Source organism: Elaeis guineensis, chromosome 5 (genome assembly GCF_000442705.2).
Source record: "Elaeis guineensis isolate ETL-2024a chromosome 5, EG11, whole genome shotgun sequence".
Lineage (NCBI taxonomy): Eukaryota > Viridiplantae > Streptophyta > Magnoliopsida > Arecales > Arecaceae > Elaeis > Elaeis guineensis.
Window position 1 is genome coordinate 128216075 of NC_025997.2, and position 142803 is coordinate 128358877.

At 38.2% G+C, this 142803-nt stretch overlaps 9 protein-coding genes, 1 long non-coding RNA gene and 1 pseudogene across 28 annotated transcripts in view; 6 read left to right on the plus strand and 5 right to left on the minus strand.

Annotated features, from left to right (window-relative positions):
• Nucleotides 1-20599: 20599 nt before the first annotated feature.
• On the minus strand, nt 20600-22026 carry LOC114914242 (uncharacterized). Of its 2 annotated transcripts, XR_003801030.2 has the most exons (4): nt 21881-22026; nt 21744-21799; nt 21371-21435; nt 20600-21267 (listed from the first exon to the last, which is right to left on the minus strand). It is a non-coding gene; the product is annotated as an uncharacterized lncRNA (long non-coding RNA). The 2 variants fall into 2 exon arrangements; XR_012141260.1 differs by having other exon boundaries at nt 20600-21435.
• Nucleotides 22027-38266: 16240 nt separating this feature from the next.
• LOC105045788 (enoyl-[acyl-carrier-protein] reductase, mitochondrial) lies at nt 38267-45888 on the plus strand. Its single transcript, XM_010924190.3, has 10 exons — nt 38267-38582; nt 40160-40257; nt 41433-41564; nt 41841-41984; nt 42087-42189; nt 43807-43906; nt 44129-44205; nt 44289-44367; nt 45270-45388; nt 45568-45888. The coding sequence occupies exons 1-10, from the start codon at nt 38410-38412 to the stop codon at nt 45659-45661; spliced, it is 1119 nt and encodes a 372-aa protein (XP_010922492.1). The 5' UTR covers nt 38267-38409; the 3' UTR covers nt 45662-45888.
• A 325-nt stretch (nt 45889-46213) lies between these two features.
• On the minus strand, nt 46214-53359 carry LOC105045786 (leucine aminopeptidase). Of its 2 annotated transcripts, XM_019850697.3 has the most exons (4): nt 52245-53350; nt 51694-51927; nt 51264-51590; nt 46214-46801 (listed from the first exon to the last, which is right to left on the minus strand). In XM_019850697.3, exons 1-4 carry the CDS (start codon nt 53226-53228, stop codon nt 46505-46507), a joined length of 1842 nt encoding a protein of 613 aa, XP_019706256.2. In that variant the 5' UTR covers nt 53229-53350; the 3' UTR covers nt 46214-46504. The 2 variants fall into 2 exon arrangements, with proteins under 2 accessions (XP_019706256.2, XP_073114607.1); XM_073258506.1 differs by lacking the exon at nt 51264-51590 and having other exon boundaries at nt 52245-53359.
• Nucleotides 53360-53734: 375 nt separating this feature from the next.
• Nucleotides 53735-63620, minus strand: LOC109505857 (leucine aminopeptidase-like). 6 transcript variants are annotated; one of them, XM_073258507.1, is made up of 5 exons: nt 62570-63619; nt 62019-62252; nt 61594-61920; nt 53885-54176; nt 53735-53802 (listed from the first exon to the last, which is right to left on the minus strand). In XM_073258507.1, the coding sequence occupies exons 1-5, from the start codon at nt 63551-63553 to the stop codon at nt 53798-53800; spliced, it is 1842 nt and encodes a 613-aa protein (XP_073114608.1). In that variant the 5' UTR covers nt 63554-63619; the 3' UTR covers nt 53735-53797. The 6 variants fall into 6 exon arrangements, 2 of the variants coding, with proteins under 2 accessions (XP_073114608.1, XP_073114609.1); XR_012141684.1 differs by lacking the exon at nt 53735-53802 and adding an exon at nt 59008-61140 and having other exon boundaries at nt 54025-55900; XR_012141685.1 differs by lacking the exon at nt 53735-53802 and adding an exon at nt 61063-61140 and having other exon boundaries at nt 54044-54176.
• Nucleotides 56210-59001, minus strand: LOC140858198 (puromycin-sensitive aminopeptidase-like; annotated as a pseudogene).
• Nucleotides 63621-65001: 1381 nt separating the features above from the next.
• On the plus strand, nt 65002-74164 carry LOC105045784 (protein TONNEAU 1a). Its single transcript, XM_010924187.4, has 8 exons — nt 65002-65232; nt 66087-66219; nt 66815-66903; nt 67012-67134; nt 72045-72178; nt 72265-72290; nt 72373-72526; nt 73795-74164. The coding sequence occupies exons 1-8, from the start codon at nt 65146-65148 to the stop codon at nt 73847-73849; spliced, it is 801 nt and encodes a 266-aa protein (XP_010922489.1). The 5' UTR covers nt 65002-65145; the 3' UTR covers nt 73850-74164.
• A 1370-nt stretch (nt 74165-75534) lies between these two features.
• On the plus strand, nt 75535-80711 carry LOC105045782 (WRKY transcription factor 44). Of its 7 annotated transcripts, none has more exons than XM_010924186.4 (7): nt 75535-76179; nt 76266-76307; nt 77188-77605; nt 77714-77857; nt 78171-78886; nt 79597-79755; nt 80201-80711. In XM_010924186.4, the coding sequence occupies exons 3-7, from the start codon at nt 77402-77404 to the stop codon at nt 80385-80387; spliced, it is 1410 nt and encodes a 469-aa protein (XP_010922488.1). In that variant the 5' UTR covers nt 75535-76179; nt 76266-76307; nt 77188-77401; the 3' UTR covers nt 80388-80711. The 7 variants fall into 7 exon arrangements, with proteins under 7 accessions (XP_010922488.1, XP_029120638.1, XP_029120636.1 ...); XM_029264805.2 differs by having other exon boundaries at nt 77200-77605; XM_029264803.2 differs by having other exon boundaries at nt 75535-75934; nt 76037-76307.
• A 4928-nt stretch (nt 80712-85639) lies between these two features.
• LOC105045781 (probable serine/threonine-protein kinase PBL7) lies at nt 85640-89831 on the plus strand. The gene is made up of 5 exons (XM_010924183.4): nt 85640-85834; nt 86817-87031; nt 87505-87694; nt 87814-88205; nt 89126-89831. The coding sequence occupies exons 1-5, from the start codon at nt 85762-85764 to the stop codon at nt 89462-89464; spliced, it is 1209 nt and encodes a 402-aa protein (XP_010922485.1). The 5' UTR covers nt 85640-85761; the 3' UTR covers nt 89465-89831.
• A 4444-nt stretch (nt 89832-94275) lies between these two features.
• LOC105045780 (uncharacterized) lies at nt 94276-113983 on the minus strand. Its single transcript, XM_010924180.4, has 18 exons — nt 113542-113983; nt 112979-113048; nt 112300-112881; nt 112026-112211; nt 111797-111910; nt 109809-109867; nt 109575-109641; nt 109363-109414; nt 109168-109260; nt 108853-108936; nt 108298-108719; nt 106468-106529; nt 104346-104415; nt 100242-100322; nt 100016-100117; nt 98010-98146; nt 97420-97540; nt 94276-94748 (listed from the first exon to the last, which is right to left on the minus strand). The coding sequence occupies exons 1-18, from the start codon at nt 113583-113585 to the stop codon at nt 94635-94637; spliced, it is 2460 nt and encodes an 819-aa protein (XP_010922482.1). The 5' UTR covers nt 113586-113983; the 3' UTR covers nt 94276-94634.
• An 8782-nt stretch (nt 113984-122765) lies between these two features.
• On the plus strand, nt 122766-129887 carry LOC105045778 (CDP-diacylglycerol--glycerol-3-phosphate 3-phosphatidyltransferase 2). Of its 5 annotated transcripts, none has more exons than XM_029264808.2 (7): nt 122766-123315; nt 125243-125340; nt 125426-125476; nt 125617-125730; nt 125825-125881; nt 125998-126083; nt 127395-128530. In XM_029264808.2, exons 1-7 carry the CDS (start codon nt 122919-122921, stop codon nt 127474-127476), a joined length of 885 nt encoding a protein of 294 aa, XP_029120641.1. In that variant the 5' UTR covers nt 122766-122918; the 3' UTR covers nt 127477-128530. The 5 variants fall into 5 exon arrangements, with proteins under 5 accessions (XP_029120641.1, XP_029120643.1, XP_073114612.1 ...); XM_029264810.2 differs by lacking the exon at nt 127395-128530 and adding an exon at nt 129750-129887 and having other exon boundaries at nt 122767-123315; XM_073258511.1 differs by lacking the exon at nt 127395-128530 and adding an exon at nt 128537-129517 and having other exon boundaries at nt 122767-123315.
• Nucleotides 129888-131056: 1169 nt separating this feature from the next.
• LOC105045775 (uncharacterized) overlaps nt 131057-142803 on the plus strand; it is a 16089-nt gene continuing 4342 nt past the window's right edge. The window contains exons 1-2 of one of the 2 annotated variants that reach the window (XM_073258513.1): nt 131057-132665; nt 132799-133262. In XM_073258513.1, the coding sequence (XP_073114614.1) occupies nt 132531-132665; nt 132799-133262 (599 nt within the window). In that variant the 5' untranslated portion in view covers nt 131057-132530. The remainder of the gene's footprint in view (nt 132666-132798; nt 133263-142803) is intronic. The other variant, XM_019850387.3, reaches the window with a different exon arrangement.

Consider the following 142803-nt stretch of genomic DNA (forward strand, 5'->3'; position numbering starts at 1 on the left):
TACCTGGATTGTACTTTTTGCGCTAAAGAAGGATTCACCTTCCTTCGTGCAAAACCACCATTGGAGCGTCATCCACTGCATGATCCCAAAGTGGTCCAAACGCACATCATTCATCTCTTGCATCACCCTCAAAGCAAGCAATGGATGATCCAATGATGGACTCGAGCAAAGAAAGGATTCACCTTCCTTTGCATGAAAGATGCAACCCGACTTTCGGCGCTAGGAAGAGAATGAATTGATCACTCCCAGCAATATTTTTTTTATAGAGATGAAAGTGATATGGATGATGTTCATCTGGATATAATTTTATATCCGAATCAATTCAAATATGAACAGAAACTTGATGATTCGACTAATATCCATATCTATATTTATAAAAAAAAATAGATATGGATATGGACAGATAACCGTTCGATCCGTATCCGAATTTATCTGTAATCTTATATAATTTTATATAGTACTTATTAATTTTTTACAAAAATATACAAGCATATAAACATGTTTTTAATATCTATATTTATGTGATGACTCAAGCTAAAAAAAAAAAATAGGAAGGAAAAAACAGGGGAGAAGACTCCTGAAGGGAGTCTTCTTCCTCCTCTCACCGACTCCCAATCGGAGTCGGAAAGAGCCCCCTCCGGCTCTATTTAAGGAGGAGAAACCTTCTCTCTCCCTCTCACCAAAGATCCGAGATCCAGTCGGCGACAATCATCGGAAAAACCACCGCGGAGATCCGTCCCTGTGCTGTCCTTCTTGCTCATCGGAAAAGCCTCACCGGCATCGAAGGTAAGCCTCTTCCCCCTTCGTCTCTCTCCTCCTTTCTTCTCGTACCGTTGTGCATGCTTGTCGGCGACCGAAGTCGTCGGATTTCTTTGAGAAAAATGGGGGGGTTTTCCAGTTCCGTTGGGTGTTTGGGTGTCGGTGGCCGCCGTCGGTCACCGACTTGGCCCTCCTCTTGCCGCTGGATCGCCCTTCCTGCCGACGGTCGCTCCATGCCGGCTGTGCCGTCGGTCAGAACTCCAATGAGGGGATTTGAGATCCCCTGTTTCGGTCCAAAGCAACCCACGGGAAGAAGAAGAAAGAAAAAAAGAAAAAGAAAAAGAAAAGAAAAAGAAAAAAAAAGAAAGAGAGAGAGAGAAAGAGAGGGAGACTTTCTCTCTCCACACTCTCTCTCTTAAATTTGTTAGGATTTATTAAAAAAATATATATATATATATATATATAAATAAATAATAATAATAAAATAAAATAAAAAAAATCCTGGATGCTGTCATCTAGTCAATCCGTGTCAGAACATTAGATTTTAAAATTTTTTATTATTTTTATTTGATAAAATTTTGATCAAAAATATGATATTTGATGTACCAGGTTTGGAGAAAGATTTTTTAGATTTTTGGAATCCCTAATTTAGATTTTTGTTTTAAGATAAGTAGTATTTTACTTTTATTGAATTTATCTAATAAATTATAAATTTGAATTATATAAATTTATGACATGCTTGTGATTGAAATTATTTGATCAAATTAATTGTGATTGAAAATAATTATTAAAAATTATTTATGATTGAAGATATTTGTTGCAAATTATTATGATGATGTATGATCATAAAGAATAATATGATTGATTTACTTGAATATCACTTATTTATATTATTTTTAAAATAATATATGAATTGAAAGATGATATGAATTGACAATCTGACTATGTAAAGGATCCCGTCAATGGGGACATATACGTTGGCAAATGATTTATCCTGAGGATTTATGTCGCCAGTGAGACCAGCGACATGTCGCCAGAGAGACCAGCGACAAACTGCTAGCGAGACCAGCAGTTTCGAAGGACTTACTACCAGATGATTCACAGTCTACCGCAAGAAGATATACGGTATTATGACTCTGCCACAGGAAAAATATGGTCATAGTCATGGTTGATAAGAAGAAACTTAAGAATTTGGTGAATTCAAGATGATAAGCATAATTTAAAATTATATTATTTTATATATGATTGATTGTGTGATGAATTAAATTATGAATTCATAAATTTACATATTGTTATGTTATTATCAGTAAATCGATATGTACAGTATTATTGCCTGATTTATTCAGTTAAAGGTATACACTGCTTACTAGACTATTTAGCTCATGATGAGTTTTATATTTTTTTTACAGATCCAGAAAATTAGCATGATACGGGATTTCGGTTGGGAGAGCGATTAGAGATGGAGATTAGCTCATTTGATTTAGGATTTTCTTCAGAATTGATGCAAGACTTTTATTTTAAGTGTTGACTTTGTCGGACAATTATTTTTCTTTTGATACTGAGTTTTGATTTTGTTATTTGAACTAAGGTTGATCATTAAAATTGAAAATTTTTTTAGTTTTATGTGTAAGATATCATGATGAGATGCCTTACATGCTTATGAAAATTTTTTTTTTTGAGTATGCGGTAGTTGTCATGACCTTCGACTCACAATCTCGGATCGGAGGCGTGACAATTAATATAGTATCAGAGCATAAGTAGATAGATAAAGACATGTAGAATAGAATGAGCGAGTGATGGGTAGATATTAGAAATTTAAGAGGTTAGTTATGATGATTATGATCTGACCTGTCTTAAGTAAGTTTATAATTTTATTAAGGATAAGTTATCATCTCAAATTTGTCATAGATCAATATGCCTCCACGATGAATGAGGAATACTCAAGGAGCGGTAGGAGGAACATCAAATCTACTTGGTGATAGCACTCTCCATTTGAATAGCGGCACATCTCAGCAAAAGAGAATCATTGACCCTACTGAAAATACTCCGACAATACAGGAATAATCGAACATGACTCAACTAATGCAAACTCTGATCGGAGTAGTCCAAACACAACAACAGTTACTTCAACAACAAGCGCAGCCACATCAGCATCCTCCACCGACATCTGGACATGGAGAACATCCGATGCAGAGAAACAATATCGTCGAGTTTAAGAAGCTAGCCCTTCTAGCCTTTAAAGGGACCATCGAGCCACTGGAAGCTGATAACTGGATTATGAAAATAGAGAAGGCATTCACCGTGCAAGAATGTCACGATGATGAGAAGATCCGATACACAGCATATCTATTACAAGGTGAGGCATACAACTGGTGGCGTATATTTGAACAAAAATATGAACACGATAGAATACCACTCACTTGAGAGAGATTTTGAGATGAATTCTTTGACAAGTACTTTCCTCGAAGTGTCAGAAAGAGTAGGAGTTCATTCATCTGAAACGAGAAAATAGATCCATTGCAGAGTATGAAGCTAAATTCATGGAGTTAGCCAAGTTTGTTCCAAGATTAGTTGAGATTGAGCAAGACAGAGTGCATAAATTTGAAATGGGACTGAAGATAAAAATTAAAAAATAAATTATACCCTATGAGTTAACTATTTATGCCTCAGTTGTGAATAAAGCTCTAATAATTGAGAGAAAAATTAATGAAGCACATGCAGAGAGAGAATAGAATCAGAAGAAGAGAAATAGGTTTGGTGGAACTCAAGGATGAAATCAGAATAATAAGGATCCAGCAAAGAAGCCAGCAAATGATAAGAATCGTGAGAATAAGACGGTTAGATGTTCGAGATGTGGCCGAAGAGAGCATGAGTCTTCCAATTGCCCATGGAATACTGATTCTTGTTTTAGCTGTGGATAGAAGGGACACAAAATTGTAAATTACCCCCAGAGGAATGAAAATAGATCCACACAAATAAAGGATGGAGGTCAAAGGCCGAAAACTCAAGGAAAGATCTATGCACTCACACAACAGGATGCTCAGGCCTCTAATATTATGGGGACAGGTATCATTCCTGTATCTGATATTTATGCTTCAGTTTTGTTTGATTCTGGTGCTACGCACTCCTTTATATCCACTACTTTTATTAGACAACATGATATAGTATGTGAACCTATGAAAATTAAATTATATGTTAAGATATCAGTAGGTAGTATTTTGAGTACTGAAAGTGTGTGCAAGTCATGTAGTATCAGAATAGGAGAAAGAGAATTACCGACAAATTTGGTGGTCCTAGATTTGCATGATTTTAATGTCATTCTAGGAATGGATTGGCTTGCTACTTATCATGCCTCTGTGGATTGTCATGGAAAGAGAGTGAACTTTCAAATACCGAAAGAATTAACATTCAATTTTGCTGAAAATACAGGAACTATCCCTCCACGTATTATTTCATTTGTGCAAGCTAGACAGATGCTAAGAAAGAAATGTAGAGATTATCTAGTATCAATAAAAAATATAGAATATGATGAATTGAGGTTACAGGATATTTCTATCGTAAATGAATTTTCAGATGTATTCATTGATGATTTATCCGGACTACCACCAGATAGAGAAATTGAATTTACCATTGAATTGGCACTCAATACCGATCCGATTTTTAAAGCTCCTTACCGAATGGCCCCCATGGAGTTGAAGGAGTTAAAAGATCAATTACAGGATTTATTGGATAAAGATTTTATAAGACCTAGTGTGTCTCCTTGGAGAGCTCCAGTCTTGTTTGTGAAAAAGAAAAATGGTAGTATGAGGCTTTGTATCAACTATAGAGAGTTGAATAAGAACACTATCAGAAATAAGTATCCTTTACCTCGAATCAATGATTTGTTTGATCAGCTGCAAGGTGCATAATTTTTTTCAAAAATTGATCTTCGTTCAGGATATCATCAGTTAAAAATTAAAGCAGAGGACATACCAAAGACCGCATTTAGAACTCGTTATGGACATTATGAATTTCTAGTGATGCCATTTGGGTTAACCAATGCTCCAGCGACCTTCATAGATTTAATGAACAGAATATTCAAATCCTATCTTGATAAGTTTGTTGTAGTATTTATTGATGATATCTTGATATATTCAAAAAGCAAATTGGAGCATGAAGAACATTTACGGTGTGTACTACAAATATTGAGGAAAGAAAAGCTTTATGCCAAATTAAAGAAGTATGAATTTTGGTTGGACAAAATAGTCTTTTTAGGACACATCGTATCTAAAGATAAAATTTCTGTAGATCCAACAAAAGTGGAAGCTGTGATGTAGTAAAACAGACCTACAAATATTTTTGAGATTCGGAGCTTTCTGGGAGTGGCAGATTATTACAGATGATTTATAGAAGGATTCTCCCGCCTAGCTACATCTTTGACTCATCTTACTCAGAAAGGGGTTAAATTCGAGTGGACCAAAGATTGTGAACAGAATTTTCAAGAGTTAAAACAATGATTAGTTTCAGCCCCTATTCTTACTATAACAACAGGAGATGAAGGATTCACAATATATAGTGATGCATCTAAAAAGAAACTTGGCTGTGTATTGATGCAACATGGTAAGGTAGTGGCTTATGCCTCAAGACAATTGAAACCATATGAACAAAATTATCCGACGCATGATTTGGAGTTAGCTGTAGTGATTTTTGCCCTGAAAATTTGGAGACATCATTTATACGGTGCGCAGTGTGAAGTATTTACTGATCATAAGAGTTTAAAGTATATTTTTATACAGAAAAAATTAAACATGAGACAGAGGAGGTGGTTAGAACTGTTGAAAGATTATGATTTAACAATTCATTATCATCCCGAAAAAGTTAATGTTGTCGCTGATGCCCCGAGTAGAAAATTCATGAGAAATTTGGCTATATTAATTACACATCAAAGTCAATTATTGAAGGATATAAGAAAACTGAAATTAGACATTCGAGTATATGATTCAACAGTACGATTAGCCAACATGAGGGTTCAGCTAACACTCATTGAAAGGATTATAGTTGCCCAAAATGGTGATCCACAATTAACGAAAATAAGAGATTCAGTGGAAGCTGGTGTTCAATCTGAATTCAAGATACATGATGATGGTTCGTTGAGATTCGAAAATAGAATTTACATACCTAATGATTCGGTACTCAAATAGAAAATACTTCAGAAAGCACATCAGACCGGTTATACAGTTCATTCGGAAGGTACTAAGATGTATAGAGACTTGAAGAAAATGTACTGGTAGAATAATATAAAAAGAGAGATCGCTCAATTTATAGCTCAATGTTTGGTGTGTCAACAAGTTAAAGCTGAACATCAGAGACCTGCAGGATTACTTCAACCTCTTGATATTTCAGTATGAAAGTGGAAACATATCACTATGAATTTTGTAACTGGATTACCTAAGACTCCAAATAAAAATGATGCAGCCTGGATGATTGTGGATCGATTGACAAAGTCTACATATTTTTTACCAATTAAAGTTGGATTCACTTTAGAAAGACTAGCAAAATTATATATGAAAGAAATTGTAAGGTTACATGAAATTTCAGTGATTATTGTATCAGATCGAGACACCAAATTTGTATCACAGTTTTGGAAGAGCTTACACAAGGCATTAGGAACAAAATTGAACTTTAGTACAGCCTTTCATCCACAAACTGATGGCCAGTCAGAAAGAACTATTCAGATCTTAAAAGATATGTTGAGAACTTGTATTTTGGATATGAAAAGTTCATGGGATAAGCATCTACCTTTGATTGAGTTTGCTTATAATAACAGTTATCAGGCTAGCATTGGTATGGCACCTTATGAAGTATTATATGGTAGAAGATGTCGATCACCGATTCACTGGGATGATGTTGGTGAGCGGAGAATATTGGGTCTCGAATTTATTCAACACGCAGTCGAAAAGATTTAATTAATTAAAGAACAACTTCGCACAGCACAAAGCAGATAAAAAAGTTATGCAGATAACAGGAGACAAAAATTAGAATTTCAAATTGGTGACCATGTATTTCTCAAAGTGTCTCCTTCAAAAGAAATCTCAAGATTTGGCATTCATGACAAATTGAATCCTAGATATGTGGATCCGTTTGAGATTTTGGAAAGAATTGGTGAGGTGGCGTATAGACTTACCTTACCACCTTCACTTGCAGGAGTACATAATATTTTTCATGTTTCTATGTTGAAGAAATATTTACCAGATCCAAGTCACATCGTGGAGCTTGAACCCTTGCAAGCAAAAAAGATCTATCATATGAAGAATATCTAGTATGGATCGTGGATCGTAAAAAATAAGTGCTGAGACGTCGCAACATTCCTTATGTCAAAGTACAGTGGAGTCGACATTCGGAAAGAGAAGCTACTTGGGAACTAGAAGAAGAAATGAAGCAAAAATATCTCCAGCTCTTCGAGACCACAGGTATGAAAAATTTCGAGGATGAAATTTCTTTTAGGGGTGAAGAATATGATGACCCAAGCTAAAAAAACAAAGGAAGAAAAAAATAGGGGAGAAGACTCCTAAAGGGAGTCTTCTTCCTCCTCTCACCGACTCCCAATCGGAGTCAGAAAGAGCCCCCTCTAGCTCTATTTAAGGAGGAAAATCATTCTCTCTCCCTCTCACCAAAGATCTGAGATGCAGTCGGCGGCAATCGCCGGAAAAACCACCGCGAAGACCCATCCCTGTGCCATCCTTCTTGCTCGTCGGAAAAACCTCACCAGCATCGGAGGTAAGCCTCCTCCCCCTTCCTCTCTCTCCTCCTTTCTTCTCGTGCTGGTGTGCACGCTTGTCGGCGATCAAAGTCGCTGGATTTCTTTGAGAAAAATGGGGGGGGTTTCTGGTTTTGTTGGGTGTTTGGGCGTCGGTGGCCGCCGCTGGTCACTGGCTTGGCCCTCCTCTTGCCGCTGGGTCGCCCCTCCTACCGACGGTCGCCCCATGTCGGATGCACTGTCGGTCGGAACTCCAATGAGGGGATTTGAGATCCCCTGTTTTGGCCCAAAGTAACCCACGGGAAGAAGAAGAAAAAAAAGAAAAAGAAAAGAAAAAGAAAAAGAAAAAGAAAAAAAGAGAGAGAAAGAGAAAGAGAGGGAGACTTTCTCTCTCCACACTCTCTCTTTTGAATTTTTTAGGATTTATTAAAATATATATATATATATATATATATATATATAATAATAAAATAAAAAAAATTTGGACACTGTCATCTAGTCAATCCGTGTCAGGACATTGGATTTTAAGAATTTTTATTATTTTTATTTGATAAAATTTTGATCAAAAATATGATATTTGACGTACCAGGTTCGGAGAAGGATTTTTCAGATTTTTAAAATCCCTAATTTGAATTTTTCTTTTAACGTAAGTAGTGTTTTACTTTTATTGAATTTATCTGATAAATTATAAATTTGAATTATATAAATTTATGGCATGCTTGTGATTAAAATTATTTGTTGAAATTAATTGTGATTGAAAATAATTGTTAAAAATTATTTATGATTGAAGATATTTGTTGCAAATTATTATGATGATATATGATCATAAAGAATGATATGATTGATTTACTCGAATATCACTTATTTATATTATTTTTAAAATAATATATGAATTGAAAGATGATATGAATTGACAACCTGACTATGTAAAGGACCCTGCCAATGGGGGTATATACGTTGGCAAATAATTTGTTCTGAGGATTTATGTCGCCAGTGAGACCAGTGATATTTCGTCAGAGAGACCAGCAACAAACCGCCAGCGAGACCAGCGGTTTCGAAGGACTTACTGTCAGATGATTCACAGTCTACCGCAAGAAGATACGCGGTATTATGATCCTGCCACAGAAAAAATATGGTCATAGTCATGGTTGATAAGAAGAAACTTAAGAATTTGGTGAATTCAAGATGATAAGTATAATTTGAAATTATGAAATTTTATATATGATTGATAGTGTGATGAATTAAATTATGGATTCATAAATTTACATATTGTTATGTTATTATCAGTAAATCGATATGTACAGTATTATTGCCTGATTTATTCAGTTAAAGGTATATACTGCTTTCTGGGATATTTAGCTCATGATGAGTTTTATATTTTTCTTTACAGATCCAGAAAGTTAGTATGATGCAGGATTTCGATTGGGAGAGCGATTAGAGATGGAGATTAGCTCATTTGATTTAGAATTTTTTTCAGAATTGATGCAAGACTTTTATTTTAAGTGTTGATTTTGTCGGACAATTATTTTTCTTTTGACACCGAGTTTTGATTTTGTTATTTGAACTAAGGTTGATCATTAAAATTGAAATTTTTTTTAGCTTTATGTGTAAGATATCATGATGAGATGCCTTGCATGCTTATGAAAAAGGTTTCTTTTGAGTATGCGGCGGTTGCCATGACCTTTGACTCACAATTTCGGATCGAAAACGTGATAATTTATGTCTATAAAAAAAATAGATATGGATATAGACAGATAACCATTCGATCCGTAACCGAATTTATCTATAATCTTATATAATTTTATATAGCATTTATTATTTTTTTAAAAAAATATACAAGCATATAAATATGTTATTAATATGATTTATTATTTATTTAATAATATTTTTGATTTTATAGTTATAAAATTTAATTATTCAACTTATATTCATAATTATATTTATATTTTCAATATCCAAATTATATCCATATCCGTTTAAAATAAATATGATATATATTTTTATATTTAAATAATATTTATATTTATATTTATTTATATTAATTAAAATAAATATGGATATGAATACGCTGGTATCCGATCTCTATTCGATTCATTTTCGATCCTATTTTTTCTTTATTAGTTTTGGAACTTTAGAAACTTGCAAGTTATTATCTCAAACTACTTTCAACGCTCGTGATGTCCAAGTTCCTCTTTAGACCGCTGGACCTTGAGGGGCAAGCAATGCTGGAGGCCTAAGACATGCATGATGCAATCCAAAACAAAGTTTTGTTTACTTTTCTAAATAGAATTGTATGCGAGACAGCAAGAATAGATGTGACAAGCTGGAATTTAATTATCGTAGATGGTGTGTTGGTCTGGATTCGTAGCCACTATATTTCAATGCCAACATTTAGCACGTTTATTTTTTGGTTTAATTATTGTATGGATAGTTCATTCGTTAACATTAGGATGGTGAGGATTAGATGCACCAAACAAAGAGCATCTACTTTAATAATGAGGAGCTATGAACTTATAGAGGCACTACTTTATCTTTTTTTAATACATGAGAGAGAGAGAGAGAGAGAGAGAGAGAGAGAGAGAGATGTTAAAGAAAACATTGAAAGATGGTACATTTCATTCTAGAAGGTAAGGGGGAACTTCTGGAAGGATGAAATGAGAGGAATAGCCCCCTAAGTCAATTGTGTTTGGTATTGTTTGAAGAAAAATAATGCTATGCGGCTCACATAAAGCGTACATGAACAATCCTCTTGCTAGATGACAAGAGGACGTTGCTGAAATTCACAAGTTTACCATCGAACATGGTATATTGGTCGATCATGAAGTTCTCAAGTTAGAACAGTACTAATGAACTTTTTCATGTGCAATGTACAAGCGCCTTAAAGTATTTTTGCTTAAAAAAACCATTCTGTAACTTTTAAAGAAAAAAAATGATCTTTAGAAAAATAAATATTTGGTAACCATTGTCACACTCTGAATTTAATATTTGAATCGGATACGTGATGGCCACATACTCTTTAAAATATATCCTAAAAAATATGCAGGATCTGTAAAATTACTTACAATCTTAACATGCCATGAATATTATTGTTCTCAATTCATAATAAATAATTTTATATTAACAAATATCAAACTTGTACAATTTATAAATTCATAATAAATAATTTTGCATTAACAAATATCAATCTTGTAAATTTATAAAATTTGATCATTTAACTGTCACTTATTGATGGTGCTCTATCTAATTGATCATTTCAATTATGATTCCAACCATAGCTAAATGCATATATTCTGTAACTCTGAAAAAAGAAAAAGGAAGAAGAAAGAGGGGTGGTGATAGCACATCTTCACACACTCACACTAATATAATAATATAATTGAAAAATAATATATGAACTATATCAAAGAGAACATAAGCCATGAAATTTGATATTAAATATCCAATGTAATTCAATACCAATATATGTAAAAACATGCATTATATACTATCATATATCCATCTTTTTCAAAAATAATATATTGCATATATATAACTAAATAAAAACTCTTTTATTTAATTGTGGTTTCATATCTTATCATCCATGTCTCATTAACTTGATCTGGTTCAATCAACAGTTATCTTTAATATTTCAGACTAATCATGATCACGTTTCAGTCCATGACTAACAAACTATAAATCACACTTCAGCCTGTAGTGGTAAATTATGATAACCATGCTGCCCACAATGGCAAACTAAGATAACCGCATTTTAGACCACGTGGCAAATTAGAATAACTATGCTTCCATCCGTAGTGGCAAATCAAGAATATCCATGCTTTAGCCCGTGATGGTAAACTCAAATACCACGTATCTGTCTTTGCCAAGACTATTTTCGGTACCATATATCTATTCATGATGGGCTATTCTCAGTATAATATTTTTTGCTCAGGCTATTCTCGATGCCATGTTTCTGTCTATGACAGACTATTCTCAATATCATGTTCCTACTCGTGATGAGATTATTCTCAGTTTAACATGACTAGTCTAAATATCTTTTTCTTAATCATCAATTTATTAAATCTCAATTATGTCAGGAAGAATACTATATTATATTATGTTCTTCTCAAAAATCTCAATAGCCGGTATCACAATCCAAACCATCCAAAAAGCCATAAAAAAAATATGTAATATTAAAAATAAAAGTAGTCATACCGACAATCATATAACCATAAAAAAATGATCTCGAAAAATCAAAATCATGCAATATAGAAGTAAACATATATAAAGATATTTGTGTACAAGATCCTTACCTCTATTGATGATTGATTCAAATATAATAATCGATGAACTCCTTGATCTACGAATTCGGAATCAAGGTGTTTCACTTGACACCTTCTTATGCAAAAAGTTGCATTTCTACGTAATCATGATTAATTATAAAAATCATAGAAGACTAGAGACAGTAAAAAATTATAGTAAATGACTCTAATATCATAAGTTCAGGATCCCTCCTAAAGTCATCCAATTGATTAAAGTTGTCTAAGTATTTGGACCCTCTACTAATCCATAAGATATCTAGATAGAGAAATCTTTGAAGAGAGAAAGAATTTAAAGAAAGAAAATTTTAGAGAGAGAAATTTGTAGAGAAAAAGTGAAGAGAGAAGGTAGAGAGGGAAGAGAGAGAATTTTTCTCTTTTTTTTTCCCTCTCTCTATTTTTTTTTTCTCATTTCTCTCTTCCTTTTTATTATGGAAAGCCGGGGAAGATCTTAATTGACCCACCTTCCATCAGACTGTGGCCTTCTCTGGCCTTGATGGCTCCGATAGGGGGTGGGTCTGACCGTCAACAACCAAGACAAGATCGAAATCTGGTGATAGTAGCCAGTCCGATGGAAGGAAAGAAGAAGGTAAAACAAAAGTGGGAGAATTCATTTCTATGGATTTCGGCAATGATTCTTGCTAATCCCACTAAAAATCAAGCCTTAAAACTAAAGAGATAGGAGAAGAAGGGTTGGAGATTGTTACCTTGATTCCAGTGAGATCTTGCAGCCGAATTCGATGATGGAATCCTCACAAAATCCTCACGAAGACGGCTTGAAATCAACGATTTTACAGGTGAAAATCAGTGGGACTCAAATCAGGATGCTCGATAGGGAACGAAGATAGATTTTTATAGGCTAAATTCGAGATTAATCGAGTCAAAAATAGAATCCTATTTTCCTCCTTCCGTTGGAGTCAAAGAAGAAATTGGACTCCTTCCAAGAGTCCGATACTTTTCAGCCAAAGAAGTTGGACACCTTCCAAAAGTCCGATTTTTCTTTTTTTATTTTTTTCCTTCTACTTTAAGATTCATACAGTAAAGATTAAAAAAATCTGGATTCTTACAATAATATAGAAAAAATCCTGCTAGAAAATTCAAAAAAGATCCTTTTAGAAAAAGATAGGAAAACTAACTTACCAGCTTCTTCTATCTGTGCACTCCTTAATTTTCTAGATGGTTAAAATGCGTACATGACTAAAATTTAGAAGTGGGATTTTTTGGAAAAATAAATAAAGAGGCACAGATCTTAACTCAGTTCTCGTTAGTGTTATCTTAAAAAAATATTTTATAACTTCTAAAACAGAAAGAATGCTATTCAGAAAAATAAGTGTTTGGCAACAACATAGAAAATTCACTTTTATAAGGAAAATGTAATTGTTGGCCATCCAATCGCTCTGCAAAAGTGCATTTAAAGTGATATTATCATATATATATATATTTTTCTCAAAGATTGATAGCTACACCTGATCTTATCCAAAAAGGCCAACAAAGCTAACCGCTTCACAAGCTTTTCCATTAATATACTGGATTAAATTTAGCAAAACAGTTAGAAACTAGCAGCGTCTCTTCCTGTACGATCTTCTTTGGGAGCTTAATTCAAGTTTGATTAATTCGCTACCTACTTGCAAGTGGATTTATCATTCCTCGAAGGAAAAATACGTACAAGTGGATTTTTAACACTTCTCTTCAGGGAGCTGGTGCTTGCAGCAGTGGTTACACCGCTTTGCTTAGTAAATGAGAGGTTTTGATTTATATTCTTAGATATCGCACTCGAAAAAATTTGGACCTAGATAATTATAGTGTTGGTGGGTCACTCAGGCCCCCAACCATTATATCAAGAGAGAATAAAAAAAAGAAAAACTCGCGTGAACATATGCTGTTATGTGACTAATCATTTTAATTCAATTTAATGTTAGTGCTTGTTATGAGCTATCCAAAAGAAAATCTATAAATACTCTTCTTTTCCTTGGTTAGCGATAGAAATCACCAGGAATGTCCAAATGCTAGAATGTGATCCATTGATGATTTAGACTTCAAAAAAAAAAAAAAAAAAAACACCACTCTTGGACCTTTAAGAAGCATATATTCTCCACTGCATGGACGGCAGTGAAATAAGCATAAAATCAGAAAAAAAGCACCATCTTTTGCCTGAAGCCATATGCCCCAACCACTGATTGTAAATTTACAACATCAATAACTTAGTAAGTAAGAAGAATTTGCATGAAGTTAAGATTGAATCAGTTCGAGGGCTGATAAATATTAAAATGAAGATCAAGGATACATAGCAGTTTCAACTATGATGAAGTTATGTGTGGGAAAACCATGACTGCAAATAATTTGTAAAAATCAATTAATCTCCTGAGGCAACAGATTTATGGTACAATTCTCTCAGTACTTGGACGACAAAACTAGAACATTTTTTTGTTTTCCTTCCAAGTTCTTTTTTTTACAATTAAACCTGGTGAAGAGCACTACCAATGTAATACACACCAGCTAAACTACAAAGCATTTATTTCTTTTCTTCTCAATCTCGTCGGAACTGCACCCATATCATTCGAACACAGCAAGTGAAGAAATATTAAAAAAGAAAAAAAAAAGAAAAAGAAAAAAATCTAAGCATAGACCCACATAGACCATGCCATTTTAAGAAGATACCACACATTGAAGCTGGTTTCTTAAGCATAGCCACCACCTTGTTTTTGGGAGTTTTCGCCTTTCTTTGCAGCTTTCATTGCTATGACTGTGTGAACCAAAGTTCTGACCATATGAATTTTAACCTGACCTCGCTTTGGTGGCAGTGGCTTTTCTTCCTTCCTGGAGTAGGTGACTCGATATTCCATTGCTGCTAGCTGTTAAACAAATGAAAAGGCTGCAGGTGGGACTGGTATTCGGGTTTTATATATATCAGGATATTGTTGTACTGATGAGTTGAACTGATGGGAAAGAGAAGAGAAAAGATGGTATTTATAGGCAGCTTGCCGTAGTATTCTGGTCTAAAACCAAAGAGGAGTTCAAGAGATTCTTCAAAATTTCAAATGTGAATGCCACAAAAAAGATGGTAGCATTCACATTACAATATTGCAAGAGATGCTTCTCACAACAACATATGGCAATTGATATTCCTTTAGTGGGTATAGAACATGACAAGAGCCATAATGACCATCAAAAAGGCTGAAATGCAAAGCACGCCTCATGGATCATATCACGAAAGCACATTCATTTCGCATGGGAGACTGAGAATTCCCTTCTGGTCTGGAACCTACTATTCACTGTCCTGCTGTTCATCTAATTCTGTGGTCTAAACCATGGATTAGCTATCAGTCTAGATCCTAGAGCATCACTAATTTTGGGTATCATCATCAGGTTGTGTTGTGCTCTTGCTGCAGGCACTTGATCTGAATACTGCTCATAATCATCAGTAATTTATTAATCACAAGAGTAGCACAGTTGAACCATGATCAAGACAGGAAATTTCGGCAGAGACTAATCTATACAAGTAGCTGCCATAACTGGTGGGACTGGTTGTCGTGAATAAGATCGAAATCTCCCATCCACATGCATTAACTCCTAGCATGAGAGGTTCTTGCCAAGATGGGTTGGAATATCAGTGCAGGATACTCATTATGTGGCAATAATTCTGAGTCAGTTAACCACCAATTCACAAAGTATCCTTTCACTAGAAGCATCTGATCCACTATCAAAATTCAATTAAATTTGAGGGGCCGGCCGACAAATTTGCACGATCGATGGACCCATTGGAAAACAAAAAATCATCGAAAGCTGCATAAAAGAGCAGGTGATCTTCTTATGGCAACGAAGTCCGGCGATATCGAAATGAGAGGATAATTCTTAGAAAGAGTCACTCTATCCATTCAACCATTCAAAAAGCAATCTACACATTTCATGGTTGGGAGCGTCTCTGTACTGGGAAAGCAGAGAAGAACCACCAGATTCTTTGGAGGGGCCTAACTTCTCAGTGGAGTACTTTTCTTATTCTTTCTCTTCTTCTTTATAAATTATTTTCGTCTTCTCTATGTAAATATCTTCTCTTGTCTTAATAAAAGCTGGGGGTAGCCACTGGCTACCTCCATTTACATAAAAAAAAAAGGCTTGACATGAACTGCATCATATTTCAAATACTATCAATATTGGCTCAGAAGTTAGATGGGTTATAACTGAACTTAGAACATTGTTAGTAATTCAAATTACAAAAATGATCATGACTATAACTGGAACCGAATAATTAGCTTTCATATTAAATGTCGTAAAGTTATCTTACAGTTTTTTATAAAAGGTAGATGACTGTTCTCTACGAGATTTAGTAGCGTTGTTGCAGTGGGAATGGGCTCTAGAATATTACTCGACCTTTGAAATGATCATGTATTCATGGAATACTTTATTCTGCATAGCTCTGTTAATCTGAAGAACGTGTCCTTTTTTTTTTTTTTTTTTGAGTAGAAGGGAGGCAAAGCAACCCAAAATTTATTGTTGAAAGAAATAATATTTACAGCCAGATGAACAGCCTTTGTTTAGGGCTATTCACCATCTAAAGAGTCTCAAATTAGAATATTACACAAGTCATCAATACAGTGTGCAGCATAGAACTTGTACCCTCTGTTGTAACAGCGAGAAGAGAATACAAACAGAGATATCAAATTGGACAATGATAAAAGGCCAAGAATAACAGAACTGGAATTCTCTGCACAGTTACTGCAAACTTGAGGCCGACTAACAGAGCTATTTGCGTCTGAGCTTCCTTTCCAGAACTAATGAGCAACAGATGAAATGAGCTCCTTATGATTTCATCCCAATAGATGATGATTCAGCTATGAGTGTGATAAAGAAGAAGGCAAAGATTTTACTTTGCTCCAAATTTTGCTAAAATCAGGCATAAGTTTATGGAATGCTGCAAAGAAACTTCATCATCATCCTGCAATGTGAAAGAAGAACAAACTGTAGAGAGACCCAAAATGGAGATCCAGCAGTCCAAAGTTACAATTAACATCAGATTGCATGATTTTCCTTGAGCCCTCTTTTAAGTAAAGCGAGTCCTCTTTTAAGTAAAGCATCTACAATAAGATGCTCCAAGATGCCCCAAGACAAAGATTGAGCAGCCAAAAAGACACCCAATAGAGACAAAAGAAAGCTAGCTACTTTGTCCATCTTATTCAAGAAAGAGAGCAATCAACAGCTGAAAGGAGCAATTCAGATTAAAAATAGTCAAGAACATCAAATCCAAAATGAAAATGGAATAATGCCCAAAGAGTTTCTTTTCTGAGCCTTATCATATCCAAATATGACATTCAACTTCAGCAATTCCAAAGTCAGCAACGACCATAAAAACAATATATCGCAAAACCATCCAAATCAACATCTTCAAGAAACCCAATTTATAAACTCAAAAGTAAAACAGAAAATTTAGAATCGACTGATTAAGATTTGAAGAGAAGGTAACATCCTGTATCTCAAAGGGGGGCAGCTGAACAATTGATGGTGGCATTGTGTTGGGAAGTTTGGAAAGAGAGAAACAAGTGAGTTTTTCTCATAAGGCCAAGCTCTATTTTCGCTACTCTCTAGAGAATTCTTCTCCGTTCTTCAGCTGGCAGCATCTTTGTTCCGTCCAGGATCGAGACAAACACCAAAACCTCTAGAGGTGTGGATCCCACTTGTGCAAAGCGTGCCCTCATCGTGTGCTGTTATTGGTCCTGCTGCCAGAGCATTTCTTGAGCCTACTGTCAGCCTTGTGGTCATAGAGGAGCGTGCAAGTGCTGTTGGTACTTAGCAAAGTTTTTGTTTCTCCTGTTCTGTTCTCCTCTCTGTTTTGTTGTTTGTGTTCTGCTTTCCTTCTCTCTTTGTACATACTTGATCAATAAAAGCTAGGTGGTCTTTCCAGGCCTCCTTTACCCATCTAAAAGAGGGCAATTTCCTCAATGTTAGAGAAGGCAACTTCCTGAAGATGTCCTTTTGAATACAACTTGAGTCTACAAAGGGATGAGAATATAGAACCAGCACATTCAGATGTGTCGGGAGATATGGCGGCAACTCTTCAAATGGACCAGGTGGTCCAGGGTTCAAAAGTTGGGGATAGGACCACCACAAGCAAATGGCATTTAGGTCAGGCTTTTGCAGATTAAGAAGAATGGGAGATAATATAATGGCGGTCAATTTAAGGAACTTTTTGTTTTTGGAAAAAATGGGAAGGTGGATGATAAGTTCAATTTAGTTGCTATCTGATCCAAGTAGAGACAAATTTAGGCCTAGAAATCACAAGCAACCCGAGAAAACATTGTACGAGTGTCTGGCGATAGCCTGATCCTCTTCTTGAAGCAAGTTTCTAATGAAAACAACTTACACTGAGCATATCTTCAATCAAAAAAAAAAAAAAAAAAAATCACTGAGCATGTAAGTGGGTCTGCTCTCACCTAATGTAAGTGGTGGTTTCCTACCGAGAAAAGCAATGATAACTGGGAAAAGAAAAAGGTGATGCAGCATGTCTGCTGCCACTAAAAGGAAAGGTAAACTTATCTCTTTTAGTTCTGCAGTTGGGAAGCAATGGATCGAAGTCAATGCTCCAAGCTAGCGTCGACTTGATAAAGTCGTTGCCGACATTGCGAGCTAGACTTTCCTTTCGAAGAAAAAAAAAAAAAATCTAGATGGGACAAAGGAGGGTTGGCTACGATGGCATTGTCTCATAGAGCCCATGTGTTGCACGGTTCTCCAAGCAACGGCATGGGCTCATTTCAGAAGTCGCAGAAAGAACAAGAGCACGAAAACTGTAGGCTGTCCGCAACAATAACAAAAAGTTGCGTGTCATTTAATGAATAAATCATTCGATCATTTGTTTGAGAAGGATCCTATCTAGAACTCGCTCCAAAACAAAACATAGCAGAGATTAATGGATAACAAAGATCTGAGAATCAAATGATCATCCATGAGGACTCCTTACATTAAGTAACTGAATCAGAGTAACAGTGAAATTTCAGTGAGTTAGCCTCTTCGGACAACAAAATTACCTGTTCTTTTTCACAGCTTTGAAGGTTAATTTGTATAGAACACCTGTAGATTTCTTACTAGATTGCATGCTGTGAATATATATGATCAAAACTCAGAGGGAAGGGAAAGTCGTAACTTTGGTACACCATTGGAGGTCAGTTACCATGGAAGGAGGTTGTCAACTACCACAAGATGAAGACTAGCTCTGCTTCTTCAGATAAGATCAGACATTGAGCTACTGTAGTCATAGTTATTTGAGAAGGAATTAGATAAAGACTCATTCTGAAACAGAAAATATCATAGAATTATAACCAATTTGGTTAAAACAGATTATCAAACTGAGAACAAATCTCCATTGCATTGCCGATTCTAGGTTTTGCTAAATTGTGGAGCGGGGTCCTAGGCATCTTGACAGCGGCCACCTCCTCTAGTTAGCTCCTTGTCTGTTCCGTTTTGGTCCTCAACCTCAGGCATCTTCCACCTGCTATTCTTGTGGGTTTTGTTCTTCGAAGGCTGTTCTGATCAGGTTCTTACTTCCCCTGCTGTAAAATAAATTAAAAAAAAAAAAGTTCTGTTCTCTTCTTTATTTCCTTCATCTTGTAGATATTTTTCTTTGTTAATAAAAATCAGGTGACTAAGGTTCTAAACCTCAGTCCCCTCCCATTCAAATAAAAAAAAAAAAAGAATGTCGATTCTAACAGCTGCCGATCATAATACCAGGAAAAAAACAGTGTATCAAAGTAACAGAGAACTATCAGTAGGTACGGATGCATCCAAAAAATTTTAGTCAGCCACTTCGAACAACCTAGTTTGTGGAGGACATCTCTAGCCTTCTTAATATATTGGGAAGCTGAAACTCTTATCAGCACCGATGGAGGAGCAACGGTTGTCATTTGGGTTTCCAGAGGTGAATGTGTCTCCAATCTTTAATGACAAGATAGCCATAAACAGGCACAGACACTGCCAGCTTCGGTTGTTGGAGGAAAAATAGAGGCTCTAGAATCTTATCTCTCACAGTAGCCACTACAAGATGCATGTGGACGAAATTAAGCTTCAGCATGAAACAGTCTCTGTGGTTGTCCCCATTTAGTGCTCCAATAAGATTTTGGCCCATCTACTGTTCATTCACCTTTCTCCATATGGTTGACCCAAATTGCTCGTCTCTTTTTTTGAAAGGGAGCTGAATTGCTTGTCAGTTTCCACAGAAGGGAAAGATAACAACAAACGTGGGAACTAACAGAAGTCATGAAGTTGGAGATAAAAATGATAAAAGATACAGTCTGGAGCCAGAAAATGTCCCACCTCCATCGCTTACTGGCTGTGGAATTCGAGGAACAGTGGTGACAGAGGCCATTATATCAAGGCAATGTCCAATGCAGAATAATTAACTGAACTCATTCACCATGGCTTACCAATGGCATCAAGTAATTTTCCCTTTTTGATGAAATATGGAGGAAGTGAGAAACTTCCACCATCTTTTACTGGAACTCAAAACTGAAATAGAATTTGGTACAAGGAAAGGAGTTACATCAGAGGAAGGAGATTGCATAGAAGATGGACCACTGGAGATGACCTTGTGAGTGTCTATGGCCGTGACAGAGCAAAGATTCCCCCACTAAAGAGAGAATGCCAGGTCTTAAAGGGGACTGAGGAAGTTGAAGCCTTCTTTTTCGAAAAAATCGTGGTAGAGCAACTGACTGCATCGTGTAATTTTCAATTTAGCAAGAACATAGAAGCAAGAAATTCGATCACCCCACACTTTATTTTCATCACTTCACAGGCTAAAAAAAAAAAAAAGAAAAAAGGCTCCCAGGTGTTAAATATCTCAGCCATTCACAATTCATCCAAAATCACATTTCTAGCTCAGATTTGCATTCATATCAAGGTTTACATATCGCACAAACATAGCTAAGGTACTTGAGAGAATGGAAGGATCCAGCCTCTATCTTAAAACCCATAATACCTGAAATTAAACATATGAAAAAATTGCCTTCCTTTGCATTATCCTTCACTTTCATTGGCTTAATAGAGCAGAATCGAAGGCATCGCAGCTCTATAGATTACAAAAAGCTTTATATGAACTGGTGGATGAACCTTTGAATCACTCATATCTTCAAGTTTTCTCCTAAGAACAGCCACCTTAAGGTGGCTTTGCAGGAGGCGGATTTCCTTCACTATCTTTCTCACCATCTTCCTCCCCTTCCTGCTGCCTTGGAAGCTAGGCTGACGAGTGACTTGAACAGCATTCTCATAATCCTGGCTTTTATCTGCCCTCGCTTTGGTAAGTTTCCTCCTTTTTTACCCGTTGGAAAGTCAGCAACTCCATATGCCATCGCAACAAGCTCCTTGACAATCAGGCAAAAAAGAAGAGAGACTTTGCAGGCTTTTGAAAAATAATGATGCGGAAAAGGTTGAGGAAGGAGGAGTTTCAACTGTACCAATTGGAATACAAGAGTAGAAGCTCTCAAGTACACCCTTTTCCTAGCAAAATGGGGTGAGGATCTGGTAAAGAGGTGCAATAACAGGTGGTATTTGAAAAATAATGATGCGGAAAAGGTTGAGGAAGGAGGAGTTTCAACTGTACCAATATGGAATACAAGAGTAGAAGCTCTCAAGTACACCCTTTTCCTAGCAAAATGGGGTGAGGATCTGGTAAAGAGGTGCAATAACAGGTGGTCAGCAAAGCTCAGCATCCCATGCTGACAAAACTATCTTTCAAGATGACCCACAGAAATACCAAATATTAATGAGTACATAAGTGACAAGGAATTAATAAAATATCCATTCATGTATCAAATCACATAAAATTTTCATCAAGAGCTGCAATCTGTATGTGGCATTCAATGCCTTGATGATAGCTTTTATTGCAAGTTGCCTGCATCTTAACAGCATCAGAATATCCATATACAGTGATATTAATTTGACACCACAAGCTCATGTGATATGGAAGGCCTCACCGTATCAAACCCAGAAGCTTGGAGATGACTAACCGTTGCTGAAAAACTGGAAACACCTGTACAATTTTCCAGATATATTTAAAAGATAAGAGTGATCAAGAATTCCCCATATCACCAGAAGTAGAACTAGAACTTACAGGGAGATCTCGCTGTTATTTGATATAGTATGATTTTGAATTAGAAGTTGAAGGATGCAGTTGCAATTTGCACAACCTTTATATAGTTTCAAGTTGAGTTCCTACAATATGTTCAGGATTACTTTTTCAACTTTTTTAGTCAATGGAACCCATGCCTTCATGTCTCTCCCAACAATGAACCACCATGGGGTTACAGGATTAGAAAAGAGATATGTCTCCTCCTGCTACCAAAAGTAAAAGCAAGTGGGAATCTTTAAAAAAGGATTTAAAGTTACCGCCTCATTCTGGACTTGTTCCACGTATGGTTGCCGGGAGAAGTTTGAAGGGTCTTTCAATCTTGCAAACTCTCAGTCTACCTTCCATTGGTCAGTTTCTAAAATGTCCAACTTTAGTGGTTCATCAAAAAGACACCATTTCCTTTAGAAGAAAAAACAGAGACCATGATAAGATCTGTCGGAATGGAATTATTATGTGATCTACATATGACCAGCAAAAAGAACCGTGGCTCAGAATATTTTTTATTTTCCAAGAGGCTGATGTGAATGCTCCATTCAGAAATATATTTCCAACTCATCCTATATTTCATATCCAATATCACTTAAAACGTGTCCCTCATTTTTATGTCAAATAAAACAAGTCCCTCATCCATCACAACATAAAGATAAGCCGGACAGAGAAAGCGAACACAAGTTGCTACCAGGTTCTCAGATGACAATATGTACCAGCTCTTTTGGTCATGAATATTAATATTTCAGCCATTTACTGGAGGCTGAAATAAGACTCTAGGAAGGTGAAAAGGAACATTCTGCCAACATTTATCGGTATGAGTTAACACATATATCATAGAGCTGATATAGGGTGGTTTAGAACAGTTCAAGATTCCAAACAGACACATTTAGTTTTGATATTCACTGTGAACAGACATGTACCTCATCAGAATTGTAAAATTCGAATTGCAGCTAATATTGTTGCATGAATGACACCATGGTTCAACAAAATGCAGTCATAGAAATTCAGTGTATCATATCACCATCTTAGGAACGACAACTTTGTTTACTCTCCTTAAAAAAAAAAAAAAAAGGAAAAAACACAAAACTTTGTTTACTTCAATGCCATGCTCAAGCTCACATGCGATGATCTTATATGGATCTATGAAAATTCTCATTTCACTGGAGTTCATAGATGAGAATAATATGATCTGATATTCTATTTGGCTTACAAGATTTTTTTTTCCCCATCTGAACGAAGCTCCTAAGACTTTTGATATGTGGATCCAAAGTTCAGAAAGTAAAAAAGCGGTCTGAAACATAAACCAGAATCAGAATATATTAACCGTAAAAAGTCTACTAAACAAAGGGAATCAAAAATCCAGGGCAAGTGTTAAGATGTGGGGTTCACGTCAGCAGAGAGCCCTAACGCCACCATGTTGTCCTCTTCAAATTGGCGTAGATTGCAAGGTAAAAGGGTCCACATGGGTTGTTTGGATGTATGTAAGAAAGCGGTCTACCTCGGTCTCCATGGCTTAATTTTCTCCTGGGACCACTAGCCGAAAGAGAACAAGCGAGAGATACAGCAAGCTCTGGTCATAATGCATGAAGAGAAAAGGTTGTCAAACCAATATACTATCATGGACTCAGTCTCAGGTAATTTCCTTTTGTTTGTTTTGGCTTCAGGAGAAAGAACCTTCTGGCTTCTGCGAGACACATTATCAAGAATTAGAACAGATACATGAACCTTAGAAAAGATTTGTTCGGTTGACTTCATAGAATATTAGTAGTCAAAGTCTTCCCTGCCTTTGAATCCTCCATGACTGTCTTGAGAGCAGCAAGGGAGCTTTGACCTGGCAACATGCAACGGGGAACACACATGCAGCTTGACTAAAACACAGCTCCAACTACTGCTTTCACATTCTAGGATATAAATTTTTGGCACCAGTTTTCTGTTGCCTGAGTGCACTCATTATGTCTATTTCTACAGAAAACCTGAAGTGGTGCACTGGGTAAAAAGTAATTTGCTATATCTTGTGAATCTTTCAGAGATGCTTAGAGTAACCAAATGAAATGCTCTCTCTTTTTGCTGGTTGTGCTTCTTATCTAAACTAGAGCTACTTTATTTTTCTGCTCCATGTATATGCATGTTGCTGATGGATCTAATCTATCTTTAATGTTTATTTTTTGTTAAAAAAAATCAGGTGGCTTTTGCATAATTAAAACAGCATAAAGATGCAGTAGATAGCCTTTTGACATACTGTAGGAAAAAAAGTTGTTTATCCAAAAAAAGATAGCAATGATCACACTTTTGGACAGAAGTGTGAATTGCCAAATAGTAAATGAAGCAACCAATTTATCCGAAAAAGAAAACCAAGAGAAGAGGAACGATTGCACTTTGACACCAAATAATAGGCGATGCATAGGATGTGCAAATTGACAACTTCAATACAATTTCACTGGCCCTTATCTTCCATATTATATTGGATTCCATTGCATGTTAACCTGCTATGCGCAGTGGCAACTGGAATGGGGTGAACATGGTGAGAAGGTAACTGTTTAGATTGTACTCTGGGACCATGACAATTAATGGCTTCTGCACTACTGAATACCAAACCTTTTTTTTTTTTTTTTAAAATGGATATAAAATGGTGAAAAATAAAACTTGTCCAGTAGATGAGGTAGGGCAGCTCTGTTTTCTTGATGGGGGCACATGCACTAAATTGCATTCCTCATTCAGGTCACCAGGAGGGATATCTTGACAAAGCATCATCTTAGGCTGCAGAAGGATTATGAAAGACAAAATTAGACATAAAATGATTATGAAAGACATTCACATATTATGTTGGTCCATATGCGAGCTAAACTGCAGTGGTCTTTGGACTGTAGCATTCTCTCGGGTGATAGATTTGAGAAATAAGAACCAAAAGTTATGGAAAATGTGCTTAATCGCTTGCGGAGCAAGCACTTATCCATATATATTGTTGTGGCCAAATCTCTGTCATCTGTCGTCGGTAATGAGCACCTACAAAACAACGTCCTCACAGATCGAAATTATATTCGACGGAGACCCTCCGATGCTTAAATCAGAGAGAGAATTGGTGAACAGTAGATTTGAACATCGAGAGTAGCAAAGCTCTGACAAAAAAGTATCTTATCGGTGCTGTTCACTTACCTTCCTTTTATAGATGATTCTGATGTAATTGTCGAGCACGTGGTCCCATTTTTTATGGCGCTAAATTATCAGACTATAATTATAGAATTAGTGGGTCGTTCATTCTCACTAATTGCCGTGATACGTAGTCGATAACCGTTCATAATGGTTATAGTATGTTGAGCAGATTGGCCGATTATATATCGGTAATATTGATATATCGGTAGAAGGTCCAAACGAACCATCGGCTAGTAGTTCTGATGTGCCGACGGTCTTAGATCGGAGGTTATTCAAGTTGTTTGTTGTTGATCGGTAGCAGTCGAATGTCAGTTAGTTTGCCAACTATGAGTTGGTATGATTTGTTCAGTCAGCCGATGCATAGTCGAAGTTGTATGTGTTGTCGGTCGATCTTTGTTGAGTTGAAGTTGGGGGTTGGTTGACTTACCTCAACAGTTATCCCCTACTCCCAAGTCCAAGGTGATCCGACGTGTGCCATCACATAGTTTTATCACGTTGAACGAAGGGAGTTATTTCGTGTCATATCAAATCCTGATTTGGTCGCTAGTTTTTTCGGGATGTGAGAGTCGATTGTTTTGTCATTTCAATGAGTACAGAACTATTATTAGCCTGTCATATTGACAGGACGATTCAGTGTCGGATGTCAGTCTCAAACGTCATTTCGGGAAGATGATTCGGTGCCGGACGATATGATTATGACAAGTAGATCTTTACCACATATCCGAATATCATTAGGTCGGACCTGTTCACACGGATAGTAGTGACGTGGCTCGATCTGGAGTAGGTGCGTCGAACCATTCGATCAATGATCGGCTCATATGTCACCATGTGTCAACATCTGGTGAGATCTTGATTTGGATGCTTCGATCCTAGCCGTTGAGGGATCCTATAAATATAGGGTCACTTTCTTATATGGTCGTGGGTTCGATTCCCACAGACGGCACTAATGTTGTGGTCATGGGTCAAAGGGTCGAATGGCTTAGATGGTTGACTTATGTCTCCGCCTCTGCATACGTGAGATATTGTTCGTTTTGACTTATGACCATCTTTAGGCTTCAGTGGGTCTTAGGTTTCAATGAGTCTTTGACTTCAATGGATCTTGATCATTTAGAGCTCCACGGTGAGACGTCTTTTAAAGGACAAAACTGTGAGGCTCTAAATGATCAAAATCCATTCAAGTCAAAGGTCCATTGAAGCTTCAGGCCCACTGAAATTTAAAGATGATCATGAATCAAAGCAGATAATACCTCATGTATGCAAAGATAGAGATATAAATCAATCATTTGAGTCATTCGATCATTTAACTCGTGGCTACAAAATATATATATATATATATATATAGATAGATAGAGAGAGAGAGAGAGAGAGAGAGAGAGGGGATTGACCATGCTGGACTCGAGTGCAGAATCCAAAATCCTCTCATCGAGAGAGAGAGATTGAGCATGCTGGACTCGAGTGCAGAATCCAATATCCTCTCATCCCGCCATTTAAAAAATAAAGAATTAATGTGATGGGACGGAACACATTACTTACGCCCGTGCCGTCCCTTTATTGAGCCACCCATGTGCTCTTTCAACCCCCTCTCTCACTCTCTCTTGGAAGCTATATAACAATTGCCATGTAAGCATCCGTTACAAAGGAATAACGGTGCACGTGTAAAAGAAAATCATACGGAGAGGACTTCTTTTTTGCCACATTGGGACAAAGCTCTTCTTACCAACGGAGTCCGGTTGTTTATAAAAACTTTTAAAAAAATATTACACACGTATGAAGAGTTGAGGTGATTCGCCCATCCACATTCTCCGCTTTTTTCTCGAAGTCTTTTTTGCATCTGTCAATGAAATTTTTCTCTTTCTGATCTTCGCTGTATATATTGCATCACTGGATGAGTAATTTATTAGGCATGTATTGATGAATATCATATTCTAAAAACTATATTGAATCAAACGAACTTACATATATATTAAGAAGCTAAAAAATGTATATCATTTGATCATGTATTATGCACTGATATACATAATATTTTAAAAATTATATATCAATTTATTTAAAAATTTATTTTTTTGTGAATAAATATCATGAAAAAATTGATCAACTTTTTCATGAAGCAACTTATCCATATTCTTACATTTCTATATATAGGTAAATTATTTCTGATGAACAACATTTACTAATAAAATGAAAATCTTGTCCATCTAGAAAATAAATAGATCATTTTTCCATCAACCAAAAAAATAATTTTTATTTCATTCCTAATATACTCTTAATCTTATAATAATATAATAATATATAATATTATCTTATATATAATATAATATTAAGATCTTATATTATTATAATAAAGATAATTTAAATCATAATCATATATTATTTCAATATATATTAATATTATGTACTATATTATAATATATATTTAATTTTATTATATATAATATAATTTATTATATTATATATATATTATCTATATGTATGAATATATATTATATAATATTATATATTATAATATATAAAATATAATAAATGATATTATAAAAAATATAGATAGATCTTAACAAGTTATCCAAGAAACTAGTAATGCAAAAGAATATGGATAATAAATTTTTGAGCTATTTTTTAATATATAAAAGAATATAAAAAATTATTTTTCTATCTAAATATTGCTTGAAAAATATTTATCTAAAAAAATATAAATTTTTGGATAAGTTTTTTATCCTCAAAAGAATGAGCCCCAAAGATATGTGTTGGATCATCAATGGATATTTATCAAAGAAATATATAGTATGCATTAGAAATTTGACAAGCGTGTATTACTTAGTCATGTATTATATATGATGAACACAAGTTCTAAAAATCATGTATCCATTCACTCGGAGGTGTATTTTGGATTGTTGTTGTGTGTTTAAAGAAGCATATAGTATGTATTAGGAAACTAATAAGCATGTATCATTTAATTATATACTATATACTACTAAACATCATATTCTGAAAGCTACGTATTAATCTAGATGATTAATATGTAAGATTTATAGTATCTAATTATATATTATATACTGATAAATATTATATTCTGAAAACTATATATTGATTTACCTAGAGATATATATTGGGTCATCGTTGATAGTATATCAAAGAAGCTTCAAGTATGTAACAACAAACCATCAAGTATGTATTAGCTCCAAATTTCATATCATATAACTTCAATTTTGTATTTGATAAAAAATATAAAATTTTTACAATTTTTAAAATAATTCTATTATTTCCATTCAAATCAAAACATTTATGGACAGATAAAGGAGGACAATCTCACGGACGGGCAAAGAGAGACTTAATGAGAAAGAAAAGAAGATGCAAATAGGTGGACAACCTCAACTCTTCGTGTGTGTGTGTGTGTGTGTGTGTGTGTGTGTGTGTGTGTGTGTGTGTGTGTATCATAATTCATTTTTTTTAAAGTTAACCTCTTGAAATTTTGGGTTTAGCTATCATGTTCCTTTATACTATTTTATAAAAAGTTAAGAATTATCTTGACCGTACAATAGAATAGGATATTTAAGATATTTGATCATTAATAGGTTACAATCTGTGATAGCTCGGCCCGGCCCGAGTAAGAATCCCAGCCCAGATCAGCCAAAGCCCGAAAAAAAAAAATGAGAGAAGAAAAAATAGGGGAGAAGACTCCCGAAGGGAGTCTTCTTCCTCCTCTCGCCGGCTCCCAATCGGAATTGAAAACGAGCTCCCTCCAGTCCTATTTAAGGAGGAGAACTCTCCTCTCTCCTCTCATCGAGAAATCCCGAGGCAAAACGATAGAAATCGTCGGAAAATCCACCGTGGAAGACCATCCCTGTGCCGTCCAATTTCTCGCCGAAAAAGCTTCGCCGGCGTCGGAGGTAAGCCTCCTCCCCTTCCTCTCTTCTCCCTCTTCCTTTTCATGCCAGTGTGCATGCTCGCCGGTGACCGGAGTCACCGGATTTTTTTGAGAAAAAGGAGAGTTTTCGGTTCCATTTTTTCTTTGATTGCCGATGCCAGTGGTCACCGCCGACCATCGGTTTGGCTCTCCTAGTGTCGTCGAGTCGCTCCCCTCCTGCCGACGGCCGCCCCACGCCGGTTGTGCTGCCGGTCGAAATTCCAACAAGGGGACCTCACGATCCCTTATTTCGGCCCAAAAGAAACCCACGGGAAAAGAAGAAGAAAAGAAGAAGAAGAAGGAAAAGAAAAGAAAAAGAAAAGAAAAAGAAGGAAAAGAAAAGAAAAAGAAAAGAAAAAGGAAAAAAAAATAAAAAGAAAAAAAAAAGAGAAGAAGAAAATAAAATAATAATAATATAATAATAATAAATAGAATTTTCTCTCCTCTCTCTTCCGTGAAGAAAAAAAAAGAAAAGAAAAGAAGAAAGAAAAATAAAATAAAATAAAATAAAATAATAATTAATGATATAAATAATAAAATATGAGAAAAAGAGTTTCTCTCTCTTCCCTCTCTCTCTTCAGCCTGAACAAGTATTTTCTCTCTCTAGAATTAGACTTTCTCTATCTACTTTCTCTCTCTAGAATCTTTTCTCTAGATTATTTCTCTCTCCTAAGATTTTTAGAATTTTAAAAAGAATGATGATGAATTTAAATGATCCTCGTGATGGATTTTTGATTTGTGATCGTCGGACGGTACACCGACATCCATTTTGATCAGATCAAGTATTTTTAGATTTTATTTTTCATGATCTTATTGAATTATCCACATGATAATTTCAGCATGATTTGATCTGATCGATCGAATTTGTTGAATCATATTGTCTGAAGAATCCAAGATGAATTTTTCTCTCTAAAATTTTCTCTCTCTAAAGTCATTTCTCTCTCTCGATCGATTTCTCTCTCTTGATCGATTTATCAATGAAAAAATTCTTTCAATAGTCCTGATCTGATTCTAATGAAGAACCCTGATCCATGGTTGTCAGACAGCGTACTGGCACCCACCTTAATCAGATCATGAATCTTTAGATTTGATCATCCATGATTTCAATCTAGCCATGACTTGATTTGATCATATTGATTTCACCAATCGAAATATTGGACCAATCATAATGTTGGATTGTGTCACCTGATCAATTCGAATTGTACCTCATAAATTCTCTCTCCTCTGATTTTCTCTCTCCACTTGATTTTATGAAATCGATGAAGAAACCTCGGTCCTATCACTTCGAATCTGATTTGATCTGATAGTCAAACCTTAGATCGTTTAGGTCCTAATTAGATTTTGATTAGATGAAATTAGATGATCGGACCCAATCTAAACCGTTAAAATATGGTATTCGTATTCTTTCTAATTATTGAAATTGATTTTGTATAGGATTGTGGATGTTAGACCATGGGATATCGCAATATGATCTACGAACAGAATTTTTGGAAGAAAAATTTATAAAATTATGTAGATTTATTGGAATGCGTTCGAGGTAAGTAATGTTTCATTTTTTCTAGATTTATCGATAAATTATAATGTATTTTTCTGACATGATTTGTGAAACGATGCATGAATTGGATGAATGGTATTTTGTTATGAAAATATCTTATTTGAAATGTTATGATGAAGCATGATTGAACATATTGATTTCATGATGCATTATATTGATTGATTTCGATACTACATGATTATATGTTTTATTATCGAAATTAAAATATAAAATATGATTTATGAAGAATTATGATATAAGAAACATTATGAATTGACAACCTGACTATGTAAAGGACTCTGCCAATGGAGGAATATATGTTGGCAATTGATTTGTCCTGAGGGTTTACGTCGCCAGAGAGACCAGCGACAAACCGTTAGAGAGACCAGCAATTTCGAAGGACTTTGCTGCCAGATGATTCGCAGCTCACCGCAAGAAGATATGCGGTGTTATGATCCTGCCACAGAAAAAATATGGTCATAGCTCATGGTTGACGAAAAGAATTTAAGAACGAAAGAAATTAAAATCTGGAAAGAAACTTGAATTTTTGAAAAAGAAATGAATTTGGCATGAATTATGTTGCATAATTGAAATTGATTTCGAATTGATGAACTCTATATGCTTATTTTCTATAAATAATTATTTACTTAAATACCTGATGAAATCTGTTGAGAAGTGATCATTGCTTACTGGACTGTCTAGCTCATTACCTCCTATTTTACTATTTTTACAGATGTTGAAGAATGAAGATGATAAAAGATATGAATGAAAGAGTGATCAGAAGCAGAATCTCTATACTTTTATTTTCGGTTGAAAATCTTATTGAATTTGATGTAAGGACTATGAATCATTGTTGAATTTATTGAGACATTAAAGAAGAAATTTAGATCGTTATATTTTGGATTTAAATTATTATCTAATTATTCCGTTGTTGTTTTAAGATAGCATGATAAGATGCCTTGCATGCTTATAGAAAGAGTTTTCTATGAGTATGCGGCAGTTGCCATGATCCTCGATTCACAAATCTCGGGTTGGAGGTGTGACAATTAATATGGTATCAGAGCATAAGTGGATAAATTATGAAACATAAGAATCAGATATAGAAGGAGTGTAAGTGGATAGACACTAAGGACATTATGGTGTAGATCTTTGATGATTATAGTGGGAGAAATCTTTATAAATTTTTATTAAAAATTGAGATTATGTATGAAAGGATCACAAGAGATTATGACATATAGAATTTGAAATATGATGGATGATCTATTGATCATGATATGATTAGTTTGATCTTGATCGAAAGTAATCACAAAAGGATTGATATAAAATTTTATTGTGCATTGTGGTTATTAATTTGATCATTGGTTATTCAAGTGAATCGTAAGTTCAAATTCGATGTGAGAATAATACTGTGATATTACTTCTAGTTGAGAGGTTGACTATTATTGGCAAGATAAAGATTTGATAATAAAATGTTATTCCAGAATGGGCTAAGAAAATTTTTTTTATGATGCTTGATTGGAATATTTATCGAAATTGAATTTGGTATGTGGATTATATATAAAGTGACATATTAGGATGAATGCATATTTGAGGATATTACAAAGAATCCTATTTCTTATTGATGAAATCAATTATGAGGTTGTAGAATATTCATCGTACTAAAATCTTTAATCATCATCCTTAGATCTAGATAATGGATCTTATTATGTCTCTTGAAGACTACATGATGTGTATGAAATTTTAATTTAAAAAATTTCGTATCTAAGTTGATCAAGAGATTTTCTGATATTATTGTTGAGGTTGTTAATGGAAAAAATTGATATCTTTAGATTAAGATAAAAGATCTGATTTATATTTATTTTAGATTAAGGGATCCATGTAAATTTATAATTTAGAAATTTTGGATTTAAGAATTGATATGGAGTTTTCTTTGCTTTTGTTAACGAGGTCCCTAATTGAATCTACTGTTAAATGGAGATTTAATTTTTTGAAGCTTGTATAATTGTTATGAAAGGATATTTGATAGATATTGAAGATTCTGATGATAGAAATTTTAAAATAATAATAATAATAATGATGATTTGAAATTCTTATATATTCTGATTATGTCCAAATTTGATGGAGCATCGAAGGATTTTTTCATTGATTCGACTTATAAGGATCTTTGGTTTGAAAATTATCGAATTGAATTGATATGAGAATTAAGATTTGATTCATATTGATTATAGTAAATCTATATGATGGTTTAAATATGATATTGGACTCAAGGGTTAATCAAGATTATTGTATACCAGTAGAAGTATGAATGAGAATCGAAGGTTAATCTTTGACTTCAATTAAAATTTAAAATTTTAGATCTTTTCTATTGATAAGATAAAGAAATAATTTGATCAAAATTTTTTGGTGAAGCTAAAAAATTTTGATTGTTAGATCAGAGTGCGCAGCGGAAGCATGGTAATCTGGATTACTTTGAGTAAGTCAGGAATGTTGATTCTTTGAGTCAAAGAATTATGATAGATGATATGGTTTGATACAAAAAATTTATTGATATTGGAAAGAATAATATTTTAAAATTTTGAATCATTTTAGATATCCTAATGTGATTTTTAAAAGTAGTGCTTCCACCTACTATGCTACAAAAATATTTAGCATCCTAATTCTAGGATGAGTGGACCCTTGATTTTTGATTTAGAATATTTAGAGATAAATTTTCTCTATCCTAGAATTAAATTTTATAATTCTCTATTTATTAGGAAGAATGTAAGATAGTTTATCGAATAATGATTTCGATCTTAGATTATTATATTCAAATATTTATCTCCAGGGTATAATAAAATTTAAAGTTTGGACTCTTTTGATTATTATTATTTCTCTGACTAAATGAAAAAGATTGAGGTTATCTATTGATATGGACGATTGTTCTACAAAAGATGGATAGGAGTTATTTAATTTGATAATGAATCGATTAATTAAGACTTGTTAATGTTTAGATAAAGAAAATTTATATATTTACTTAGAATAGAGACATTGATTTTGATTATAAGAAAAATATAGTTTTGATTTAGATCAATTTTTGAGTTATTGATTTTTATTATGGAATGACTTAATGATAAAATTTGCTTCAAGAATTAGAATATTTAAGAGTTTGAGGGTTTGAGTAAGAAAATTTCAATGACTAGAAATAGTGATATTGATTCAATCAACAATGATGATATTGATCTTTATGAAATGACTTAATGATGAAGTTGTATCGAGAATTAAATATCAAAAGTTCGGGAATGAGATTGAAATGATAAATCTTCAATCTTTGAAAGAACGAATAAGAGAAAATATTTTTAAATTTTGATTAATTGGGATGTCATTATATGATTCATAGAAGTATGTTTTTTCTATCTTATGATGGGTTGAAATTAAGAGTGGTTAATATTTTGAAAAATGAATGATTGATGATGATGAATGAAGTTCTTATGCAAGAATAGAGACATTGACCTTCTTCTATTCACAAGAGATAGATTTGATTTTAATTTGAGTCATGAGATATTGAACATTAATTTTATAGAAAATGAGATCATAATTTCGAAATCTTGAAACATTGAAAATCTTTGAGATGTTGATCTTGATAAATAAGAAAATGAATGGTTTCGTTTCAGATAGATATTGATGTACCGACTTTTTCTTATGAAATAATTTAAGAATGAATTTATATCAAGAATTAGAATATTGAAATATTTATGGATGAGATTCAAGTAAGAAATTATGAAGACTCAAGCAAGAAAAATTTTGAGGACGAAATTTTTTTTAGAGGAGAAGAATGTGATAGCCCGGCCCGGCTCGAGTAAGAATCCCAGCCCATATCAGCCAAAACCCGAAAAAAAAAAAAGAAGAAGAAACAGGGGAGAAGACTCCCAAAGGGAGTCTTCTTCCTCCTCTCGTCGGCTCCCAATCAGAGTCGGAAACGAGCTCCCTCCGGTCCTATTTAAGGAGGAGAACTCTCCTCTCTCCTCTCATCGAGAAATCCTGGGGCAAAATGGTAGAATTCGTCGGAAAATCCACCGCGGAAGACCGTCCCTGTGCCGTCCAATTTCTCGCTGAAAAAGCTTCGCCGGCGTCGGAGGTAAGCCTCCTCCCCTTCCTCTCTTCTCCCCCTTCCTTTCCATGCCAGTGTGCATGCTCGCCGGCGATCGGAGTCGCCGGATTTCTTTGAGAAAAAGGAGAGTTTTCGATTTCGTTTTTTCTTTGATTGCCGGCGCCGGTGGTCACCACCGATCATCGGTTTGGCTCTTCTAGTGTCGTCGAGTCGCTCCTGTCCTACCGACGGCCGCCCCACACCGGTTGCACCGCCGGTTGGAATTCCAACAAGGGGACCTCACAGTCCCCTGTTTCGGCCCAAAAGAAACCCATGGGAAAAGAAGAAGAAAAGAAGAAGGAAAAGAAAAGAAAAAGAAAAGAAAAAGAAGGAAAAGAAAAGAAAAAGAAAAGAAAAAAAAAATAAAAAGAGAAGAAGAAAAATAAAATAATAATAATATAATAATAATAAATAAGATTTTCTCTCCTCTCTCTTCCGTGAAGAAACAGAAAAAAAAGGAAAGAAAAGAAGAAAGAAAATAAAATAAAATAAAATAAATTAATAAATAATGATATAAATAATAAAATATGAAAAAGAAAATTTCTCTCTCTTTCCTCTCTCTCTTCAGCCTAAACAAGTATTTTCTCTCTCTAAAATTGGACGTTCTCTCTCTACTTTCTCTCTCTAGAATCCTCCCTCTAGATTATTTCTCTCTCCTAAGATTTCTAGAATTTTGAAAAGAATGATGATGAATTTAAATGATCCTCGTGATGAATTTTTGATCTGTGATCGTCGGATGGTACACCGACATCCATTTTGATCAGATCAAGTATTTTTAGATTTTATTTTTCATGATCTTATTGAATTGTCCATATGATAATTTCAGCATGATTTGATCTGATCGATCGGATTTGTTGAATCATATTGTCTGAAGAATCCAAGATGAGTTTTCTCTCTCTAAAATTTTCTCTCTCTAAAGTCATTTCTCTCTCTCGATCGATTTCTCTCTCTTGATTGATTTATCAATGAGAAAATTCTTTCAATAGTCCTTATCTGATTCTAATAAAGAATCCTGATCCATGGTTGTCAGACAGCGTACTGGCACCCACCTTACTCAGATCATGAATCTTTAGATTTGATCATCCATGATTTCGATCTAGCCATGACTTGATTTGATCATGTTGATTTCACCAATCGAAATATTGGACCAATCATAATGTTGGATTGTGTCACCTGATCAATTCGAATTGTACCTCATGAATTCTGTCTCATCTGATTTTCTCTCTCCACTTGATTTTATGAAATCGATGAAGAAACCTCGGTCCTATAAATTGACAACCTGATTATGTAAAGGACTCTGCCAATGGGGGCATATACGTTGGCAATTGATTTGTCCTGAGGATTTACGTCGTCAGAGAGACCAGCGACAAACCGTTAGAGAGACCAGCAATTTCGAAGGACTTTGCTGCCAGATGATTCGTAGCTCACCGCAAGAAGATATGCGGTGTTATGATCCTGCCACAGAAAAAATATGGTCATAGCTCATGGTTGACGAAAAGAATTTAAGAACGAAAGAAATTAAAATCTGGAAAGAAACTTGAATTTTTGAAAAAGAAATGAATTTGGCATGAATTATGTTGCATAATTGAAATGGATTTCGAATTGATGAACTCTATATGCTTATTTTCTATAAATAATTATTTACTTAAATGCCTGATGAAATCTGTTGAGAAGTGATCATTGCTTACTGGACTGTCTAGTTCATTACCTCCTATTTTACTATTTTTACAGATGTTGAGGAATGAAGATGATAAAAGATATGAATGGAAGAGTGATCAGAAGCAAAATCTCTATACTTTTATTTTTGGTTGAAAATCTTATTGAATTTGATGTAAGGACTATGAATCATTGTTGAATTTATTGAGACATTAAAGAATAAATTTAGATCGTTATATTTTAGATTTAAATTATTGTCTAATTATTCTGCTGTTGTTTTAAAATAGCATGATAAGATGCCTTGCATGTTTATAGGAAGAGTTTTCTATGAGTATGCGGCGGTTGTTATGACCCTCGATTTACAAATCTCGGATCGGGGGCGTGACACAATCTCCTCATCTTTTTATTATTTTTCTCAGAAAGAAAAAATATTTTACTATCTTTATTAGTTATCAACCTCTATCTTTTATTTTTTGGAAAAAAAAATATATTTTATTATTTTTCCATCTTCACCTGCCTTCCCTCAAATCATCTTTAAAATCTCCTCCGGCAAGCTCTCCATAATTTTTTTCGGGAGATTTTTAGGCTTATCTTGGACTACATATTGCGGCAAAGCGGTGGAAAAAGAAGAGGAAGGTGGGGATGCCTCTATGACTGGGGTAGCTTCGTGGGCAGACGAGGATGAAAGGGTGAAGCATTGAGTTGATGAGGAGACATCATGGAGTTTTGGAGGACGGATAGAAAAAAGAGAGAAGAGAGAGAAAAAAAGAAGGGCAAGAAGGGGCTTCCAAAAAGGCTGCTAAACTTTCAGAAAAAAAATGCTACATGAGCAATTAATGTCAACATGAAATAGCTCTGAAGTTCTACGGATTTATCTGGACCAACCATACATATGGTTGATTATATTATAGACGATCACTGATAAATAGAACTTGACCATTCACATAAAATCAAATGGCCAATATTTTTTTATTAAATAATATTTTTATCCTCCAGAGCATCGTAGCAAATGATTGAAATTTTATTTTAGGATGGACGTTATGAGAGACATGACAAAAAAGAAACTCCCTTTGCATATGAAAAAAAAAAAAATAAAGTACCTCCATTTGATTTTCTCTAGCGTGCACACTAGAGTACTTTTGTTCGTTGTAACATGATGGCAAGCCTTTGAGAACGAGGGGTGCATCTATGAAGTGGATGGGCAAAAATGTTTCGCTAGAGTTTTAAGAGAAGAGAATATAAAATTTTTTTTTCATAAGATATTTTCTATGTTTGATAGAAAGTAAGGATTTATGGGAGAGATGAGTTTTAGAACTTCTCACGGGATGAGAGTTAATAATTTTTTTTTAAAATATTTTTTTAAAAATTTACAGTTAAATTTTTATAAAATATTAATAGATGATTAAGGTGAAATACTGAATAGTGATATATGTCAAAGTTTCATTTTCCATCCTTACAAAATTAATGCAATATTGTATTAATATTATCCTAATATTTATATTAACATAATATAATATTATATTAATATAAATATAATTATATTTATAATATATTTTAATAGTTATACTAATATAATATTTTTATTAATATACTATTTATATTAATATTTATATTGATATAATATTATATTTAATACTATATTTATATCTAAATTAATAAGTTTATTGAATTCAAATATTAATATTTTATTACTATATATATATATATCTAGTATTATATTAATATAATAAATTATATTATAATTTACTTATATTTATATTAAGATTATAATAGGTATGATCTTATATATAAAATCCGAAAGCTAAAAGGTATACACTTATATCTTTAGGGTATAATAAATATTTTATATATTTTTTATAAAAAATAGATGTTTAATTAAATATAAATTATTTTTAAATTAAAATTATTTTTTTATACTCAATTAAATGTATAAAAATTATATTTTAAAAAAATAATTTTTCAAAAAATTACTTCCAGAAAAACTGATTTCTGGATCCTTCCACGAATCAAACGAGTTCGAAAGGCGAGAGCGTTACTTTCGTCCTGCCTAACCTAGTATCGCGCACTCTACCGGCAAGCAAACTACTCGATTGCAGTCGTCGAGGCGTCAGCGGGACGAAATCGCGAGAACGGTTGTACCAGAGACCCCTCGAATGGCGTCTCTACGACTAGCTCTGAGAAGTCTCGGAGCTTCGCGGCTCTACAACCGACCTTTCGTTCGCTGGTGCATTCCTTCGAGCAAGGTCCGAGCGTTCTCCACCAAGCTATCGCCACCTTCCAAGGCCGTCGTCTACGAGCAGCACGGTCCTCCCGATCAAGTTACCAAGTTCGATGCCTCACTCCCCGCCCCCTCTTTCTCTCACAAACACATGCACACACACCAGCTCATCTCTCTATTTCTTTCACGTCGCATCCCCAAATAAAAAACAGTGAGCGCTTTCTTTCTCCCTTTTTTTATCTTTTTATGGGTCGCCTGTGTGATCGATCTGTTTAAGAGGGAAAAAAGGGATTTCTTTTCTCGATTTCATCTTTCGGATGTACCCAGTGAAACATTTGAAGGGTGAGGAATGATGGCAGAGTTTGCTAATTATCCATTCTTAGCGATACAAGACTCAATGAGCTATTTTCCAATTTTCGTCGTCTTCTTCTTCTTTTGTTGCTTAACTCTACAGTTATCAGTGCCTTTTTAAATAAAAAAATTGGGTTACTCGTGCAACTAAAATTTGGTTTTTCCATGACTCTGATGCAGAGCCTCACATGAAGAAAGTGATTCGTTTTAAATATCATAAATGTTTTTTAACTGACTAATGACCTTGTATCGATTCTTCTTTGTGTTTTTCAAACTAATAGGAGGAAATATTCTATACATTTTTGAAGATGTCACTGGTTTTTGTTCCATAATATTTAGTACAAGTATTTTCCTAATTTTGCTGATTCTCGGAAAAAATTCTGAATTTTTACTTCACTAATTATGACAAATTTTTAAGCATTGTATCTGTTCTTCCGTAACTGAGATTTTCTGATAACCTTCAATCAATTTCTCTTGTCATAATTTAGTTTCAAGCATTTTCACCAATTTGAAGCTGTTTTTGCAGAATTACAAATGTTCTATATTAAAAATCATCATGAAGTGTCTAAAGACATAACAGCGTCTGCATCAAATGAGCAGGTTTAGATGTCAAAGAACCTACAATTGTCTACCAACTGCTTGCTTCTTAACAGAGATCATTGATCTTGAATTACAAAAAAAAAGACTACTTTTTCATCATCTGTAGAAATAATTTGTAAATTAATTGTCTAACCAAAATAGTTGATAGTCATCCTTGGTGTCCGATACGGTAGAACCTGATTACAAGAGTCTCCTTCTTTTCTCCTCATCTCAGTTTGACATGCCTTGCTGGACACCCCCCAGCCCACTTTATGACATGCTAATTTGCTTTTATGAAGCTTCATTGCCTTTATTTTTGTCTCATATGGGGACTTTAAATACGTTTGGAAATAAAAGACAATATTACCAACTTCAGTTCTTGTGCACCGAAAGGAAAGAAGAAAATTTCCTGACACATTGTTCCAACACTAGACTTACAATGGAAAGCAGTCTGCTTCATTGAGAAAATATTTCCAATCATCATTCGTACATTACACTTGTGCCTTTTTACTTGTTATTTTGATAATGTTCCATTTGGAAGCATGGGTCAATGGTTATTTGTCGTCAAATGTAAGGAAACCAAAATATGCAGGCAAAAACTTGAAACTGTCAAATCTTTCATTTATACATTATTCAAAATATTTTATGGTGTTAAGAATAAAAATATGCTAAGAAAAATTATTCTGTTAAAACAAGTGTGTCAACTGTCTGTGCTTGACTCCAGTCTAATGATGCATCAGCATTTTTTCCTACAGGGTGATTGACCTTCCACCAGTTGAACTGGGAGCAAATGATGTGTGTGTCAAAATGCTTGCAGCTCCAATCAATCCCTCAGATATCAATAGGATAGAAGGTTTGAACTCTTTGAGGAGTTGCTACTTCATGTTAACAAATATTTAACTTGGAACTACAAGAACATTTTATTTTTTCCAACCCAGAAGAAACTCAGGTTTCTCTCTTTTTTTTTCCTTAAGTTAGAACAGAGTCGCATATTTTTTAGTTATTTTCAGCCTCTGTGTGTGTGTTATTTCCCTTGGAAACAATTCATTAGAGGAATATTAGAAGAATAAACTGGTGATGAAAAACTTGGAGTGGTACCAAAATTCACAGGAAAGGCAAAGGAGTTCCGATTGACATGTGGACTTGTGAGGAAAATCTGAAAATCTTGATTTAAGTAAATTATATTCCTTGATAAGGATGAATGATTCAGGATTTAAGAAGCCAATTGTGTTAGGGTTTCTTTGTTAACCAAGTGGTTTTTGCCCTGCAATGATTATCTACTATCATATGTTATAACCAACAATCGTATTACAACCAAATTACATATAAAGATTAAATTTGATTTTCTTTCAGTTTCATTAAACATTTTTCTGTCTTTCATTTTTGTTCATAGCTCAAATGTTTAGCTACAATGCAAATACTCTTACCGAGCTTGTCTGATCTTGCTGCCAAAATTAATGTGGTTCTAGAGCCACGTATGCTACTAGAAATACATGTTGATATTCTCCAGTACAAGCATGAATATCTAGCATAATTTTTAGCATTCAAGTTGCATTCATATATATTAAAAAAACAAGGATTTGTCTTATCTCCTATCAATTGTGGCCTTTCTGATTCCTGTACACATACTGCAGCAAACATATCTCTGGAATTCCTGTTAGCCTTGCATCTTTTTTCTTGGCTTTATCAGCTATTTTCCACCTCTTGCTTTCCCCCTTTCTCTGTATAGTTTTTCGAGAACTTCTGCTTGTCTTCCATCTAAATATCCTGAATCCCGATTAAAGGCTTTCTCTATTTAGAGTTCTGGTGCTTATACCTGCAGTGAGATTTCCTATCTGGTTCACCTTCCTATAGGTTAACATATTTTCTTCTAATTGTTCATTCTCTTATCTTCAACAAATTTTAAAAAAAAAATTGCTTAATTGGCTTCTTAGTTCACATTTGATATGTTGATTAGAATTGTTGCTGTTATGAAATACATGATCTGCATCCAGGTTTTCTGCTTCTTATCTGCTCCTTTTGTTATAGGTGTCTACCCTGTAAGGCCTCAGGTCCCTGCAATTGGAGGATATGAGGGGGTTGGGGAAGTTCATGCATTGGGATCTGCGGTAAATAGTCTCTCGGTGGGCGACTGGGTCATACCATCTCCTCCATCTTTTGGTATACTGATTTTTTATAGTGATCTTGTAAGGGCTTTTTATAAGTAGATGATTATCCCAGCAGAACTGTTTGTTGGTTTACCATCTGGCTTTCTTGTGGCTATGATATGCCATGTGTAGTGCACAGTATGGAAACAGATGACCCCCCAGTAGAGCTTCACGCACTGCTGGGATTTTGCTTTTAAAAGTAGAATAGGTTTTGCTTTGGTTTTGATACCATATTTTCCTAGGGCCTGTGCTACTCATCAGTTAAAATGACAAAGGATATGGTGCTCAGGAACATGGCAAACATACATTGTAAAAGAAGAGAGCATCTGGCATAAAATTAATAAAAATGTTCCTATGGAGTATGCTGCTACAGTTACTGTAAATCCTTTGACTGCATTGCTCATGCTGGAAGACTTTGTCAAGCTGAACTCTGGTATTTTCTTCTTCTCATGTTATAAAGAGATCTGCTCACTTAAATTAAGTTCTATATGTTTCTTCATTTGATATCTCCTGATTATTCATTGCATTTAATCAGGTGAAAGTATTGTGCAAAATGGTGCTACTAGCATCGTGGGTCAGTGCATTATTCAGCTTGCAAAAATCCAGGGCATCCGGAGTATAAATATTATTAGAGACAGGTGCAAATAACTTCTTTTTACATGTTTTGCATCTTTGTGCCAAATTAATTCTACAAATCAAGCAATATGTTTATCATCTCTGGCTTGAAGCTATTTATTTTGTGTTCCTGATGTCTCCAACTTACAACTAATTCTTCTGCATACTCGAATACTAAGCAGCAAAAAACTTTTTAAAAGTAGCCCTTTCTTTGGGAGGAGCCCCACCTATTAAGAAACTATCTTTTTGTTTGCCCTTTTTAAAAGCATAAACCCTGAACTAGCCGGCAATTCCAACCCTGAACTAATTTCCAATTTTTTCTGATATGTAAAATTATTTTTTAATTAATGAGATCCTTCTCTTCCTCGTGTTTTACTGATGATGCAGAGTTTACATCTTCGTTCATTTACCGTAACTCTGTTTTTTGTCTTTCAAGATAAAGTTTTAAATTCCGTGCGAAAGGACTGTCCCGATTTTTTCATAGAATGGAACGTGTCATCATTCCGCCCCGTCTCGACTCTCAGGATAGAGAATGTCTCAAGATGTCCTAATCGGGAGGACGGTCCTGTCTTGACACATGGGATGATACCGCATCCTAGTATCCCACGGGACATTCTGCTGGGACATGAATCCTTGTTTCAAGATTCATTCCTATAAAATTGAGTGATCGTCAACTCTTCTTGTTATAACTTCGATATGGTCAAATCATTTATCAGTGCATCTCATATGAAGCTTGACCAAATGATGATATCTTTAGACATGCTATTGCATAGGAATACCACATTGGGCATACAAACCACTATGACATCCGAAGGACCAAAGCCAGTTAATCAGCATGTAATCTGGGACCGCATTAACATATTTTTCATTTATTGCTATAGTTGTACCTTATGTCTAAGGTGGCATGCGTTTAGGTTGACTGAGGTTGGGTTGGTCATATATTCCAACAATTTGAGACTTGACCAAGAACATACCAAATCACATTTGAGCTTTGATTTATGTATCTTTTACACTTGAAATAAATCAGTGAGGTCTCAGCATGCATGAGAAGCAAAACTATAGAATCAGCAATATTATGGCATATTATGCAAGATAAGGGTCAAAAAAAAAACATGGAATTAAAATGAAGAATCTGCATGTGGTATGTGTGGGGGAGCAAAATACAATTCTACACTGCTAATCATGATATGCAAAATCTAAAGTGCCCAACAACCAAAAATTGAGTATATGATGGGTTTAAGGACAATCATTTCCCTCTCTCTCTCTTTCTCTCTCTCACTTCACTCGCTCTATCACCCGTAAACACATATGCAGTACAGGATATCTCTCACACATGCGTACATACAACATAATAGTAGTAGCATGGGATAACAGAACATGCTTAACGAACTATGAAGATTGTTCAATTTGTTTCCTGCTTTTCAATATTCATTGGGAGAATTGTGTTAGCTTGTAGAATATTAACTGATGAAAAAAATTAAGAAAAAGATAAACAATTGGCGGCTTCAAGAGTTTTTCGAATTTGCTGCATCCGCTTGAATGTTATTTACCTGCATATCAAATGATGTTAAATTGGCTCATCTTCCAGATTTTAGTGTCCAAATGACCAAACTTATTCTTCTTTCCCTGTATATATGTAGGGCTGGCTCAGAAGAAGCTAAAGAAAAACTTAAGAGACTTGGTGCAGACGAGGTGTATACTGAGAGCCAATTGGAAGTGAAGAATGTCAAGAGTCTCCTGGTACTGTGACCTCTGGATTAATTATAAATATCTGGTAGATTTGGGTTTTGATTGGCATATTTCCCATTTGCTGTATAAAGTTTCTATCTGAAAATCGCTTATTTAGGCCATATTATTCTCCTGTTGATCTGTACGTTTGTCCAGCAAATAATGCTATCAGTTTCTTCATGGTTTTCTTCGGAATCCATTTTTATCTATTCTAAATTGAATCCACATGATTAGGGAGATCTGCCAGAACCCCTCTTAGGATTAAACTGTGTTGGAGGAAATGCTGCTTCTTTGGTCCTCAAGTTCTTGAGGTAACTCCAATTTATAAGAAGTGGCAAAATTATGTATTTATTTCTCACTCAAGAGCAAAATGATGCAATTTTTGCTCTTTCAGGCAGGGAGGTACTATGGTAACTTATGGTGGCATGTCAAAGAAACCTATCACCGTATCCACTTCATCATTTATTTTCAAGGTTAGTGCATCAGAAGTTTTGTGCAAGACCATTTCTATCATTGCTTTAATTTCTCTTGCAGTTGCATGATATTTTGTGCCTGCTGTTTAAAGACAAATGATGTTGTGCATGAAATATATTAGAATGTTGATGGTAGAATTAGGTACAAAACAGAAAAGAAGTTGCATCAATGAACTTATGTTTCTCCTCTGTCTCTTTCCCAGGAAAAAGAAATAGTGCTGTCAGGTTTACTTGTTTTATAGAAGTACATAATTAATGGAATAGCCCAAGTGCCCCAGAACTTAAATCCATTTCTATGAATGATCCTGCCACCTTTCAATACTGTAATCACTCAAATTTTATACCTCTGGATTATTTTGATTATCCCACCACTCGAAAGATGTGAATTTATGAGAATCATTCTGGAAGTATGATGGAATGCCCTGATACAATCACTGTTGTTGGTGGAAGTGAGCCACTCTCTCATTTCCAATGATTTATAAGCTTTCATCCTTGAGATTTGAAGAGAAACTCATTTATTTTCATAAATCAGTAGATAGTTGTGGAGGTAAAATAGAGCTATTGAAAGCAAGAAAGAATTGGAGAATGCTAGGGGAGATTTTCATCCATGAAAGAATAATAAATACCGGAGGGTTGGCACAACCATAAGGTTGCTTCACTGTAACCTAGAGGTCATGGGTAAGGGCTGTATACATCTGAACCTTTCCAGACCGTGCAATGGCTAGAGTCTCATGCACTGGACCTCTCTCTCTCTCTCTCTCTCTCTAAGGAATAGTAAACACCAAACCAGAAATTTGCAACATCTAAACTAGTTAATGTGTAACCATGTCAAACTAGTCCTTTCTTGACCACTGTTCTTATTAACATGGGAGCATTATATGATGTCAATGCATTCTTTTCAGGATCTCTCTTTGCGTGGGTTCTGGCTGCAGAAGTGGATGAGCTCAGAGAAAGCAAAAGATTGTAGAGAGATGATAGACTATATTTTGAGCTTGGTGCAAAGTGGAAAGTTAAAATATGAGTATGTATTTTGTCCTGCACTAACGAGTTTCACTGCAGCCTTCTGAACGAGGGAAAAGCTTATTTACCTTCATGTTGCAGTATTTTGCTATTTACCTTGCATAACCACATGCATGAATCCAAAAGTAAGATTTTCGTTCATTATTGTGATTCTAATGAGATAAAGGCATCATCATGCAGGATGGAATTGGTCCCGTTCAATGATTTCAGTGTGGCATTGGGCAGGGCACTTGGGAAATTAGGCAGCCATCCCAAACAAGTTATCAAATTCTAAGCTATGGAAACTCTCTTCTTGTGTTCAAGGAAATTTTTCAAACAATCAATAAAATCTGGGTCTCTTGTGAGGACATGGTTGCTTCCTTTAGTTATTTTGGGAAGTGCCTTGTGAGGCTAATCCATATAGTTATAACACAAGTGATAAAGTTATTTCGAGAAGTGTCTTGCTTCTTTTCTTGTAAAGACAAAGGTTTATTTTTTGTGCATGATAATTTGCTTCCTTCATTTGCGCTGTTGATTTTTCTTTTTCTTTTCTTTTCCCTGGAATCTATCTGCCCATTGGATATCGTTTTGCGTAGTTGGTATGATCCTTATGAAAACATGGCTGGGAAAGACGGGTGTTCAATATTTTATTGCTAATCCCGAGTGCAAGAAGATAGGCTATTCTAGCTTAGCTAGAACATAAGCTGAATCTCATTTTTAGTGATTGCCAACGCCATTTAATCAGTAGCCTTTTTTTTTTTTCTTAGTGAAATCCATGTCAGCTTCTTTCAATTAGCAAAGAAACAGTACAAACCTAAATTGAGCCACTGCATGTACTCTACCGGTATAGTTTCAATGATGAATGCATTCAATCCATGTCCAATACAAACACAAAGAATGAGTTCTGAAGCAAGAGCATTTCATTTAGTAACCGTTGCTTCAATTCATTCTCATCAAAGAGCTTTAACCTAAATAACACCACCATCTTTTCAGAGAGAGATATGGTCAAGGATTAATCAACACCCAAGGTGAACAGAAAGCAGCATATTAGAACAGTTCTCACCCCAACTACGGGCAGCAGTAAACCGAGTCAGCACAAAATTTGCACTTCCAGTACGGCAGAGCAAGCAGTTATTTGCTAACTATGCTTAGAGAGGATAGACTCCACAACACCCTGAGCAATTGGATGATAACCATCATGAGCCTCTGCGAAGATTCTTTTGGCTAACATCTTCTCCTCGTCCCTGCCGGTGCCCTGCACCAGAGCAGTATACAGCGGGCGGAGGTACTTCATCCTTCCCACTTGCTTTAAGGTCTTTTCAACCTCCCCAAAGTACTCTTTACATCCAGATGAGATGGCCAATTGAAGGAAAGCAACTTTCACCTCCCAATCTCTGGATTCTGCTAGCCGATAACGTGCATCTAGAGCAGCTACCTGCACCAACAAAGGGAGATGGGCAGTTTTTGGATGAACTGGGATACATTTTTAATTCAGTTATTCCAGATGTCAACTTCAAATGCTAGTAAAGAAGTGACAGCAGAGGAACTCCAAGTGCGTTATCGAGCAAGTTTGCCAATAAAGCACCTCACAGATAAACAAGATTTCAGAACAGCAAGAACAAGATGGAATAAGTTGAAGAGGTTGCATAAGAAAATTTAAGCCTTGAGACAGTGACTTGATGCAGAATACATCAGAATTGATACTCAAAACAAGCCTTATCCAGATACATCACCCTACTCTCTATCAATTCCATTGAAAATACTGATGGTGACACTGAGAAATCTCTAGAGCGAATCGATGTGCAATGGCTATGTCAGTGGCCCAAAAGGATGCAGCCATAAAGGTCAAGCAGAGGTTCAGACAAGCTAGAGAGAGATGCAGCTATTCATGTGCACTCTTCTGACTGACAGAAGAGCGCATAACATACAGTGCATTTGACAATGTCAACTGAAGCCTTTACAGTGATGTGGAGAAATGAAACAGGAGGAAGTTCTCAATTGTCCCTCATGGTTAGTTATCTCATGATTCAAATTAACTCAGGCAGCAAATCAGATTACAAACATCTGTTGATTTTTTCTGGATTACTTTGTTACACCATATTAATGATGTCCAGTAATGGTGAACCTGCAGGTACAGGAGCATACGTATGGACTCATAACTGGGAACGGCTAAAGACCTGATAAAGGCCTAATTAACCAGCAGGCTAAAGCTCCAGATGGTGACATTTCTGCAGAATCTAACATGGAAACGATGATTTCATGACTTAAGAAACAGAAACAAACTATTATAATAACATGGCCGATCACACACACACACACACACAGATAATGAAAACAGCAACCATATTTGAGAACTTCTGATGTCTGATGTACAGTGGAACATTAAAGGATGAGAAGAGGCCCTTCAAGCCCCGAAAAGAAATCCAGAAAGTCAAAATGATTAAGAAAATGGCTCTGCCTCTGCATCTAATTATTAAAATGTAACACCACTCTGCAGTATTATGAAAAAAATACAGGTCACTTTGCAAATGTGATAAAATGGTGAGAAAGTTCGAATTCATATTCAACTATTGCACCATGATGAATCTTGGTTTTGATTGGGAGACTGAAACCCTTTTTAAGTTGAGAAATAGATTGTCGAATGATGGTCAGACACCAAAACATCTATGTCAGCCATTGGGTATTAGAATCTCCTTACTCGTTTCACACATATGCCAAGTGTCATAGTTCCACAATGACTAATAACAAGGGTGCCACATGGGTTTATTAGCTTGGGCTGTTCCTCCTCCCAACAGCTTCAGCTTTTGGGTTGTGAGTCCATGCAAGTGGTATTAAAGCCAGGCCCATTGCCCTTGACAACCTTTATTAGTGATGGGGGCCCCTCACTAGGGGCTATCATGGTCAAGGAGGACCAGGTAGAGTTGAGTAGGACTCAAGCCATGGATGGGTCCTCCTCTCTTTCAAGTAAGAGGCAACTGTGACAAAAGCATCATGAGATTCGGCCGGGGTGATTGTCATAGTCCCACATTGACTAATAAAAAGGGTGCCACATGGGTTTATTAGCTTGGCTGGTTCTCTTCCCAACAGCTTAAGCTTTTAGGCATACATCGAGTCGTAACACAAGGTATGCCTCTAACTGATGTCCTGCCTTAATTTCACAAGTAAATGCAGCTCTCTTGCCTGTAAGTTAAACCTCTTGGCTTGATGATTTTATTATAAAAGAGAAAAATACCAGAATGTAGAAAACTACGATCAATTGTCCCCTGCTTTCCTTGTAGCTAGGACATATCATGCAAAAACTCAAAGATAATAGTGGCTTGAATGCCTTTATTTTGCAAGGAAAGAAAAGTTGGGGTCCAAGAGAAATTTCCTTTTGTGACGTTCCTTAAGTAAACACCTTATAGATGCACAAGACCATGCTAAAGTGATCTTGTAGAAAGAGATGAATAAAAAATTTTAATACACCTCCATTGTAATCAATAATAGAGAAATAAAAGATCATTCCAAATGAAAGGGAAGATGATCTGGCCATCTTTAAGGCCATCTTCAATCAGGGGAATATCAAGAAAATTTCTGAAAAAATGCAGGACTTTATTCTTTCTGATTAATTAAGTTCTTGATCCTCATAAGATCTTCAAAGAAATGAATCGTATGCCTTGTCTTATATACCAAGCAGACCCTCTATTCGAATCATGGTTAATGACAAGAGAACTGAATAAGAAAATTACCATGCTTGCTCTATAACCTTACACAAGCATTATTAGCCAGAGAATTTTGGAGCCGCCAGCCATTCTCATTCCTTCCATCAGCCATATGCCCAGCCCTGCTTAGGAACAAAACTATCTCCACGTAGATTACTCAACATAATAAGCCAGGAAAGCTAACCGATTCTGGATCTATCAGTCTGCGCAACACATGCAACAGACATAAGCAAGCTGCTGGTTTATAGATTGAACTTACTACCCTTGAACAAAAGGGCATATGTGCCCAAGTGATAGACTGATTATGATAACTAAAGTTGCATGGAGATCAATTTGGATACAAACAAAGACCTAGGACACTCAAGTGGCATATTGGACATTTTTGCTAAGAGGACATAATGTAATCAGGAACTTCTATTTTTCCATTCTCTTTAGGCTCCTAAGGCCTCTTATGCACTCTCAACTATAATAACATATTGAGACAAATTGAGGGTATGCTCCACAACAGTAAAGATAATGCTTTGCCATCTCAACTATGTTCAATCATACCTGGTTATAACTAAACCAGGAATCACCTCTTGTTTTCATGTTATGAGTACTTTTTGAACTACTGTGTCATCACATGTCAAAATAAACAGATAGAAGGAAAATAAGCTATAAGAAACCAATGTTCCAAAAACATGTTTCTTATTAAATATGCCTACTCCAAAGGTCAGCCTACAACCCTTGCATTGCTACAACTAAGCACATAAGCTAATTTGCTAATTTACTAATTATGAAAAGGTGCCATCATGCATTTTACAACTAATATAGTGTTAATCGAATTGACAGAATGGAAGAATAATCATCAAAATGCACAAGTATGAAAAATTGAAAGACCTACTGCGAAATAATATGAAATATAAAACTGAGAGAGATATAAAGGGAAAAAAAAATAAGAGACTTCAGAAAAAATGATAGCATTTATACACCATATCATCATGTTTATTATAAATCTATAGGATCAAAGCATCAAGGTAACAAAATAAGGTGTTTCGAGAGTGTTGTGAGAACTACATGCCTAAGACTAATGCCATCATTCTAGAAGTATGGTAGCAGTGTTGCATATATCTATGATGATTTGTGAATATTGCTGTTGAGGTGCAAATGAGAAGATGAACAAATAATAAGAAGGATAATGTTAAGGATCAGTATGATCATACAGCAATTGACTAAAGAAAAGCATAAGAATGACATGCAGAGTGGTGGAAGATCAACTGAGACGATATTGACATGTGAGACAAAGATCTTACAAGGTTTTTATATGGAGAAATGTCAGAATTGAACAAAACATAAACTGACATGAATAAAAGTTGAGGCATGATTTTAAGAGATGCTATATTGACATAAAATTAAAGTATTCATCTTTAAGAAGTAGTCATAAGCATGTGGCTGAAACCAATTCATTACAGCCTTGATCAACCTATTTCTATTCAAATTTAACAATCATGAAGGCACACCAAAACTTTCCCTCCTTTCACGTTTCTTCCATCTAGAGGGAAAAAGAGCATGGCAAGTATTATATGGTGATTGGCAAGACATCGTTAATACAACATATAGAAGTATTCAGAAAGCAGGTGTTAGAAAAATGGCGAGTTAGCAGAATTTGTCTAAGAAAGTTCAAGCTGATCATTTAATCCACGAACCAGGAACCTCTATATGGAGTACTTAATTGACCAATCATTCTGAGCATGGGTAGTTCCCTATCATATTGTACCAAACAACAGAAATGGACAGCCTATATCCTGCATCAATACTATAGTCCATCGTTGTGAACATCAGTAACTAGATGAACCATTAGGTTTAATGTCAGGCTAGACAAATTTAAGAGGATTAGAGGACAACAAGGCCATTGACACGGTAAAGACAAAGTGCTTTCTCAAATTTGCCTTGGCACCAAAAATCATGTTGGTTGAGATGGCATGATTGGAGAGAGTATAGACATCTCATGCAACACTAAGTTATAAACACTTAAAACTACTAGCCTCCTATAGGTCACCAGGCATTTACAGATATTAAGCAAGCACATGTCACAGGCAAAAAATATGTGTATACATCAACACGGCTGCAACTCTGTGTTAATTTGAATCACCGCAGAATTTGCTTTTTCCATTAAAAAGTACAACCATGCAAAAAATTATCATCCAAAGCCAGTACCTGAGAAGCTTCAACAGCTTTGGGCACATTCTCCAAGTAAAGTTCCCATTCCTGCCCATGCCAATCTGCCACCTCATCCTCTCTCGGCATCCTTCCAGCATTAAAATCCTTTGCCAGTGACACAATCTTTGTATAAATGGTTGACACCGGCTCCATGGCATCTGGAGGGATCCCAGTACCCTCCACCCAGAGCTTAAGATCAATTTGATTTTCTATTCCAGGCACATTTGCCTTGAGAAATTCAAGAAATGTCTCCGTATCTATTGATTGGAACTTAAAAGTGGATATGTATTTCTTCAGAAACTCATCGAATGCTGGACGACCAATCTAAGAACCAACACAAGATGAGAAAGAAACTAATGGATCCAACAAATTCTGAGCAGACTTAACTAATAGGAGTAAGAGAACACGAGCATATTCTAACTAGTACCTGGCGTTCTATGCGCCAGAGAAATTGGAACCCTTTCTCATATGGCACTTGAGAGTAGACATCATCCGGGTCGATTCCTGCCAGTTTCGGCTTCAGCTTCGTGAACTCCATGTTGTCTTTGAACCTCTCCATCTCCTCATTCAAACCCCTCCACCCGATTCCAGTGTTTAGAGCTGCCCGCTCCTCTCCCTGCACCATCTCCACAATTCTCCTCTCGGCATATGTCGTGAATCCCTACAAATTATTATTATGGAGACCAAAAAAAAAAAAAAAATCCAAACTTTCATGCATTGCAATGGAAAGAGGATGATGAAGAAGAAGAAACGGGGATGCAAATACGAGAAAAAAATCTCAACCTTCGTACGTTGCAATAGAACCAGGATGATGAAGAAGAAGAAAAATCGAATCTTGGGGATGCAAATAATAAAAGGGAAATCCAATCTTCCATACATTTCAATAGGAAGAGGAAGAAGAAGGAGAAAAATCAAATCTTTTTTAGAAGAAACGAAGAAAGATGGAATTTTTGTGGGGGGTCAGTTTCATAATGGTACCTCATTGAGCCAGAAATCCTCGTTGGTCTTGTTGGTGATGAGATTCCCCGTCCAGCTGTGGGCGAGCTCGTGCGCCACTACCTGGGCCCCTGAGGCGTCCCCCTTGATCACGGTGGGCGTGAGGAACACCATCCTGGGGTTCTCCATCCCGCCGTAAGGGAAGCTGGGAGGGAGCACCAAAAGGTCGAACCTTTCCCACTCGTAGGGCCCGAACAGGGCCTCCCCGACCCGGATCATCTCCTCCGTGCCGGCGAACTCCCTGGCCGCGGCATCCAGCATGGCGGTACCGCCCTCGGCATAGACCCTGGTCCTGGGGCCGACGTCGCGGAAGCCGATATCCCCGGCGGCGAAGGCGAAGAGGTAAGGGGGAATGGGCTGGTTCATGGCGAACTCCTCGACAACGCGGTCTTGGGCGCACCAGAGGGCGTCAGGGCAGGCGGGGCCGGCCTCGCCAGGGGCGGGGTCGCGGCGGGCAAGGTGGGCGGCGGCCATGACGGCGGAGAGGGGGCGCGGAAGGTTGAGTTTGGCGGAGAAGCGGATGCGGGCGGCGGGGGTGTCCTGGCACGGGAAGATGGAGCGGGCGTGGATGGACTGGCATTGGGTGAAGACGAAGGGGTGGGAGCGGGAGGAGGTCTGGGCGGGGGAGAGCCACTGGAGGGCGGAGGAGGCGGGGGTGGTGGAGAAGGTGAGGAGGAGGGAGGAATGGGAGGAGAGGGATACGGTGAGGGATTGGCCGAGGACGGGGTCGGGGTTGGAGGGAGAGAGGGAGAAGGGGAGGGGGGAGAGGGAGAGTGGGTCGAGGGCGGAGAGGTTGGAGAGGGAGCGGGTGTCGAGGGTGAGGGGCCCCATGTGGGGGGAGGGAAGGGTGAGGAGGGCGGAGCCCAGGATGGTGGAGGTCGCGAAGTCCAGGTAGAAGGTGAGGGAGACGTGGGTCGCGAATGGATGGCTCGCGTCGGCGAACGAGTGCGGGTCCAACAGAGCCATTCTTTCTCTCCTCTTTTTCTTGTTTGCTTCGTTCCGGGCAAAGAGATCGGGGGAGAAGCGACCGGAAAGTTGGGGGTTTTGAGGGCTGGGGCCTGGGAGGTTCGAATGTTCGATGAATGTGTTCGCAGGTGACTGCAATGACCGGTACCAACTTTAGTCCCCCCTTTCATTGGCCTTGGACGGAATCGGCGTGCTTACGATTTACGCTGACCGTCGGATATCACTTGGTCGCATCTGGGGCAACTGCGAACGCTTGCGACGGCTTTTTTTTCCTATTTTCTTTTCCACATTTTCTAAGGAAATGGAGCGACCGGATTTCCCTCTCCGGAAAAGTTCGGCGAGGGTTGCTATTTGACTTATATTCAGCAATTAAAATGACGACTTTAGCTCTATGCAACGTTACATCCGTTCCGAATCACAGCCGTCAAGAGTGCAAAGTGTTGGGGAGTCCCAGGTATTTTACGGATGGTATTCAACGTCCACGTCCAATACAAGCACAAATCATGAGTTGCCAAGCAAGAATATTTCATATAGTAACCATTGCTTCAAGTCAGTCACATCAAAGAGCCTTAACCTAAATAACACCCAGAGAGATATATGGTTTCAGGATTAATCAACACCCAAGGTGAACAGAAAGCAAGCAGTTATTTGCTAACCATTCTTAGACAGGATGGTCTCCACAACACCCTGAGCAATTGGATGATAACTGTCATGAGCCTCTGCGAAGATTCTTTTGGCCAACATCTTCTCTTCGTCCCTTCCGGTGCCTTGCACCAAAGCAGTATACAGTGGGCGGAGGTACTTCATCCTTCCCACTTGCTTTAAGGTTTTTTCAACCTCCCCAAAGTACTCTTTACATCCAGATGAGATAGCCAATTGGAGGAAAGCGACTTTCACCTCCCAATCTCTGTATTCTGCGAGCCGATAACGTGCATCTAGAGCAGCTACCTGCACCAACAAAGGAAGATGGGCAGTTTTTGGATGAACTGGGATACATTTTAATTCAATTATTCCAGATGTCAAATTAAAATGCCTGTAAAGAGGTCGCAGTCAAGGATATCTCCAAGTTTGCATAGAAAGAACCTTACAGATAAACAAGATTTCAAAACATCTAGAAAAAGAAGGAATCAGTCAAAGAGGTTGCATAAGATAATTTAAGCCTGGAGACAGTGACTACATGCAGAATACATCAGAATTGATACTCAAAACAATACTTACCATCCTGATACATCACCGTACATTCTAACAAATCCATGGAAAATCATGATGGTCCCGGGAGAAATCTCTAGAGCAAATCAATGTGCAACAGCCATGTCAGTGGCTCAAATGGACGCAGCCATAAAGGTCAAGCAGAGGTTCAGACAAGCTAAAAGGAGATGCACCTATTCATGTGGGCTTTTCTGAGTCGCAGAAGACCATAACATACAGTGCATTTGACAATGTCAACTAAAGCCTTTATAGCGACCGGCTTTGTGATAGGTGGAGAAATGAAACAGGAGGAAGTCCTCAAATCGTCCCTTATGGCTAGTTATCTTATGACTCAAATTAACTCGGACAGCAAATCAGAATACAAACATCTGTTGATTTTTTCTGGATTACATTTGTTACACCATACTAATAATGTCCAGTAATGGTAAACTTGCACGTATAGAGCATGCATATGGACTCATAACTTGGAATGGCTAAAGAATTGATAAAGGCCTAATTAACCAGCAGGTTAAAGCTCCACAAGATATTTGTAAAGGATGGTGACATTTCTGCAGAATCTAACATGGAAAACAATGATTTCATGACTTAAGAAACAAATGATTATGATAACATGCCTGATCTCTCTCTCACACACACACACAAGATATTTGTAAAGGATGGTGACATTTCTGCAGAATCTAACATGGAAAACAATGATTTCATGACTTAAGAAACAAATGATTATAATAACCTGATAAATCAATCAATCACACGCACGCATGCATGCAGAGATCAGGAAAATAGCAACTGTATTGGAGAACACACACACACACACACACAGAGATCACAAAAATAGCAACTGTATTTGAGAACTTCTGATGTCCTGATGTACACTGGAACATTAAAGGATTGGAGGAGGCCTTCCAAGTCCCAAAAAGGAATCCAGAAAGTCAAAAAGATTAATTAAATGGCTCTGGCTCTGCATCAAATTGTTAAAATGTAACACCACTTCGCTGTCTTATGGAAAAAATGTTGGTTACCTTTACAAATGTGATAAAATGGTGAGAAAGTTAGAATTCATATTCAAAAATCGCACCATGATGAAACTTGGTTTTGATTGGGAAACTGAAACCCTTTTTATGCTGAGAAATAAATTGCCAAATGATGGTCAGTCATCAAAACATCTATGTAACCAATATTTGTTAGAACTCTCCTTAATAGTTTCACACATATACCAAATATCATAGTCGCACAGTGACCAAATAAAAAGGGTGCCACATGGGTTTATTAGCCCAGGCTGCTTTGCCTCCCAACAGCTTCAGCTTTTGGGTTGCGAGTCCGTGCAAGTAATATCCATTGTGCATCACAACCTTTATTAGTCATGTGGGCCCCTCATTAGGACCATCATGGTTGAGGAGGACCAGGTAGGGATGAGTAGGACTCAAGCCATAGATGGGTCTCCCGCTCTTTCGAGTCAGCGGCACCTGTGACAAGGGCATCACAAGTTTAGGCGGCAGAGATTGTCATTGTCTCACATTGACAAATAAAAAGGGTGCCACATAGATTTATTAGCTTGGTTCTCTTCCCTACACTAAAGCTTTTAGGCATACCTTGAGTCCGTGACACAAGGTATGCCTCTGACTGATGTCTTGTCTTCGTTTCACAAGTAAATGCAGCTTTCTTGCCTATAAGTTAAACCTCTTGGCTGGATGACTTTATTATAAAAGAGAAAATTACCAAAATGTAGAAAACTACAATCAAGTGTCCCCCGCTTTCCTTGTAGCTAGGACATATCAAGCAAAAAATCAATAATAGTGGCTTGACGACTTTATTATGCAAGGAAAGACAAGTTAGGGTCAAGACAAATTTCCTTTTGTGATGTTCTTTCGATAAGCCACCTTACAGAAGCACAAGACCATGCTAAAATGATCTTGTAGAAAGAGATGAATAAAAAATTTTAATACACCTCCATCATAATCAGTGATAGAGAAATAAAGGATCATTCCAGATGAAAGAGAAGATGATCTGGCCATCTTTAAGGCCATCTTCAACCAAGAGAATATCAAGAAAATTTCTGAAAAAATGCAGGACTTTCTTCTTTTTATTAATTAAGTGCTTGATCCTGGTTGAATCGAAGTGAGGTGGTCGTCGGGTACAATGCGAAGGTGTTGTCCTCTAGGTCATCCAAAGAAGTAAGATGGGCAAGGGATGTGTTTTTCAGTGCACAGCAAGCCATATCATAATGGTCGAAAGCATAAGGACCTGAACTTCTGTTGACAACAACAGTGGCTAAGAACTCTTTCTTTAGCTGGAGAGTGAGCTGTTTCTTAATGAAGGAGCAGACAACATGAATAGCATCTAGATCTGCAACAGCCACCATATCCATGATCTCCCCTTCACCAAGCAAAGTAATTGCCTTTGCAAGAGATTCTTTATCCAAGGTTGAATTACTAAGGATGCTTCTAATCCCATCTGTAATCTTTGGGTTCAGAATCAATGTTTTTCTTTTGCTGGAAATCTGCTACAAGACTGAGCATCAGTTTTCTTGGAAATACTTGACCAGGCTCCCACGATCAAATTTATTGGAATCATATGCGAGTAGGAAAAACAGATCACTGTTTGTAAGATCAGAATCAAGATGAAAAGCTGCACCGTAACTCTGCAATAAAGAAGGGATTGGCTGCTCAGGTATATCAGAAAACACAACTCTTCTTCCTTCTTCCTAAATAGAAGTACTGTTGTGAAGACTGGTTGGGTATTGCTTGTGATAGTCTGCAACATCCCATCATTATAAATAGTGAGGGCACGTCTTTTCCACTTGAGTCAAGAAGTCCAATAGCAACAGGTGTAGACATTGGTTCTTTCACTGGTTGACCAGGAGGTGGTGGCACTTCTTGATTGAATCTCAAAGTATACGTCTCAGCATCAAGATCGAAAGATGAGTAACCTTAACATAGGGTGACCCAGCTTGAGAATATCATAACAAAAAGTTGCAGAGATCAGCATCATTTGCATCACACAACAAGGCAAAGAAATCTTCATAGGTCACAGCTTGTCTATCGTGTCTTTTGAAATATAGGACTATGCCCTTCTGAAAACCTGAACTTCCAAGCAACGTTTTGCACATTCTAACAACTTCAGCTCCCTTCTCATACACTGTCAAGGTATAGAAGTTGTCCATCGTAATATATGCATGCAGCCATACAGGATGAGCCATGGGACCAGCATCCTGTTGAAACTGGTAATTTTGAAGCCTTGAAACATCAGCTGTGCTTAACCATGCAGCTGTCCATGTCAGATGAAAACTCCCGATCTCTGAAGACAGTGAGACCTTCCTTGAGACTAAGCTGGAACAAGTCATAACGTGTCACTCTCTTGCCAGTCCGGTTGTGGAAATACTCATAACCAATTGCTCCCTAGATTGCAGCATGGTTTGCATCTGTAGCTGTTTCAGGTGATGCCAAGACAAGTCTAGAGTTGAATATATTCAAGCTCTTATTTTCCATGGCAGCCAAATGAGTACTTTGCCGAATCCACCAGCTCAATCCCAGGTCTGAGCTGAGATTCTCTGTAGCCAATTCATTCAGTTGAACTGAAAATCTGGGTTCTTCCCTAGTGTTTGGATCTGTAGATTGTATTCCATCAACCAATCCTATTTGAATCTCATCTGAAGGTAGATCCATAGAGAAAACTGACCTTTCTACATTATCTTGATTATCATTCTCCAGCAGGATTGGATTGGAACCACCATTGCTGACCTCAAAAAGAGAAGAAAAACCTGGAGAACTAAAGCGGCTCACAAAAGTAGAGGTACATTATGGCACATTCGACATCAGGAAGATAGTAGTTGGAAGAGGAGCAAGGGCGGAATCACTCTCTTCCAAGGTTGAAAACATTACTTCGGCAAGTCACTCCAAGGATACAGCTCTCACGATGCTCATTTGCAAACCACAGGAATCTACCAAAAGAAAGAAGAGAGAGAATGGAGAGAAAACAAGGGGAGAATAATTCTCACAATAGAATTCTCACTACTCAAGGATTTCCAGTACTGATTATGAGAGGAGTCCTAATGACAGTATTTATAAATAGTACAAAAGGACTCTTTTTTTCAACTTTCTAATGTGGGATCCTAAGTCCTATTTTAACTCTAGAACTCTAACTACTAACTTTCCTAATAATATCAAAAGTTATCAAAAGAAAGCTCATAAAAAATCAAACTCCCTAAAATTAACTAACATCAAACTTTTCTAACTAAGATACGAAAATAATTAATCATCAAAAACTAGTTGTATCCGAAGACCCATGCGTATGGGACCTACGACCCATGGGGCTAGGACTCACGACCCGTGCGGTCGGGAGTTGTTCCTAAACACTCCGGTGTCATGTTGGCTTATAGATTGAACTTACTACCCTTGAACAAAAGGGTGGGAAGTGCTACAGTGCTCCTTAAATATTTTTCATAGAAATAGTAGGAAAGATCCTAACCACCCATTAGACGGGTAATTAGGAAATTTTCATTTTAACAAGTCGACCAAAAAAATGATAAACCTATACTATTTTATTATCTTTTATTGAAAAAAGATTGACTCACCTAAACCCGTATTCCCATCCATCGTGCCCCTCCCCTCGCCACCCCCCTCCCCATGCTGGCCACCTCCCCGATCTGTTCATACACCCAACAAGACATCTGCCTCACCCCCGTGCCATCCACCTCCCGCACCGGCTGCGTCCCCGATCTACCCATCTTCCTATGCCAAAAAAGATCCCTTACCAAAGAAGATCACATGCGCCGTCCGTCTCCCTGCGTCGCCCATCTCCCTGCATCGCCCACCTCCCCGCATCGCCAACAACGAACACCAACGATGAGATGCCACGATCTCATCCTCCACAGCCTCTCTTCCATGCTTCTTGATGTACGGAGACGGAGAACAGCTCCATCGTTAGAGAACAAATTGGAAAATTGGAGGAGAAAAGGTTTTTGAAAATATCCGTAAACTTCAAAATTTTTACTACACCAGCAATTGCCTTCCACCGTAGAAAACCATGGATTTTGAAATAATTATGTGCACCTACCATGATCGTAACCAGCTACTGGCAGCTCCTAGTAGAGGATCTTGAATGTTCTTTTTGAATTGGATGGCCAGGTTCTTTTTAAAGGAAATGGACATTTCTATCCTTTGAGAGCACTGTAGCAAAACCCAAAAAAGGGCATATGTGGTAACAAGTTGCATTGCGCTTCATTGAAACTAGAACCTCTATTAGTAAAAAAAAAAAATTGTATGGAGACCAATTTGGATACAAAAAAGACTCAGGATACTCAAGTGGCATATTGGACTTTTTTGCTAAGAGGACATAACATAATCACGAACTTCTATTTTTCCAATCTTGCTAGGCTCCTAAGATCTCTTATGCAGCCTCAACTATAATAACATATTGAGACAAATTGAGGGTATGCTCCAAAACAGTAAAGATAATGCTTTGCCATCTCAAGTATGTGCAAAAAATGATACCCGATTATAACTTAAGCAGCAATCACCATTTGTTTTCATGTTATGATTACTTTTTGAACTACTGTATCATCACATTTCAAGAAATCAACAGATAGAAGGAACTTTAGCAATAATAAGCAATAGAAACCAATGTTCCAAAACACGTTAGTTTCTTATTAAAAATGCCTACTCCAAAGGTCAGCCTACAACCCTTGCATTGCTACAACTAAGCACATAAGCTGATTTAGTTATTATGAAAAGGTTCCATGATGCATTTCACAGATAATAAAGTGTTAGTCGAATTGACAGAATGTAAGAATAATCATCAAAATGTACAAGTATGAAACTTGAAAGACCTACAGTGAAATAATATGAATATAAAACTGAGAGAGATATAAAAGGAAAAAAAAAAAGAGATTTTGGAAAAAAATGATAGTACAGATATACCATATTGTCACATTTATTATAAATCTATAGGATCAAAGCATCAAGTAACAAAGTGAGGTGTTTCGAGAGTGTTGTGATAACCACATGCCTAAGACCAACGCCATCATTCTATAAGTAAGGTGGCAACATTGCATATATCTATGATGATTTGTGCATATTGCTGTTGAGGTGTAAATAAGAAGATGAATGAGTAATAAAGCAAAAAAGGATAATGTTAAGCATCAGTATGATCATACAGCAACTGACTAAAGAAAAGCATCAGAATGACATGCAGAGTAATGGAAGATCAACTGAGATGATATTGACATATAAGACAAGGATCTCATGATGTTTTTATGTGGAGAAATGTCACAAGGGAACAAAACATAAACTGACCTGAATAAAACTTGAGGCATGATTTTAAAAGACGCTACATTGACATAAACTTAAAGTATTCATCTTTAAGAAGTATTCATATTTCATAAGTATGTGCTTGAAACCAATTCATTACAGCCTTGACCAACCCACCTATTCAAATTTAACAATCATGAAGGCATACCAAAACTTTCCCTACTTTCAAGTTTCTTCTATCTTGAGGGAAAAAAGTAAAAGTGCATGGCAAGTATAATATAGTGATTGACAAGAACCGTTAACGCAAAATATAGAAGCATTCAGAAAGCAGGAGTAAGGAAAATGGCGAGTTAGCAGAATTTGTCTAAGAAAGTTCAAACCTGATCATTCAATCCATGAACCAGAAGCTTCTATATGGAGTGCTTGATTGATCAGTCATTCTGAACATGGGTAGTTCCCTGTCATATCATACCAAACAACAGAAACAGACAAACTATATCCTGCTTCAATACTATAGTCCATCGTTGTGAACATCAGTGACTAAATGAACCATTAGGTTTAATGGCAGGCTAGATGAATTTAAGAGGATTAAAGGACAAGAAGGCCATTGACATGGTAAAGACACAGTGCTGTCTCAAATTTGTCTTGGCACCAAATAATCATGTTGGTTGAGTTGGCATGACAGGAGAGTATAAACATCTCATGCAACACTAAGTTATAAAAACTTAAAACTACCAGCGTCCTATAGGTCACCAGGCATGTACAGGCATTAAGTAAGCACATGCCACAGGCCATAATTATGTGTATATATCAATGTGGCTGCGACTGTGTGTTAATTGTAATCACTGCAGAATTTACTTTCTCCATTAAAAAGTACAACCATGCAAAAAATTATCATCCAAAGCCAGTACCTGAGAAGCTTCAACAGCTTTGGGCAGATTCTCCAAGTAAAGTTGCCATTCCTGCCCAAGCCAGTCTGCCACCTCATCCTCTCTCGGCATCCTTCCAGCATTAAAATCCTTTGCCAGAGACACAATCTTTGTATAAATGGTTGACACTGGCTCCATGGCATCTGAAGGGATCCCAGTACCCTCCACCCAGAGCTTAAGATCAATTTGATTTTCTATTCCAGGTACATTTGCCTTAAGAAATTCAAGAAATGTCTCCGTATCTATTGATTGGAACTTAAAAGTGGATATGTATTTCTTCAGAAACTCATCGAATGCCGGACGACCAATCTAAGAATCAGAACAAGATGAGAAAGAAACTAATGGATCCAACAAATTTTGAGCAGTCTTAACTCATAGGAGTAAGAGAAGAATATTCTAACTAGTACCTGGCGTTCTATGCGCCAGAGAAACTGGAACCCTTTCTCATATGGCACTTGAGAGTAGACCTCATCCGGGTCCATTCCTGCCAGTTTCGGCTTCAGCTTTGTGAACTCCATGTTGTCTTTGAATCTTTCCATCTCCTCATTCAAAGCCCACCACCCGATTCCGGTGTTTAGAGCCGCCCGCTCCTCTCCCTGAACCATCTCCACAATTCTCCTCTCGGCATATGTCGTGAATCCCTACAAATTATTATTTACGGAGACCAAACAACAATCCAAACTTTCGTACATTGCAATGGAAAGAGGATGAAGAAGAAGAAGAAACAAGGATGCAAATACGAGAAAAAATCTCAACCTTCGTACATTGCAATATGACAAAGATGATGATGAAGAAGAACAATCGAATCTTGGGAATGCAAATAAAAGAGAAATCCAATCTTTCATACATTTCCATAGGACGAGGAAGAAGAAGAAGAAGAAGGAGAAGGAGAAGAATCAAATTTTTTCAGAAGAAACGACGAAAATGAAATTTTGTGGGGTAAATTTCATAATGGTACCTCATTGAGCCAGGAATCTTCGTTGGTCTTGTTGGTGATGAGATTCCCCGTCCAGCTGTGGGCGAGCTCGTGTGCCACTAACTGGGCTCCGGAGGCGTCCCCCCTGATGACGGTGGGCGTGAGGAACACCATCCTGGGGTTCTCCACCCCGCCGTAGGGGAAGCTTGGAGGGAGCACCAAAAGGTCGAACCTTTCCCACTCGTAGGGCCCGAACAGCGCCTCCCCGACCCGGATCATCTCCTCCGTGCCGGCGAACTCCCTGGCCGCCGCGTCCAACACGGCGATGCCGCCCTCCACATAGACCCTGGTCCTGGGGCCGACGTCGCGGAAGCCGATATCCCCGGCGGCGAAGGCGAAGAGGTAGGGGGGGATAGGCTGGTTCATGGAGAACTCCTCGACAACGCGGTCTTGGGAGCACCAGAAGGCGTCGGGGCAAGCGGGGCCGGCCTCGCCAGGGGCGGGGTCGCGGCGGGCGAGGTGGGTGGCGGCCATGACGGCGGAGAGGGGGCGCGGGAGGTTGAGTTTGGCGGAGTAGCGGATCCGGGCGGCGGGAGTGTCCTGGCAGGGGAAGATCGAGCGGGCGTGGATGGACAGGCACTGGGTGTAGACGAAGGGGTAGGAGCGGGAGGAGGTCTGGGCGGGGGAGAGCCATTGGAGGGCGGAGGAGGCGGGGGTGGTGGAGAAGGTGAGGAGGAGGGAGGAATGGGAAGAGAGAGAGACGGTGAGGGATTGGCCGAGGACGGGGTCGGGGTTGGAGGAGGAGAGGGAGAAGGGGAGAGGGAACAGGGAGAGGGGGTCGAGGGCGGAGAGGTTGGAGAGGGAGCGGGTGTCGAGGGTGAGGGGCCCCGTGTGTGGGGAGGGGAGGGTGAGGAGGGCGGAGCCCAAGATGGTGGAGGCCGCGAAGTCCAGGTAGAGGGTGAGGGAGACGTGGGTCGCGAATGGCTGGCTCGCATCGGCGAACGAGTGCGGCTCCAACGGAGCCATTCTTTCTCCTCTTTGTGCCGTTTTCTTCCTTCCAGAAAGAGAGAGAGAGAGAGATCGCGCAGAAGCGATCGGACAGTTGGGGGGATTTTAATACTCCGTTAGGTATGAAAGATGGATTATGAAGCAGGATAGATACAAAATTATCTCTTCCGTCACATATTTAGTAAAATATGAAAAAGTAAATAAGAATGATTCTTTATCCCGTTTGATATAAGAGAAATGAATGATGAATAGGTGATAAAAATTATTATTATTAATTTATAATATTTGTTTATATAAAAAAATAAATAATATATAAATTTCCAATCCTTATAACTTATAACTATATAAAAATATTTATAAATATTAAATTTAATTTTATAAATAATTCTAATTAATTATTAATGAGTTATTTTATTTTTAATTATATAAATAAATAATTAGTTTATAATTTAATTTAAATATTTAATTAATTTTATATAAATAGTTATTATAAATATAAATAGTAAAATAGAAGGTAATTATAATTACTTTTTAAATCATATAATAAAGTTAATATATAAATAATGTGAATGAAAATATAAATAAATACTATAATTTTATAAAAAATTAATAAAAATAATTTTATTAATATATAAATTTAATTTTTAGGAACGTGCAAATTGATAGGCTGTTGCTCATCCTTTCTAAAGAGATGTTTGATTGAAAAGAACGGAGGTCTATAATCAAAATTAAAATGGACGACTTTCATTCTAACCGTTTGGTCGGAAGGAGTTTTATTCCGATTCTAATTTTAAATTGTAATAAGAATGGTTCAATCTTATATAGCACTCAATCCTTATTCTTTTCTATGGATCCAAATTTTTATTTCAATTCTGATTTTAATTTTGATCATAAATCAAATATTTTAAAAAATTTATTTATTTTAATTTTAATTTCAAATTATTTTAATTTTTATTTCCATTATAACCAAACACCCTATAAATTTTTTAACCAAACAGTCCATCCTGTCTTTATTCAACCAAATACAGAATAAAGGCTGAGAGGTACGGCAAATGTGCCCGCAGGTGGCTGCAATGACTGGTACCAACGTTGGATCCCGTTTCCTTGGCCTTGCACGTAAACGACGCGCTTACGATGCACGTTGACCGTTGGATATCACATGGTTGCATGCGAACGCTTGTGACTATTTTTTCCCCTCTTTTCTTTTCCGCACTCGCTGATGAAATGGGGCGACTGGATTTTCTTTTCCGGGAAAATTCGGCAAGGTTTTCTCTTTGAACTGAATTCGGCAGTGACCTTGACGACTTTAGCTCCAATCAACATGTAGATCTATTTCGAATCACAGCCGTCAAGAGTGCATACGGCTAACTTGTTGCGGAGTCTAGATATATCACACGGATGGTTTTAATTGAACGGTGGATGACGTGGCGAGGATCCAGACGGCTTCTATAACATTTTCGTAAAGGAGGGCGAAAGAAAAGAAAGAAAGGAGAGGCGGAACGGTGGAGCAAAGGGATCTGGAGGTTTAGATTTCTGCTAAATCTTTGTCGTCGTTGGGCTTCGGAGGAGAAGAGGAGAAAGAAAGACGAGAGTGAGAGAGCGAGGGCGAGATGGACGATTACGCGAGGGAGATGATGGACCTCAAGACCCTCGTCACTCGCACTCTCGAAAAGAAAGGCGTACTCGCCAAGATTAGGGTAATCCCTTCTCCTCTCTCTCTTGCGAGCCCTAGAAGACATCGACTCTTCTAGGGCTCGCAAGAACGAATCAGCTCTCTTTTTTGGGGGAAGACAATGAAAGTTTCACCTCTTGAATTTCCTTTTTTTTTGTCCTGTAGGGTTTGTAGATTCGCATATGTTTCCCAAGAAATTCATCGGGACGGATGGCTTTGTGTTTTTTTGAACTGATTCTGCTATAGGGTTTATTGGGGCATTTTCATCTATTGTTTTCGTATAATCGTGAGTAAATGCTGTAGACCGGTAGTGTAACAGCACAATATTGACGATTAGGACCAGTTTTGGCCTTCAATTATAGTTTTCTCGCCATGCAAAAGCAAATATCATATGCTTTTCTTTAAGTTATCAAAAGCATAAATAAATGCATGTTTGCGATCTAATTCCTAATGGATTTGAGTTATTTTAGGGGTTCTTTCTCCTAATCGCGCACTGATTTTTATGGCTGCAAGACATAGCAAAATATCGGAGTATGTCTGTGGAATCGTGTCCTGAAATTTAGTGACCACTCAACAAAGAAAGTTTACTTTTTAAAAAAAAGAATATGGGATTTATGATTTGATACGTTTATATGCTGAAATTTGCTTTATCCATTAGGGTTCCAGTATATGTTTTAATCATGTATGCTATTTGCATGTTTCTATTCAGTTTACACTGTTCTGATCCTGTTGTATGAGTTCTTATCTTTCAAAAATTTTAACCTTGTTCATTACATGGTGGTACTCCTTACAGCGTACATTGAGGTTATTTAGATATCCAGAAATTACTTATTGAAATGTTAATTTGGAATTTATGTTTTGTATCAAATATTGTGCTAGGCTGAACTTAGGGCAAGCGTTTTTGAGGCAATAGAAGAAGAGGATCAGGTTCTTCAAAATGAAGAGGGCATACCTCCTGCATTGCTCGGTAGCTGCAATGATCGCGCTAAGCAGCTGCATGCCTCTTCTTCAGGTTTCTTCTTATGCTTTCACAGATGTGGTCTATCAATCATCAGATTTATATTTTTTTGAAGTTCAGCTGTAATTCTATTGTTCAGGATAAATTCAGTTAAATGATATGATATTGTGCTTGCTTAAACTTACAAGCACTTGACCTTCATATGTTAACCCAAGTAAACTATCAACACAATATGATTATAAAACCTCTAGAGCTTTATTAAAGGATTTAAGCTACAAACCAGATTGATTCTTCCATCTACTACCATAATTAGCTCTGTATTTTTTATACACGATCTTGTAACTTATATCATTTGATATTGTAGAAGTTGTTCTGTGATTTAATCGAACCCAGTGCAACCTTATTCAACTTAGACTTGTTTTGTTAAATTCACCTGGTTCAGACTTCAGCTTGATTTTATGTCCATCATATGTTCTTGAGCTAATCTTAGAACTAGACAAGCTAATCTCAACTCAATGGAAGTAATAACTATTACTTGGATAAAGAGTTAGAATCTTTCTTTTCTTTGCTTGTAAATTCTGTTCCTGCCTCTTTTAGTTTGTAATTCTCATTTCTATCTATGTTAATTAATATCTTCTACTTGTTACAGGAAAGCTACTTACAGCATTAATATGTGAATACTTGGAGTGGGCCCAGCTAGGCCACACACTTAAAGTTTATTTGCCTGAGTGTAATTTGGTAATCATGTAATTTATACTACTTTTTCAGAGATGCTATGTCACAAAGATTGATTATAAAAATATTAGGATAACAGTTTTACCTTCTTTTGTTTTATCTGCTTTTCAGCCAAAGGACTTTTGGAAAGCTGAACTGAGAGATTTCAGTAGCAAAAATGGGTATGACGTGAATAGGGGTGGTGAAAGCAGTCCTCTACTTTTAGATGTTCTCGAAGGATATTTAAAATATGAGGTCTGGTTCTGCTTGTCTAACTTTACCAGCTCATTGCTATTTGTTTACTGTTTTACTTTTAGGTTTGAATACACTAGGAATTCTATCAAGATGCATAAATATGATGTAGGCACAATGTTGGTGGATTTTATTTTAATTATGATGTATATTTAAAAGGTTATAACCTGAAAGGACTTAGCAAATGAGAAAGAGAAACTAAGAAAGGTCCTTCAAATTTTGTATTTGGTTTACAAGGCAAATCTAGGTCTCAGTTGCCTTAGTATCCATGGGCTTTTTCAACTAAATCTAGTGTTCTAGGATCCTTTGATTTGACTGCTTGGGTTTAACTAATTTATCTATGGAAATAAGCATAACCACTCATCAGTATAGTGTGTTTGGCATTAATATATTTTCCTTCCATATCCTTCCTTGATAAATCTAATATATTAAGAAGCCATCATATAGTTGGATGCAGCTACAAAGGGTTTAAATATCTAACTGATTCGCTAAATAGCTGATCAAGTTTTTTAATATGTGCCTTAATTTCAATAGTTCAAGGGTGAATTAATTCCTTGTCCACCTTAACCCATACATGGCTTCTTTAATATGTGCTTTAATTTCAATAGTTCAAGGGTGAATTAATTCCTTGTCCACATTAACCCATACATGGCTTTGGTAAGCCATTTGAATATTTTGAAGTGGAGATCATCGTTAAACAAAACCTAAACCAACCTCGTTTGTTTTGCATGTCTTTCATTCAAGTTGCCCTACTCACCAATAACTAATCTGCACTTGCTCAATGTGGACCTTATCCCAAATATTTGGATTAATAACAATTTGGTTGCTTTAATACTTATCCGAAACTTATATTAGGTGTATGATGTATATTCAAAAACCAACTTAAAGGAGTTTCAGATAGTTAATATAACTGTTTTGAGGCTAAAAATACCTTGGGCTTTATTCCTTCCAACTACAACATTTTTCAGCTATTATAGGTTATATTTACATGCACTGGTTTTACAATCTTGGATTGTCCAAAATTCTTCTTTGTAGATTTTCATATCTCTTACCAAATAAGGTCCATGGTCCTTTTCCACTTCATGTTCCTCCCTCCAAAATGAAATGGTCATCTCCTAGTAAGGGTGGCAATTTTTGACTTGGACCTGCCAACGTACCTTAAATGAATAGGTTTGGATTAGGGTTTTCTACAATTTGGTTGTGTTTGGGTTACTCGAGATCAACTCAATCATAAATGGATTGGATTTCGATCCAATCAAGGAGAAGGAAAATTTCCTTCAACTTGTTTAACTCAAATCATGCAATAGAAAACTAGAAGAAGAGAGAAGAATTTTGAAAATAGGGCTTAAATCTCCTTTTCTCTCATTGATTCTCTATATCATATAAAGTGAGGTACATAGCTTTTATTTATAATAGTGAGGATTGCTCTTGCATCATTGGGGTTGGATTCCTCTTCCTAGCTTCTAGAAGGACGTTCGCTCTTGAATAATTTAGATCGAATTCCTCATTCTAGTTCAAATAGCACTAGATCTCTAAAAAATGATTAATATAAAAAATCATGAAAAAATACTAAAATCCAACAGGATGTAAATTTTAACTTCTACATCAACTTTGCCTTCCATCGCTCTGTCTAGTTCTTTACGGATTGGAAGACACCATCCAGTCAAAGTTTTTTTCCGAAAAGGAGACTTTCGATTTAATCAGCCTGTTTCGAGGTCCAAACGAAGAAATTATGGCTTGATTTAACCCCTTAAGTGTTTGGCCCAAAGTTGTGGATCTCGAAAATATATCCAATTTCAAAAAAAAAAAAGAAAAAAGATCATCTTAATCAGGTGTTGTATGAGCATGTTATGATCTCCTGAAGTTTGACACATGAGTTGGCTTCTTGATGTGGCAGGTCTTGCTTTTAGACTCTATCTAGCTCTACTCCTAATAGCCAAAGTAGACCACATCAAGTGCAGTAATCCTCGTGGATCAAATTTGGATTTGGCCCTTGTATCTAATGGGTCACTATGGGTTGGATAGACCCTTAAAATCTGGCCCTATGCTCCTACAACAGTGGTACTAGGCAGGGGCTTATGGGGGACTTGGTTTCAGGTGATTGGGAAGGTCATGTGGGTTAATCGTGAAGGAGGACAAAATATACCAAATAGAGAGCTGCAGTGGATAGCATCTTTAGGATTTATGATAGTTTTTCTACAGTTTATCTATCTCATCTTTCATGCACAACATTAGATCCACTCTTCTTATTTCATTTTGTTTTAATTTTGTAAGATACAAGACTAAAAATTGAAGCTGTAAGTGGGTTGACAATTTGGATATATGTGCAAATAAAATAATTGGGTTGGTTATATGTTTTATCTTTTTGACCTGATTATCAATTGGTTGGGTATGGTTTGAACTTGAAGGCTTTTTGGCTAAACCCAAATTTCACAAAACCTATTGCCACCTGTACCTCCTATCATGTAAGTGACTCCTGGGGTGTTGTATCTAAAGGCAAAGATTGAATCCACCAAGCACATGCTCCAGCCATGCTCTCAGTCACCATGCTTATAGTGGACTTTTGTGGACCCTAGGATCTGACATGGATCCACTCAAAGTGGGTCAACAACCTTAAGTTTGAATTTGATGTGATCTGTGACACTATCCATTGTTAACTTTACATACCCCTTCGTCCATCGACCTTACAAGCATCTCTTTTATCCCTGGTTAGTGAAATGTCATCCTTAGAGAGAATGGTGACACCATCTGCTTCATTTAGATCAGACTCATCTTTCTTTCTTGATTTGGCAGTCAGGTGTAGATCACATTTTAAAAGACGTTTATCAGGTCTGGTTAGAATGCTTGTTGGGTCAGATTTGTGTGATCTGGTGCTATATCAGGTGTGATCGGATAGGTTGGCTTTTTTGTATGATCTGCTTTTTTGCATCCTTAACACCAATATGGTGCTAGCTAATCTTGAGGGATTTTGTCAACAAAGAAACAAGAAGTGAATCATTAAATGGATCACTCTCCATGCTCCCCGACCCCCGAAAGAAAAAAGAATCCTCCACATTTTACAGCCATCATTATAAGGAATGTTTTTTCTCCAATTTTTTTAATAATATTATATTCAAATGAGGCAGACAAGTCGTCCTTATGATGCAAGTATTGGTCGCTTTAAGATAATATTAGCATTTGATGCTGCATCTTGTTAGGAGCTTACTGATGAATTCAAAAAGAAAAGGTATCTTGTTGATTACTATTCTAGATGTACACAGATAAATATTGGAAACTTCCTTCTAAACCAAACTTCTTTCTTCTTGGCTTTGTGGTGACAATTGCTGGCTTTGCGATGATGAGGAAATCTGTTCTGAACATTCAAATTGCATATTCATGCACACACACAACTGATTATGTGATATCTTTGTTAAAAATGAAAATGTTATCTAACCATTGCATGCTTCAAAAAATTGTTATTTCCAGTTGCAATCTTTTCATGCATCTGTATACTTTCAGAATATGTTTTTTGTGTAAGATAATTGTAAAGAAGTTTACCTGTTGTACAATAATAAATGACTATTCCTGTTGAGCTAAGGTACAAACATTGGACATGTATTGACATCCATACTGGCATTGGCAATCCATTCTTTTTTTATTGAACAAAAACTTATTTCTATATGAAAGAATAGAATGATACTATCTTTTACATACTGTATGTCAAAGAAATCGATATCCTTATTCATGAAACTCCTAGAATGCTGCCTTAAGCCCCAGTCAGAACTCTTTCCGATCTTTTATTTTTGTCCTCATATTATCCTGATATTGCCAACTTTATTTTCTTAATGAGTGGTTGATGGTCTCGCATCTTTGCATTAGAAAGGAGAAAAAAGAAGAAAAAGAAGACATTTATATTCTTTAGCAGCTATCAAGGCAACAAACGCAATTGGTTTGCAGCAGTTGCTGTGTCTTGATTTCTTTTAAGGCTAAGAAATACTTGATTTTCTTGTAGGTTAGATGCCTCCTTAATTCAAATCCCATTCCTAAAGTGAATATGTGGCTTTTATATTTGTTTTTCTCATTATGATAATTTCAATAAATAAGGGATCATATCAACTATATTCCTTTAGCTGCTCTGAGCTAATGTCCTTTTCCTCATATATGGCTTTTCAATTATCCATACATGAGATACCAGTATGCTTTGCAAGTTGGAAATCTTTTTGTATATCGCGGCATATCAATATACACTGTTAACCCCAACCCCCCTCCCCACTTTACCCCTAAAAGCTACCAACCCACCGTTTTCTTTCCTCCTTTCCTTCCTTGGAGCTTGCTAGGAGTCATTCAAATTTCTATCTTTGGAGCTAGCTAGACTACCATCCTTGTGCAACAAGAAGAATAAATGCCCAAACTAAACCTCATAATAAACTGCCAGCTGCCAAGCAGGCCATTTTCATTCAATGTTGTTGTACCGTATCCTCTCCTGATAAACAAATTTAAGTGTTCTGAGCTCTCTTTAGAGCAGATTAAATATGTTTCACCTTCTGTTGTCTGACAGCTGGTTATACATGGACTGGCAGGGAAATTTTGGTTCTAAATATAAGATTCAATCCCCCTTTTCCCCCTCTTTTGTATATATTTAGATTTTCATTGTGGTCAATTTGTGATCTATGAAATTTTGATGAGATCTTTTGTTGTTTCTCATGATGGTGCGGCACTTGTTAATATTTTAAAATTGGTTATAGTAGCTGTCATCTCTTATCTTTTATACACACTGGTCATGCTGCATGTACTGTCAGCCTCTTTTCTGGTATATTCAGTATCTATTTCCTTATTACTTTCATATGGTTCTTGCGATTGACAATTGGAATTACCAAGTGTATTGCTTAGACATCCCTTGATTTCCCCCTCAATTTCTGAATCATGCTGAACAGAACTTGACTCAAGCGAGAGCAGCAGGAAGGAGAATAATCAATATAGAGACTGACTCAGTGTCAAACGCAGAGTCCAGAAACACTCGGAGGCCATCATCATCATCTGTTGGTGGAGGCTTACCTCCTCTGGGAAGGTAAATGTGAAAGTCTTGCATGTCTAATGACCACTGTTTTAGAACCTCTCTGACTTGTTTCAATATGTTGTCCATGGATATGATAGGCCAGTCCCGGTTTCCCAGTCAGCAGGTAACTAACAAACTGTCATATATCTATGGAACTAGTCTGCTGCTTTTATGTTACCTTTTATCTCTGATATTATTGCCTTCAGACAGAAGATTAGGCTCAGTTTCTGGTATCCGGAAGGATGAATACAATTGGAGATATGATGCTGATGAGCTGTCAGAAGATGTGATTCAAGCTTCAAATGCTTTAGAAAACATTCAGTTGGACAGAAAAGCACGGAACTTGACAACATCTTGGAGGTATATTTGAGTTTAGTGTCTTTAATTTTCCAATAAAAACAAATCAGATGCATTATTTTCAGGATGGTGTCTTGTAAAATGCCCTCGGGTGTCTCTTCTTTGTTACTCGGCCATCCTTTCTTTGATTCAGCTGTTTTAGTTAGTGTTAAATGGGCATGGATACAAGAATCAGGTTCAGACTTCAGACACATACCAAGTGTCCAGCTCAGCAAGAGGATGAAATGGAGAGATGTGGATATGTAGGATACAATATGCTAACTGACAACATATATTTTTAGATATTTTATAATAGAAAAATATTAAATGATATTTTTTGCTAGGCCTTTCAATATATATGTATCTCATCCTGATTCTCTGATTAACTTAAGGATATTGAAAAAAATAACATTTCACAAGTTTATTTTAATACCTACATCTTTGACAAATCTTTACAAAAGAACAAATGCTCACTTCTAACATCAAATCAGATAGTCAAACTCATTGTTGGTAGCGTCCAGCTCCTCACCAATCTATGACACCTGTTGACAGAATTTCATGATTATCCTAATGTCTGATGGGTCTCCAGCATAGGTTTTTGGAGGTGCATTCTGTTAGCAATTGAGCCCAAAAGCTTAAGCTGATAGGATGAGCCCATGTGTATTTAAAACTACCTAAAATGCTGTGCCTATCCAATGTGGAATTATTTCACTCTCCAACACCCACTCCCACATGGAGAACCTGCAGGATGAAACCCAAAAAAGGGCGACACTTTGGAAAGCAAGGGGGGAGAATGGAGGACGGTTAGATCCGATACCATGTTAGAAATCCAGCCCAAAAGCTTAAGCTAATTGGAGGATGGGCCTATGTATATTTGAGGCTGCCTAAAGTCCCTTGCTTATCTGATGTGGGAGCATCTCACTCTCCAATAGAGCCACTTTCCATGTACACTACTTTTAGTCCTGATAATTCTACTTGTCTCATGTTCATTGGATTCATCTTGATAGTATCCATCATCTAGTGATCATGAAATATTCAAAATGCATCTTGTTTCTGGCATAACACTTTAAGTCAGTAGTTTAAAGACCCATTTCATTTGCTTATTCCGGAAGAGGAAAAAAGGTGAAGTTTGTTAACTTTGTCTATTTTCCCATCTTCTATAGTTTGACATTTTGAGTTCTAAGTTTTCCTCTCCATGGTTCTTATGATGTTGTCAGGCAACGTTGATCCTTTCAATCACAGAAAGAAAATTAAATGTAGTTATATTTTTGTCATCTGGATTCTGACTGCAGGCATGCTGGTGATGATGGTATCATGGAGGATGATGGCAAGGTGGATGAACATTAGTGTCATTTGTGGATTGTGTTTGTAATTTCCTGTCTTGCTTCTCTTTGTCTGAGTGATATCAAAATGTAGAAGCCAGTTTATGGAAGATGGTAATATCTGCTCTTGGTAATTTATTTTGTGTTTTTTTTCTTTTTACTGCATTTAGATGACTGTCTAAAATATCAATTTAAGCACCCTGTAGCTGACTCGTGATATGCTAGGCATGGATGCCATTCAGCATGATTTAGTTACAGGATTTGCTTAGGCTTCTATTTGGTATTATTATGTACGGTGAATTTTTCACATTGGGAGGGAATATATGGCGTTTTGCTTGGATGTCTTGATTGTAAATTTTCTTCAGCCAATTATGGGGATTCTAGTTTTGTTTGAGATTCATATGTGATTTCAGTATAATTCATGCTTCCGGTGCTTATTTTTTGAAAGATCATGAAATATAAGGTGTGCTTTCCCAGATTTTACTCGTATATATGGTGTTTTTCTGGTAAGTCATGGCAGTAAATTTTCATCAGTCCACCGCAGGTATTTGTTTGTTTAAAATTCATGTGTGATTCCGGTTTTTATTGTTTCATTTTGAATGATTGTCAAAAAATGACTGATAGGTTATTCTACCCGAGTGTTTACATGGTGGTGAGACGTGGTATAGTGTGGTGGGTTTTGAAATATTTAAATTGTGTTTTGTCTTATTGGCTTTCATGCTTCTCATCTTCTGGCAGAGGCGATGTACTTCATAAATATGATCTTCTATAATGGTCTTCTTATTAGAAGTCGAACTTCATTTAGCTAGCACAATGATGTGCCGCCTCGTAGCATTGGATGCGTTCTTCTTTCCTGGACATTCGTTAAAATGTGAGGATGGTTCTTTCCTTCCATGCACCGCATGAAAAAGGCTCATCCATTGTGATTGGTCATGGTGTTGCCGTTTTCCACTGGCCTACATCCTTTGTCGTGGTTCATGGATGCCAAATGTTTTGGTACACCGGGCATCATCATTTCCTTTCACGATACATAACGGTGGTTGCAAGCCTTCATTTTTTGACATTGGGTATCGGGATATTATCTCTCTGGTCTGGGTGGAATACTCTTCACCCTGATTTTGCTTGTCTATGCATCGATGGCTATGCCTCCCACGTCGCCGAAAATAAATAATGATATAAATACGAATTTAATTTTTTATCATGTGAATAGTGATTTTGTCAAATTGCCTCTGGATTTTTTTTTTTTTTTTTTTTTCAAAAAAGCGTAATAACTACATTTGCCACCACGAAAGGAACAAGCTTGTAACCTTCCATCGCAATTTTGGTGCTCTCTCCCCCTTCTCCCGCGTTCTGCTTTCTTTGTAGGCACGTGCATGGCCATCCATCTACCAGTCAACCCGTGGACCGTCCGTTTCTCAAGCAGCGCGGTGTACGACCCGAACCAAAACCGTGACAACTGGTGATCGGTCTACGCTTCTGCTGCGATGAGCCACGTGTCTAGCCCTCCGACGGTCCAATCTGTTACAGTTCGCTTTGTCGGTCCCGCCTATGGGTGCACTTTTTAAGGCTAAGGTTTTGGGGGCGGCGTCTCCACGTGCTCGCCCAACGGGCTCCTACCAAACGTTCTCACCAAATAATTCTCCCTCAAAAGTTACGCGCACCTCTCCTCCCCTCTCAAAAAATATTTCCATTTCTATGATTTAAATTATATTAATAGCTATATATTTATGCTATTGTACGACGAATGTACAATTTCATAGCCCTCCGATCCTGGAAACATTAATTAGAGCACTTCAAAAATTAACTTGACGTCCCAAATTAAAATTTCCACTGACGCTGGGAGGACTTGCACTCCACTGGAAACACTACCGTCGCAGCGCTTTCATCACCTCATTTCTGTCACAGCTGCGGCCTAAGTGGGGGTGAAATCCTCCTGCTGTCCGAAATAAAAGCACTGGAGATTCCTCTCATTCTCATCAGTGGAAGCCAAATGTCGCTACTTCCTCCATAAATTATTTATGAAATCCAGGAGGAGGAATATTTAAAAAAAAAAAAAAAAAAAAGAATCTTCGATCTTTTGTGCATCCGATACAACTAGTTATGCAGAGAAGTTAGGATTTTGGATTATTATTATTCTTCTCCCTTTTATTACTCATCGTTACAGCATCATTTTTCAAACCAAACGGTCTGACAACCAGCTCTCTCGTCTCAGGCTTTTCTTCTGTCTGTCTCGTCCTTGAAGAAAGAAGGCTTTGTTATCATCTCTCTCTGTCGGCATCCAAAGGCTCGGCTCCCACCAGCTGCCCGCTCGCCTCTACTCTCTGTGGTATTGGATGCTGAGCACTTGAACATCACGTGCGTCAGCCTGCTGTTTTGCCTCCATTCTCTCTCTCTCTCTCTCTCTTCTCGTTTTTATTTTTTGCGTTTGGTCTTGTGCTCAGAAAGATATGAGTAGTTGCTGCCTGGGATCTGCAAGCTTCTAGGTGTGTTTCTGTTTCACAGAATTCAAGTTACTTTCAGCGTAGGAAGCCTTCTATATTTTTGTTTGGCGTTTGTAGCTGTTCTTTTTGTCAGATTTCGTTCATTTCTGCATCTAAAAATTCCAAGGCTAATAAATGTGTGAGAATTTGAACTTCCACTTGGGACTGACTGAGGTCGCATCTGTGCTGCATTTCTTGTGGTAGGAATTATCAAACATGAAGTCATTTAAACCAGATAGATATACACACTATGACCACTTTATGGCATCTCAAGTCATGTAGGATTTTTTTAAGATGAGATTAGCTGCATATCTTCTGCTTAAATAAGTTTGGGCAACTCTTCATTCTCGAGAGGGATGTGACTCAGGAGGGCTTGCTGGTTGGGTTGCTTGAGCTTTATGTGTTATTTGCATTTGAATTTGCAGGATGCTTTAGATATTCCTTACATGTCCCACTGGGAGATTGATAGATGAATTTATTTTTTATCTTTTTTGTTACTATTTTAAACTGCAATGCTTGTTTCTGGTTGTTGTGGTTGATCTCATCTTATAATGCTCGAGACACATTGAGAAGTAGATCTGGGAAAAAGAAAACTGTGTTTTTTTCTAAAAGATTTAGAGGTGTAGTGATGGGGTCATGAATTATTTCATATAAATGATAGAAGAATTTCCCATATCGAAAACTTGGGATGTGCCTCCCTAGATTCAATTGCAGATCCTCCTCCTTATGGAAGAAGGGTGTAATTACTGTCTGGAGTCCTGTTTAACTGAAAATTAGAGTTGTTATACTGTTGGTTTCTGACAGTAGGCTGCGGCAAATGAGTTAATGACCATCAAAACTATGTCCGTTGTTTGTTTTACGCTCTGCTGACCAGTAATAACAGTATCTTTTGCAGGTGTGAATGACACAAATATTTGAATCTCGACTCAACAACAATCTACTTCAAGAACAGTTACCTGGCCTAGGAAATAAAGTTGCATCTCATATTAGCTCTGTCTGTCTGGAGAAAAACATGCTAGCAATTTCAGATCTGTTGAGGTCTTTTGCTTTGAGTTTTATTTCCATATTGTAGTATTGCCAAGTTGTTGTTGGGGGAAATGCGAGATGCAGAGAAGATTGTTGTGGCTAAACCTGTGCCTTCTAGGCCTTGCTCCAATCTCAGGTCCTTCTCGGAGCTTCTTGCTGGTGCCATGAATGCTTCTCCTGCAACTTCGTTTGCCGAGGCCACGGTGGCCATCAGGCCAAAGACTGTGAGATTTAAACCCACAACAAATGCTGCCTTGGCTGATGTTTCATCCTCGGTAAGACGGAGGATATCAAAAAATTGGGTGCTAGCTTGCTCCTTTATACACGTTCCATTTGTTATCATTGTATTTGTTGGCTTTTATCAATTAATAATACAATTGCAGGATGTCATATCTAAATCAGCAGCTTGTAGTTTACCTGATAAGGCATCAACTACAACTTCGAAAGCAGAGCATAATTCTACTATCTTATACAAACCTGTGGCAAAAGTTGTTTCAAGGACTACTGCTGCTCTCTTGGCAAATCTGGTCAGTATGTTCTCTTTTATATGTTGTCTTTGTTAAAGTATAATGCTGATCAGTTGGCTCCATGAATATATAATAGGTCAAATTTATTGATTTCACACTGGTTCACAAATAATTCACCTGAAAAATCTAGTTCAGACGTGTCCTGCATGTATCTTGGTGAAGTTTTTGATTATTTTTCTACTCCCGAAGTGGCGCTGAATTCTTCCAAATTTGATGTCTTGAGGAAACATGAAATGGATGCTCATTCACACTTAATAACCATTATGTGTGATACTGTTATTACAACATAAATGCAGTAATTTTATTGTGTCAGGGAAACTTTGACGCCAGTCATCAACTTACAACTGCAACTGTTTTGGAGCAAGAAAAAAACCAATTCCAGTGCCTGCCTACTCTCAACTGTCATCAGGATTCATCTTCACACATGGAAATGGACCACATTTATGAGCCTTCAAATTCTGCGCCTCCGGCCACGGAACAAGATGCAAGAATTCAACAACCGACAACTAGTGGAGATCGACGTTCTTATGATGGGTATAACTGGAGAAAGTATGGGCAAAAGCAAGTGAAAGGAAGTGAATACCCACGAAGTTACTATAAATGTACACATCCAAATTGTCCTGTAAAGAAGAAGGTTGAGAGATCTTTTGATGGTCAGATAGCTGAAATTGTCTACAAGGGTGAACACAATCATCCTAAACCTCAGCCCCCCAAGCGGCTCTCATTGGGGTCACAAGGGCAAACTTTTGTTTCTGAAGGGCGTGGGAGGGAGAGTGGTCATCGCTTGTGGAACGGCCATCTTGTTGAGGGGAATGCATCTGAAGAACAAGTGGATAATGACAATGAAACAAGTTTTCCGGATACTTCCTCTTTTCTTGGGCAGACACAATTTTCTCATGATCCTCTTCTTGCAACATCATATAATAGTGTTACCAAGAATCCTGATACTACTGGTGGACCTAGTGGGACCTCTGAGGTTGGAGATGGAACAGCTAGTTTAGACAATGACAAGCCTAATTATAAGAGAAGGTATGCAATGATTGCTTTACAAGTTTCATATGTATAATTTTGAGTTACCAACTTCTATAGGCTCGTTCTTAAAGGGGGCAAGAAAATTCATAGGCTTGATATGAATGCCTTGAAGCATGTATCAAATAAGTTGGCTCTTCGTAAAATGCAAAAATCTTACCCAGAAAGTGCACCTGATAATTTTTAAGCTATCAAAATCATTATAGTCTTATTGAGAAAGACTACATAACTTGGTTGAGGTGATTAAATGAGTTTGCTTACTACAGATCATATGTGAAACTCCTGCAAGTGTGTAGTTATTGTTACATGTAAATGGCAATCGGCCAGACAACTTGTGCTATTGCCACATTTGGTGCTCATGCCTCAGACATGCATGTATGTGTGCTTCTATGTGTATGCTTGTACTTCTTGTGCCATATGGATGGATGCTTGTCCCTTCAACTTGGCACATCCCACCACATTTAGATGTCTCGATGATTGGATATACAAGTTACTTAAAATGCTTATCCTATATTGTGTAATCGGAAAGATCATGGCTACTCTCATTCATTTTGGTGGTCCAAAGTGATAGTTTTTTCTAAAAAGGAAAAAAAAAAAAGATTTTTTGACTATTGTTTATTTTTACACGGTACATAAGAATAAGCACAATTACAACTTCATGAAGTGTGTATGGGCAATTATTCCATGTCTAAAATGCTCTTTCATCACAGGAAGACTGAGGATCAAGTTAGTGGAGCAGGTGCAGTAACAGAAGGTGTTGCAGAGCCTCATTCTGCAACACAGACTTCCATAGAAGCTGATGTCTCAGCGGATGGCTTTCATTGGCGAAAATATGGACAGAAGGTTGTGAAGGGAAATTCATATCCAAGGTAAACACTTGATGTTTCTTTTATTAAGCTAGCAGTCGAGAGGTTAGCCTGGATAATTTACTATCGCTAACAGGAGGGAGCGAAGATAACAGCTATTACAGCACAGTCGAGTCGATAGACACAAGAATATGTATATGTTTGTGTATATACAAGCACCATTCATATGCATGTACATATGTGTATGTATATACATGTATGTGCATGTGATGTTGTTTGTCAAATGCATATGCGTATGAAGTGTTTCATATTTAGTTTTGGTAGTTATATGATGTTTAAGTTGTTCTGCATTTCTGTAGTTTGCAATAGACTCTTTGTAAGTTATGGTGCAACCTAATTTTCTCATTGAATGCAGTGAATATTACTGCCTCATTTGTGCTTGGTCATCTAGTGATTTATTGTACCACCACCTACAATATCTGCTGATGAAATGAATTTATTCTTGCAGAAGTTACTACAGATGCACCACTCCCAAATGTAACGCGCGTAAGTATGTTGAGAGGGCATCGGATGATTCGGGATCTTTTGTTACAACATATGAGGGAAAACACAATCATGAGAAGCCAACTAGAAAGACAAATCTAGCTGTTTCTCACCATGATGCAGGAGGCCTTAGCAAATCCAGGCATAATTAGAACACATCAAAAAAGGAAGGGAAAGCATGGATTGAAATTTATCTGGTGATCCACCCGACAAGATGTGATGTTTCTAATCAAAATCAAGCAATCTTCAACCTGGAAAGAGATTTGATGACTAAAGATGGTTATTTATGTTCTTAAAGGCTCTGCGTTGTCGCGACATAGCAAAAATGGTTATCTTCATCTTTGTTTTAGTTAATATTATTCAGTATGGCTGGTGTAGACCAATTAGAAGTTTAGTGCTGCCCAAGCTTATGATACTCTGAATTTCTTTCATTCAGAAATAATGTGAATGTCTTCAATGGTTTGCCTTTTCCTTCCCATTTAACTTGTATTTTATTGCTATTAAAAAAGGCTCTGCTTTCTTACAAAGCTTGCAGTACTCTGCAGTTCTTCCAATGAGAATCCATAAAAGTATCCAAGGCTTTGCTGTTTCCTTCTCAATACAACTGCATTTTATTTTTTTATTCTGAGGATGACATTTCATCTAACCGCCATCTGTATAAATTCATGCTTACTGGTTTAGGATGTGTATGAAGCTTTCAAAGCTGCAGATTGAATTTACTACCCTCTCTTTGTTTTCAATATTGTTGGGCAGAGTTATCTTCTGAAAGCAGATGCTAGTTGAACCAAAATTGTCCTTTCATATGCACTGATCTGTAAATACTATGAAAGATGAGCCAGTATCTTAAGTCTTTAAGTTTTTTGTAAACCATTGACATTGCTTTTAATTTCATATCATGTCATGAGCAGGCCCTCCATGCAGCTTGATGCATTAACACCATGTACTTCCACAAGCTTTTAATCTTAGATTTCTCAGGTAATTGATTTGTTTAACACTAAGCATTTATTTTATATAAATGGTGCTTATGAACAGGCAATGTTAACTTCACATCCTTCTAGATGACCATTTGTTTTAACAGTGCTCATAGAACTTTCATCACTAATTCTTGAAAATAGGTACATTTTCAATTGACATCAATGCAAGAATTCAAGATTCTTACTTAAGGGGAAGAAGGAAGTTTAATTACAAACTTGTGAACCCTTCACTTTTTTTTTTTGTTTGAATGCCAAAAAGCTGAAGCTGAGAGCCTCAGAGGACATTTTACATTAGAATTACTGTTTGTTACATTCTTTTTGCTGTCTCCGATTGTTGCAGCCTTTTGTGTAGGGGCCTGGGGTGTTGATCTTATACCATACTGCACCAAGTACACCTGCTAAAGAACTGTAAATAGGCAACAGATGGTTGGGCTCATAAAGTTCTGTCCTGCTCGGGAGTTAAAGATCTTTTATTACCATCTAATGGCTTCATGAATGACCGTTTTACCATCTGATGACCTTTTTGTATGCCTTTTGAAAGTTCCTGAGGAGTAAGAACTGGTTGAAAAAAATACCTGACAACCAAGCGATGAAACAAGGCTGAAACGGCTTCTCCTTTGGCAAGGAGTTCTCTGGATGGGAAACTACATGTTTGAATTGGGAGCATAGAGTGTTTATAAACAATTATCTATAAGCAGCAGCAGCAGCGCGGCATCACTCGAGGAGTTGGAAAAAATAATACAAGGTGTTGGAAAAAAATAATATATACGCCTTTATATTTAGGTGGCATGATGTGCTTGATTTTTGGTGCTATATAGCTTGAGTGGGTTATCCAATGTAAAGTAGCATTCAAGTGAAGCAGTCGAATGTATTTTTATTGTCTGCAGGACTACTACGTTGTCGTTGTTTCCCTCCTTAGGCTGAGATGTCTGGTGGTATTCAGTTGGGCTACGTTAGACTAGCTTATCAGGTATAAACATAGAATCATGGAAGAGAGAGAAAGAGAGAGAGATGGCTGTTATATATAGGATTGGGGTCTCCTGCTGTGCACCGCACTGTGCGGTGTACAGCACGCTCCATCCATCGTGCAATGGACAGTCACGTATGGCCGCATGCAAGCACAGCACACCATCCATCGTGTGATGGACGGTCATGCACGGATACACGTCCGTTGCGTGCGACCATGCGTGGCCGTCCATCACGCAATGGACGGAGCGTACTGTGCACCGCACAATGTGATGCACAGCAGAAGATCCGTGCGGCTATATATATCATCAAGAACTCCTAAGGATATGTTATTAATAACAATAGAGTAGAGGCGTAAATGAGCTGAGCTTGATCGGGTCTGGATATGATCAAGCTTGGCGTGAAATTAATGTTGAATTTGAAATGCTTATTGAAGCTTAGTTTTTTTATTATTATTTTGATCTCAATTCGACTCTAATTTCAAATCAAGCCGAACACAACCCTAAGCAAGCAGTTTATAAATTTTTAGTCGTGTCAAAAATTAATTCAAAATTGAACTAAGCTAGGTCCAAGGTTACATTAAAGGTTGATTTCAAGCTCAGTTTCAAGATTGATTAGTTTTTTAATAATTTAAATATTAACACATATGCATATTAAAATATTAACTTATACAGTAGATTAAAAAATAATAAAAATATTATTGATTCTGTTATTCTCAAAAAAAATTATAAATTTTTTTTTTTTATGTACCGCAGGCGGTGAAGAACTGTACGCAACCGTCCACAATGATTGGCCCACGCACGGAGATGAAAGAAAAAAAATTTTATTTTCGTGCATCGTATCTTGACTCCATGCGTGAAGCAATCATCGTAGATAGTGCGTACATTCTGCATTATTTATGGTGCACGAAAAATTTCTCAAAATCAAATCTTGCTGGGCCGGATTTGAATGAGCTGGATTTTTTTTTTTTTTTTTTGCTTGGTTTGCAATTATTTTTGAGTCTGCATTACTGATTCAAGCTGGATACGCTTACCTGCTCGGAACTGAGGCAGAGATTTTGGTTTATTTTGCCACCCCTGCTATTGAGTGAGGTTTTGATGCGTTCTCTTGTGAGGACGCCCGTCCGGGGCCGTTAATTGGTTTGGCTTGTCATTGAATAGTGGCCAACAAGTTTATAGCAAAATAAATAAATAAACAGAAGCCAATAAAGCATTAACTGCAGATATAACAGAGATATTTAACACATAGAACAAGAAATTAAAAAATTCTTCTCATTACCTTGTCCTCAAGTAGCATTACAATATAAAATTATAAAAATTGTATTGTTTTACCAAAAAAAAATGTATTGTTTCGCTATTTGTCGTACTATATCTCAATTTAAAGTGCATTTAAGGCACATTAAGACGTGTCAGATGCATCTAATTCCCAATATATGTCATGACAAAAACTACTATTCATTCTACTATTCCTTTTTTTTTTTTTTCCGTAAAATACTATTCCTTTGAATCAAAACAACAGGGGAGGTAAGAAGCAAGAGCTATGTATCGGATCTTTTTTTTTTTTTCATTGGATGTAATTTTTATTGGATGGTAGGGTTGGGACCCAATCGGATAATACTGGCATATATATATATATATATATATATATATATATATATATATGATGGATATAATATAACTTTTTATTAAATAGTAGGGTTGAAATTGAATCTAATATTAATATATTTATATTTATATTTATTTTAACTGGATATGAATATAATTTAAATACTGAATATATAGATATAATCACATATATAAATTAAATAATTAAATTTTATAATTATAAAATTAAAAATATTATTAAATATATAATAAATTAAATTGATAATATATTTATATAATTATATATATATTAAAAATTAATAAATATTATATAAAATTATAGATAGATTTAGATATCCATATCATTGTCATTGCTATCCCGTAAAAGTTAGATGTCACTGTAGGGTTTACCTTTCGTGTGAAATAGTAATTGTCAAAAGAGTTTACCTTTCGTGTGAAATGGTAATTGTCAAAAGACTCAAAACTGAAAACCAGGATAATTGCACTCTTTTACTGACACGTGGATTAAACATAGCCATAAGAAGGTACCATCCTCGATGGATGCATACCAAGTAATGCCAAGTATGAAATATGTAAGATTTTCTTTAATTAGTCAAATGTTTTTGATGTAAAATTTAAATTTTTTTATTTATTTATAATTAATTTTAAAAAAATTATTAAAATAATATTGAATTTAAATTATTTACGAAAATACTTATCAGAAAAAAATTATCTTTTTCAAAAATGATTTTTTTTGTCAACTCACCAATTTGATCGCCAGCTAGGGACTAGATGGATGAGAAAAATGAATCGTCTTTTAATAGAATGGTTTTGTAAGTCGCCCTTTGATAGAGCGACTCTCTCTTTTGTTTCTTTTTGTCTCTTATTTATTCTCTTCTTTTGTGTTTGTCTTGTTTATGTAAACGTAAATAAATAAATATTTTTATATTTAAAATTAATAAAAATATCAAAAAAATTAAAATTTTTAAGAACAAAAAGTTAAAATTTAGATTTTAGTTCAAATTTTTTTAAAATCTAAAATTTTTAAAATTTTCCTTCTTCAGAACAAATGGGTTAAAGGATCTTAAAATTTATTCAAAATTATTTTATGATTCACTAATATCCAATGATCAATTATCATCAATTTTAATTTCAAAAAATATATATTTTATATAGCCCTCTATATATTTTGAATTAAACTTATCTTGTCAAAATTTATTGAAGCCAGTTGGGTACAATTTGTGACTATCTGCCGTTACGGATTCTGAAAATTTTCTAAGTCAAAAAACTAGCATCTATACGGAGGACTGAATAAAATATATATTTTTTTAAAATTAAAATTGATGATAATTAATTTTTAAATATTAATGAGTTATAAAAAAAATTTTAATAAATTTTGAGATTCTTTAACCTATTCATTCTGAAGGAAAAAAATTTTAAAAATTTTTTATTTAAAAAAAATTAGATTAAAATTTAAATTTTGATTTCTTATTTTCAAAAATTTTAATTTTTTTGATATTTTTATTGATTTTAAATAAAAAATATTTATTTATTTATATTTATATTTTAAAATTAATAAAAATTAAAGACACACGGAAAAGAGGGAGTAAATAAGAGACAGAGGAAAGTCACAGAAAGACACGGAAAGGGGAGAGTGAATAAAAAGGGGAGAGTCGCCTTATCATTTCTCTCGTCTATCTGTTTTCAGTCAGGTCGGTGAGTTGGCAAAAAAAAGTCTCGATATTATTATGGTAATTTTTTTAAAATTAATTATAAATAAATAAAAAATTTTAAAATTTAATCTTAACACTTGTCTTAAATTAATATTTGATTTGATTCAAGTCTATAATACGATAGTGAAGCTATTGGCGACTATAAGATATTTGATCAAAAAACACTTCGCTCCTCAGCTTCTATTCCCATTGTCTTCCCCTCTTCTTATTTCCAATCGCTCTTTGAAACCTCACTTCTTTCAAGAGACGGGAAGCGGAGGAGAGGTGGGGATGGGGTGGTTCCCCTGCTCCGGAAAGTCCACCAAAAAGACCAAAAGGAAGGACCAGATTGCTCCCCCCTCAGGTGCTTTCAATCGCTACCATTGGTTTAGGATTTTTCTTTTTTCTGGCTCCAGTTGGGTTTTCTTTGGTCTTTCATCTTAGTTCCTGATTCGAGCTGAAAGATTGGATTTTTAGGGCGGAATTATTCAATCTGATGATTTGTCTGTGTTTTCTTGGAAAAAAAAAAAAAAGTGGAATTTTTTAATGCAGTTTTGGCTATCGGATCCTGGTTTGGTGGTAAAAAGGTTTTTCCAATGATTGGCTAAAAAGAAGGTATTTTATGGGGCTTGGGAGGAAAAACTTGTTCTAATCGTCGAAACGAAATCAATCACCTTTGAATTATTTGTTGAAAGAAAGAATCCTTTTTGAGGGGAGATATGGTGTTCTGTGTTTAATAATCATGTTTGATGAGGGCATTTTGTCGATAATTTTTGGCATAGTTTCCTTTTAGGTTTTTAACTGATGGGGCTTCGTTAGTTTCCAATGATTTGATTGCGGATTAATTTCAATTTTTTGATGAACATCATACCCAGATGGCCAAATTATCGTAGCGCATGTTCACAAATAAGTTCTGTTTCATGTTTGACCACTCTCTTGAATGATGGGAACTAGAGTTTAATGTCATGAGAGCTAAACTAATTATACTTATACGCTTTCTCCATTGTGTGTGTGTGTGTGTGTGTGTTTCATTAATTATGTGTTTAGTTTGGGAGAGTACATAATGTGGTGTTGTTGGGTCAATGTATTGAAAAATTTGACATTGGAAGCTTATATTATTTCTAGTCATAGACAGATGTATTACTTGAGCTTTTTTATTTGATGCTGTTGCTCCAATCCTTCTTCGGGGCCTTCTGCTTTAGAATTTGTGAAACATTGATGTTCTTCTCTATCATATAAAGTGTAGAGAGCATCGCATACTTCTCTGGCATGTGTCATTGTTTGCATTTTTTTTCCTTTTCTATTACATGCTTGTTGTGGAGATGATTTTGATTGCCAGTTAACAGAGAAGTCAAAGCCAAATTCTGCATCCAATGTGAAGAAACAGAGTTCATTAGATGGAAAAAGGAAAACTTTGGATAATGGTTCTGAGCACATTGCTGCCCAGACCTTCACATTTCGTGAATTGGCTGCCGCGACCAGAAATTTCAGAGCTGATTACCTTTTGGGGGAGGGAGGGTTTGGTCGAGTTTATAAAGGAAGGTTGGAGAGTGTCAACCAGGTCAGTTTTGTGCTATATTTGCATTATTTATTTTATTATCCTTGGACTGTGATAAACTTTCAGCATAGTTTTGAATTACAAGGTGATTTAGAACTTAAGAAATAATTATATGATTCCAAATTTGAACTTCTCATTTTTTGTAATTTTTAGATTTTTGTCCATCCTTTATCATGATGCATTAATTATAATGATAACCAATGGTGGAACTGACTTTGGCAATATATATAGCTTTGCCCTTCCATCAAAAAATATATATAGCATTGTCCTGCATTATTTGTGAATACAGCATTATCCTTCAATATGAAACTATCCTTATATAATTTCTGTGGAGCTTTTTAATTTTCCTTATTGTGCTTTACATGTATAGTAAATGTTTTTCAAAAAAAAAAGTCATAAAGAAAAGAGGTCTGATGATATACTTTTTCTTGTTACATGTTGGGTCTATGACACTCATGGATCAACATCATGGACAGATTGTGGCTATAAAGCAGCTTGATCATAATGGATTGCAAGGAAACAGGGAGTTCCTTGTCGAAGTTTTGATGTTGAGTCTACTTCACCATCCTAACCTTGTGAACTTGATTGGCTACTGTGCTGATGGTGATCAACGGCTTTTGGTTTATGAATACATGTCATTAGGATCATTGGAAGACCATCTTCATGGTATGTTACTCAGCAGTAACTCATTGTTAAATTATTTTATCTGGCTTTTATAGCTCAAGTTGTTTCTTTGGGCATACTTGCTTGATTGCACTAGAATATTTTTTCTTGGTTGCCAACAGATCTTACATCAGACAAAAAGCAACTAGACTGGAATACAAGGATGAAAATAGCTGCTGGTGCAGCTAAAGGATTAGAATATTTGCATGATAAAGCCAATCCTCCTGTCATATACCGTGATTTAAAATGCTCCAATATTTTGCTTGGAGAGGGATTTCATCCCAAGTTATCTGACTTTGGGCTGGCAAAGCTTGGTCCTGTTGGTGACAACACTCATGTTTCAACCAGGGTGATGGGTACATATGGATACTGTGCACCTGAGTATGCAATGACTGGACAACTAACATTGAAATCTGATGTTTATAGCTTTGGAGTTGTTCTTTTAGAGATTATTACCGGACGGAAAGCTATTGACAACTCTAGAGCTGCTGGGGAGCAAAATTTAGTTGCTTGGGTAAGAGATTCTTGTCTTTTCTCTTATTTATCTAAATTTATCATTGTTGCTAGTGATTAATTATGTCTCCTTTCATGTTCCTGCATTTACGTTTTCTATGCTAGGTTTTCCTCTATGACTCAATGATGGTCTATAGAATCTTTAGAATCCATTGAACTATATCACTCCAATTTGATGTTGACTTCTGACTTGACCATTAGACCAAAATTTGTGGGCGGATCAGATGTCTGTTGTTAGCATTTGCATAAAAATTATATCAGATTTTGCCACTAGCCTTTATTGCAAAGAAAAATGATTCTTGCACTCACCTTCTGTAAGATCTCTCCCTCCCTCCCTCCCTTCCTCCCTCCCTCATGATTTTGTGGGCGGATTAGATATTTGTTGTTAGCACTTGCTTTCAGCATTCAATGGTAAATACAATTCTCTTATGTCTGTCAATGTTAGCATGCAATATTATTTATGATTTCATGATCTGACAGGATCTCAGATTCCAAACATTTTAAACTTTCTTCTATCCATGAAAAGAAAAATCATTGTGAGGTACTCTTCAGGTCTTATATCACTATGGTTTGTTGTAACCACTTTTAGCTATTTCCAGCCTAGTAGAACTGTTTGCTTGTCTGGCCACCTCCAAAGTTATTTGGTTTGAGTTGTGGATTGGACATTTGGATTTCAAGCATAGCATCTGGTATAATTGTTGACGGTTCAAGTGGAACAGAAGCTTGAGCAGCTATCTCAAAACATACTTCAAGTAATTTTGTTTCATTTTTTACTGTTTATTCTTTTTGATTATTCTTCATGGTTGTTTCTGTAAAGAGAAAATCCTTTTATCTGTTTTTACATTGTTGTTACGGAAGCTTGTTCGTTGCTTTGGCACTTTTCTGCGGGGTCCATGTGAATGTCCTCATATTTCATTGCAGGCACGACCTCTGTTCAAAGACAGGAGAAAATTTACCCAAATGGCTGACCCAAAGCTTCAGGACCAGTACCCAGTGAGGGGCTTGTACCAAGCACTCGCTGTTGCTGCAATGTGTGTTCAGGAGCAACCTACCTTGAGGCCCCTTATTGCTGATGTGGTTACTGCTCTCACTTACCTGGCTTCCCAGCATTATGATCCTGAAACTGAATCCATTCAGAATTCTTCTCGTTTGATAGCACCAGGCACTCCTCCTCGAACAAGAAGAGACAATGAGAAGAAACAATTGGTGTATCTCAAAAACACCAGTTCAGATGGTCAAAGTAAACTCACCAAATACTAGCTAATGGTGATTGCTCAATAGATTTCGAAATCCACCAACTTAGATGGCATCTCTTGATGCTAAAATCTGCAAGGTGGTTTTATTATCCAGGAGGATAGTGTCTTCTTTTTGGGTGGCTATTTTGCACCAGGTTATCAAATTTTGCTTGATGATAACTGGTGCAGCATGAACCATTCATATTGTTCGGAGGAGTGACGTTCTTTTGTTGTGGTACATGTGAGTTTTGGTCTCTCTATTTACATGTATTTGTTAGTATTTGATGCTATCAATGTAATCTCTTATATGGTTTTAGATAGAAGAAGTGCTGTTTATCCAAACAATAGATGAAGTTTTATTACCAAGATATGTCATGAATCTGCTTCTAGAATTTGGAATAGACATGGAATCTTGGAAATATTGTGCTGGCATGAATAGAATTAACTTTCGGGCATGTTAGCAGCTTGCGTTGATCACAGTGCCCTTTTCATCTTCTTTTGATCCAGCTTTTGGATTTGTAAACTTTGTGGTACCCAACTGTTATTGTTTTTGTCGGTGTTTATAAACAGTGTTGAGTTGCTTTTTGCAACCTACAAGCAGCTACTGCTTCTGTTCCCAACTCTCACGCCCTCGGGAAGCTGGTGGTCATACCTAAATGGTCCCATGCATCTCCTGGCCCTAAATCGGTGTCTGCATTTATATTGCTTTTGTCAAAATGTTTATAAACAGTGATTTGTGTTGCTTTTTTCTAGTGCTCTTGTTCTAACTCATGGTCTCTGAAGCTGGTGGTCATGCCAAAATGGTCCCATGAATCCCCTGGCCTTCAAGTCATGGCTGCACTGAAGTGTATTTGGTTGATGATGCTTAAAATCTGGGAGGTGTGGTATCCAAGATACAGGTTTTGTATAAGCTTCCTGGCATGGTAATGTAATGTTTTAAATTATACCTCACTTTCCACTCCAGGAAAAAGAAAATGATAATAATAAAGATTACGAAAAAAATCCATATATCCGCCGGGGCTTATGCAAACTATGTTTATTTCTCAATATCAAGAAAAGTGAGCACCCAAAAGATTGGTGCGCTCAAGAAATTATCTGATCCATCCTCATTTGCTTCAGCTCCTTTTGGTGACTGAAGTTTCATTCAAGATGATCTCAAAAGCAGAAAAAAAAAAAAAGGACATAGATTGCACATACAAAAATGGGATTTGCAAAAACAAGAATGGCTAATGAATTTCATGGGAAAGTCTAATTTTCGACGGTGTCTGCAAAAGCAAGTGCCATGTGATTTGCACCATGGGAGATCCAACGGTCCCTATGAATTCCGATGGTTCGAATGCGCATGCAAACATAGGGTGTGTGATTATTTTTTGATAAAAATGATGGAGTTATATAGTTCGAGAGTAGATACAACCAAAAGAGTCGGAGAACAAAATATCATGGAGAACTTAGGGTGTGTGATTCAATAAGATGGTTTGATCATGTCCACCATCCTAGTGGCATCTTTGGCTGCAGAAATTGCCTGTGGTAGATCATGTTCTTTTGGTAGAAATGAAGCTACGGACGAAGCAATAAACTTCTGAAAAAAGAATGATAGCGACGCAAGAGCTTGAAATAAAGGTGCCAAATTATTTTGCCAGTGAAGCTTCTAAGAAACCGTACCAGAGATCTGGATTCGGACTCCATGTTCAACAAAATTTTAAGAGTTGGGAAAGGCTAGCTACCCTCCTTTTTGTCACCTACTCCACATAATATAGACCTCATCTACCAGCAAGAAAATTTAAAAAAAAAAAAGAAAAAAATTAATAAGCTTTCAATGAGCTTGAGATTAGATTTCCCATACATGACAGCAACCCATCTGCCCAACCTGGGTCCCCTCAATATTTTTTTTTTTTTTTTTTTTTTATTATTTATGGACAAAAATTAGATGGCTGGTTCTGGAGGCCAACTTTTTTCTGTGCTGACACGAGAAAACTGCATCAATGATCGGAGCAATCAATGGCTAACCAACGCCATCGTACACGTTGAGCAACTGCATGTGATCGATGCTTCAGAAGAAGAAGAAGAAGAAGATAAACAGGAATCCTTTTGGTGCTCCATTTCTCGAGCCTGTCCAAATACATGCATCCAAATGTGCGAAGTATCCTTTTTTAGAAACGAAGCCATGGGAGCCGTCCTGCCTTGTACGGATCACTGTGCGCCTCTGCTGTCGTCTTCCGACCCCAGCGGCCTTGTCCTGTTCGTGTCGGCGGTGCCGTGACCGCTGATGGGTGCTGCTTTTGGCGTTCATGGATTGCCAGCTTATCTCAGCTTTGGTTTAGACTTTAAAGCAGGGCGTTTGGATAAGAACGAATGGTACTCGCCAGGAGCTGGACAACTTGTACTGGCTCTTGTTGAAGCCATTTGATGCGAGCCAGTTCAGCGCCGAACAACCGCGACAAATTCAAACTTCGAATAAAGAGGCATACAAAAGGAGAGATCTTCAGAAGTCCCTCATCATTTCCATCTTAATTATTTCTTTAAATATATTTCTGACAAAAGTAGAGGATTTTTTAAATTATTTTCCGTACTTTATGCTAAGTTCTATTTGGTGGTTGCAGAATAAAATTATCCAATACCAAGAACAATGAAGGATGAGACATAAATTAGGATATAAAATGAAGAAAGATTTAAAGGATATCTACATCTAATCTTTCCATCACTATATCTTGATTCCAAGTTAAAAGGATAGAGTATGAGCTAGCCCAGTTAGTAAAATGTCTTGCTTTAAAGCAGAAGACGCGGGTTGGTGCAAGTGTCCTGTTTTGTTTTGATATAAGAGAGTTGGCACGGTTTGATAGGAGGGAACCAGCTTAAAACCCACCCTTATCTGGTATTTGGCAGAGGCTTATCCTGTCACTATCTTGTTTTTCAGAAATACAAATGAATAAAGATTTCTGAAATTCCAACGAGTGCTCTGGCACTGACTTCTTAAAATTAAAGATTCCATTCTATCGTGCAACAAAACAGGACCTCTGAAAGAGAAACAAGATTTGACCAAAACCTTCTGCGAAGAAAGAGTTTCTAACTTAAAAAATATTTGGTTGGAGGATTTAGGGTCTGAAATTAGAATGGCAATGGATGACTTCCATTCCAACTATTTGATTGAAAAGAATCTTATTTTTATTCTGATTCAAGGATGAAATAAAAATGACTCAATTTATCTAAAACTCAATCTCTACTCTCCACTAAAAATTCAAATTTCTATTTTAATTCTAATTACAAAATAAATATTTAAAAAAATTTAACAATTTCAATTTTGATTTCGATCCATTCCGATTTCCATTCCAAATCCAATTCCGATTAGTTGGACGCATAACAATAATACCCAAGTTAGCATTACCAGGCTCAATTAGCTCTATCAATGAAATGCTGTAACAAAAGAACATGGTATGTCATCTCTCTGCTACCATCTAGCATCTAGGCAGAAATAGGACAGTAAAAACTATAGTGTTCTTTTTCTTGATCTTTCTAGCATCTATAAACTCGTTCACTAAATAAAAATCTATAATAGCTCTAGGGCCTCAGTTGTCATGTCACACCTGCAGCTGATAGACCTGATCGATCAAATTCAAATCAATGAAATCATCATCACCTACCAGCACACCTGCTCAAGCTCTCATTTTTCTTCAGCTGATGATTTTCTTAAGGCAGGGGACGGCTGAAAGTCTGAAAACGACTACATCTGACAGTGAATTGGAAGGACTGGAACCAAAAAACAATGAAATGAAAAGCAGCTCATAACCAGCATTACTTTGATCAATTTCAATCTGAGTCATAAGTGCCTATATATTTGAATAATCAAGCAATGACTCAACAATCATGAATCAACCATAAAGGGATCAAATTATTGAAGAATCCATCCATGAAAGCTGGAACAAATCGGAACATTTGCCGCATATCTTCGAAATGATATGGAAATGGATTTTTCTGAAATTAATCATTGAAGAATAAATTTTCAAAAGAATACCTAGAAAATATTAATTATAAAAAAAATGATATACAAGAAGTTGTTTCTAGCAATTACTGTTCTTTCTTCTCATAATAAGAGCATGAGCACTAGACATAGTGTTCCTTTCATAGGATTCCAAGACTTTAAGCCCTTCTTGGAAGGGAAGGATTTTCCAACTATTAATAGATGTAGTTCCAATTATATCTCAAGAGCAGAGGTTCAATCTACTCTTACATGGGCTTCACGTAGCCTGCGAAATGAAGATTCAAACCACTTCTGTATGGATGTTGAGAAACCTGTATATCGGATATTCAACCTGCTCATATATAGAAGCCGAGAGACCCATAGAGTTAAGGGATAACCTGCTCGCATGTAAAATTTAAAGTTGGCAGTGAATATCCTTCTACCATTAAGAAAGCAGCAGGAATCTCGTCCACAAGCAAAAGAATCAATTAACTCCTATTTACGCTGCATCATAATCATTGTTATTCAAATCTAATTATTCTTTCTCTCATTCTATCTCTTTTTTTTTTTTTTTAATATCAATTACTCAACAAATTACCTTAACTGATAATCCAACTTTGACCGGAATGAAAGAAGGCTGGGGAAAGCATCAAGACTTGATTTAAGTCTCTTGAGGCATGAAAAAGAACCTAAACATCTCTAATTGATTTAAGCCACAATTGATCATGAAGAGGAAGTCATAAGAAGCTCTCCTTGACATGGAGCAGGTTGGGACCTCTGTCTATTACCTGCAACTAAAGATTCTGAGTTAGATGGGTAGGAACAAAACCTGGTTAGCAAGATGGAGGATTGAGATTGAAGAAGAAGAAGAAGAAGAAGAGTTACTAGAAAATGCAAGTGTTCACTTATATGATGAAATAAACAACACAGCTGCCGGTTCATATGTCTCCATATTCCACTTTTTCCTTATATCTACTCTTTATTATGATGATTAATCAAACAATGAATGTGAAATTAAATGATGATTCTTTGACAAATTAAAATAAACTGCAAAACCTACGAAGGCCTCCCCCCCCTTTCCTTCTCTCTCTCTCACAAACGGGATTGATACAACAGAAAAGGGTAGCATATTTGCAGCCACCATCCCTGTACCCTCACAGTATGGTCAACATAGTAATGAACATGAGATATGACAATACCACGATGGCTGATTTTGCTTTCCTCTCTCCATCAAAACTTTCTATTTATCCAGCTCTTGGTGCCCGTTCATATCTCTCTCGGGTGTCTGCAAGTTCTGCTCCCCATCATCAGAAGGTTTGCTATCATTGGACGACTCAGAGTTGCTTGGTTTGCCCTGGAGTACAGTAAATTGTCATCAACGGTTCAGTAAATCTCACATCAAAAGCAGCATAAGCTGGAGAAATGATAGTAGCACCAGAGGAGAAATTTAATCTGAAGGAACTGCCAGAATGGCTAAGGTTTGCAACTCAGTTCTTAAGAAACAAAAGGTTGCTACTCAGAGGATCTCTTGGCTAAGGTTTGCACCTATTCAGTATAGCTAAGGAACCTTAAACGCACAAATTCACCCGGAACATCATGTTTTATGTTTCCTTCAACAACCAATGGTCTAAAGAAAATCCCTTATTGGGTTATAAAGCCTTAATGCTGGCCAGTGAAGATATAATATGAGTTTCAAAATCCCAATATCTTTTTCAGGAAAACTGAAATACCAATTTCTATCTGTATCATCTGACAACTTTTTCAAACATTCCATAACATATTTTGATATCATTCTAACTACGTATATTTTGAAAGAATTTGTATACTGATAATGGGCGAGCATGCTGGCAAGGGGACATAGGTATGGTAATGGTGCCAGGAAGTATAACAATTTATTCGACATGAACAATTTGAGTGCACCAAGAAATAAAAAATTAAAATTAAAATAAAGGGTCATTAAACTACTTCTACATGATTCCAAAAGCACAACAAATAAACTTGTTTAACTATTTGCACATGATGTGCTGTATAAGTGTAATGGAAGCCATGTGGCCCATGCATGAAACAAACAAGTTGTGAAGATAGTCCTCTCCCTTCTGGCTGCCGTACTGTTGCTCTGCAAGCATCAAATAATTGGCCTATGACATGTAGATTTGCAGCTCCAAAGTTAAATTGCACCACCTTTAAAGACAGGCCATGTTACATGAAATATTCTAGCAGAAGCACCAGCAGCACACCAGAGGGAATCAGATTCAAAGACACAAATGGCATGGCAACAAAAAACAAAGATAGGCACCAGAAGTTACGGCAAAAAAAAAAAACAAGAGTTATCAAGCAGATAGATCCATAAACATTTAAGTCCAAAAATCAGGGAAGGGGGTCCATCTTGGAATCTAAAAGATTTGAAAATATAAAGATCAAAATAAGGACTCTTATCCATACAAGAAAGTCCAGTACCTCTATTTCAAGAACTAGTGAAGGAACCATGGAGTGCTAGCTCAGGTTTAATGGCAAGGTGATGGTACACCAGATCAGCTTCAGTTGCAGAAATGAATGGAACATTGAGAAAGTAATTGCATGATGATATTGAACAAGTCAAATTGACCTCACAGAGTCATAAAATACTAATTTACTTCCCTAAAGGGGAAAAACCCAGGACTTTTCATAAGCTAGCAAGTGTGAGTAAAAAGCTGGAAATTATTTAACGATAGTTGGCAGAATGGTATTAGATAGGTGCCTATACTATTCCTTTCTGGATCGCCCTAAACGGAAAAAAAAAAAGAATTTAAAGCTTTCTAAATCAACCATGATTCTTCAAAGAGACAAATACCATAATATTTTTATTATTTTAAATAAATGGCATGTAGAAAAAGAAAAAGATATGTGATTTTGGCATACAAACCACTATACAGCCCAGCAGTGATAGAAAGACCCCTCACTTTCTGCAAATTAAAGATATGCTGCTTAAAGATCAGACTACACATAAAAATACCCTAACCATTGATTGACAACTGCCATGCTACTACCCCTTGTCCATCGTCAAGTAGGGGTCCCCGATGGCTATGGTTGGATGTCCTGGATCATCAAACTGCTTGGTTTATGACATCTGAAAAATCTTAGGGGATTGAAGAAGGGAGGAAAATGAAAAGTTTGATGGCAAAATGATCACGCAAAAGTTTGAAAAATGGTAGATTTCTGCCAGAGAGGAACATTCACAAAATGTTCCACATTTATGATCGAACAGTAAAGCAGGGCTTTTTTTTGTAAATGGCCAGAATTTCCAACAGAGGGTAGAAAAAAGTTCAGAAAGTGAATAGCTGATTCAAACACTGCAGCTGGACAGGGGGTTAAAGCAAAGTTCCATAAATAACTAACTGAAATCTAGAATGCTTTTAGCTTGCATCAGTCCCAACAACTCCAGTCCTCACCCCTCCAAAATTTAACCTTGACTTATCATCAAATAACATCAGAAGATCTGCATAAGCAAGGCTGACATGATGCCAATTTTGAGCCAATTATGGGATTGCCAAAGATTAAAGACCTCATAGCAGAGGCGACTACAGATGGAGACTGATAAGTGGAAAGGTCTGGAGAACGTGATGTCCTTGAAAGCTGTGCAATGTGCATGGATGATATAATTGAGGATCAATTGAACATTCTACTGTCGTCAATTGTACTTCAATTATTAAGTTCTGCAGTTGCTAGATTCTCAAAAATACAAAACTATATAAATTTTAATTTATATATAAAGAGAATTCTAGCAATCTGGTAGCTTCATGGTTAAGAATAATTTATGTGGCCTTCCAATTTCAAAACTTGACTATATTAGACCTAGAAAGATATGCCCCTATCCGCATTCAACTTGCTGAGCATGTAGTCCATCTGTACTTCCAGTATATCCTTCTCTTAGCTACCCAACAAGCAAAATACTATGGCTGCTACCAGTCTATAAACAACCTATTAGATAAGGAGGCATCTAGGTTTTGCAGCAATCTAAAATCTAATAGGCAAATAGTACAGCATACCTTATTCCTGTCACGCCAGCCAAGTGCAAACGGTCTAGAAAGCAAGCTTATTTTTTTGGCTGGGATGTCTTGAGTTGAGTCTTGATTTGTCCGTGCAAGTGAATTATCTGCAGTTGGTGTTCTACAAAGCAACAACATAAGATGAAGAAAATTCATGCCTTTTGTACGTATAGCAATAAATTAAGAGAAAGAATGCAGTGCAAAGACATATGCGCATACAACTTAGGTACCATTCTCATATGTGGAAGTAAATGTCTGGGAAAAAAAGTGATGTGATTAAACAAAATACCTAACAGGAGAAAAACTGGCACTCCACTAACAAAAATTGGGACCAAAACCAGTATTAAACAATCAACTTGATGAGAAATAGTTCCGTATCTCAGAAGATTATCCAATGGGGCACCAGGATGAGGTACAGTCGCAAGTGTCAAGATGGGACACTCCCACCATCATCCCTGCATCCTGATCGGAGCATCCCAGGATATCCCCCATCCCTAGTGTTTGGGACAAGGTGCATGGTTGCATGTCTCTTTCTATGGAAAAATGAGGACAGCTCCATTCCACAGGATTTAAAACCTTGGACGAGATACCTTGGAGAAGAAATTGAAGGTTGTTGCGCCTTAAGCTGGCTAGACTGGTATTGCAAGGTAGCCTCCAACATTGTTTCTGCCATGATTGCTCTCTTTTCCATTTGTGCAAGTAAAGTCGTGGCTTCTTCATATTTTTCCTGCACATATTTGGTAAGTTGGATAACAATGCACAACAAACAAAAATGCACAAAATGATCAAATTTGTCTAGCTTGTCTGGTTTGTGTAACTAATTTTTTACGCACAAGAAACCAGGTTAAGGCCCTTTCCTAACATTCTAAAGAGATAGAGGCTAAACAAGTTACAGTACTGGATGGCAACACATGTTGGAAAAGTGACAACTCTCAGAATGCATAAAATAAAAATTGAACAAGTGCAACTGCTCTGCAGCATAACAAAGAGTGCATTTTTCACAGTTCCGAAAAAATTATTGTCCTTGCAGAGTTTGGAAATCCTACAAGCAGTAGGCATCATTAGCTGCTTGTAATACTTCAGAATCCTAGTTGTGATGAACTTAACACAGTACAAACCTGAAAACCATAAATTGTTGCAGAACTCTTTGACCAGGAAATTGTCAACATATTCAGATGACAATTTTTTAGTTTGCTATTTCCCAGAAATGGTGGTCTATAAACTAATCCTCATGAGAGAGAGGTCCAAAAGAATCTGTCAAACATCCAGATTTTCTCAAACAGTGCATAATTTAGTTGCCAGAATTGAGAGAGGGTGCAGGAGTGGGAATGCGTGTGTGCAGGGAAGAAGATATTTTAAAAACCTAGTGAAGGAGGCACTTAAGAAGTAGATGCAGCTTCAAGTTCCTAGGGAGTTTCTGAAGTCGATACCATACCATAGATAGAATTTCCTACTACTAAGGTCCGTTAGATATTCCTAATGATGACATTATTATATCATGGAAATAGACTATTATATGACATGTTAGTTCCTTCCATATATACCACGATTGCCTTAGACTCCTGCTATGGAAGGTCTTTTGTTGAAGTGTCAAAATGTTGTAAGTCAAATAGGCAACAGATGCATGGGAGACTAGGAAAAGAATTGGTGGCAGTGTTCAAAAAAGTAGAGGCATAAGGTGAGGCATTTAGACTCTAAATGAGGTGAAAGATGATCCTTAAGATGTAACATGTAAATCCCATTAACTTTCCAAAAGTTAGACTTGTACGACAAATAATGTAAGATAGACTAGGTCGAGGATGCAAGTGTCTTGTTTGGCCATTATCATCAAAATTCAATAGGTCTGGAACTTGATGATCAAACACACCGGATAAGGGCAATGATGGTTGGTGTATAAATATCCTACCATAAATAGGTCTGGAACTTGAGCTCATTGGCAGCATCTGGGTAAGATATAAAAACAGATATATTGTTCCTCGTTATGTGGCTGTCGAAATAATCAAATCCTAACCTACCATAAGAGGTGCAACTTAATGTCACCCAGTGTGTCCCTTAGTTAGCCTCTTAACATCAAGCCTGTGCATTATTAATCCTCACTATTGCACCTCAAGGCATTGTGTCTAGAGCATCACCTTGAGATGGGATGCTAAGACTAGGAGGGTCTCAATGAGTCTTTTCACACAATAGTTTCTGATTTTCTTGGTAATTTGCATCAATGCAGCTTCACTTAAAAGCAAGCAAAAAGAAAGAACAAATCCATGCTGAAGGGACATTCTTTGGAAAAAGAAGGAAAGTCTACAAGGTGCTTTTGCACCTTTCTAATAACCCACTTTCATCAGCTCCACTAATCTATGGAATAATCCTAAGCAAAATCAACTTCCACCTTTTACAATAATTTGTCAGAAAATACTGCCCTAGTCATTTCCGTTCAAAGATACCTATTAAACAGGAAAGTAAGTTTTGAAGGAATTACGCACACCTCTCCATAAGTCTAATCTAGTAATTCAACCAATGTCTGAGTTTAAGCAAGCATGACAAAAGAATATCACTGGTAGTAGTCGTTCAACAAAAAACCATAACAAAGACAAGAAAGAACCTCGAGCATATGAGCAGCATATCGCTGAGCAGCAGCATCTTGCTCAGCAAATATGCGGGCATCCTCTGTCACCTTCTGTTCTTGTTCCACTCGCATCAAGACCTTTTAGTCATCACACTGTATCAGCTTCCATGCTAAAGCAATCTAAGGTACCTACCGAATATATGGGTACAAAAAGGACAGATAAGAATGTAGACAGCAAAAATAAACCAGAGCATGGAAACACCTGAAGCATGGCATGCTCTTGTTCCTGCTTGTCAGATAAAGCCTGTCGTAACTCGAATACCTCTTGCTCTAATTGTTCAACCTATCAGATGAGATGATAAGAAGAATAAGGAAAATTAAGGAGTCAAATTTACAAAGCCATGGGCACAAAACTTCTTCACAAAAGACCTAATAATAAAGTTTGAAGAGTTTATCAAGTACTAAATGCAATTAACATATCAAATTCCACAATGTAAAAGTAATTCAAATACTAAAAGACATTAAATTACAATGCAATATGCACTGACTGGAGCCAAACAATAAGCAAGATCATAAATGGTAAACTTTTGCAGATCATGAATTGTAAAATTTAGTATGCTTCCCACCTACACTAGAATACGCTGTAATTTACACAATATAAAAAGTGATAATCGAAGACAGGAACAATGAAGAAAAACTTTGATCAGAGCTTGCGAACATCAGGATCAACTCTATGCTCATGTTCAATACCCAGGAATCAAATTTCTTGGAGCCTGTGGAAACAGTGCAGATGCATGCACAATGGAGCTGAAGTTTGTAAACTGCAATTTTTGGGAATGAAAGCAGGCTACGTGGAGGAGTCATAGTCAATCTGTCACATGCTAGATATAGATCTAGGCATCTAGCTAATAAAGTTGCTTACATCCTGTTGAAGAGCTGGAGATCAGGAGTAAACTAAAGGGGGATCCAGGACGAGGTCAGATTGTGGAAACATGTCATATCTGCCCTTTCCAGATCACCTTTACCTTTCCTCTGGGCCTTTCAGAGGGGGGGTAGCATTCTGGTTGCAGATAGGAAACGTTGCTGTTTAATGTCTAACCGACACAAGAAATCCAATAGGCTTGCAAACTAAGGACCTTAAGGTTATCAATCTAACCAATTCTAACAATCTTTCCTTCTTCAAACGGACAAGGTCTCACCCTGGCCTGCAGTCCCGAAACTTTCTATCAAGGAGGACCTTCATTGTGGGGTTCAAAAACTGATTTGGAAGCCAAAGGTTTCCCAAAACATCTAAGTCATAACTTGATGGTTTATCTGAAGAAAATCTCTTACATGTGAGAAACTTCAGAAGTACAGATAAGTCATGCTTTCTGAGGTGGAGATAACACCACCTTTCCTCAAACTTTGTACATCAGCTACTGTCTTAATGAAGTGTGGGATACACTTATAGAGGCCTTCAAGATACCTTTATCCTTCTAACAGACCAGAGGGCATAAGATTGCCAAACCAGCATGTGCTAAGCATCCAGGAGGATCACCAATCCTAATGTAGATGACTCTAGCCAGTAGGTCCGGACAAGGTCTGAGCACTGGCAGAGACGGGGTGAACCCCCCAACAACACCACCCCCTCACCCCCCCCCCCCCACAACACACCCACTTTGGGATTTTAGTTATATGATGGTTGCTGCCATTTGCCAAAACATCTGGATAAGGTTTGCTCCCCTAGAATTTTGGACCTAGTTACCAAGGAAAGGATAATGGAACATGGGAACTTTTTGATTTTATCCTAAAGTTCTATAGTTTGGTAGAATGTTAGAACTTTTGAAATTTGAATTTTTTGAGATTTATCTTTGTTTTATATCTCCTAGTAACTTTCATAAAATCATGTTTACCTCTTAAAAAATGAAATACTCCAGATCCTGTCACCACCAGACAGCATTCCGATTTCCAAGTCCCAACAGCAGATGCCTCTCCAAGTGCAAAATTATTAAGAGTCTATTTCTTAGAGAGAAACCCATGTTTAATTTTGCCTTTCTAAAAAGAATGCTATGTTCTAAGATTTAGTTAAGAGTTTTACTGAGTAGATTAAGGATTATCAACAACAACAAGAACAGGTAAACCCTTCCCTTCTCTTTTGTCATTTATTTTCAAGTTTACAACAAGCTGTCTTTTGATTCTTTTTCCTATAATACTTGAAAACTGCCTTCTGATTCATTCGTTGATAAGAGCCATGCCAGAAAAGTTTCTTTGTGCTTTTCATGTTGTTTTCCACCTCTTTTAGGCATATCATATCCCTTGCTTGCATCAATATATAATATATTCATCATAGAAATCCATTGCTCAACTGGTTAAATGATTATTCATCTCTTTTTAATAGGCGTGGCAATTTAGTCCGACCCATCAGGTACCCGATCTGACCCGATCCGAATGGGGCGGGTTTTACCCGATCCGATTAAAATCCGGAGTGGATATAGGTTTTAGAAAAAAAACCCGAAGTGGGTATGGGTCGGGTATGGATAATAGTATGCCCTGCCCCAAACCCGACCTGATATATATATATATATATACCCAATACAAAACCCTAGCGGTCTAAGCTTCCCATATTCAGCCGCTCTGCCTCCCTTAAGCTTTCATATTCGGCCACTCCGAGCCTCCCACCCAATTGAGACTCTTGAGAATGGAAAAAGCAGAGGAAAAACTGGGAGAAAATGAAGGGAAAATCAAAGAAAACAAAGAAAAAGCGGAAAAAATTGAGAGGTAAGTCATTTTCCTACATAGATTGTCTTTTTTTTTTTCTTTTTGCTTCTTTTTCTTTTCTTTTCATTATCTTTTTCAGAGATCCGTGGAAAAGGAGAGCACTTGAGAGAGATTAGAGGGGTTTTCAAGGTTCTGATTGGGTTTTTTCCCTCAAGTATATGGGATTCTGTTCAAGTTGTGGCGGTGTGAGTTGGTTCCTTGAGGTTTTGAGAGCTTAATCTTGATAGAAGCATGATATTTTGTAGGGTTGGCAATTTTTGATTGAAAAGATTTTTCATTCGTTACAAAATTTTTAATTTATAAGGCCCTATTCCATTGTACAATTTATTTTTTAACTATATAAAGATTTTAGATATATCCAACCCGACCTGACCCAATCCATTTTTGGAGCTCGACCAGACCCAATCTGACCCAAGATGGGTATGGGGCGGGTACGAGTATGGATTTTTTGCTGGCGGGGTGAGTATGGGTATCGATCGACCCGACCTGTTGCAACCCCTACTTTTTAATTATAAGTTACTATTATTGCACCCCACCCAAAAAAAAATTTCTGGGCTCTGCGACCAATCTGGGAAATATCAGCCACATCCAAGATCCAATCAAGTACCAAAACTTCAAGAAGCCATAACTTCTAATCTGGGAAGAATTTAGTAATATGACCCCTGGTGAAGTTGATGTAGTAGTCGAGATCTAGCTACTCTCAAATTTGAAAATTTTATCAAGCTATCTTGTATCACAAATTTGTACACATTGGTGGGATGAAAGCAAAAAGAGTTTTACCCCACTTTCTACCCAATTCCTCTTTTCAACTAGAAGAGAGCAAACCACACTATTACAAAAAGCAGCTTTGTGAATCAATTTTATGGAGTCATTAATGAAAGAAAAGGGCATCCAGACCCTACTTTCATCAATTTTCCTATTTTCTAATATTATTTTAATTTTTAAGAGACTTGAGTTGAGAGGGTTGAAGGAACTTATTCTTTCTCCTCAATCAGAACAATGTTTAAAAAATAAAACTGAAATGGATGAAGGAAGAAGAAAAGAAATTGTATTTTGCAAGAAAATCAAAGCCCATGATTAAGCATTGATGTTGTGTTAAATAAGATGACCAATCAGTAAGTAGCCAGAACAAGGCAGTAACATGAAAAATGATTGTTAAGCACGAAGAACTATTATGCAATGATCAATAAACAGTGAGTTACAACAATATTTACATATCCTTAGAAGAATCAATCTTTTTAAGCAAAAGAAATCCAAATGCCATAGGTGTAGTGGCCCTCATTTCAGTTGCGTTAAGCTGTAAGACACCATAAATTACACTGCAAATCCAGGAATAAGACACTGCTGCTCCTAAAAGGCTACTTGAAAGAAGAAAATGAAGTATACTTTCAGGTTCTTGTACCGCACTTGCATATAAATTTCCATGAATCTCATCATAAGTCATGAAACCAACATGATGCAAATGCATCAAATTTACTAGTGAAAGAAAATCTATAAGAGTAAGCCGTCTATTACCATATAAACTATCACAGACTATTGAGCAATATTCAGAGGGAAGCAAGCAGGGAAGGGATGATCAGAGAATAATTTATAGTATCATTCAGATTACCTTAGCACTCAAAAGTCTTCTATTATCTTGCTTGACCATCTCCATTAAAGCTGTCTCTAACTCCTCAGCTCTGACATGAACAGTAAAAACACCAACAAAAAAAAAAAAAAAAGAAACTTAGCATTTAACTGGGAAAATCTTTGAATCTGGCCTTCAAGCATATGAGCCATGATCATTGCAGATTTAGTTGTTATCGGAGGAAATTTTCATCATAATCTGAAAACCATAATGCACGAATTCCAACAGAAACTTATGTAAGTATCAGATACAGAGAAAAATATCCAAATCCAGAAAACAGCAGAACAACTGTCCAAGCCTCCAAGGTGTGTCAGACTGAGCCTGATGTATAAGAAAAATCAAAAGCTAAGGAGTAGTAAAAGAGTAATACGGGACTTCTTTAATGGAATTAAAGTAGGTAATTTGCAAACCAGTGACTCCTCTAGTGTCTCATACTCTCATTCTAAGTAGAAAGCAAAACTAACCTACCAGGATTCATAAAACGAGTATAGCAACCAGCCTGACAACTACTTCAAGTCTTCAACATTGGTTCCAAATTCCTATACAAGGCCAACTTCTTCCAAAGGGATACATCTCCAGATTTTTCTTGCTATCTATATCCAACCATTCTTTTATTACCCTCTCTTCTTACCAAAGTTTTCCTCTTTATGTGAATGGCAACCTTCCATGGTCAAGAAAACTGCTTTTATGTAAATATGGTGACATGACGTGAAACTCCTTTTACCATTCCAATAGCACTCTCAGCGTATTGTTTTTTACTTGGATGGTAATTTTCCATGTTCAGAAAACTGCTTTTACATGAATATATGGAATGATGTGAAACTGTTTTCACTATTCCAAACACATTGCCTAAGAGTTGTATTATTTCCACAAATCTGGTCAAGGGAGAGGTATAAATCTTTTTTAAATGATGTCAAATCTGTTCTCAACTTTATACTTTTATGTTTCTCTTTTCTAATTTTTCTTCCTCAAGCAAATGAGGAGTCAAGGGAGAGCATAAAGGGAATGAAGGGGCATGGGAAAAAGAGAGATTGGAAGGCATTACCAACCTAAGTCAAAAATGGAAAATGATAAAACACTGATGACCAATCCCACCAGCTTTAGATATAAGCAAAATAGATCCAATTAACTATAATACAGCTGTCATTCCAAAGATTTTATCGAAATGATATTACCACAGTCGTCCAAAGTTCTTTATATCATTACCCAGTCCTGGTTAATATTTGATGTAGTCCCTGAAAACAATCAACTTCAAGAATCCCTTCCAAATACTTAAAACTATGTACAGATCCTCTCTTAATTTTACTCTCATATCATAACAATAATATAAGTTTTCATCTTTCAACAATATCATCAATCTCCAAATAGGTTCTTAAGTATCAATACAGCGGGCGTGCAGGTGACCTGCTGCCATCATGATACATGTCATGCCATGCTGTGTCACGAGATGCTGGGGACAACAAGAAATAATTAAAAAAAAGAGTTGAATATTTATTGTGCTCTGTCTCGTGCCGTTACTAGTTTAGTGCAGCCTGCACTTGAAATCATGATCTGCACAAAAATATGCTATACCTGTCCCTTTGCGTGGAAGGTAAAGTAATTCACTGATTCACTACTTCTCCTTACCCTCACTTTTGCTAGCATAAAAATATCTTTGCATCCACTATTGCACTTATATGTTACACTACACTCCATGTAGGGTCTTGATGGAGCATTAGCCTTGTATATGTTAATATGGAAGAGTATAAGCACTTGCCAAAACTGACATAGCAAGGATATAAGTGCATGCCAGTCCATACTAGCCATACCATGATGTACCAGGAAGGTGCCAGCACTGCTATGCCCCTCAATGATACCACCAGTACCACTTCATGATACATCGCTATTTTTCAGTGTGCAAGCACTAAGAGGCATGTTATGCATAGGCATAATACTATACCATATATGTAAGGTACCAAGTACGGCTGCTGCAAACAGCACTTCAATCCACAATATATAGTGTGTATGTCAACTTAAGATATAAGATGAAACACTTAAAATACCCAATTTCTAGCAAGATGATACTCTACACATTGAAATAGCCAGATGCTATAAGGACACTAACCTGAGAATGGCTGATCTTTTTTCCTCCAGCAATCTGCATAACTCAACCTTCAACCATACCACCTGGATCAGAAAAAGGGAAACCAAACAAACGTTAGTGACAATATAAAGAAAAGCTGTTCACCATCCTGTTTCTCAAGAATAAAGTACCATAAGTGCCTTGCTTTTATTTGGTAACAAAGGCATGTTGTTGTTAAATAAACAAAATATCTTTCAAGATCATGTTACAAAAAGAAGCATGGACAAGTGGGTCTATTGTGATACTGACAGGGTGCCTCCAAATTCAGATACCAGAAGCTTGAGAAATGCATGCACGTATGTGTGGACCAAAGTTGTTCCTTATATTCAAACATGTTTTTTGTTCATTTCTGCAATTCAGAGACCAGAAGCTTGAGAAATGCACGCACATATATGTGGACCAAAGTTGTTCCTTATATTCAAACATGTTTTTTATTCATTTCTGCAAGCAAAGTCAGCACTAAGACAACCTTAAATTGTGTTTCCACATTGTTGCATTTTTCTTAAGAATGCAGATTAGGTGAAGGATCACATGTTCAAAAATATGCTTGACAGTCAATAGAGTGTGTCATCTGATATTCAAACCATTGGCATGGTTTATCAACTGCACATATGAATTAGAGCCCTTCTTATGAAGTTATGATCATGATTTTGATCCTTCCACTTCCCAAAGTAGGGTTGCATTGAATGTCACTTCATCACCATGATCATGGCATAATTGGTCAGAAGATAGAAAAGATTAAATGCAGTAGAGGAGACATCATTTAATGTCACAAGGGATTGGAGTACTTTGTTTCTTTCTTACTTCTAGTTATTCAGATTTGCAAGAGTAGTCATTCACAGAGAGTTTAGTGTTAGTAAAGTACATCCATGTTATCACTTTAGTTTGCTCTTCGTATATTTTGTAATTATTGCCTAGTCTTCCAAAAAAGCAGGAAGCACAAAATAGCCTTAATAATACATATGCGAGTACACACCAGGTAATGTTGCATGATTAGACAATGTCCAGCATGGTATCTTCCACTGTAAGCACTGCACCCTCACTTTCTTTAGTCACAGACCACCATGTTTCAATGGAACTATTATTCAAGCACTACAGGTAAAGCCTTGCTCCATAACTGTTATGGATAATTATGATGGTTATTGCATCCTATTTAAAGGTAAAATGACTAAAATCTTATATATATATATATATATATATATATATATATTATTGCTCTGTTTTGAAGGCCATGTGAACCATTATAATCACTTATGGCAATAATAACAGACGTTCAAAGCTTTTGAATTTACATGGTAATGATATATCTCAATTCATTTATAGGTTAAACTTCTAACAGTAATGATGTAAAACAGCAACTGTCCTAACCACCATATAACACTTGTAATGGTCATAAAGCATTATTATAGCCTAAAAAAGGTGAGAAATAACTGTTATTATTACCATTATAACCATTATAATGCCATTATCTAAATAGCAATCAGCAATGGTAAATTAACATAAAGCAAAAGAATAACCCTAAAAGAATCAGAATCAGCATCAAAAACCTTGCTTTTAGATATGGGGGCCCACCACTCAGAGGACCTCCTAAACAAGCACGGATGCTGATCTTGTAGGGTTAGTCATCTGCTTTCATGTTGGCTAGTATTTTTTTTTTCTTACCTAAAACCATGCATACTAAGTTACCGTGTGGTGGAAAGCACTGTAGGCACCTCCCCAGAAAGTATCTTTGCTTCAACAGCAACTCTATTGCCTATCTCTTAAGGAAACTAGCAGTAGAAGTATGCTAAGAGTAAGCAATAAGAACATTACCTGTTCTTTAAGATCAGGTAAAGAATTCAACTCAGCATCAACTGTCAGGTTACCAAAAATGCCATGTAAATCTGTTGATTCAGACTCAATTTGCAGATCCCCATTCTTATTCATGTCCCCCATTCTTTCTGTGGAATTTGCTTCTGAGACTAGTGCTCCAGGATCACGCTTAAAATTATATAGCTTAGTTGCAAGACCTTTGGAGTCCCTCCAAACACGCAGTCCTCTAGACCTTTCCTCCATTGCAGCTATAACTGATGGCCGATGTTTATCCCTCAACTCTTGTAACTTTATTTCATTTACAGCTTGATATCCCATGCAAGCAGTCAAAACAAGCTGGCTACTGTCAAAAGTAGAACCAGCAAGTGACTGTAATAAGGTAACTGCATCGCCTGCATCCTTTGTGGTCACAAGTGGGGGACCTATAACCAAAGATGTAGGAAAAGAAGTGACTTTTCACACCTAGTGTTTGATGCAGTAAATAAAAGGGTTCTGGCTAACATCTCACTACATTTTACCAAAGACATCATGAACTGAAAGCAAAACATCTCATACCATATAGCTCCATCAGAGCAAGGGCTGCACGGAATAGCATTACCCGATTCCCCTCGAATAAAAGCACATCCCAAATACGGAGAACTGAATGGTTGAAATATAATACATCAAGATAGTTTATTTAAAAAGGTGTAAAAGTATAATCACACCTACGAACACAAGTCCGTATATGAGTTTAAGATACTCTATTAAAAAAAAAAAACATATTTAAAAATATCGATTAGTCGACAAGAATAGCATCACACAATTTGGAAATTAAATCCTTAGAAATAACTTCTAAATGAAATTATCGTACGACGTAAAAGAAATCCTGACCACTTTCCCAAGGAAGCATATTCACGAAAATGGAAAGGAACCAGGGTCCAGTAACCCATGCCACCTGGACTCCGAGGTAATCCAGATGATTAACTGCAATACAGAAAAATATGGAGATTATGAAGTTATGTAACCTTGTATATGCACACATATGTTAAAACACACTTCTACAGTCATTTACTGTGTATTACGAACCCAGCTTTGGGAATCTTTCACGTATTAGTTCCTCCAAAACAAGTTGGTCCACCTGAATGGAAACAAAAGTTTAAAGAAACATAAAAACCATGGAATAGTATAAATTATTATCTTTTATTATGTTAACCTGCAGTATGAGACACCCAAGCTTCAGGAAAATATCGCAAGGAGATGGGGAATCATGTAAAACAAAACAAAGAAAAAAACATTACCTGAGATTCGACCATTTCCTCAGAATAATACCCATCAAAGTAGTCGTCGATGATACCCGTTAAAGTCCTGCCGTATACCATAAAACTTAGGATTAGTAAAACTGATGCACTATCAATCTTCATAAGCATAGCATTTCTTATAACTGATGACTGGAGTATCATTTGCAGCAGCCATAAAATTATTCTTACAACACCTAGACAAAACTTATGAAGAGATTGACAATGCTGACCCACCAAAATGCATTTTCCTCAGGCATCAACAATAGTAACAAACCAGCAAAGAAATTCATGGCCTGCAAATCACAGAAGCAAATGAAAAAATATGCCATATAATGTCCTATTACACAATTTAGCCAAAATAATAAGAAATTAGCCAGGAAAACTGTTGCAAGATAGAGAAACATGATGTGTTAGCTTGGAGAAATAGAAATCATATGGCAGTTGGCACAATTAAATGGAGGATCAAAAGGACCAATTATATTAATAGATAAAAAGCAAACTTTACCTTGAATTTACAGCTTTTCTTGGTACACTTCCTATTACACTGGAGGAGCACAAGTAGTTAAAAGTGGACAAATCCTGAACTAGTTGGATCCTTTTTACCATTACCAAATACAATCAAGCACGATTGCAACCTTTCTTCTAGATATATGTGATTGTCATCTTGTCTAACATAACAGTGTGCACAGTATCGGGCACTCAGCAACATGATATACAGAAATCCTGCATCCTGATATATCGGCCAATGGCACATCAACCTATCAGCCAATATTCCTCAATCACCTTCCTGCTTCCGTAAGTAGAGGTTTTAACTAATAATTATCAAAAGCAGTGCTCAAAAAGTAGCAGCTAATTTCGGATTTATCATCCATTGTTGCACATGGACATGGACATGTACAAGAACTGGATTCAGCACATATCCAAGTGCCTGAGTCGGTGAGAGGGGAAAAAAAGGAGATATGGGGATACAAAGGATAAATTATAATCTTAATTAATTAGATATTTATATGTTTAATATTGTTTGTTTAAACATTAAAAGTAAACATTAAGAAGATATTGTTTGTTAAATTCTTTTAGCATACATGTTTCTCATTCAAACTTTTCAAATAACTTAAGGACATAACAAAAGTAACATTTTGCAAAGTTATTTCAATACCTACATCCTTGGCCGGTCACTAAAGAATGAATACTCGCTTGTAATATGAAATTGGAAGTCAACATGCTGCCAATCTTTAAAAGTGGCAGCATATAACTTCATAAATCCCAAGTGTCAGATACATATCCATGGATATGTATTCAACACAGATTTTTGAAATTGGATGCGATTGTCAGCGAAAATTCACACTAAGCTGAGATCTTGAAGAATCATAAGCCTTTCCAAGCTTTCCCACCTTTCATCTCAGCTGAGATAAATTGAGATTTTAATTCATCTTGATCTTGGATGCCCACCAAGATGACCAATATCTCAGATTTTAAATAACTTGCTTTCAAAATACCAATTAACCTCACAATCACTAAAGCTCCCCACAAGAGACTAATACCCAGAGAAATACAGCAGCAACACTAGAATGAGTTGGCCATCCGGATATGGAGTTCAAAGTGTTGAGAAAATTATTGATCAGTCATAAAATTTAGAAGCCTATGGGATGGTTCTTTGACTGTTTCACACGTATTCATGAACAGCAATAAAGAGTACATAAGAAATTATTTTTTATTATCTATATAATTTGACATAAAAAGCATTTTCATTTGTAGAAAGCCTTTTCATGGAATGCTTTGATTCACTGCAGTTATATGAGATGAATAAAATTAAAAATATTAAATGAGAGTTGGAAGGCAAAAGGTATGAACATCTAATAAATTAGTCATATAAGCTATAAATCTTAATTCTCTCATCATCCATATTATAGCAGCTATTTTGTGAATTTCGACCAATTTGCTATTCATTTTTTATTTGGTAAATTGAGCAACTATAGTTATAACCATCACTAGCCAACTTAGCAAGTTTTTTTCCTGTTCGAAGACAGTAATTTGAAGAAGAAAGAACATTAAAGCCTTCGGATTGGGGAAGCAGTGAGATTGAATATCATATGAAATTTTCAATACCTGTTCAGACTTTCAACTAATAACAGATTTGGTTGATCCCGTGACAAAAGTGCATAGATCCCTCAATCTTCAATATTCTGATAAAAATTAACATAACCAAGCACAGAAATGAGTACCTGGCAATACCCAACAGATGGATTATGTCGAGCATATGCTGTCAGTAACCGCCTCAAAGCATTTCTCCCATCCTCGTCTAGAGCAGGATGACCTGGGAACGTCCTAGGCAAATCCTGTACGGTAATGTGCAAGTATTATCAATGGAGATACTCCACCAAATCTATTTCTACTTGCACGCAACTTAACAAAAATTATGTGTTAGTATTCCAAATCCATGCAATTACTGACCTTTTCAATCTGCCCCTTCCATTTCTCAGGAGCACTTCCTTGGCTTCTGCTTGGTTTTCCCTTGGCGTTATCTAAAGGAGGAGCATCAAGTTTTGTGTTTTCAACAGCCTTAGCTTCTGGATCCAGCAAACTGTCGTAGTATTTCTCCACCCTGCGAGCTCCAACACCCACAAAAGCTTGCCATAGCTATAGTCATAAAGAAAAAGAGACAGCTTAGTGAACAACAACACTTTATTCGGGAGCATACAAGACAAAGCAAAAACACTGACTGCACCTCTCCTCTAAGAGCCATTGGCAGTCCTCCTCGAACCAGGCACTCCAACTCTTCCTTCCATGAGGAGAAAGGCTCAGGGGGTGTTCCAGCACTAGCTAAATTTGCAGCTGGATCAGCATTGCCACCATCAACTGGGAGTGCCTCTTGGCTGAGGTCGGACCTCTCTACATCATAAAACTCATCCTCAGAATCCTCCGCAGGCTTCCCCTCTTCAATCGGTACCAGACGAGTCCCACTCCTCTCAGCATCTTGATCACCTCCCGAGAAATTTTTCCTCTTCTTGACACGAAGGCTCATCATCTGCTCAATAGCACTGAGAGAAGGCCTAATCTGAGCCCAAATTTGGATCCTATGTGTTCTCCTCTCCTTTTCTATTGTCATCTTATCCTGTCCCGTTTCTTCCAGACCATCAGATTTCCCAAGCTCGGTGTGATCGGAGTCCTCTCCTGCGACTCTAGCTTCTTCCAAAGATGACGCATTTCCACCTTCCTCTCGGGATAAGTTATGAGAGGATACTGGGGCAGGCTCAGCCTGCCTCTCCAAGAAGTCCTTCCATCGATCTGATCTCTCTTCTTCTTCCTCCTGGAATCCCAAAGAACGCAGCAGTTCAAGTAAGCGACAACAGCACCGATTCAATCAAGAAAAAAACAAATGGAGAAGAGAAAAGATTTTGCTTTGCCTGGTAGATGTCCGCATACTCTCGGTATCGCTGCAAGTGTTGAGGCCGCACTGCAAATCCATAGGCATCCCTGCTCACATCTTCCACCATCAAACAGGACACCAACATACAACAATACCCAAGAAAGCTCCTCACTACCTAAACCACTTCAAAATCAAAAACTCTGGAGCCCAAAAGATCTTATCTTTGACTGAATCAACCGCCATAGAAAGCTAAATCAACAACCGAACCCAATCCGAACATCCGTCGCACTAATCCATAAACAACCCACCCGCAACCGGACCTAAAACCCTAGATTCCAAAAGGGGATCTAGGCCATAGATCCATAATTCCTTAAACCCTCTTCCACCTCTCGACCGTTTTTAAAAACGAAAACAAAGATCCACAACATCGAAATCCAAGATCGCGAACTACATTACCCGAATTCTAATTCCGAAACAAGAAGGAAAAAGGAGAGACCTTTGAGGAAGAAAAAAAAGATCAATAAATGAAGAAAGAAACCACAGTAATGGCGGGCAGCTCGGAAGTGGGGGGCGGACACGTGGGTTGAGATCGCAACTCACCTCTTGTGCTCGAAGGTGATGATGGGCAAGCTCTTTCCCTTCATCTCCGCGATCGCCCTCTCTTTCTCTCTCTTCGCTGGCGCTCGCCGCACCGATCTTTGGGGCCGTCGTTCGCCGAGATCTCCGAGCTCTCCTCGCCTCCGTGTCCTTCTCACTCTCGCTTTCCAGGAGAAAGAAGACTCGCTGGTCTTCGCGATGGCTTCGCGAGCACGTGGAGGGGGTGGAAGCTCAGCGACGATATCAGAGATCTCCTCGCATGGTGTGGGAGAACGGCTGGGAGGGAGAGTTTTTATATCCCATAAGACTACTATTTCTTATAGCCTTGTGTCATACCGTTGCCGGCCTTTCAGCACCCGTTCGTGCTCGTGCCGTCGTGCTAACGAGAACAGGGACGAGAGCGAGGCGAGGCGGCCTCAGTTTGAGGGCAATCCTGGAGAATGATGACGCCAGTCCTCGCCTGCCGGGTCCAAATGGTCAGGTGGAAAGCGACCAGAATGTTGACACCGTCCGACCGTACGCCGTCGGCGGACACGTTGCCCACCGATTCGGTTTTGGCGCTCGCTAGCTCGTTGTAAACGGGTACGTGTCAGGTAAACATCCCCGTATTTTTCTCTTTTTCTTGTGGGGAGTGGGAAGAGCAGCGTTGGGGAGCGGTGTGAGTGGGTCCGGTGACTAATGCTTTCCACTTTCCTTGATAATTACAACCCGTTTGGCCTACCATGCGAGGAGGAGGAAGTGTATCCATCGATGAGAAATGGTCGATGCGATACTGACATCTGTCGGTTGGATGATGGCTGATGATTTTATCTTGGGGTAGAGACTCACGGATGGTCAAAAAGCATGTCGATGGGGGTGATAAACATGTCTACAGACAGTGATGATGATGATGATAAGTATGGTTGAGTGTGTTAATTATCTCACTCAAATGGTGGTTTTGATGCTAACAAAGCTTCGATGGAGAGTTGGCCACAAGTTCCCATCATTGGAACCACATCGACCAACCAACTCAGGCAGCAGCACGGGGAGAAATATTATTATGGAGTCACTTCGAGGATAATAACGGATGAGGATGTACGTTTCTGTATTTGTCCTATAGTGTAGAAGCCTCCTTGTGGTCCTCGTAATTGTATGCTAGTGCTAATAAAGCCACCTTGCTTACCAAAAGAACAGTCGGCAAGGGACGATTTATGAATTTTTGGGGTGTCTGCAATCTTTAGTACGTAGGGACGGGTGGTCGACCACCCATATGTTTTTGTTAAGAACAAAGATTGTGGGGGTCTTGTGCTGGGAGTACTGGTATCCATCTCCACTCCGGGTTGTCCACTCAATTTGAGGCAGTTGGGGATTGGTTAATCATACTGTGGGTGGGTGGAAGGCAAGCAGAGTTCACATGATCTGGGGCCATTCTTCAGATGCATGTTATTGCAGGAAATGGAGCAGAGAGAGTATGTACTCAAAGGGAATCACATGTAATTAATATGAGAATATTTCTTTTTGGGTAGGGAATATGATGACACGGGAAGGGGAAATTCCTCATCCAGCATCGTTTTAAGGAGTAACGTTAGATGCATATGTGAGCGAAATGCAGCAATGTAGTGCATGTTGCGTATTTCAGTGTTATATGGCAGATCTACATCTGTTATCAAATTTTTGGGGTGAATGTTTTTTAAACATAGATGACTGTGGTTCATGTTGCATTTTTAACAGGCTCTGACGCCAATATACTTAGGTATTGTTTGGTATATCACTAGTAATATGATCGTCGGAGTGATGTGATTGTTGGAAAATTTGGTAGGATGCAATATTAAAATTTAAACACAGAGGAAAGAAGAGAAATTATAACTATTTAATTCAAGCATACGTGCATGAGATGGTATGTCAAAAATACCACAGGATCCCTCATAGTTAAGAATAAGACAAAAATAAAATAGAGAAAAATTTGATCTTCACCTTCTATAAATAAATCTTCACTGTAATTCGATGATCCATGAATGCTTTGAAGGTTTCTTTGAAGTCATATATGCATCCGGTCTAGAGGTATCCACATGAAGCTGATTTGATCAGAATATCTTAATCTCATCGGGTGCTAGCTCCTTTGCAGAAATCACTCTTTAGATGTTGAATCTTTTTCTCTTTTTTCTCCTTTTTCTCTTCTCAAGAGAAGAACAAAAAAACTAGAGGAGAAGGAGGTGAGAGAAGAGAGAGCATGGAGGCTTTTAGTCCAACTCTTTGGACACCACACACAAAGATGGAGGCTAGGGGATGTCCAACTCTCGACATCTTATAGAAGAAAGAAGAGGCCTTTTAGAGCCGTCCACATTAAAGAACAAGTGCAAGAAGGCATGAGGTGTGATTTATTTCGACATCCCACCCTCTTGATATTTCTTGCGCACCTCACTTATCATGCACGCCCTCTCTCAATCCAATTTTTTTTCTCATGCTCTCCTTTCACGTCATTTTTTTCTCTTTATGAGGAGATTAAGCACTGATTTTAATCCAACCGTGGAATCCCAATCCAATTAAAATTCCTTTAGGGCTTAGGATAAGACTTTGGAGCTCCTGGTACTCTTGGATGGAGTTGCGCCATCCTTTTTTATGTGCCACCTCATAAGGCTCTCCCTTTCTCTATGCATAAACAAAGAGAACCGATGATTCTATGAGGTGTGAGATCTAGGGAAGAGTACTCCTGCTTCTCAATCATCTTTTCGTAGATAGAGTCCCAAGTGGCTTGAACTCTAATCAAATTGAGAGTCATAATAAGCCAAGTATTTATTGAGTCCAAATTCTTTTAGATATATTAAATCCAATCTGACTCAAACTTAGATCAAATCCAATCAAATTAAAACTCAATTTAATTTGACTAGGACTCAACCTCAATTATTTGATTAAATCAAATAATATAGCAATAATTATAAATAAATCCTCCTTTAACACACTAATTCTTAGCAAGTCCTTTCATTAATTACATTGATAATCGAATCCTTTAGCAATTTGAAATCACAATTCAACTATCCGATCAGTCAAGACCTCTTTTGTATGTGACCCTTTAGATTCTATTCTGTCTGGTAATGAGATATATTGTGATCTCCATCATTAATATTATTAAAACTTTTTTTAATAGATTTAAATAATTTCAACTCACCGAATAAGAATTATTGACCATCAAAATAATTCTCATTGGTCTCACAATCAATCAGTAACGCCTAGCAATATGTAATGACAATCCAACAGAATAAAAAAAAATGAACCTCTTCGGTGTAGTTACTATGGGATACAGTAAGATGGAGGTTATGAAAAACTCATCAAACTCCATCATCTGTCATATGTAAGATTTATTCAACTCAAGTTCATTTTGTAAAATCTTATGAAAACTCTTTTTCATTATTTACACTGCCATGGTCATGATTTTAAGAACTCAATCTCATAAATCACATAGGACTACTCTTTATCTATCAAGATCGATAAATCTCATCTACGAAGACACCCCATTCCTACAATAAACTTGCTGTAACCAATCTGCACTGCAATGATCTGAATGACTAGAGGCCAAGTGTATGTATAGTCAAACTATAGCAATTCATTGTGAATAGCCGAAGCACCACAGATTAAAGAACCAATTACACCACTACATCATCGAGAAAGTTACTGACAAGTAAGTAAACATCCAAGTAACTTCTCATATTAGTCATGCTCGATATTCTTATTCTCTAACAACTATCTGTACTCTCGCTTCAGTATCCCTAGAATGTAGACTCGAAACTCGTCTATCTGAAAGAAAGCGATCTGTGCATCAATCTTATCGGATCAATCACCGTCCTCGTGACGATCCATCGATCAAAAATTAATTATCAATGACACGTGCCTCAAATTTTCATCTCTCAAGAATATGTATTATCATCTTATTAATTCTCTAGATAATTCATAGACACATACATAACATAAATAAAAATAAATTACCTACTATTATTAATAAATAATACGGTCAAGTATAAAACTATGTCGTAGAAAGAATAAATATGCGATCAGATTGGCTTCTAAGGCATATATATAATAGTGATCATCAGAGTGATATAAGTACTCGGGTGATATGCAAATACTGGGGTGATGTGTGATTACTGTATTTGATATATCACTGAAATATTACTAGAAATAGAACTTCATTGTGTTTAGTATATCACCAAATAGTGATAGTAATAATGTATAACATATCATAAATAACCTTACACATTAGTATATTATAATTACTTTACAATTTAATTAAATATACTTCGTTCACAACTCCTCACAAAAACATATAGTAGTAGCAATAATAATAATAATATTCATTATTATTAATATTATTGATAAATATATTATTATTATTGATATCTATTTTGATTAGGCTATTAAAATGATATTACACTAATATTATTTATAATCGAGTTTGGTTAGACTTAGCCAATTTCGACCATCAATATCAGAATTGTCTATTAGGAATGATTTAGTCTATCAAAATAAAATGAAGAAAAGAAAAGCACGAAGGATTTAGCATGATCCATCCATGCCAGTTTACCATATCAGTGTATAAAAATAAAATAGACATCCAACAAATAAATAAAAGGCATCCATGTTATTTAACTAAATCTGTCAATAAAAATAAAATAAATATTTAGTAGATAAATAAAAGGAAGTATTCTTTTATAGGGAGTGTTATTGAAGATGAAAGGTCAAAGAAAAAAAAAGATGAGAAAGATTTTTTTTCTCCCTAATTTAGTCACTAGGGATATTTTTGTTTCAAAATAATTTTATCACATCACCAATATCTGGTGATATGCTATCACCTGGAGTATGTGTGGTGATAGCATCACTACACAATGCAAGAATGCTATCACCGAATTTATCACCGATGTAATACCAAACAGGGTGGTCACATTACCTAACTCACATCACTGGGTGATGTGAAATATGATCACCTCCTACTAAATAGTATCTTGAGTCAATAAAATAAGTTAAGGGTTTGGGTTGTATCTTTTGGTGCGAAAAGAATGATTGATCTTCCTTAGCAATGTCAATCGATAGGTCGCATGCTGTATAGTTTTGAAAATAGTACTCCAATATTTTTCTTCTATTTACCTGTATAGATCTCAAAGCAGTCCTTGCGTGATCTAATGATTGACATTATGAAGAAAGGTCAATCATCCTTTGGTGTAAAAGATACAGTGGGTTTGAACTATATTTCTATAATTTTAGAGTGAAAAATGAAATTAGACCTCCAACAAGATACATAGGTTGCATGCCGTATATTTCTGAAAGAAGTACTTCAATATCTTTCTTCTATCTATATATATATATTTCAAAGCAACTATCGTATAATCCAATGATTGATATTATGAAGGAAGATAAATCATTCTTTGGTGTAAAAGATACAGCAGGTCTGAGCTATATTTGTACAGTTTAGAGTGAAAAATGAAATTAGACCTCCAACAAGACGTATGCACATGATGCCTTGGTCTAGGATGGATTCCTCTCTTGTAATTGTAATCTAACTTGATCCGGTGAAACTTGGTAGCCCGGGATCTAAGCAGCTATTTGCTTTTGCGCAACAGGACTTCTGCATGCAAGTGGGGCAACGTCTCAATCCATCCGTTATGGGTATCTTGATGTTTCCCCCCATGGAGTAACTATTCGAGTAGTCCCTCCTAGCTGGTTAAAAGTAAAGAACTTTTCGCATATTTTTATACGGCAGGGGGAAGTTACGGCATTTGGGAGTGTATTTCGAGTAGTTTATTTCTACATTGGTATGCATAAATCTTTTAAACCGGCAATACATGACATCAACAATCTCTTCGTGCGACAACATAATTAGCACAAAATAATTTTCATAAATCACTAAACAGCAATTTTCTCGCTTCTTTTTTTTCCCTTTAAAAGTAAATGATTTATAATGAAGAGAGGGAAGGAGAAGCGAGCATGGATAAAGAAGACTATTGACAGCAATGCAAACGTAAGCCTGGTAACCTTCTTTCCTTCTTCCCAGGTGCTTACGATTTCAGATCCCCTGAAATTCCTCCAACCAGGATATGTACAATAAATTTCTATTAACAGTCCAACTTGTACTAGGAAGTATGAACCAATACATTACAACGGCGCTGGTGAATCAGGAGGTACAACCTCCGGCCAATTGCCACTTTATGCAAGAGGCAAGGTTTAGATGTCAAAGAGCATTGGCCTCGCTCCAATATCTAATTAAATAAGTTTAATTTAGTTCTATTCACGGAAGATATTTGATATGGGGTGATTCATCAAAAATTAAGAATGATGTGGATAAAAATGATAAGATCATCACGTTTGATTGTACTCTAATGATTCTATACTGCAGCGATCTTAAATTATCTTGGCTCCTCAAATCATCCTCCAATTTAGTGATGGGATACTTATCTTTAAAGTTAGAAATCCAAAATCACCCCCGAATAATGATCTTAGACTAAAATATAAAGACAAAAATACCTTTCAGTCTAGTAATATATATATATATATATATATATATATATACCGTTAATATATTATATCAATATTGCATATTTAATATTATATTATATTTATATTATATATTTATTTTTGATATATATTAAATTATAATATATTATTAATTATATTATTGTCATACGGTTCAATGATAATTTTAAATTAGAGTAAAGATATCTTATTATACTCTATATTTATAGAATAAAAATATTTAATATATTATTTTTATTTATCTTATTCTTTAATCAAAATAAATATTCATATTAATAAATAATTAATATATTTTTATAAAATTAATAATTTATAGGACTAATAAATATATTTTTATAGAATATATTATTTATTAATGTATTAATAAGTATATTAATATTTTATTTATAATATATTATATATAATTAATAAATATATATATATTTTTTAAAATATATTATGTGCAGTTTTGATATTTTATAATCAATCAATAACTTTAAATTTTCATAAAATACCAAATAGATTATTTATAAATATTTAAAAATTTTTAATTATCTAATCATGATCTACCAAACATGATAATTTTAGATTATAATGATCAAATTACTGTATAGGATTCATATCACCGATGATCTTAGATCATCGAGGTGACCGATCACTAAACTTTATCATAACAGTTCAATAAGCCAGGACGCATGGATTTTGGATTAGGGGAGAGGAAATTATTATTGAGATCCGTTCTTCTGGCACGGGCTATGAACTGGGTGAATGGTTGCTCGCCACGTTACCCTTCAAAAAAAAAAAAAAAATCAAGTTTATCCATCCCCGCCTGCAACCCGGGGGCCATCTGGAGCCATCTCCTCGCCTGCAACCCCGGGGCCACCCCGGCTCCGACGATTCCCTCCCTCCCCAGGCACCAGCACCCCGCTGAGTGGCACCTCTTCTCCAACTTCCACTGCCCCAACCGTCACTCGAACTCCCTCGTCCGCCATGTCGATCTCAAACCCCCCGACGTCAATGTCTTCCACATGATCCCCTTCTTCTCCCTCAGCCTCATGGTCATCCCGATCCACCCCACCAGCACCAATTAAAGCTACATCGGAGAAGGCTTACATCAACGAGACAATGCAAGAGGAGCTGATTGACTAACTGGAGGGGAAGGGGTTCTGGAGGAGGAGCAAGAGGAGGCTTATAAACCTATCACAACCATCGCAGAGCGTATAGAGCCGGGAGAGAAGGTGGAGGGGCTGGTCACTGAGCAAGCAAATCCAAGCGAGAAGGCGAAGGGGTTATACGAAGCGAGTGGAGCTAGTTCCTCCACGGGGGGAGCAGCTAATCTGGGGAGCACTGCATCTTGACGAGGACAATGCCGGAAGCCCACCACCAGATCCCATATTGGTGACCGGAGAGGTGGTCCTTGGCCACTGCCAACACTGCCTATGACCCGTCATAATCACCATCCCCGATGGCCTTCTTGTCTTCTTTGGGCTTCCAGTCTCGCCGATAGCTTCTCAACACCCAGATGAGATCCTCTCCACCCAGTTCAATCATTTCTCCGTCTCTAATATATTCTACCTCCTCGCTTCTCTCCTTTGGATCCACCAGTCTCATCCTCTCATGAAACGATTGAATCAAGTTCAGGATGAATGAAAACAAGTTGACCGAACGCTTGGTCACGAGCTTTGCTGGAGTGGAGGCGGCAACGGTGAGGCAGGGGACGTTGAGGGAGCACCTAATTAAGCTGGGGCATCAACTCTGAGCACCGCATCCCAAACAAGATCAACACCGTACCCCGTTGCTAGATCCTGTCTTAGTGACCGTAGGGCCACGTGGTCCTTGGTCACCTCCGAAGTCGTCGATGACCGGCTGTGGATGATCACCGCTGCCGCGCATGGCGTGATCGCCGTGATCACCGCTATGGAGCTCTCTCTCCTTTTCCTCTGGTCCCTTCGACCGCTTCCAGTGCCAGAGTGGAGATGGACTGACAATTTTTTATTTTTAAATATTCATGTGGCGAGCAATCATTGGCCCGACCCATAGCTGGACGGGAACCCGGGTAATAATTTCTGGAAAGAATTGGGATGGGTATAGAATAATGAATGAATGATAAACAACCCCTCTAATCTTAAAATAAATTAGAATAAAAATAAAAATCAATATGGTTATATTTTAAATTCTTAATAAAAATATGTTGCGTAATTACCTTTTGCAATCATTGTAAATTTTTTAATAAAATTAGAAACAAAAATTTTATTTTTATTTTTTAAAAATAAACAATGTCATCATCGTTATTGCTGGAAAGTTTGTTAAGGATATGAGGGGAGATGAAGCGAGAGAGAAAGTAAGGGAGACGAGGTGAGTTCAACAAAGAAAATATACTGTAAATTTAATGTTATCATTGGTCAGGTGGGAGAGGCCAACATGCTCATGGCGATAACATGCCCGTGCTCAAGACAAACACGAAAAGGTCATGAGAAAATGATGAGCGCGAGCTCTGAACCCACTTAAAAGAAGCAGAAGGAGTTTTTTTTTTTTTCTTTCATCTTTTTATAGTTAATAAAATTTATTGAAAAAAATACAAAGAGAATAACCAAATATATTACTACCTCGGCTGTGTTTTTGTTTAAAAAAAATGAGGAAAAAAAAAAACAAACGAGGTCTAAATAATTTTCGTGGTCCTATGAAAATTCGACACTTGGTTGGTCGTAGAAGATGCCATACGACTTCAATTCGTAGAAGCCCTAGCGTCCGATTGAAGCGAAATCACCGACAAGCCGCAACGCATCGCCCTCCATCGCCCAGGTACGAGGCCTACTCCCGTCTCCTCAAACCTTCCCAAATGCGCCACCTCCCATCCCAGCCCCTCCCTTCCCTTTATTTATTCCCACGCCAAACCCTCGCACATGCCCTCCAGTCCCGCATTCGCGGCGCCGAGGACAGCCAGGAATCCTGGTGCCCTAGCAAATCCAAGTATAGCCGAAGGAGGAGAATTTACGGTCGCGGCGCGGTTCGTGGGCGAAGGGGGTTGGTGGAGAATGGGGCTCGGATCTGGGCGCGGCCCCTTTGCGGGCGCGGGCGCAAGAAAACGAGGAGGGAGGACGGGAGACGGCAAGGTGGTGGGTGGTGGCGTTGGCGCGATCCAGCGGCACGGAGTGGGTACCCTCCACCAGTACCTGGGCGAGGAAGGAGCAGCAGAGATGGATGGGGGTTATAATCACCAGCAAAGTCCTCCCAAGTTGCTAACTTTGCCCACGGTTCTCACGCTCGGCCGGGTGGTTGCGGTTCCCGTTCTCGTGAGCAGTAGGTCTAATTTGATCTCTCTCTCTGAATGTCTCTCTCTCTCTGTGTTTCTATGGATGTATCTGAAATTTTTCTTGGAGAAAAAAAGAGTTGATCTTTGGGCTGTTTCGAGTATGCACGCGGAATCTTGGACGGTTGAACTGCACAAAGTTGCCAACTTGACTTGTTTTTCTATATGTGTTTTTCTTCTTGAAGAGATATTTCTATATTGTCTTATTGTTTTGGAATGCTTGGTGTTGTTATTTTGTTCTTAAGTGCCTGATCTTTTGCTGCCATGATTTTATCGCCTCGTTCTTTCATGATGTTAGAAAAAAATCCGGTTTTCATTTTCTCTGCGTTTGTGTTGATATATTTGGTGTTTGTAATGTCAGATTTTTTTTTTTTTTTTGGGGTTTGGGGGGGGGATCACAAGAGTCTGTGTGGCTCTTGGACGTGGTAAAGAAAAGAGATGGAATTTTGATATTTTGTGCTGCTATAAGGAAATATTTTGTTCATAGATCTCTTTCCATTTTATCTTTCTTCTTAGGCAACGATAAAATCTCCTTCCATTTTATGCTGATATAAGGAGTATTATGATCATAGATCTCCTTCCATTTTATGCTGCTATAAGGACTATTATGATCATAGATTTCCTTCTATTTATCTTTCTTCTTGGCCAACCATATAATCTAATTTTTGATGATGAGCAAAATGGCACGTAGGCTTTAGAAGGAAGGAGAGATGGTGAGAGTTGGAGAGATAGGAATAAACCTGCCTATGATCCGGAAGCCAATGAAGGGGGGGGGGGGGGGGAAGGAGCAGAATGTGCGAAGACAAGAGATGGTTTAATGTGTATTATTTGGAAATTGAAGGTATATACATGCCCTGGAAGAATGAGGTACTGATGATGTTCATCTCCTAATAGAGAAGCCAAGACCATAAGTAATGAGACATTATGTCAAAGCACTTTGCAAGAAACAAAGATGAGTCAATGAAACCCTAGTTAGTGTTCATTTCAATTGTTGCATTGTCAAAGCATTCTACAATTATGCTCTCATAAAACATACCATCCAACCATATTTTGGATTATGCGCTCAGCAAACCCCTTCCGACTGGCACACATACACAAAGTACTTGTTGATCACTCCACCATTTTGTACAAGCCTCCCAATGCATCATAAGTGTATTATAGAGAAGCCAAGACCATAAGTAATGAGACATTATGTCAAAGCACTTTGCAAGAAACAAAGATGAGTCAATGAAACCCTAGTTAGTGTTCATTTCAATTGTTGCATTGTCAAAGCATTCTACAATTATGCTCTCATAAAACATACCATCCAACCGTATTTTGGATTATGCACTCAGCAAAACCCTTCCCACTGGCACACATACACAAAGGACTTGTTGATCACTCCACCATTTTGTACAAGCCTCCCAATGCATCATAAGTGTATTATAGCCTTTCAATCCTGGCTGATGTTTATGCTTATGCATGTACATGCATGTGCACTCTCGCAATTTATATTTTATCGTTCTATTTTAGTAGATCCTATAAAGTACTTCCAGTGCTTGTGCTGTAGTTTTAAAACTGTATTATCGCCTTTGTTCCTGCCTTATGTTTATATATATGCATCTACATGCATGCATACTCTCCTAATCGATATTTTATAGTTCTATTTTAGTAGATCCAGTAAAGTGCTTCCCATGCATGTATTGTAGTTTTAGAACGCTAGAAAAAAGTGAAAACCTTGTGATCTTATTGCTTGTCACGTCCATTCTGTTTTGCTAATGTGATATAATAGAAATCATCTTTTCTTGCATATGCTGTGCTAAGGCAACTGTATTTTGGTATGAATCCCCTTTTTTTTTTTGTGAGTAAGTTCGATTGTTATGTTATTTTTAGAGTCTGCACATCTGCTGAGGCTAACATGTCATTTTTCTTCACTAGCTTATCACATGAATGGCTGGTGGGCAACAACTGCAACAACTATCATCTTTCTTGCTGCAGCATTCACAGACTGGCTAGATGGTTATATTGCACGAAAGGTGTGTGGTTTCTAACTCCTAGAGGGGCATATATCAATCATTGGCATACTTTAATGACATTATTTTGGTCTTTTCTATTTGTCAGATGAGGCTAGGAACGGCTTTTGGTGCTTTCTTGGATCCTGTAGCTGATAAGGTTTCCCTTTTCTTTTGAATATGTATATAATTATAGATATTATATTAGTTGGCCCTGCAATTTCTATTATTGCTATAGGTCAAATTTTTTATTTTACAATTTAAGAGTCTTATTCAAGCTTTTCAAATGTTTGATCACAGCTTATGGTTGCTGCCACATTAGTGTTATTGTGTACAAAACCTGTGGATATTGCTTTATTTGTTGATGTACCATGGCTTTTGACGGTACCATCAATCGCCATTATAGGTAGAGAGGTAGGCACCTGTCTTTTTTTTTCTATCAGTAGCAGTGTTGTATTCTTTTCAACTTATCATGAATTAATTTCAGCATTCATATTTCTCTTTCTAGATAACAATGTCAGCAGTTAGAGAGTGGGCTGCATCGCAAGGCAGTAGGGCCCTTGAGGTTGCTTTTCTGATTCTCTCCTTTGACTAATTGTCAATCCATTTATGGTGAGAATACTTCAAAATATGCTATTCAGTTAAAATTTTTTAATATTGCCCTGTGATGCCTCATGTCAGTCTGTTGCGGTCAGCAATCTGGGAAAATGGAAAACAGCAGCGCAAATGACTGCTCTAAGTATCCTTCTTGCTACCAGAGACCCAAGGTTCATCATTCTCTTTCTACAACACTAAATTTGGTCTATGATGTTAGCCATTGCATATTATATGTTTCAATGTATTCTATTATGTTGCCCTTTTTTTCTGCATTACCCAGTTTTATTCTGATACCCTTTATTCTTCTTCTTCTTCTTCTTTTAAATACATTGCACAGTCTAACAGGATCAGATGTTATTGTTTCTTCTGGCGTACTTCTGTTATATATATCCGCGGCTCTTTCTGTTTGGTCACTAATCATGTACATGAGCAAAATCTGGAGGATATTACTTCAGTAGTCATGTCTAATATTAAATGGATACTCTGGGATCTGATTAAAGAACAAGAGGGGCATGGATTCTGTTCCTTTACTTTTATGTTAGTTGATTCCTGAAATGGTAGGAACAAGCTTTCTTGTCCAGAGCTCATGGTTTGACTCACTAATTAGATACCACTTGTTTACATTTACATGGGACTGAATATTCTTCTTGGAGAAGGAACAATTTTTAGCCTTCACTGTGTACTGGCCGGGCATATCTGGAGTTTGACTTGGACAATAATTCCATCATCAGATTTCAAGAAGTATTTTGTTCCACTCATAAGTGGTGGCTTGCATCAGTTGCAAGAGGCACAGTTGTTTCATTTTATTTATAAAGGAATGCAGTTGGACATTTATAGATCGAGATTTAGCAAACTTCAGAGTGGTAGAGAAGCAGGAAAATCTGAATCAAATGTCATAAAGCAGGGAGATAGTCACATTAGTCTATGAGATCCATGTTGATAATATTAATACTGGTTTGAATTTGCACATGCTGATGCATTGTAAGCAGATGGTTTTATGGTAGATGACAATATGAATAGCAGATAGTCGACAATACTACATAACTCAATTGATCAAAGATTTGTAAGAGCATTTTCCAAAGTCTGGTCCGTTATTTCATACTTGCTTCCTGGTTTTAGTATTTCTGGATGAAGATATAATTCTCTGTTTTCATTTTGTGGTGGATATATCTCTGTCGAATTTGGCCAGAACACTATTTCTACATGTTTTGGACGGGAAAAGTTGTTTTATGAGGACTTGATTTCAGACTGCTAATGCAATATTTGTTCAGATTTTATAAAATTGTCATTTAAGGATCACATGTTTTTGTATGAAACTAATGATGGCGTGGTCTTGAATCGATCTCTAGCTTTGCAAAACCTGGCATCCTTTTGGACACACTACTGCTTCTGTTTCAGCATCCTCTTTTGTTCTGCAGCGTATCTGTTGAACTTTGGAGCAAAATTCTATGATTTTTAATAACGAGTATTTTACCATGTAGGTGCCTGTCATGTTCTGTCTACCTGGCCCTCATTGCTAGGACATTGTTTTTGAAAAAAGTATCACATCAAAAATATACCTGAAAGTCTTTTTTTTTTTTTCTTTAAACAAATTTTTTTCTTGTACTTATCCTTTGTTTTAAACTTTTATATATGAAGTAAAATCTTTTTATGACAATTTATTGCTTAAGATTGTTCAAATACGCTGGACATAGAAAGTGAAAAAGAAATGAGACAATTATCTCTGGAGACATCAAATTATAGCATATATGGTGAAATCAAACTAATCTTTTACAATGGGATGTCACCAGATCGCAAATGAACTATCATTGAACAACTTGGGCATGGTTTAACAATATTCTTGTCCTTGTTTTTCCCCCCAGTTATTTTCTCAGTTTAGAAACAAGTTGAGCTCAAGCCCCATTTTGAAGTTCAGCAACCAGGCAAGCTTATACAGTTCTTGACTCAAAACAAATAAATTAATAAATTGAATAAGTGAAAACGTTGGCTTTGCTTGATGGTGGACTCACAAGAGCTTTGCTTCACCCTGGTATATGCCAAACTTAAGGCAAGTTTGTAACTAAGCTTGGCTCAAGGCTTTTATAAAGTAAATGTCTGCTGCGTCAACTTTGCTTCTGGCTCTCATTCCTACTCTCCAATTTTCTTCGCTACTCACCACTTATAGTGCTATCAGGTTGGGTTCAGGTTTTACCAAACCCAAATCTGTACTGGATCCATTGAAAGATCAAATCAGGTTCTGGAGGTTCTGGTTTGCTTTTAGGTAATGAAAATATATATTAGTTTTGAGTCGGGTGGAGGTTGGGTCAAAAAAAATTCTCAATACATAAGACGCTCGCCACTGCAAGTCCAAGAAGGATCAGATTTAACCATATCATTTCATATGAGCTATTATATTTTGAAGAGTTAATCAGACTAAATCTTAAATTTATCAATAAAATATCCAATACATGATATAAAAATTAAATAATGAACAATAAGTACTTGATGATTGCTTAGACAATGACATGGACAAAATTTTTAAGAAGAAATTATTTTTTGTTTTTAATTAAAAAGTATACAAATTGTATATATTTATAAATATATAATAAAAGGGATATTTTGTGGGGGTTCGGATCGAGTCTAGGTTGGACATCGGGTTCGCGGGCCCCACTCACCAAACTCCTCGTCGGCGCTGGAAATCTCTGCTTCGGAACATCGTACCGCAGCGCCGAATCATTCTCCACCACTCTTACCCCATCAAACCCACCATTCGTTCGACCAAATGCCTCCCTCCAGATCCAGGGCCGACGACAAGATCCTCAGCTACGGCGATGTCGTCCTCCGAAGATCCGACCTCGACATCCTCCACGGTCCCTACTACATCAACGATCGCCTCATCGAGTTCTACTTCGCCCACCTCTCCCCACCCCACCCGGTCCTCCTCGTCCCGCCCTCCATCTCCTTCTGGCTCTCCAACTGCCCCGATCCAGTCTCCCTCTCCGAAGCCGTCACCCCTCTCGAACTCCCCCAAAGAGATCTGGTCCTTTTCACCGTCAACAATAACAGCGACGTGACGGCCGCCGATGGCGGGACGCACTGGAGTCTCCTGGTGTACTATAGAGCGACCAACGAGTTCGTGCACCACGATAGCAGCCAAGGGATGAACCGGTGGCATGCCGAGACGCTGTTTGAGGCGGTGAAGGGGTTCGTTGGAGATGGCGACGACGCTCGTTATGTCGAAGGCTTCACGCCGCAGCAGAACAATGGTTATGACTGCGGTTTGTATGTGATGACGATTGCGAGGGTGGTATGCGATTGGTTTCGGGAGGGCGAGCCGAATAACTATAGGGAGAGATGGTTTTCGGTGTTGGAAGAGGAGGTGGATGCCGCAACGGTGGCCGAGCTCAGAGGGGAGGTGTTGAGGCTTATTGTGGGTTGATGGAGAAAAGGTGAAAACTTTAATTGGTAAAGAGTTCGGTGATCTTCTTTCTTAGCCACTTCCAGTTTGCTTCCTGTTGTTGTACTTGTCGTTGTTGTTAAATTCTACACTTTGGCAACATTTTAGTACTTGATGAACATTGTTCTTCATGCAATAATTTTAAATTAGATGTGGCTTGCTAATTTACATTGATGGATTTATTTGGTGCTGTAATGCTCAATAATTTGCCTCTTTAGAGCATCTTTTTGTTGCGCCAATTTTGAGTTTGGACAGGGCTTAGCAGTCGATATGATCAAATTGACAAACTTCTTTCTCTGGTTTCTAGTTGTTTAAGAATGTTGAACAGATTGATTTGCTTTCTGCATTCTAGTGGATGGCAAACACCTTTTAACACTGGTATTTACCCAAGTTGTAATAGAGCTGGTGTGTCTCACTTGCTGAAATAGAAAATGATCAATTTGAAGGGCCGAAGCCTGCACCATGTAGAACCATGCGTGGATGACCAAGATGGATGTTGTTAAGTCGATGAACATGACATTGTACAGATGTTGACAGGAATGCTAACAGAGCATAACAGGAGTTTAAAAGGTTACTTAAAGAAAAGTGAACATGGATCATTATTAAAATTCTCGGGAGGATGTCGAAAAGGTAGAGAAAATATGGAGCATCTAGTTTATAACTTAAATTTGAATCTGCTTGATGGATGGGGAATTGATACATTATTAAACTTCCTTTTAGATTTGATGGGGATATGCTTCCTGTTAAGATCTTGTGAAAACATATTTGCATCTGCAGATGCAGTTTTTCTCCTTGCAGGTTTAGAAGCTCCTTTCCTTCCAACAATGATATTGCCATATTGGTTTTTGGTGAGCACTCAAAGGAAAATGGTCAAAATGTCACATGCCAACCATAAGTGATTGTGGTAGGTGGCAGGTGATAGCCGATTCTATTGGTGGACTATGGCATTCACTAGTTTTTATCAGCTAATGGTGCTTCCTCTCTTTGTCCAAGTAGAACACTATAACTCTATAACCCCATTTAGCTAATTCAGAATCAACTATATGAGCTTGAAATTTGTAATTTTGCAATATTTTGTTCTGTCGTGCTCCTTTTTTGTCTTTGCTGTTCATACAATGATTTTATTGTCAGACAGGGATGCTGAGGGCTTTCCATCTATTAAACTTTTTTAATTTCATGTGTATGAAAAGTTTTTGCCGCTCTTTCTTTCTTTTTGGGGTAGTCGAGAATGTTGCTTGCAGGTTTGGCAATGAATACATACTGTCACCCTTCATAAGGATTTCCCCCGCTTGCAGAGTCCTTTTAAAATTTGTGGTTGGTTTGCTAATTGTTGTCGGTAGTGGCTGATTCATTTCATTTAGTAAAAGTTGTGGCTCATAACTCAGAAAATTGCCTTGTAATTAACTCAGCTTAGTAACTGCTCTAGAATACCGGTGTTATTGTGTTGAAAATTAAAGGTCATTTTATGATGCATAAATGGCACTGTGTCTGAACCATGTATTCAAATGGTCATCAAAACAGACTTGAATAGTCTGTACTCTTAATTCATTCGAAAGCAGAAGCTGCAGATCAGACTATTAGATGTATGAATAAGTATGGATGAATTGTTAAAGTACATAATATATGGTATTTTTTTTAATAAGAATTGACTGTTTAAGTTAAAATTTAGCATTATGTGTTATTAAGTAGGTCTTTGGAACAGCTATTAGTTTATGTGACAAGCAATTCAGATTTTAAATAAGAAAACGGCCGGTCAACTATTGATTGTCATGTAGAACTGAAAAGCAAAAGCTATTATGCATGGTTTACCATAAAAAAAATGTTTATAACTTCTACAATGTTCTTACAATATCTTGCACCAAGAAAATGATCAGACTGTATACCTGATACCTTGCAACGAGAAAAGGATCAGACTGTATAATCTCTTAGGGAAAAGCCTGCAATGATATTTTTCATTCACTATACATGAAATCAAATTTCACACTGTTTAGCTTGATCAGGCGTTTGTGATCAACAGTCTTCACTGATAAATTCTTAGTATACTAAATGGGTCTTTGGCATATCGCTCCTTATGTTAGATCAGCAATGGCGGGCATGTCTGTCCCAGTCTATACCAGAGAGGAGAAATCCAGTAAGAATAAAATAGCACCTGGATGGTGGCAGTTTCGGAAGGTAAAAGCAACGATTAAAGGAGCTTTTATAGAGTAAAAAAGAAAGACATTTTTTGATGCTGTGTGTGATACCTCAAGCCTTTGAGTACAAGCCAAGGCTGGCGAGGCCCCATCATCACATGATGGCCCATTTCTATGACATGTTGTTCCCATCATACGGGCCAAGAGAAAAAGGTGAATGATAAAATTAAAAAGAAATGATGACAACCATCAATGTGATGAGGTAAGTGTGACTCCCATGAAATGCTGTTGAAGAATATCATCTTCATAACCGACTTGGTCTGATGTGAACTTTGTGGTGCTTTACCACCATAGTTTTTGATCGATATAGCATGACACTTTCTGAATGTAAGAAACAAAATACCTACACCAACTAATGCATTCTATAAATGCAGTAACTGTTTTAAAGATTATTATAATTTGGCATGGAAGCATTAAAATACCACTAGGCATTCAGGTGAATAAACCAGATGGTTATACTTGTCATCATGGCCATCAGCTGAGTCAAGATTAAAACATTCAGGCCTTGCCATGAGCCTAGAAGGCTATAGCTGAGATTTGTGCTTCAATGGCTTTGGTATTTTGACCGTTAGAACGCCGTCGCTAAAATTGAGCCGGGAGTATCAAGAATTAAAAAAGGGAACATAATCACTTTTTAATAGCCCGACTCCAACAACTCAAGTCTTTAACTAATCCCTTTTGACCTTTTTTTAAAAAAATATTTTTTGTGAATTACAAAGCCTGGGTTTCCCTTGATTTCTAGTTCTAAGTTTGCGGCGTATTCCTCTAGATCTCGATTTCTGGCCTCTCTACCCTTATAAATATGGAGACCAAACCCTCGACTAGAGCAGTGACCAAAGTTTCCTTTATATAACTGTGTAGTTTTCAAGGCTTTAACCACCCCTTGCTGGAAAAATTAAATGCGACTTGGAGGGATGGACGGGTTGGAGTTTCTCGGAGGAGAAAAGGGGGTCACAGGGACACAGAAAGGAGAGTGGTGGTGAGTTGATATGAGAGGAGAAATGATGGGAGAAGGAGAGGAGGATGATGGGTTAAGGACTGTGGATTGCTTGAGGGGGAGACTGCTTGCAGAGAGAGTGGCTTCCAAGGTTGCCAAGGCTGAGGTTGATCTCATGGCCAAAAAGGTCTGCAATACTTGCTCCCCACTTGCAAGACATTTTAGTGTCTGCCACTTCTTTGAGACATCACTGGCTTTTTGTTGTTGTTGTTGTTGTTGTTGTGGTTGTTTAACCGGTTTCAAACTTTGTCTTTCCTCAGCTGGCAGAGCTAGAAAAGCAACTGGATGTAGAGATCAAGAGCAGGAACAGAGCTGAGAAAAGGCTCGAGTTTGCATTGAAGAAGCTGGAATCCCTGAAGCTCCGGGATGTTCCAAGCCAACTGAGTCTTTCTGAAAGTTCCGCCAGCTCATCACCTGCACGCTTCTTGGGTTTCCGGAGATCCAAAGGATCGAAGCCCGATGACCGGCCACTGGATGCTGGACAATGTAACACAAGGGGAGAGGTAGAGACAGCGCAGGGGCTTTCGGGCTCAGAGGATCTTGGTGGAGATGTTTGTTCTGGCAATTCATCGGCTGATTTCCACCTTCAGCTGGTTTCACAAGAAGGGAGCTGGATTTCGGTTGGCACCATGCATTCTGATAGCAAGGGAGGAACTCATCACCAAGAGAATGGCAAATCATCTGGCAACCTTCACCTCCATGAGTTAATTATGGTTGATGTGAGGTATGTTTTATCTAAGAGACTTAGCATGTGGATAATATCTTTGACCATGAATGTGGCTTCTTCGTTCCATTATTTTCCCTCGTGCCTCATAATTCAAACCATTGCCATGAAAATTTTAAGGTAGGATTCGCTCTAGGATGTTGCAATATGTTAGATGAATCGCACACAAGATATGCAATTGATGTGGTCAGACTTTGTTTCATTGTCCTTCAAGTTGCATTATTTGTGGTAGTTGTTAATTAATATTTGATACCTGTTAACCCAAAAGGTACTATGACTTTCGCATTGTAACTCTGGAAGAGCTCTATCATCATCTCGATGATGCTGAAGCTAGACTTTATTGGGGAGAATGGAAATAGTGATCATTTGCTTAAAATTGGGTTGAATTTTGGATTTTTAGCAAAATTAGCTTCATTTGGCAAAAATTATATGTTTGAAGCATGCTTCAGGTAAAGGAAGACGAGAGAACTGAATTCATGATCAATGGATTACTTACACCAGTATATGCAAAATATAGTGTCAAAGTGATTGGCTGTACCTCTGTTTCCATCTTAAGTCCTTTAGTAGCCCTTTCATCAAAAAAAAGTCCTTTAATAGCCCACTGAGGGCTGCAATAGGAGCTTCATGCCTTCTCTTCTCAAACAATTAAAAAAAAAAAAAAAGATTTGGTGTTCTTGGTTCACTTCCAGTGCTTCTAAAGTTCTGGTGGCCCGATTGAGAGTTAAGGTTCTCTTTCAACTTCTAGTATTGTCATTGAGTTTCAATTCTCTATATATAGTTATTCTTAGACTATATAGGTTCTGTTTTGTCATGCTCGAACATCTACATCTTCTAAGAAAGCATAAGGTTACCTCTGCTTAGATAACCTGCTTTGGCATGCCAAAATGCATTAAGTAAAAGATTTTTCGGCCAGCTCTATGTGCCCTATCATCTCGTTAAAAGGTTCTCTTTTTTTTTGATAGAAAGGGATCATCTCGTTAAAAGTTTACCTTGGGTTCTTTGACAAGTAATGGGTTCATGGCATGTTGGTAATTTAGACTTGTTAAAAGTTGTAATGTCTTACTTGTCAAGAAGCTGGGTGGAAAAGATGTAAAGTGTCAGTTAGAGTTGTGTTTTTATTATTCACCACGAGTATCCATATGTCTTTCTATGATGCTATGAGTTGTAAGAAGAGATGCTGATGAGATTTTGTTGAGGAGATGGTCACAGTGAGGTATGGACAAAATAATTGCTGCAACCTACTTCCATTAGTGCATCTGGTCCCATGTACTGAGGCTTTTTTTTTTTTCCAGCTTCTTATGTGTTTTGTCTCATAATATGTTTCTTGCTCACAGCATTTTGTGGATTATCAAATCTCACAAAAATTTCTTTCCAATCTGCAACTTATGAAAATTTGCAAACCCAAAGTACATGATTGTTGTGCATGCACGAACATGCATTTCGCTGTCTTTTTGTAGTCAAGGGAGCTGAAACTAATTTCTTCTTGAGGAAGAACTGAAACTACCTGATATTCTAGTGACACCCACATTCTATTTTGGTGCTTTTCTAGCTTTTTGTCGGGCATTGCTTTGGTTCAGGAAATTAACTTTGTTTAGATATGTTGCGGCCAATCTCCTCGTCGTCTGATCGTCGAAAAATGAGCGCCTGCAAAAAAGGAAGTCCACACTGACCGGAGGCGGCTCCGGCGGAGACCCTCCGACGGTCAAGTCAGAGAGGAGACTGCGCAATAGTGAAATGAAGACAGAGAGCTCAATCGAGAGAGAGAGAGAGAGGAACGAGCCTATGGATTCAAAGTCGAGAAGTGGAGAGATCCTTTGCACTGTTGCCTTCCCCGGTTTATATAGTGGAGCACGGTATGGCGCCGTCATTAATGGCGCGGACAATTGAGGAATTGTCAACTCACTGTAGACTGTCAGAGTCGCCGTGAAAGTGTCATATCGCCGTGGGGCCATCAAATCACTAGGGTTGACAATGCCCTCGGCGGGACAATGCCCCTAGGTGGCCGTGCCGCATGTTGCTGTCAGAACTGACAAGCTCTGGCGGCTGTACGGCGATTGGAGGAGTCGACCGACCCTAGGTCGGTGGCCAGCTGAGAGGCGTCGGGCCCCTCTGTTGGTCGGCGAGTCTTACGTGAGTCGGCCATCAGACCTCTGGGTTCAGTTGGTCGGGAAAGGTACGTCCGACACATCCTCAGTCGATGATGGGCCGTTAATTGGCCGGTGATGGCGTCCGTCAGTCGGTCACTTCTGGCTGTCAGTCGGTCGGTCGGTCCCTCCGACCGTCAGTCGGTCGGTTGGTCCCTCCGCCTGTCGGTCGGTCGGTCCCTCCGGCCGTCAGTCGGTCGGTCGGCCCCTCCGGCCATCGGTCGGCCGGTCGGTCGGTCCCTCCGGCCATCGGTCGGTCGGTCGGTGGATATTCCCCAACAGTTGCCCCCTCCACTCCTGAGTCGGACGGTGAGCTGGCCGATGCCTTTATTTGGGCAGCAACACTGAGCGAAAAAGAGTGGATTCGTCGTATGCCAAATTTCGACCGTACCGCTGGTTGATACGATGTCAGACGTCTCATGAATGTCGAGCGATTCGCTGGCGTCAGACGTCTAGTCGGTGTCAGATGTCACGTCGGTGTCAGGTGTCATACGTCGGCGTCAGGTGTCAGACGTCACGTCTTGTCGTCGTCAGACGTCACGTCGGCGTCAGGAGGTCGGGTGCCGGATGATTCGGTGTCAGACGATCGGATATCCGGCGGCTTCTGGGGAATGCAGACCGTCGCTCAGCACCGATTCTGGGAGCGCGGGGCGCTGCCAGGCGTCCCATCGGAAACGCGAATCGGCGCGGGCGCTTTAATACGGAACCGCGGCCCCGTTTGCCACGTGTCGGAGGTGGTTGGGCTGGCGCCCCCCGCATTTAATATGGGCGGTGCGGCCGTCCCGGGATGGGCACGCCGAATCATCCGACCGAAGGAAGGGCCCAGAAGTCGCCACGTGTCGGACATCCGTGGGGCTTCGGTCGGCGCGGAGGCATCTCGGCCGTCGGACGGCCCTATATATATAGGACCATCCGGACCCAGGACTTCATCACTGACGTTTTGCTGCAGAAACTCTGTCCGGGCGATTTCTCAGTCGTCGCGGGCAGAGCCTTTCCTCCTGCTTCCAGAAGGGTTCATTGCCGGTTCGTGGTCTTCCCTTCCTCTTCTTCTTCTTCCTCTTTGCTTCTTCTTCCTCTTTGCTTCTTCTTCCCCTTCGCTTCTTCCTCTTCTTGTTCGGTTCTGGTGTCATGGTCGGAAATCCGACTCGGGGAGCCCGATCGGGAAATCCGACCGACGACTTCCGGTCGACTCCGAAAGTTGAGGTTTCCTCGCTTTCGGGGCCGAACGTTGATCGGCTTCGGGAGCAGTATCGCATCCTGGAGCAGTTTCAACTCTCCGCCCCAGAGGCCGGCGGTCGGGTCAACAACCCTCCGCCCGGCCAACTGGCGTTGTATGTCGAAGACCTTCGCGCGGGTCTTCGGCTTCCGATTTTGGAGTTCGTCCGGAATCTGCTGAATTATTACGGACTTTGTCCGGCGCAATTGGCGCCGAACTCTGTCCGACTGATAATCAGCTTCGCGTTGTTGTGTCAGCTTTTGCCGACCAACCCTCGTATTTCGCTCTTCCGGGTCTTTTTTGTGCTCCGACCCCACCCTAAGGCCCGAGGGTGGTGGCTCTTCAACCCCCGGAAGAGTCTTTCTTTCATCACTGGTCTTCCATCGTCCATCCATGGGTGGAAGAACCAGTTTTTCTTTGTATCATCTCCATCTCTTTGGGGCTTCCCTTCGCACTGGGGCGTGCCCCGAACTGAAGCAAATGACAACAGCCGGGTGGAGGCGGACGACCGGGAGGACTTCCACTGGCTCAAAGATATGTCGGTCCCGAAGCAGAGGGAGCTTGTTACCGAACAAGCTCTCTATGACGCCGGCTTGAGCTTGGTCCCCCGACTAGGTATCGCCCGATCCCCTGGTCCTCTTTTCATTCGGCCCTTTGGTGGCTCTTTGATTAACACTTCTGTCGGTGTCGCAGGGACACCTCCGAGAATGCGGCCGACCGACGTCGAGATTCGGCAATTTACAGCAAGGAAGAGGCCAGCATCGGGGGCAGGACCTTCGCGTCCTCCGAAGAAGCCTACTCCAGCGGCGCTGACCGTCGAAGCATCGGCGACCGATCAATCGGAGCCGGTCATAGCACTCGCGGCTCCGGTAGCGCATGCGGAGGAGAGGTCGGTGGAAGAAGCGGCCGAAGGAACATCGGCGGCCTCACCGGTGGCGGTGGAGCCGGATGACGTTCGGGAAATCGAACATCATCCGGCGGCGTCTGTGGCCGCAACGGGGGGTGCTGGTTCAACCTCGAGCATCCCCTTGCTGCCGGTTCCGTCGGTCGGGGCGACCGATCGAGGGAAGGCCCCGATGGACCCCACGGACGAAACAAGGTCGGGGAGTCGCACTGTGCCGCCCAGCGCACAGTTCCCCGAAGGGGCGTCGGCGTTGGCCGACCACAACCTGGCCAGGAGGTTGTGCCAGGGAATCCTCCTCCCTGCCGACGTGGAGGCGTTGAGGTCTCGGCAAGTGATCGAGATGCTGTCGTCGTTCTACCCGACCATGGTCGAGGTAAGCCTTGTTCCGCATCCTTTTTCCTTAGTATTTTCGTCACTTTGTTTTTCTAACGAAACACTTGTGTCGGCAGCTGATCTACACCATGTCGGAGCTTGAAGCCAGATACCGGAGGTTCGGGAACGTCCGGGCGGCTTGGAAGGAGAGGTCGGCGGCGGTCGAAGCCGACAAAGCAATGCTGGTCGACCACTTGAAGCAGTCGGCCGACCGGGAGGCCAAGTTGATAGATGAAGTCTCCCGGCTCGGGTCCGAGCTAAGGTCGGCCAAAAAAGAAGCCAAGCGCAAGGGCCGGACCGTGCATCATCTGCGGTGCGAGCGGGATGGCGTTGCCGCCGAACTTCAAGGCGAGCGTGAGCAGCTTCGGGTCAGCCTGGAGAGGCTCGCCAGAGCCGAGGAGGACTTGTTGATCGCCCAGGCCGACGCCGACATAGCGAAGGCAGAAGCAGAGTCGGCAAAGGACTCGCTCGGCCGGGCGGAAGAAGAAGCAAGGTCGGCGAAGGAGTCGGCCAGTCGGGCGGTGGAGGACTTCCGGGCCACCGACCAGTACCGGGAGGAGATGCTCGAGTCGGGCTTCGCGTCGTACCGGGTGGGGTACGAGGACGGTCGGGATGCGGTCCATGCCTCATACCCGGAGTTGGACATCAGTAGCATCGTCCCGTCGGGGGCCGAGGAGCAAGCCACCGAGGAGATGGCCGACCAGCCATCGGGAGGCGTCGCCGTAGCGGAGGAAGCCATCCCGGAGCATGTAGAGCCGACTGCCAGCCTCCCACCGACCGACGATTCTGCTTCGGCCGTCGACCCAGCGCCGATCACGGTCGACACACCGGTCATCCCCGATCTCCCGTCGGTCGAGGAGATCGACTCAGAAGGATGATCGGGCCTTGCCGACTTTGGTTTCTTTTGTCTTTTTCTTTTTTGGAATACTTGTAATCGGGCTTCGACCCGACTTTGTAAACTTTCTTTTGACTTTGAATGAAAACTTCCTTTACTTTTTCCTCTGCTCGGTCTTCTTCTTGTGTATTGTTGAATGTCTTCGTAAGTCGCTAACTCACATAGGTCGGTTAGGACGTTCGGCAACTCGTGCCGCCACGAAGGTAGAGTAAGTTCCGACTTTGGATCGGCCTTTGATAGTCAAGATCGTCAGTCGGACGCGTCTGTTGAGTCGGGAGCCGACCGACCGTGGTGAAGGTTTGGTAGTCGGGTCTCCTCTGACGCGTTCAGTCGAATGTCGTCCGGCGCATTCAGTCGAGGGAGCACCGATAAGTCAGACCCCGATACCCTTGTGTCGGGTATACTTACTGCGCCTCGCGATATACGGTGGTAAGCAAAATATCTTCCGACCGGCCGTAGCCCGGTCGGTGAGTCGTGAATGCGACTGAGGTCGCATTGTGCGATAGACGGTGGTAAGCCGAATATCCTTCGACCGGTCGTAGCTCGGTCGGGAGTCGCGACGTCGGTCGTGCAGGCATTTTGCCTTTCTTTGGTCGGGGCCCGATCGGCGTGTTAGCCGATGGTCTGGTCCGAAAGTTCGACCGTAGAAGGAGTGTCAACTCCCGTCAATATAGATGCATCGGCCCTCGTAAGAGTCCGATGTGTCGTCGAAGGTCGAAGGAGTGTAACTCCCGTCCATATGGATGCATCGGTCCTTGTAAGAGTCCGATGTATCGTCGACCGTCGAAGGAGTATCAACTTCCGTCAATATAAATATATCGGTCCTCGTAAGGGTCCGATGTATCGTCGACCGTCGAAGGAGTGTCAACTCCCGTAAATATAAATATATCGATCCTTGTAAAGGTCCGATGTATCGTCGACCGTCGAAGGAGTGTCGACTCCCGTTCATCTGGATGCATCGGTCCTTGTAAGAGTCCGATGCGCTACCGACGATAAGGTCGTCGGTTTCAGGCGGATACCAAGTCCAAGTCGGTATGTCGGGGCTTGGGCTTGGTGAGCGCCGATCGTTAGTCGAAGAGTTAAAACTCCGAGATTTCAAATCGGATTTGTATTCCAACTGGTCAAGTATAAAGTTCATTGGTAATACAACTTCAAGTTGTCGGCGTTCCAAGTTCGAAAAATGGGTTTCCCTTCAAGGGTCTCCAGTCGGTAGGCTCTCGGACCATAGGTGTCTGCTACCTTGTAGGGCCCTTCCCAATTTGGAGCCAACTTCCCTTGATCCAGGGGCTTCGAGACCTCTACTTTTCTCAGGACCAAGTCGCCAGGCCTGAAGAGCTTTGGCCTGACCTTGGCATTGTAATACCGAGCAACCTTCTGTCGGTACGAAGCCATGCGAATTTGAGCCTCGTCTCGTAGTTCGGAGAGGAGGTCTAGGTCGGCCCTCCGACACTCGGAGTTGTCTGATTCTTGATACCGCTCGACCCTTGAAGACGGCAGTCCAATCTCGAGCGGGATCATTGCCTCCGTTCCATAGGCCAAGCTGAAAGGCGACTCTCCGATCGGAACGCGGGGGGTCGTTCGGTAAGCCCACAGAACGGAGCCTAGCTCGTCGACCCAGAGGCCTTTGGCTTCATTTAGTCGGGTCTTGAGTCCGTGGAGTAAGGTCCGGTTGGTCACCTCGACTTCGCCGTTGGACTGTGGGTGCCCGACTGAAGTCAGTCGGTACGTGATGTGGAACCTGGTGCAGAAGTCTCGGAAGTTTTGGTTCTCGAATTGCCGCCCATTGTCGGTGATGATAGTATGCGGCAACCCGAACCTGAAGATGATGGATTTTTGGATAAAGTCCTCCATCTTTCGCTCGGTGATCTGCGCCAAGGGTTCGGCCTCCACCCACTTGGTGAAGTAGTCGATGGCGACAACTATGAACTTTCTTTGACCCGATGCTGGAGGAAAAGGGTCGAGAATATCGACCCCCCACTGAGTGAAGGGCCATGGAGCAACAATAGGAGCAATTTGGCTGGCTGGTTGGTGTTGAATGTTGGCGTACTTCTGACAAGGTTCGCACCTCCGGACCAACTCGACCGCGTCCTTCCTCATGGTAGGCCAATAGTAACCCTATCGCAGGACTTTGTAGGCCAGGGACTTGCCCCCCAAGTGATTCCCGCAAATTCCTTCGTGCACCTCTCGGAGAGCGTAGTCGGCGTCGGTTGGTCCCAAGCACCTTAGCAAGGGGAGGGAGAACGACCTTTTGTAGAGTCGGCCGTCCATGATCACATATTGGGAGGCCGACCATCGGAGCCGCTTGGCCTCCGCGGGATCCTCGGGGCCGATCCCGACGGTCAGATACCGAACGATCGGGTCCATCCAACTTGGTTCGACCGTTAGCTGCTGTACTTCTTCGACCCGATCGATGCTCGGCTGCTCGAGGTTCTCCACGAACGTCCGACCCAAAGAGTCGAAGGCCGAAGTCGCCAGTCTGGAGAGTGCATCGGCACGGGCGTTCTCCGACCTAGGGATGTGGAAAATTTCAAAATACCTGAGGCGTGCTACGAGGTCCTTCACTTTCTGAAGGTATTTGACCATGGTCGGATCTCGTGCCTCGAATTCGCCCTTGACCTGTCCCACGATCAGCTGAGAGTCGGAGAATGCCCGGAGGCTGTCGACGCCCAGTTCCCTCGCCATCCTCAAGCCAGCGAGGAGTGCTTCGTACCCGGCTTGGTTGTTGGAGGCCTTGAAGTCGAATCGGAGGGCGTACTCGGTGACCACCCCATCTGAATTCGTGAGCAGGAGCCCGGCCCCGCTCCCCTGAGTGTTTGAAGCCCCGTCGATGTGCAGTACCCAGGTGGAGACCGGATCTGGCTCGGAGACCGCGTCTCGTCCCGGGTCTTCAGCTCCCGACCCTTGGTCGGTTGTCGGGCACTCGGCGATGAAGTCGGCCAAGACCTGAGCCTTCAAGGCGGGCCGCGGTCGGTACTGAATGTCGAACTCGCTGAGCTTCATCGCCTACTTTGCCAGTCGTCCAGATGTATCCGGTCGGTGCAATATCGCCCTCAGGGGCTGGTTGGTGAGCACCACTATGGCATGAGCCTGAAAGTATGGACGGAGTCGTTGCGCGGAGACGGTCAGGGTGAAAATCATCTTTTCCATCTCTGAATATCTGACTTCGGCGCCGTGGAGCACCTTGCTGATGTAGTAGATAGGCTGATGGGTTCGATTCTCATTTTCTCGGACAAGCACCGAACTGATCGCCTCAGAAGATGTGGCCAAGTAGAGATACAAGGTCTCCCCGACCTGCGGCTTTACGGGCAGCGGCGGGGAAGCCAAGTACTTCTTCAGGTCTTCGAAGGCCCGTTGGCACTCATCCGACCAAGAAAAACTATTTGCCTGGCGCAAAGTTTTGAAAAACGGAAGGCACCTTTCAGCTGATCGAGAAATGAATCGGCTAAGAGCGACGATTTTTTCGTTCAGCTGTTGGACCTCCTTCTTGGTGTTCGGATGACGCATGTCGAGGATTGCCTTTATTTTCTCAGGGTTGGCCTCAATCCCTCTCTGAGAAATGAGGAATCCGAGGAACTTCCCTGAGGTCACCCCAAAAGCGCACTTGGTCGGGTTGAGCTTCATTCGGTGTTGTCGTAGGGTGTGGAAGGTCTCTTCGAGATCCCGAACATGATCCGGGATCTGCGCACTTTTCACCAGCATGTCATCCACGTACACCTCCATGTTGCGCCCGATCTGGTCTTTAAAGACCTTATTGACAAGTCGCTGGTAGGTGGCACCGGCGTTCTTCAGTCCGAAGGGCATCACCCGATAACAGTAGAGGCCCTTGGGAGTCACGAAGGCGGTATGCTCCTTGTCTTCAGGCGCCATCCGGATCTGGTTGTATCCGACGAAGGCGTCCATGAAGCTGAGCAGTCGAAATCCGGACGTCGCGTCCACCAGCTGGTCGATCTTTGGAAATGGAAAGCTATCCTTTGGGCAGGCTCGGTTCAAGTCGGTATAGTCGATGCAAA

Excerpts from the sequence above, each read along its gene's own strand:
- LOC109505857 (XM_073258507.1), bottom strand. The coding sequence starts at position 63,553 with ATGGCTCCGTTGGAGCCGCACTCGTTCGCCGATGCGAGCCAGCCATTC. Across the intron at positions 62,253-62,569 it reads AAGATTCCTGGCTCAATGAG|GGATTCACGACATATGCCGA; the intron begins GTACCATTATGA and ends AATAATTTGTAG. Across the intron at positions 61,921-62,018 it reads TCTGGCGCATAGAACGCCAG|ATTGGTCGTCCGGCATTCGA; the intron begins GTACTAGTTAGA and ends TCTGATTCTTAG.
- LOC105045778 (XM_073258511.1), top strand. The coding sequence starts at position 122,919 with ATGCCCTCCAGTCCCGCATTCGCGGCGCCGAGGACAGCCAGGAATCCT. Across the intron at positions 123,316-125,242 it reads GGTTCCCGTTCTCGTGAGCA|CTTATCACATGAATGGCTGG; the intron begins GTAGGTCTAATT and ends TTTCTTCACTAG. Across the intron at positions 125,477-125,616 it reads TGGATCCTGTAGCTGATAAG|CTTATGGTTGCTGCCACATT; the intron begins GTTTCCCTTTTC and ends GTTTGATCACAG.
- LOC105045782 (XM_073258509.1), top strand. The coding sequence starts at position 77,402 with ATGCGAGATGCAGAGAAGATTGTTGTGGCTAAACCTGTGCCTTCTAGG. Across the intron at positions 77,858-78,170 it reads CTGCTCTCTTGGCAAATCTG|GGAAACTTTGACGCCAGTCA; the intron begins GTCAGTATGTTC and ends TTATTGTGTCAG. Across the intron at positions 79,756-80,200 it reads AAGGGAAATTCATATCCAAG|AAGTTACTACAGATGCACCA; the intron begins GTAAACACTTGA and ends TTATTCTTGCAG.
- LOC105045786 (XM_019850697.3), bottom strand. The coding sequence starts at position 53,228 with ATGGCTCTGTTGGACCCGCACTCGTTCGCCGACGCGAGCCATCCATTC. Across the intron at positions 51,591-51,693 it reads TCTGGCGCATAGAACGCCAG|ATTGGTCGTCCAGCATTCGA; the intron begins GTACTAGTTAGA and ends GTTGGTTCTTAG. Across the intron at positions 46,802-51,263 it reads AAGCTGTTGAAGCTTCTCAG|GTAGCTGCTCTAGATGCACG; the intron begins GTACTGGCTTTG and ends TTGTTGGTGCAG.
- LOC105045780 (XM_010924180.4), bottom strand. The coding sequence starts at position 113,585 with ATGAAGGGAAAGAGCTTGCCCATCATCACCTTCGAGCACAAGAG. Across the intron at positions 113,049-113,541 it reads ATCACCTTCGAGCACAAGAG|GGATGCCTATGGATTTGCAG; the intron begins GTGAGTTGCGAT and ends AGATGTGAGCAG. Across the intron at positions 94,749-97,419 it reads GCTGGCGTGACAGGAATAAG|GGCAAACCAAGCAACTCTGA; the intron begins GTATGCTGTACT and ends ACTGTACTCCAG.
- LOC105045788 (XM_010924190.3), top strand. The coding sequence starts at position 38,410 with ATGGCGTCTCTACGACTAGCTCTGAGAAGTCTCGGAGCTTCGCGGCTC. Across the intron at positions 38,583-40,159 it reads CCTCCCGATCAAGTTACCAA|GGTGATTGACCTTCCACCAG; the intron begins GTTCGATGCCTC and ends TTTTTCCTACAG. Across the intron at positions 41,985-42,086 it reads CTTTGTCAAGCTGAACTCTG|GTGAAAGTATTGTGCAAAAT; the intron begins GTATTTTCTTCT and ends GCATTTAATCAG.
- LOC105045781 (XM_010924183.4), top strand. The coding sequence starts at position 85,762 with ATGGGGTGGTTCCCCTGCTCCGGAAAGTCCACCAAAAAGACCAAAAGG. Across the intron at positions 87,695-87,813 it reads ATTGGAAGACCATCTTCATG|ATCTTACATCAGACAAAAAG; the intron begins GTATGTTACTCA and ends GGTTGCCAACAG. Across the intron at positions 88,206-89,125 it reads AGCAAAATTTAGTTGCTTGG|GCACGACCTCTGTTCAAAGA; the intron begins GTAAGAGATTCT and ends ATTTCATTGCAG.
- LOC105045784 (XM_010924187.4), top strand. The coding sequence starts at position 65,146 with ATGGACGATTACGCGAGGGAGATGATGGACCTCAAGACCCTCGTCACT. Across the intron at positions 66,220-66,814 it reads GCTGCATGCCTCTTCTTCAG|GAAAGCTACTTACAGCATTA; the intron begins GTTTCTTCTTAT and ends TACTTGTTACAG. Across the intron at positions 72,291-72,372 it reads CCCGGTTTCCCAGTCAGCAG|ACAGAAGATTAGGCTCAGTT; the intron begins GTAACTAACAAA and ends TATTGCCTTCAG.